This window comes from Ranitomeya imitator, chromosome 3, assembly GCF_032444005.1.
Source record: "Ranitomeya imitator isolate aRanImi1 chromosome 3, aRanImi1.pri, whole genome shotgun sequence".
In the NCBI taxonomy this organism is placed as follows: Eukaryota; Metazoa; Chordata; class Amphibia; order Anura; family Dendrobatidae; genus Ranitomeya; species Ranitomeya imitator.
This window is the reverse complement of record NC_091284.1, coordinates 250,214,711-250,358,889: the sequence shown is the minus strand read 5'-3', so window position 1 is coordinate 250,358,889 and position 144,179 is coordinate 250,214,711. Positions and strand designations below refer to the sequence as shown.

The 144,179-nt window shown below is 43.8% G+C and overlaps 1 protein-coding gene across 8 annotated transcripts; it reads left to right on the top strand.

Annotated features, from left to right (window-relative positions):
• Positions 1 to 41,262: 41,262 nt before the first annotated feature.
• On the top strand, positions 41,263 to 138,702 carry FOXP4 (forkhead box P4). 8 transcript variants are annotated; one of them, XM_069756357.1, is made up of 18 exons: positions 41,398 to 41,988; positions 90,558 to 90,743; positions 91,329 to 91,418; positions 91,503 to 91,625; positions 106,727 to 106,813; positions 110,580 to 110,730; positions 111,087 to 111,279; positions 112,762 to 112,869; positions 113,975 to 114,062; positions 114,179 to 114,262; positions 114,350 to 114,551; positions 115,397 to 115,474; positions 115,881 to 115,957; positions 116,060 to 116,161; positions 118,230 to 118,351; positions 132,777 to 132,843; positions 135,738 to 135,892; positions 136,004 to 138,702. In XM_069756357.1, exons 2-18 carry the CDS (start codon positions 90,573 to 90,575, stop codon positions 136,137 to 136,139), a joined length of 2,034 nt encoding a protein of 677 aa, XP_069612458.1. In that variant the 5' UTR covers positions 41,398 to 41,988; positions 90,558 to 90,572; the 3' UTR covers positions 136,140 to 138,702. The 8 variants fall into 8 exon arrangements, with proteins under 8 accessions (XP_069612459.1, XP_069612460.1, XP_069612458.1 ...); XM_069756355.1 differs by having other exon boundaries at positions 110,565 to 110,730; XM_069756358.1 differs by lacking the exon at positions 115,397 to 115,474 and having other exon boundaries at positions 41,263 to 41,988; positions 110,565 to 110,730.
• The last annotated feature ends 5,477 nt before the right edge of the window (positions 138,703 to 144,179 follow it).

The following is a 144,179-nucleotide window of genomic DNA, read 5'->3' as shown; positions in this document are numbered from 1 at the left end:
GGGTGGTTCAGGACACAGGTGTAGCAATGGACATTAAAGGTCTGTCTTCATGTGTGGATCAGCTCACGGCAAGAGTACAAAGTATTCAAGACTTTGTGGTTCAGAATTCTATGTTAGAACCGAGAATTCCTATTCCTGATTTGTTTTTTGGAGATAGAACTAAATTTCTGAGTTTCAAAAATAATTGTAAACTATTTCTGGCTTTGAAACCTCGCTCCTCTGGTGACCCAGTTCAACAAGTTAGGATCGTTATTTCTTTTTTGCGTGGCGACCCTCAGGACTGGGCATTTTCTCTTGCGTCAGGAGATCCTGCATTAAATAATATCGATGCATTTTTCCTGGCGCTCGGATTGCTGTACGATGAGCCTAATTCTGTGGATCAGGCAGAGAAGAATTTGCTGGCTCTGTGTCAGGGTCAGGATGAAATAGAGGTATATTGTCAGAAATTTAGAAAGTGGTCCGTACTCATTCAGTGGAATGAAGGTGCGCTCGCAGCTATTTTCAGAAAAGGTCTCTCTGAAGCCCTTAAGGATGTCATGGTGGGATTTCCTATACCTGCTGGTCTGAATGAGTCTATGTCTTTGGCCATTCAGATCGGTCGACGCTTGCGCGAGCGTAAATCTGTGCACCATTTGGCGGTATTACCTGAGCTTAAACCTGAGCCTATGCGGTGCGATAGGACTTTGACCAGAGTTGAACGGCAAGAACACAGACGTCTGAATGGGCTGTGTTTCTACTGTGGTGATTCCACTCATGCTATCTCTGATTGTCCTAAGCGCACTAAGCGTTTCGCTAGGTCTGCCACCATTGGTATGGTACAGTCAAAATTCCTTCTGTCTGTTACCTTGATCTGCTCTTTGTCATCGTATTCTGTCATGGCATTTGTGGACTCAGGCGGAGAGGAGGAATTGATGCTACGCCTTTGGCCAAGAATAAGCCTCAGTACTGGACCCAGCTGACCATGTGCATGGCTCCTGCACATCAGGAGGTTATTCGCTTTCTGGTGTTGCATAATCTGCATGATGTGGTCGTGTTGGGGTTGCCATGGCCACAAGTCCATAATCCAGTATTAGATTGGAAATCCATGTCTGTGTCCAGCTGAGGTTGTCAGGGGGTACATGGTGATGTCCCATTTCTGACTATTTCGTCATCCACCCCTTCTGAGGTTCCTGAGTTCTTGTCTGATTACCGGGATTTATTTGATGAGCCCAAGTCCGATACCCTACCTCCGCATAGGGATTGTGATTGTGCTATCAATTTGATTCCTGGTTGTAAATTCCCAAAAGGTCGACTGTTTAATTTATCTGTGCCTGAGCACGCCGCTATGCGGAGTTATGTGAAGGAGTCTTTGGAGAAGGGGCATATTCGCCCGTCATCGTCGCCATTAGGAGCAGGGTTCTTTTTTGTAGCCAAGAAGGATGGTTCACTGAGACCTTGTATAGATTACCGCCTTCTAAATAAGATCACGGTTAAATTTCAGTACCCTTTTCCATTGTTATCTGATTTGTTTGCTCGGATTAAGGGGGCTAGTTGGTTCACCAAGATAGATCTTCGTGGTGCGTATAATCTTGTGCGTATTAAGCGAGGCGATGAGTGGAAAACTGCATTTAATATGCCCGAGGGCCATTTTGAGTATCTAGTAATGCCATTCGGACTTGCCAATGCTCCATCAGTGTTTCAGTCCTTTATGCATGACATCTTCCGAGAGTACCTGGATAAATTCCTGATTGTGTACTTAGATGACATTTTGATCTTCTCGGATGATTGGGAGTCTCATGTGAAGCAGGTCAGAATGGTGTTTCAGGTCCTGCGTGCTAATTCTTTGTTTGTGAAGGGATCAAAGTGTCTCTTTGGTGTTCAGAAGGTTTCATTTTTGGGGTTCATCTTTTCCCCTTCTACTATCGAGATGGACCCTGTTAAGGTCCAAGCCATCCATAATTGGACTCAGCCGACATCTCTGAAAAGTCTGCAAAAGTTCCTGGGCTTTGCTAATTTTTATCGTCGCTTCATCTGCAATTTTTCTAGTATTGCTAAACCATTGACCGATTTGACCAAGAAAGGTGCTGATTTGGTCAATTGGTCTTCTGCTGCGGTGGAAGCTTTTCAAGAGTTGAAGCGTCGTTTTTCTTCTGCCCCTGTGTTGTGTCAAATAGATGTTTCGCTTCCGTTCCAGGTCGAGGTTGATGCTTCTGAGATTGGAGCAGGGGCTGTTTTGTCGCAGAGAAGTTCTGATTGCTCGGTGATGAAACCATGCGCCTTCTTTTCCAGGAAGTTTTCGCCTGCTGAGCGAAATTATTATGTGGGCAATCGAGAGTTGCTGGCCATGAAGTGGGCATTCGAGGAGTGGTGTCATTGGCTTGAAGGAGCTAAGCATCGCGTGGTGGTCTTGACTGATCATAAGAACTTGACTTATCTCGAGTCCGCCAAGCGGTTGAATCCTAGACAAGCTCGTTGGTCGTTGTTTTTTGCCCGTTTTGACTTTGTGATTTCATACCTTCCGGGCTCTAAAAATGTGAAGGCGGATGCTCTGTCTAGGAGTTTTGTGCCCGACTCTCCGGGTGTGTCTGAGCCGGCGGGTATCCTCAAAGAGGGAGTAATTGTGTCTGCCATCTCCCCTGATTTGCGGCGGGTGCTGCAAAAATTTCAGGCTAATAAACCTGATCGTTGCCCTGCGGAGAAACTGTTTGTCCCTGATAGGTGGACGAATAAAGTTATCTCTGAGGTTCATTGTTCGGTGTTGGCTGGTCATCCTGGAATCTTTGGTACCAGAGAGTTAGTGGCTAGATCCTTTTGGTGGCCATCTCTGTCGTGGGATGTGCGTACTTTTGTGCAGTCCTGTGGGATTTGTGCTCGGGCTAAGCCCTGCTGTTCTCGTGCCAGTGGGTTGCTTTTGCCCTTGCCGGTCCCGAAGAGGCCTTGGACACATATCTCTATGGATTTTATTTCAGATCTTCCCGTCTCTCAAAAGATGTCAGTCATTTGGGTGGTCTGTGATCGCTTCTCTAAGATGGTCCATTTGGTACCCTTGTCTAAATTGCCTTCCTCCTCTGATTTGGTGCCATTGTTTTTCCAGCATGTGGTTCGTTTACATGGCATTCCAGAGAATATCGTTTCTGACAGAGGTTCCCAGTTTGTTTCGAGGTTTTGGCGAGCCTTTTGTGGTAGGATGGGCATTGACTTGTCTTTTTCCTCGGCTTTCCATCCTCAGACTAATGGCCAGACCGAACGAACCAATCAGACCTTGGAAACATATCTGAGATGCTTTGTTTCTGCTGATCAGGATGACTGGGTGTCCTTTTTGCCTTTGGCTGAGTTCGCCCTTAATAATCGGGCCAGCTCGGCTACCTTGGTTTCACTGTTTTTCTGCAACTCTGGGTTCCATCCTCGTTTCTCTTCAGGGCAGGTTGAGTCTTCGGACTGTCCTGGTGTGGATACTGTGGTGGACAGGTTGCAGCAGATTTGGACTCATGTAGTGGACAATTTGACTTTGTCCCAGGAGAAGGCTCAACGTTTCGCTAATCGCAGACGCTGTGTGGGTCCCCGACTTCGGGTTGGGGACTTGGTTTGGCTATCTTCTCGTCATATTCCTATGAAGGTTCCCTCTCCTAAGTTTAAACCTCGCTTTATTGGTCCGTATAGGATTTCTGAGGTTCTTAATCCTGTGTCTTTTCGTCTGACCCTTCCAGATTCTTTTTCCATACATAACGTATTCCATAGGTCATTGTTGCGGAGATACGTGGCACCTATGGTTCCATCTGTTGATCCTCCTGCCCCGGTTTTGGTGGAGGGGGAGTTGGAGTATATTGTGGAGAAGATTTTGGATTCTCGTGTTTCAAGGCGGAAACTCCAGTATCTGGTTAAGTGGAAGAGTTATGCTCAGGAAGATAATTCCTGGGTCTTTGCCTCTGATGTCCATGCTCCCGATCTTGTTCGTGCCTTTCATATGGCTCATCCTGGTCGTCCTGCGAGCTCTGGTGAGGGTTCGTGACCCCTCCTCAAGGGGGGGGTACTGTTGTGACTTCTCTGGCAGAGCTCCCTCCTGTGGTCACAAGTGGTACTTCGGCTGGTTCTCTCTGTGAGCTTCCGTTGGTGGAGGAAAGTGGTACTGCGGCTTCTGAGTTTCCTTCCTCAGGTGATGTGGTGAAGTCGTTAGGTGCTGCTCTATTTAACTCCACCTAGTGCTTTGATCCTGGCCTCCAGTCAATGTTCTAGTATTGGACCTGTTTCCTCCTGGATCGTTCCTGTGGCCTGCTGCTCTGCATAGCTAAGTTCCTCTTTGCTATTTGTTTGCTGTTTTTTTCGGTCCAGCTTGTCAATTTGTTTTTTACTGCTTGCTGGAAGCTCTGGGACGCAGAGGGTGTACCTCCGTGCCGTTAGTTCGGTACGGAGGGTCTTTTTGCCCCCTTTGCGTGGTTTTTGTAGGGTTTTGTGTTGATCGCAAAGTTACCTTTCCTATCCTCGCTCTGTTCAGAAAGTTGGGCCTCACTTTGCTAAATCTATTTCATCTCTACGTTTGTCTTTTCATCTTAACTCACAGTCATTATATGTGGGGGCTGCCTTTTCCTTTGGGGTATTTCTCTGAGGCAAGGTAGGCTTATTTTCTATCTTCAGGCTAGCTAGTTTCTCAGGCCGTGCCGAGTTGCATAGGGAGCGTTAGGCGCAATCCACGGCTGCCTTTAGTGTGGTTGGAGAGGATTAGGGATTGCGGTCAACAGAGTTCCCACGTCTCAGAGCTCGTTCTTGTTTTTTGGGTTATTGCCAGGTCACTGTATGTGCGCTGACCTCTATGTCCATTGTGGTACTGAATTACCTTTCAGAACACCCTCCTACCAATTGTCCTCCGGTGACCACACCAATGCTGCCTGTGTACCCCTGCAACATAATTCTAACTGCATTGAGCCTAATTTTTTTATTTTAGGCCTACTAAGTCTGTCTGCGGTCCCTCCTACCAATTGTCCTCCGGTGACCACACCAATGCTGCCTGTGTACCCCTACAACATAATTATAACGGCATTGAGCGTAATTTTTTTATTTTAGGCCTAATAAGTCTGTCTGTGGTCCCTCCTTCCAATTGAACTCCGGTGACCACACCAATGCTGCCTGTGTACGCCCACCACATAATCAAAGCTGCATTGAGCCTATTTTGTTGTTTTAGGCCTACTAATTCTGTCTGTGGTCCCTCCTTCCAATTGTCTTCCGGTGAGCACACCAATGCTGCCTGTGTACCCCTACCACATAATCGAAGCTGCATTGAGCCTATTGTGTTGTTTTAGGGCTACTATGTCTGTCTGCGGTCCCTCCTTCCAATTGTCCTCCGGTGACCGCACCAATGCTGCCTATGTACCCCTACCACATAATCGAAGCTGCATTGAGCCTATTTTGTTGTTTTAGGCCTACTAAGTCTGTCTGCGGTCCCTCCTTCCAATTGTCCTCCGCTGACCACACCAATGCTGCCTGTGTACCCTTGCAACATAATTCTAACTGCATTGAGCCTAATTTTTTTATTTTAGGCCTACTAAGTCTGTCTGCGGTCCCTCCTTCCAATTGTCCCCCGCTGACCACACCAAAGCTGCCCGTGTACCCATGTAGCCTTTTTTAAACCTGCAGCAAGCCAACTTTGTGGTGTAAGGCCTATTAGCCGTGTCTGTCTGCGCCACTCAATGCAGCTGTCCTCCTCTAAAAAGAAAAAAGAGCTGCAATTCTCTGGTTTTCAGCCTGTCGGAATTGTAAAACTGCATTGGGGCCACAAGTTTCGTTGGGGTCTACAAACTGTGTCTTCCTCTCCAAGGTGTTCTCCATGTTGCCTATCCCTAGCTTCTATCTTGAAGCTCTAATTAAGTACTTGTTGATACAACACTGCATTAGGCATACAAGTTAGGTCTGGGTTCTACAAACGGTGTCTTCCGCTCCAAGGTGTTCTCCAGGTTGCCTTTCCCTAGCTTCTATCTTGAAGCTCTCGTTAAGTAGTTGTTGATACAACACTGCATTAGGCCTACAAGTTGGGTCTGGGTTATAGAGACGATGTCTGCCGCTCCAAGGTGTTCTCCAGGTTGCCTCTCCCTAGCTTCTATCTTTAAGCTCTCGTTAAGTAGTTGTTCATACAACACTGCATTAGGCCTACAAGTTGGGTCTGGGTTGTAGAGACGGTGTCTGCCGCTCTAAGGTGTTCTCCAGGTTGCCTCTCCCTAGCTTCTATCTTCAAGCTCTCATTAAGTAGTTGTTGGTACAACACTGCATTAGGCCTACAAGTTGGGTCTTGGCTGTAGAGACGGTGTCTGCCGTTCTAAGGTGTTCTCCAGGTTGCCTCTCCCTAGCTTCTATCTTCAAGCTCTCGTTATGTAGTTGTTAAAACAACACTGCATTAGGCCTAAAAGTTGTGTCTGGTTTCTAGAGACGGTGTCTGCCGCTCCAAGGTGTTCTCCAGGTTGCCTCTCCCTAGCTTTTATCTTCAAGCTCTCGTTATGTAGTTGTTGATAGAACACTGCATTAGGCCTACAAGTTGGGTCTGGGTTCTAGAGACGGTGTCTGCCGCTCCAAGGTGTTCTCCAGGTTGCCTCTCCCTAGCTTCTATCTTGAAGCTTTCGTTAAGTAGTTGTTGATACAACACTGCATTAGGCCTACAAGTTGGGTCTGGGTTCTAGAGACGGTGTCTGCCGCTCCAAGGTGTTCTCCAGGTTGCCTCTCCCTAGCTTCTATCTTCCAGCTATCGTTAAGTAGTTGTTGATACAATACTGCATTAGGCCTACAAGTTGGGTCTGGGTTGTAGAGACGGTGTCTGCCGCTCCAAGGTGTTTTCCAGGTTGGCTCTCCCTAGCTTCTATCTTGAAGCTCTCGTTAAGTAGTTGTTGATACAACACTGCATTAGGCCTACAAGTTGGGTCTGGGTTCTAGAGACGGTGTCTACCGCTCCAAGGTGTTCTCCAGGTTGCCTCTCCCTAGCTTCTATCTTGAAGCTCTCATTAAGTAGTTGTTGATACAACACTGCATTAGGCCTACAAGTTGGGTCTGGGTTCTAGAAACGGTGTCTGCTGCTCCAAGGTGTTCTCCAGGTTGCCTTTCCCTAGCTTCTATCTTAAAGCTCTCGTTAAGCAGTTGTTGATACAACACTGCATTAGGCCTACAAGTTGGGTCTGGGTTGTAGAGACGTCGTCTGCTGCTCCACGGTGTTCTCCAGGTTGCCTCTCTCTAGCTTCTATCTTGAAGCTCTCGTTAAGTAGTTGTTGATACAACACTGCATTAGGCCTACAAGTTGGGTCTGGGTTCTAGAGATGGTGTCTGCCGCTCCAAGGTGTTCTCCAGGTTGCATCTCCCTAGTTTCTGTCTTGAAGCTCTCGTTAAGTAGTTGTTGATACAACACTGCATTAGGCCTACAAGTTGGGTCTGGGTTCTAGAGACGGTGTCTGCCGCTCCAAGGTGTTCTCCAGGTTGCCTCTCCCTAGCTTCTATCTTCAAGCTCTCATTAAGTAGTTGTTGGTACAACACTGCATTAGGCCTACAAGTTGGGTCTTGGCTGTAGAGACGGTGTCTGCCGTTCTAAGGTGTTCTCCAGGTTGCCTCTCCCTAGCTTCTATCTTCAAGCTCTCGTTAAGTAGTTGTTCATACAACACTGCATTAGGCCTACAAGTTGGGTCTGGGTTGTAGAGACGGTGTCTGCCGCTCTAAGGTGTTCTCCAGGTTGCCTCTCCCTAGCTTCTATCTTCAAGCTCTCATTAAGTAGTTGTTGGTACAACACAGCATTAGGCCTACAAGTTGGGTCTTGGCTGTAGAGACGGTGTCTGCCGTTCTAAGGTGTTCTCCAGGTTGCCTCTCCCTAGCTTCTATCTTCAAGCTCTCGTTATGTAGTTGTTGATACAACACTGCATTAGGCCTAAAAGTTGTGTCTGGTTTCTAGAGACGGTGTCTGCCGCTCCAAGGTGTTCTCCAGGTTGCCTCTCCCTAGCTTTTATCTTCAAGCTCTCGTTATGTAGTTGTTGATAGAACACTGCATTAGGCCTACAAGTTGGGTCTGGGTTCTAGAGACGGTGTCTGCCGCTCCAAGGTGTTCTCCAGGTTGCCTCTCCCTAGCTTCTATCTTGAAGCTCTCGTTAAGTAGTTGTTGATACAACACTGCATTAGGCCTACAAGTTGGGTCTGGGTTCTAGAGACGGTGTCTGCCGCTCCAAGGTGTTCTCCAGGTTGCCTCTCCCTAGCTTCTATCTTCAAGCTATCGTTAAGTAGTTGTTGATACAATACTGCATTAGGCCTACAAGTTGGGTCTGGGTTGTAGAGACGGTGTCTGCCGCTCCAAGGTGTTCTCCAGGTTGGCTCTCCCTAGCTTCTATCTTGAAGCTCTCGTTAAGTAGTTGTTGATACAACACTGCATTAGGCCTACAAGTTGGGTCTGGGTTCTAGAGATGGTGTCTACCGCTCCAAGGTGTTCTCCAGGTTGCCTCTCCCTAGCTTCTATCTTGAAGCTCTCATTAAGTAGTTGTTGATACAACACTGCATTAGGCCTACAAATTGGGTCTGGGTTCTAGAAACGGTGTCTGCTGCTCCAAGGTGTTCTCCAGGTTGCCTTTCCCTAGCTTCTATCTTAAAGCTCTCGTTAAGCAGTTGTTGATACAACACTGCATTAGGCCTACAAGTTGGGTCTGGGTTGTAGAGACGTCGTCTGCTGCTCCACGGTGTTCTCCAGGTTGCCTCTCTCTAGCTTCTATCTTGAAGCTCTCGTTAAGTAGTTGTTGATACAACACTTCATTAGGCCTACAAGTTGGGTCTGGGTTCTAGAGATGGTGTCTGCCGCTCCAAGGTGTTCTCCAGGTTGCATCTCCCTAGTTTCTGTCTTGAAGCTCTCGTTAAGTAGTTGTTGATACAACACTGCATTAGGCCTACAAGTTGGGTCTGGGTTCTAGAGACGGTGTCTGCCGCTCCAAGGTGTTCTCCAGGTTGCCTCTCCCTAGCTTCTATCTTCAAGCTCTCGTTAAGTAGTTGTTGATACAATACTGCATTAGGCCTACAAGTTGGGTCTGGGTTGTAGAGACGGTGTCTGCCGCTCCAAGGTGTTCTCCAGGTTGGCTCTCCCTAGCTTCTATCTTGAAGCTCTCGTTAAGTAGTTGTTGATACAACACTGCATTAGGCCTACAAGTTGGGTCTGGTTTCTACAAACAGTGTCTTCCACTCCAAGGTGTTCTCCAGGTTGCCTTTCCCTAGCTTCTATCTTGAAGCTCTCATTGAGTAGTTGTTGATACAACACTGCATTAGGCCTACAACTTGGCTCTGGGGTGTAGAGACGTTGTCTGCCGCTCCACGGTGTTCTCCAGGTTGCCTCTCTCTAGCTTCTATCTTGAAGCTCTCGTTAAGTAGTTGTTGACACAACACTGCATTAGGCCTACAAGTTGGGTCTGGGTTCTAGAGATGGTTTCTGCCGCTCCAAGGTGTTCTCCAGGTTGCATCTCCCTAGTTTCTATCTTGAAGCTCTCGTTAAGTAGTTGTTGATACAACACTGCATTAGGCCTACAAGTTGGGTCTGGGTTCTAGAGACGATGTCTGCCGCTCCAAGGTGTTCTCCAGGTTGCCTCTCCCTAGCTTCTATCTTCAAGCTCTCGTTAAGTAGTTGTTGATACAACACTGCATTAGGCCTACAAGTTGGGTCTGGGTTCTACAAACGGTGTCTTCCGCTCCAAGGTGTTCTCCAGGTTGCCTTTCCTTAGCTTCTATCTTCAGGCTCTCGTTAAATTGTTTTTAATATAACACTGCATTTGGCCTTCTTGTTTTGTTGGCCCTACTAACGGTGTCTGCCGCTCCTTGCTGTTCTCCTCCACTGAACAAACCAGTGCCGCCTGTCTACTTCTGTTCCCAACTTTGAACTGCATTTAGCCTACTTACTGATTTGGGCCTACTCACTGTGTCAGCCTCTCATTACAATTGTCCTCCACTGAACAAAGCAATGCCCCCTGGTTAGTCCTGTTACAAATTTTGAACTGCATTTAGCCCACTTTATTATTTGGGACTATATCTGTGTTTCCTCCTCATCCTGCCCATTGCCAAGCCAGTGATAGATGAGTCTGCTGGTACATTGACCCACATTCCCCGTGCACGCTACACAGCCAGAATGTGACCCTGCTGAAAGTCAGGTTCCCCTTCCCGCATACCATACCACCTTACACGGGGACAAAGAGGAAGGTGCAGATGAAAGTGCAGGTAAATACCCACCTGTTTTGCTTCCATTTGGAATGGATCTGTTTTTTGCTTTCTAGATCATTTTAAAAAGAATGATTACTTGATAGTTCACCTGTCCAATAGTCATCTGTTTGAAACTGATCCAGTAAGCAAAAAACAGATCTGTTTCAAATGGAAGAAAAACGGATGGAAATTTAACACCTCCGATTTTCATAAACTTCAATTTTAAAAAATGGATTCAGTTGCAATTATTAACATTTATCTGGACAAATAAAGTTGTGCCTGTACAACTTGTTTGTCCTGCATACATAACTGATTGCTGCTCGATCCGTTTCAAAAGGATGACTACTGGACATGTGAACTAAGCCTAAGTCCACAATATTTATAAGAAGAAGATTGAAAATTCACACAACATAAAAGGCATGCTGTGGATTGAAAATTTTGTGGCATGCTCAGTAGTGTAGCTACCGGGGAGGCAGAGGGGGCAGTGGCCTAGCGTCCCGCGCTCTGAGGGGGCCCACCAGGAGCTACGCTACTGTAACTGTATTGGCATGCGCATCGCACCGATACAGTTACATTCTGTGGCAGAGCAGGGAGACACGATCTCCCTGCTCTGCCATCTGCCTCTATGGCGCCCCTGAGCAGGTGGTGGGGGGCCTGGTGCCAGCAGTGGGCCCCCCGCCCATCATCGAAGGTTCAGCTGTATCGGCTGCGTGCCGATACAGATGACCGCATGGATGAGAAAAGGAGTGTTACACTCTCTCTCCCATCATCCCCCTGTCAGCATCTGACGTCACCGACGCCAACACTGACTGCGGGTGTGAAGATGTCACCACTCAGCGCCCGCTGTCCAGAGATAAGCGGGAGCCCGGAGAAGTGCAGGAACCAGGAGGAACAGAGGTGAGTATTTATTATTTTTTAATGGGGCTGCATTATACTATAGAGGCTGCCTATGGGGGTACTGTTATGAAAGGTAATTCAGTATCACAATGGACATAGAGGTCAGCGCACATACAGTGACCTGGCAATAACCCAAAAAACAAGAACGAGCTCTGAGACGTGGGAACTCTGTTGACCGCAATCCCTAATCCTCTCAAACCACACTAAAGGCAGCCGTGGATTGCGCCTAACGCTCCCTATGCAACTCGGCACGGCCTGAGAAACTAACTAGCCTGAAGATAGAAAATAAACCTACCTTGCCTCAGAGAAATACCCCAAAGGAAAAGGCAGCCTCCACATATAATGACTGTGAGTTAAGATGAAAAGACAAACGTAGAGATGAAATAGATTTAGCAAAGTGAGGCCCAACTTTCTGAACAGAGCGAGGATAGGAAAGGTAACTTTGCGGTCAACACAAAACCCTACAAAAACCACGCAAAGGGGGCAAAAAGACCCTCCGTACCGAACTAACGGCACGGAGGTACACCCTCTGCGTCCCAGAGCTTCCAGCAAGCCGCAGTACCACTTTCCTCCACCAACGGAAGCTCACAGAGAGAACCAGCCGAAGTACCACTTGTGACCACAGGAGGGAGCTCTGCCACAGAATTCACAACAGTACCCCCCCCTTGAGGAGGGGTCACCGAACCCTCACCAGAGCTCCCAGGACGACCAGGATGAGCCATATGAAAGGCACGAACAAGATCGGGAGCATGGACATCAGAGGCAAAAACCCAGGAATTATCTTCCTGAGCATAACCCTTCCACTTAACCAGATACTGGAGTTTCCGCCTTGAAACACGAGAATGCAAAATCTTCTCCACAATATACTCCAACTCCCCCTCCACCAAAACCAGGGCAGGAGGATCAACAGATGGAACCATAGGTGCCACGTATCTCCGCAACAATGACCTATGGAATACGTTATGTATGGAAAAAGAATCTGGAAGGGTCAGACGAAAAGACACAGGATTAAGAACCTCAGAAATCCTATACGGACCAATAAAACGAGGTTTAAACTTAGGAGAGGAAACCTTCATAGGAATATGACGAGAAGATAACCAAACCAAGTCCCCAACCCGAAGTCGGGGACCCACACAGCGTCTGCGATTAGCGAAACGTTGAGCCTTCTCCTGGGACAAAGTCAAATTGTCCACTACATGAGTCCAAATCTGCTGCAACCTGTCCACCACAGTATCCACACCAGGACAGTCCGAAGACTCAACCTGCCCTGAAGAGAAACGAGGATGGAACCCAGAGTTGCAGAAAAACGGTGAAACCAAGGTAGCCGAGCTGGCCCGATTATTAAGGGCGAACTCAGCCAAAGGCAAAAAGGACACCCAGTCATCCTGATCAGCAGAAACAAAGCATCTCAGATATGTTTCCAAGGTCTGATTGGTTCGTTCGGTCTGGCCATTAGTCTGAGGATGGAAAGCCGAGGAAAAAGACAAGTCAATGCCCATCCTACCACAAAAGGCTCGCCAAAACCTCGAAACAAACTGGGAACCTCTGTCAGAAACGATATTCTCTGGAATGCCATGTAAACGAACCACATGCTGGAAAAACAATGGCACCAAATCAGAGGAGGAAGGCAATTTAGACAAGGGTACCAAATGGACCATCTTAGAGAAGCGATCACAGACCACCCAAATGACTGACATCTTTTGAGAGACGGGAAGATCTGAAATAAAATCCATAGAGATATGTGTCCAAGGCCTCTTCGGGACCGGCAAGGGCAAAAGCAACCCACTGGCACGAGAACAGCAGGGCTTAGCACAAATCCCACAGGACTGCACAAAAGTACGCACATCCCGCGACAGAGATGGCCACCAAAAGGATCTAGCCACTAACTCTCTGGTACCAAAGATTCCAGGATGACCAGCCAACACCGAACAATGAACCTCAGAGATAACTTTATTCGTCCACCTATCAGGGACAAACAGTTTCTCCGCAGGGCAACGATCAGGTTTATTAGCCTGAAATTTTTGCAGCACCCGCCGCAAATCAGGGGAGATGGCAGACACAATTACTCCCTCTTTGAGGATACCCGCCGGCTCAGATACACCCGGAGAGTCAGGCACAAAACTCCTAGACAGAGCATCCGCCTTCACATTTTTAGAGCCCGGGAGGTATGAAATCACAAAGTCAAAACGGGCAAAAAACAACGACCAACGAGCTTGTCTAGGATTCAACCGCTTGGCGGACTCGAGATAAGTCAAGTTCTTATGATCAGTCAAGACCACCACGTGATGCTTAGCTCCTTCAAGCCAATGACGCCACTCCTCGAATGCCCACTTCATGGCCAGCAACTCTCGATTGCCCACATCATAATTACGCTCAGCAGGCGAAAACTTCCTGGAAAAGAAGGCGCATGGTTTCATCACCAAGCAATCAGAACTTCTCTGCGACAAAACAGCCCCTGCTCCAATCTCAGAAGCATCAACCTCGACCTGGAACGGAAGCGAAACATCTGGTTGACACAACACAGGGGCAGAAGAAAAACGACGCTTCAACTCTTGAAAAGCTTCCACCGCAGCAGAAGACCAATTGACCAAATCAGCACCTTTCTTGGTCAAATCGGTCAATGGTTTAGCAATACTAGAAAAATTGCAGATGAAGCGACGATAAAAATTAGCAAAGCCCAGGAACTTTTGCAGACTTTTCAGAGATGTCGGCTGAATCCAACTATGGATGGCTTGGACCTTAACAGGATCCATCTCGATAGTAGAAGGGGAAAAGATGAACCCCAAAAATGAAACCTTCTGAACACCAAAGAGACACTTTGATCCCTTCACAAACAAAGAATTAGCACGCAGGACCTGAAACACAGTTCTGACCTGCTTCACATGAGACTCCCAATCATCCGAGAAGATCAAAATGTCATCTAAGTACACAATCAGGAATTTATCCAGGTACTCTCGGAAGATGTCATGCATAAAGGACTGAAACACTGATGGAGCATTGGCAAGTCCGAATGGCATTACTAGCTACTCAAAATGGCCCTCGGGCGTATTAAATGCAGTTTTCCACTCATCGCCTCGCTTAATACGCACAAGATTATACGCACCACGAAGATCTATCTTGGTGAACCAACTAGCCCCCTTAATCCGAGCAAACAAATCAGATAACAATGGCAAGGGGTACTGAAATTTAACCGTGATCTTATTTAGAAGGCGGTAATCTATACAAGGTCTCAGTGAACCATCCTTCTTGGCTACAAAAAAGAACCCTGCTCCCAATGGCGACGATGACGGGCGAATATGCCCCTTCTCCAAAGACTCCTTCACATAACTCCGCATAACGGCGTGCTCAGGCACAGATAAATTAAACAGTCGACCTTTTGGGAATTTACTACCAGGAATCAAATCGATAGCACAATCACAATGCCTATGCGGAGGTAGGGTATCGGACTTGGGCTCATCAAATACATCCCGGTAATCAGACAAGAACTCAGGAACCTCAGAAGGGGTGGATGACGAAATAGTCAGAAATGGGACATCACCATGTACCCCCTGACAACCCCAGCTGGACACAGACATGGATTTCCAATCTAAAACTGGATTATGGACTTGTAGCCATGGCAACCCCAACACGACCACATCATGCAGATTATGCAACCCCAGAAAGCGAATAACCTCCTGATGTGCAGGAGCCATGCACATGGTCAGCTGGGTCCAGTACTGAGGCTTATTCTTGGCCAAAGGTGTAGCATCAATTCCTCTCAATGGAATAGGACACTGCAAGGGCTCCAAGAAAAACCCACAACGCCTAGCATACTCCAAGTCCATCAAATTCAGAGCAGCGCCTGAGTCCACAAATGCCATGACAGAATACGATGACAAAGAGCAGATCAAGGTAACAGACAGAAGGAATTTTGACTGTACCATACCAATGGTGGCAGACCTAGCGAACCGCTTAGTGCGCTTAGGACAATCAGAAATAGCATGAGTGGAATCACCACATTAGAAACACAGCCCATTCAGACGTCTGTGTTCTTGCCGTTCAACTCTGGTCAAAGTCCTATCGCACTGCATAGGCTCAGGTAATACCGCCAAATGGTGCACAGATTTACGCTCGCGCAAGCGTCGACCGATCTGAATGGCCAAAGACATAGACTCATTCAGACCAGCAGGCATAGGAAATCCCACCATGACATCCTTAAGGGCTTCAGAGACACCTTTTCTGAAAATAGCTGCGAGCGCACCTTCATTCCACTGAGTGAGTACGGACCACTTTCTAAATTTCTGACAATATACCTCTATTTCATCCTGACCCTGACACAGAGCCAGCAAATTCTTCTCTGCCTGATCCAAAGAATTAGGCTCATCGTACAGCAATCCGAGCGCCAGGAAAAATGCATCGATATTACTTAATGCAGGATCCCCTGGCGCAAGGGAAAATGCCCAGTCCTGAGGGTCGCCACGCAAAAAAGAAATAACGATCCTAACTTGTTGAACTGGGTCACCAGAGGAGCGAGGTTTCAAAGCCAGAAATAGTATACAATTATTTTTGAAACTCAGAAATTTAGTTCTATCTCCAAAAAACAAATCAGGAATAGGGATTCTCGGTTCTAACATAGAATTCTGAACCACAAAGTCTTGAATACTTTGTACTCTTGCCGTGAGCTGATCCACACATGAAGACAGACCTTTAATGTCCATTGCTACACCTGTGTCCTGAACCACCCAAATGTCTAGGGGAAAAAAAAGGCAAAACACAGTGCAAAGAAAAAAAAAAGGGTCTCAGAACTTCTTTTTTCCCTCTATTGAGAATCATTAGTACTTGCGGCCTCCAGTACTGTTATGAAAGGTAATTCAGTACCACAATGGACATAGAGGTCAGCGCACATACAGTGACCTGGCAATAACCCAAAAAACAAGAACGAGCTCTGAGACGTGGGAACTCTGTTGACCGCAATCCCTAATCCTCTCAAACCACACTAAAGGCAGCCGTGGATTGCGCCTAACGCTCCCTATGCAACTCGGCACGGCCTGAGAAACTAGCTAGCCTGAAGATAGAAAATAAGCCTACCTTGCCTCAGAGAAATACCCCAAAGGAAAAGGCAGCCCCCACATATAATGACTGTGAGTTAAGATGAAAAGACAAACGTAGAGATGAAATAGATTTAGCAAAGTGAGGCCCAACTTTCTGAACAGAGCGAGGATAGGAAAGGTAACTTTGCGGTCAACACAAAACCCTACAAAAACCACGCAAAGGGGGCAAAAAGACCCTCCGTACCGAACTAACGGCACGGAGGTACACCCTCTGCGTCCCAGAGCTTCCAGCAAGCAGTAAAAAACAAATTGACAAGCTGGACAGAAAAAAACAGCAAACAAATAGCAAAGAGGAACTTAGCTATGCAGAGCAGCAGGCCACAGGAATGATCCAGGAGGAAACAGGTCCAATACTAGAACATTGACTGGAGGCCAGGATCAAAGCACTAGGTGGAGTTAAATAGAGCAGCACCTAACGACTTCACCACATCACCTGAGGAAGGAAACTCAGAAGCCGCAGTACCACTTTCCTCCACCAACGGAAGCTCACAGAGAGAACCAGCCGAAGTACCACTTGTGACCACAGGAGGGAGCTCTGCCACAGAATTCACAACAGGTACATTATAATACAGAAGCTGCCTATGGGGGTACATTATAATACAGAGGCTGCCTATGGGGGTACATTATAATTCAGAGGCTGTCTAAGGGAGTACATTATAATACAGAGGCTGCCTATGGGGGTACATTATAATACAGAGACTGCCTATGGGGGTACATTATAATACAGAGGCTGCCTATGGGGGTTCATTATAATACAGAGGCTACTTATGGGGGTACATTATAATTCAGAGGCTGCCTATGGGGTATATTAGAAAACAGAGGCTGCCTATGGGGGTTCATTGTAATACAGAGGCTGCCTATGGGGGAACAGTATAATTCAGAGGCTGCCTATGGGGGTACATTATAATATAGAGGTTGCCTATGGGGGTGCATTATAATACAGAGGCTGCCTATGGGGGTACATTATAATACAGAGGCTGCCTATGGGGGTATATTATAATACAGAGGCTGCCTATTGGGGTTCATTATAATACAGAGGCTACTTATGGGGGTACATTATAATTCAGAGGTTGCCTATGGGGGTTCGTTATAATACAAAGGCTGCCTAAGGAGGTACAGTATAATTCAGAGGCTGCTTATGGGGGTACATTATAATACAGAGGCTGCCTATGGGGGTGCATTATAATACAGAGGCTGCCTATGGGGGTACATTATAATACAGAGGCTGCCTATGGGTGTATATTATAATACAGAGGCTGCCTATGGGAAGTGCAGTATACTATATGGAGACCTATAGGGAGTGTATTATACTATATGTAGACCTATGAGGAGTGCATTATACTATATAGAGGCCTATGGGAGTGCATTATACTATATGGAGACCTATGGGGAATGCATTATACAATATAGAGTCTGCCTATGGGGAGTGCATTATACTATATTGAGGACTATGGGTAGTGCATGATACTATATTGAGGACTATCTGGTGTATTATGCTATATGGAGGCTATGTAGGGGCCATCATACAGTGTGGAGATTACAGGGACGGGACCATCATACAGTGTTGGAGCCATTAAATAGTTTGGGGGATATTAAGGGGTCAGTATACTGTGTATAAGAGAGCATCATACTGTGTATGAGGGAGCTGTACAGGGGGGAGACTCGGGACATTGTTAAATGTAAAGTGGGCACATATTGTTATAGAGGAACTCAGGTTACTGTGACTGTCAAAGAGGCACACAGAGGGCATTATTGTTTTTTAGGGGACAAAATGGCACTGTTTTCTAGAGGGTTGCTCTGCAGCCGAGTCCTGGGTGAAAGTTGTCATGTCAGTCTGGGCCAGATGGAAAAGACGTGAAAAGTGAACGACTCCATGAGAAAGAACGTCAGCAGTAAGTCATTACCTGTAACTGTGTTGTAATCTCTTATATGTTCTGTAGGACTGGTATCTACCACTGACCATATGGCAGTAATATCAATAGTGGTCCTTATACAGAGATTATTTTCAGCAACAACGCAGTCATCTGCTGAGGCTCTTCTCCACTATTAGGGTGCGTAATCCAGTTATAATCAAGGTTACCTGGTTAGGGGCCCACTCAGAAGTTTCGCCCCCTCTGAACCAAAACCCTAGCTATGCCGCTGTGCATGCTTCAAATCCAGGATGAAATTTTTCTAACCTATAATTGAGATTTTGGCAAAAATACAGTTACTGATTAAAGTTTTTTAGAATTAATTTGCATTTCACATATATTTTCACCACTGTAATGTAGAAGATCAGTTTAGTTAATTACATTATATAAGGCAAACTTTGTGGTCAGAGCTGAATCAGGGGTGGCGGGATAGTTAGTGTAGGTGTGAGTTTGTATAAATAAATAATGGAAAAAGGAAAAAAAAAAAATGAATAATAAATTAAAAAAAAAATGAATAATAAATTTAAAAAAAAATGTTAATTTTGTACACTGTATTGTATTTAGGTTTGTTGTAGGGTGAATGTGGTGGTGTAAGGGGGTGGCTGTAAGGTAAGGCAGTGGGACCAGTAGGGTTTTGTTGTGTTTGTGGTATTGTATAAATCGGTCTAGTGTAATATGTTTATAGTGTATATATTGTATATAGGACTGTGTGAATGTAGTTGGGGTTGTATATAGTAGTATGAATGAAGCTGGGCCGGGGGTCTTACATGATTTTATACTATTATTTATAATTTTATGGGGGTATTCATGTAAGTTATGAGTATTTTGTTTGTTGTCTTTTAGTTTTGTTTTATTTTATTGGATTTTTTCTTTCTTGTCCCTGATTTGTAGGTCATGAACTTTCTCCATTTTGGTTCCTTTTCTGGTTTATATCTTTGTGATTTTTGTCGTTTGTTGTCGTCTGATTGGAGCTTTGTTCTTATGTTTTGTTCTGTTGTGTTTTATTTGTAATGTATCATAGTTAGTATCACGTGAAGTATTTTTTATTTAATAAAAGACCTACATTATATAAGGCAAAAGTGTGTCAAATTAGATTATTAGGGTGTAAGGAAAGACAAGAAAGATGACACACATAATTAATCCCTAACAGAGTGTCTGAAAGCGAACACCACCATCTGCTGGTCAATGGAGAAAGTGAAAGTGAAAGCAGGAAGAAATGCATTAGCAGGAACTCAAGGGTGACTTGCATGTTCCCTCAGGGAAAAAATTGAAGGACACACCAGGTCATGTAATAGCTGTGGCGCAGTTAGTAATTATAAAACACCAAGGAGGGCATTGTACCTGTAGCAGGACAGACGTGCAGCACAGCGAGTTGGCTTATAGCTGCCATTACGATAGACCAGACCCGAGTATAGGAATTGAGAGACCAGACCTGAGTGAAGACCCGAGAGAGACCAGACCTGATTGAAGAACCAAGAGAGACCAGAGCCGACAGATGACTACACTCCAGCAGAGGGACCGTTTGTGAGCCGATGCTTACAACACAGACAGTATAAAATGAGGACCGGGGCCGTGTTTCAGGAAATGAAGGCGGCCAGTGTGATAATGATAGTGTGTAGTATCATCAACCCTCATTTGAGCCTGTGTGACATTTTGTGTTGCCTACAGAGTGATGATGGTGACAGGCCCACAAGTGACAGTTACGCCCTATGGATTGTGGTTTTAGGACTAAGACGTGACTGACGATAAAAGTTATTTAATGGTAACAAATCTGGTATACGAAGTTTGACCTGCAGTATTAAGAGAAGCGACAGTACCACTCCAGGCTGGTCCAGAGAATAGGTCAGAGGCTGAACCAGCAAGAGGAGTACCAGAAGGCCCGATCATTCCTGAAGAAAAAAACCAAGAGAGGCCTCAAAAACTGAGCATGCCACTGCCAACATTGGTGTTCCACCCACAAGGTGCGCGGAAGATGACTTTATTTGACCATACATAATGCCAAGAAAGACAAGAATGTGCTTGGATACTAGCAACGCTGAGGCCACTCCTAAGAAGCATCTAGAGTTAAAGTGATCTTTCTTACCCAAGGACTGGCAACTTTAACGAGTGGAGGAATGTAAGGAGATAGACAAATGAGAAGATGCATAACAAAGTGTCTGCAAATGATCACAACCAACAGCTGGTCAAAGATGATAAAGAAAGTGAAAGCAAAAAGAATTGCATTAGCAAGAACTCAAGGGTTAGGTGCATGTTCCCTCAGTGAAGAGATTGGAGTAGACACCAGGTCATGTGATAGCTGTGGCGCTGTTATATAATACACTCAGGACTGCAGTGAAGGAGAGGAGTTGGCACCTAAACCTATAGAAGGACGGACGTGTGTTACAGCAAGCTGGCTTATAGCTATCATTATGAGAGATCAGAACCGAGAAAAGGAATCGAGATACCAGACGTGAGTGATGACCCAAGAGAGACCAGACCCAAACCAAGACCCAAGAGAGACCAGACCAGAGTGAAGATCTGACAGAGACCAGACCTGAGTGAAGACCCTAGAAAGACCAGACCTGAGTGAAGACCAGAGAGAGATCAGAGTCGGGAGAGCAGAGTCAGAGTCGAGAGAAAGATGACTAGGGAACAGCGGAGGGATGTTTGTGAGAGCCGTCGCTTTCAGTGTATACGTACAGTACAAAGTGGAGACCGGCACTGTACTTCAGGGAACAAAGGTGGCCAGTGTGACACGTGGGCTGAGTAAATCACCAACCTGGGACCCGCGGCCTAGCATATATTATCGTTGACCCCCCATTAGGGCTTGTGTGACATTTTCTGTTGCCTAGAGAGTTAGTTATTTAATGGTAATAATAGAACGATAGTGTGTAAATAGCATTGTGTCAATATCCTGTTCATCTGAATAACTGCAATTTTTCTTGTATCATAGCTTGCTTTATTTTCACCATTTGCGTTGTTCCCTGATATTGTGCTAAAGGCACTCCTTTGATTGTGCTAATCGAATAAATAGTTGTTGGTTTAAGTACCACAGTCTCCTCATTGTCTGCACAATTGCATCCGCGTACCTGTTAACAGAGGATCATGCATGGGATTGTGTTATTGCTCCATACAACCTATGTGTTTGATGTGTTTGTATGAGCTGAACAAAGCTGCAACCTTGGGCTCACAAGTCACAAAACTGGAAGCTTGGGCACCATATCTCAGGCATATGTTCCCTTAGTAGAAAGATATACCTTGCGTATGGTCACATATGACAGTGGCATACTGTGCTATGGCTTCCATACTGCTATTGTGCACAGCAATCTGCCATGTAGCATACTCCATCAAATACTGTGCTGAAAATTATTGAGGTATTCTCCCTTCAATTCATTATCACAATATCATACCATATGGAGTACCATACAATGGCTTTTAGCTCCCTAGTAAAAATATAGAAATTGAAAATACAATGACTTGAGGAGATACTGAAATGGTACATTAAAAACCTGGATAACGGACAAATCACAGGCTAACTGTAAACTGTATCAATGTAAAATGGACCAATATTAGAACTAGTAAACTAGCATCCACTGACTGCTCTTCTCTTCCTTTTTCCCAACAAAGATTTACAAACGCCCGTGTCCTTCATTCATACCCTGAGCTGCCATTAGGAATTTTTAGGCTGCACAGTGTCAAGGAATCCTGGTACCAAGTTGTGTATGGGCACAGAACATCTTTTAGACACAGTGGGTACGGAATGTATTCAGACCCCTTTACATTTTTCATTATTTCTTTCATTGCAGCCATTTGATAAATTCAAAAAAGTTCATTTTTTTCTCATACTTTTTTCTGAATACTTATGACCATGTGATATTTCAGTTTTTCTTTTTTAATAAATTTGCAAAAATTACTACATTTCTGTTTTTTTTATGTCAAGGTGAGGTGCAGAGTGTACATTAATGAGAAAACAATGAACTTTTTTGAATTTACCAAATGGCTGCAATGAAACAAAGAGTGAAAAATTTAAAGAGGTCTGAATACTTTCAATGTATGTGCAAACCCAACATTCTGGTGTATTTTGTCCTTAAACATCTTTTTTTCTATAGTTCTGGCATACTATAGAGATTGGATTCTAGATTTATTTTGAGATGTATATTGACAGCTGTTAAGAATAATCTTCTTTTAAGCAGTTTCATAAAACAGATTTTCCTCTATTCCCTCTAACATATAATGTCTTCAATATATATTAGTAATTATATATATTTTGTCCATTGGCACTCATAATAATATAGAGCTACAAAACTTGTATCACCTACAGCTGAATAGTATTCCCATTCCACAAGAATTGCAAATAATATACAGTTAAAAGACTATTTGCACAAAACCAAGGATTAACCAACCTGTTCACAGCCACAGATGTACCCTAGCTGTTGTGAGGTCACACAGGAACCTACAACTTCATTTTTGAAAGGACAATATTCGTGGAAAGTGCTACTGGCCGGAGCACCATCCGCAAACATTCTGTGGACTTCTAAGGCTGATTTCAAACGTTGCCTACTATCACCAACCATACCATAGTTCCTTTGGACACTTATTGGCTGTAAACAGCTTGGCTAATCCTTGGTTTAAGTGTTTATTAACTGTGTGTGCATACCATTATTTTAGCCTGTATTATCATTTTGCACATGTAGTCGTAGTCTTTTAACTATATATTATAAATTAGTGTCCTCATTTTACGCATTCTATTGACTGATCTGTCTTCTTCTTGTAAGATAAAAGTCTTTATATCGTTGTTTGTCTTTTTCATCAGCAGGACTGAATCTAGAAAGTGAGCAGAGTCCTGGGAACATCAGGCTGCCTGACTGACATGGTGGGATCTGATTCCAGTAAGGATTTCCGCTGAATACGGCTCAGGGCAATTTAAATTACTTGCTAATTAAAGTAAGTGTGAGGCATGTTATTGAAGCCCCCGGTGCTCAACAAAGGATACACAATGACTGGTTTCTCCAGGACTCCTCTTTGGCATCACATATTTTAGGGTGGAAATTTCTTGCAAGACCTCTAATTCACCTCTCCATGTCTTATTTGAGGGAGCATGTGTTAGTAGCATGTTCATTGGCCGTACAGCTTTACTAAAGCAACTTCTTCAGTGTCACATAACCACAGCACTCCCCATTGGCTGCTCTTGACTCTGTGTGGTACCATCTCTCCTCACCACTTAAAAGACTCCTGAACCCCCTCGACTTCTGCTCCATCATTACACTTCTCATCTATGGTGAGTTCTTTGTTGTGTTGTTAGAAATGCAAATGATGCATTGTTTAGGCTAAATCATATCCATTAAATTTATTATGTGAGTTCTCATTAGTCTTTCACCTTCATCTAGTGTGGTTTTACCTGTATGTAAAACATCATAAATCATAAACTAGGCTACAAATCATCAAAGGACTCCTAGCTAAGCATTTATATTAAGCCACAATATATAATAAATAATCAAATAACATAATAATAAACATCAGTGCTTAATCCAACAAGCAATACTGTTAGGTGATGATATAAATGACTTTTACGGGAGAACTTGTGCTTTCTTACAGTAGACAATTACACTTATAATCATAATCCAGGTTTCTACTTCTCACACTGCTTCCAAAGAAATAAAGACGCTCTAACAATGCCTGCGGCTGCTCCCCATTACTTTGGGGTTCTGGCTGCTATAAGACTTTACTTATACAAAACCTGAGTGAAAACAAAACAACAAGCAGAAACTTTCTCCCACTCTCCCCCTTCTCTTCTCTTTTAAATGTGGAGCAGTAGGAGGCCAAGACACAAGAAAGGAGCACAAGAAGAAAAGCGGGAGAAGAGCCTTCCACAGGATCTAGCTGTGAATTTGCTGAAGTTGGTTTCTTATTCGGCCACATTTTTTATTCACAAAACTTTTAACTTACTGTGGTTTAGGAAATGATGACACTGGGATTCGATAAAACAAGCAAGAAATTATAACCAACCTGGCTTAAAGTGGTATTAGTAAAAAAATGGACAACAGATTAGGTTTTAGCATGATTGTAAAGGCATACGTGGTGAACACACCATATAAACATGTATAGGGAATGCAAATATACATTTCTGTTTATTACAGGCGGTCTCAAAGTAATTCTGCTCTATCAAATTAGTAGCAAAAGAGTTAGATGGGGCATTTTCAGTGATGTATTCAAAGGGTTAAACAATTTTGGACTACTAACCTCAAAAATCATACATACAGAACATTTGAGGATTTTGCATAGAATTTAGTAGGCTCTAGTATAAACCTTATTGATTCTTGTCTATTAATTTGGTATTAAGGTAGCATCTGCCATTGTACCTGGTCTTTTCAAAGGTTTGCATGGTGTTTTGGTGCTGAATTCTATCTCTGTGAAAGGTAGACTTGTCATGGTCATTGCTCTTAGATCATCAGATGTTCACCATGCATCATTGTCATGATACACCTGAGATTAATGTTCTCTCTACCTCTAACACTACTTTTCTGCATTAGGGTATCATACTAATGCAACAGAGTTTAGAATAATTTAATCATGCACCACATAGTCCCTGGTGGAAAGTGGGGACATATGCTGTATGTCTGATTTTATAAACACCCATAATTTGCCTATCAAATATACACCAATAGTACACTGGAGTACTATCTTATAATATACAAGGATAAGCTTATATACTACTTAGAGTCTTCTCATTAATTAATACTATTAAAGGGAACCTGTCAGCAAGATTGTGCACAGTAACCTACACACAGTCAGGTCGGTGCCGTTATCCTGATTAAAAGGATACCTTGGTTGGCCCTCTGTGACCTGCCCCCTAGTTTACATAATGAATATTATATATATATATATATATATATATATATATATATATATTATTTTTTTAAATACCCTCCTGCAGGCAGGCGCCTACGCTGCACCATGATCATATATATAATGTGCATATACAGTGGGGAAAAAAAGTATTTAGTCAGCCACCAATTGTGCAAGTTCTCCCACTTAAAAACATGAGAGAGGTCTGTAATTGACATTATAGGTAGACCACAACTATGAGAGTCAAAATTGAGAAAACAAATCCAGAAAATCATCTTGTCTGATTTGGCAAGGATTATTTTGCATATTATGGTGGAAAATAAGTATTTGGTCACCTAAAAACATGCAAGATTTCTGGCTCTTACAGATCTGTAAGTTCTTCTTTAAGAGGCTTCTCTGTCCTCCACTCATTACCTGTAGTAATGGCACCTATTTGAACTTGTTATCAGTATAAAAGACACCTGTCCACAATCTCAAACAGTCACTCTCCAAACTCCACTATGGTGAAGACCAAAGAGCTGTTGAAGGACACCAGAAACAAAATTGTAGCCCTGCACTAGGCTAGGAAGACTGAATCTGCAATAGGCAAGCAGCTTGGTGTGATGAAATCAACTGTGAAAGCAATAATAAGAAAATGGAAGACATACAAGACAACTGATAATCTCCCTCGATCTGGGGCTCCACACAAGATCACACCCTGTGCGGTCAAAATGATCACAAGAATGGTGAGCAAAAATCTCAGAACCACACGGGGGATCTAGGGAATGACCTGCATAGAGCTGGGACCACCATAACAAAGGTTACCATCAATAACACGCCACCAGGGACTCAGATCCTGCAGTGCCAGATGTGTCCCCCCGCTTAAGCCAGTACATGTCTGGACCCATCTGATGTTTGCTAGAGAGCATATGGATTATCCAGAAGAGTATTGGGAGAATCTCATATGGTCTTATGAAACCAAAGTAGAACTGTTTGGTAGAAACAAAACTCGTCATGTTTGGAGGAGACAAAATGCTAAGCTGCATCCAAAGAACACCATACCTACTGTGAAGCATGGTGTTGGCAACATCATGCTTTGGGGTTGTTTCTCTGTAAAGGGACCAGGACGACTGATCTGTGTGCATGAAAGAATGAATGAGGCCATGTATCGAAAAACTATAAAGGTTGCACCATTATTTACCAAGAATGATTACTCTAGAACATTGAAAATGCATCACTGCCATAGAAAATAGGAAAAAAAGTGCTATATAATGTACACATGAAATATTTATCTGCAAAAATTGCTATGAAAAAAGGAAGGTACATCGCGCATAAATTTGCCAATGTATGTGAGCCTAATTGCCACTTCAAGGCGTCCTTCATAATTGGGTCCCTGTCCTGTTTTGTCACCTCTCCTGGGCAAAAAAGCCTACAATTTATGGGTCAGGAGTGGACCAGCTAATTAAAATCACCTGTGGCTATTGGGAGTGCACATGTCCAAAAAGGCTTAATACAAATAGAGAACAAGAACAGCACATCCAAGCTAGTGTGAATGCATTGGCCAATTTATGCGCGACGTACCTTCCTTTTTTCATCGCAATTTATGCAGATAAATATTTCATGTGTACATTATATAGCACTTGTTTCCTATTTTCTATGGCAGTAATGCATTTTCAATGTTCTAGAGTAATCATTCTTGGTAAATAATGGTGCAACCTTTATCGTTTTTCAACTCATATGTTTTTTTTGGTTGGCGCCTGTTCACACTAGCTTGGATGTTTTCAATTTGTCTGATTTTTCTCTTTATAGGTATATTTTTTAGTATAATGTAAATTGTTCTTTTATTCTATAAACTACTGACAACATGTCTTTGAATTTCCAAGCACTAAATTTTGCATGTATTTTCATAAAATGAGGAATGGTCAAAATAACAAAAAAATGCAGTGCTTGCAGACCTCAAATAATGCTAAGAAAACAAGTTCATTATCATTTAGAAACAAAAATACTAATGTTTTAACTCAGGAAGAGTTCATAAATCAATGTGTTGCAGAATAACCATGATTTTTAATAACATCTTTCATGCGTCTTGGCATGCTTTCCACCAATCTCTCACACTGCTTTTGGGTTATCTTATGCCACTCCTGGTACAAAAATTTAAGCAGTTCTTCTTTGTTTGATGGCGTGTGACTATCCATCTTCCTCTTGATTACATTCCAGAGGTATTCAATGGGGTTCAGGTCTGGAGATTGGGCTGGCCATGACAGGGATTTGATGTGGTGGTCCTTCATTCATACCTTGATTTACCTAGCTGTGTGGCATGGCGCATTGTCCTGCTGGAAAAACCAGTCCTCAGAGTTGGGGAGCATTGCCTGAGCAGAAGGAATCAACAGTTTTTCCAGGATAACCTTGTATACGGCTTGATTCATATGCCCTTAGCAAAGATTAACCTGCCCAATTCCAGCCTTGCTGAAGCATCCCCAGATCATCACCGATCCTCCACCAAATTTCACAGTGGGTGCAAGACACTGTGCATTGTATGCCTCTCGAGGTCCCCGTATGAGCTGTTCTTGCCGTGCACTTCATCCCAGCAGCCATGAGCCATTCCTTTTGTAGGTCAGTTGATGTCATCCTGCGGTTGCTGAGTGATATTCGTATAAGATGACGGTCATCCTGGTCAGTGAAGAGTCATTTTCACCCTCTGCTGGCCTGTAGCTTTGTTGTCACCAATGTCTGCTGCTTGACCTTGTTGTAATGGACTGCCATCTTAGAAATTTTAAGGATGGAAGCAACATGATGCTCACTGTATCTCTCTGCTAGTAAAGCTAGAATTGAGCCCTTATTTTCCTCACTCAAGACTTTTCTTTTCAACTCATTTGGCATGGTTAAAAGTTATTTTTTCATTCCTATTACTTTTGGGATATTACTAGCACATGTTTTGCCATCCAGCTTGTCCTATTGCAAGAGGATTGTGAACACCACAGCAGGGTTTTTTTTTATACTTTTCTTCGTTAAATAAGATCTGGTTCAGGTGATCACCTAATCAGAAGCACACGAAGTAGAATGAGGTGTACTCTGGTTGGAATTCAACTGACACTGGAATGGAATGGCTGTCAGACATGTAGAGAAGCTGATTTTTATAAAACTGTGCAGTGGCCTCTTAATTTTTGTCAGAGCTGTACATTCCTGGGTGTAACCACCAATATCCTTGTATTTGTGGCTGTTGTTTTATTACTTTTTAACATATTTTTTATATGTATATCTTCTAATAAAAATTAAATATTTTAATTAATATATGGCTATCTGTAAAGCTTTTTTTCTGGGTGCTATGTTAAAACCTAGGTTAACAGCAAGGGGAAAAAATGCAATACATGTGCAGGCGATGACCATTTCGCACTAGTGCTTCTATTGGCCTGAATCTATATACATATACGATATAGTATCCAGTGTGAAAATATATAGCTGGCCTAGTATCCAGTAAAGATATATAGATTACCTAGTATCCAGTGTAAGGATATATCGATGACCTAGCATCCAGAGTGAGGATATATCGATGACCTAGTTTCCAGTGGAAAGGTCTGGTTTCCAGTTAAATGATATATGTAATGCACTACTTTTGAATGCACTACAATTCGATTAATCCCCAATACCCACAGTTTTAAGCGTGCCCTAAAACCGCATTTCTTCAGACTGGTCTACTACCTCAACATATTTATCTAACTATCCCTGTATTGCCCATATAAATTTTTCTTCAAAACCTGGACCCTGGTATCATCTGTTCTCATGTTTTCACACTGCTCATGCAATTAATAGCCCTGTTTCTGTACTTTTACACATGCTGGTAGGTTACCGGTACATGCAGCATTACGTGAACACTTGATTTATTACATTAATGGCAAGGAAAGACAATACAAGCAATTGTTACCATCCACCTTTCGTGTCTCCCCTATTTCCTCATAGATTGTAAGCTTGCGAGCAGGGCCTTTTATTGTCTGTACAAGTCTAATCTAAAATGCAAAGAGCTACAGGATATGTTGGCGCTATAGAAATAAAACTATTATATGTATCATCTAGAATATATGTATCATCTAGCAAAAATATATATAATCTATAGTCCAGTTGAAGGTATAGAGATGACCTAGTATCCAGTGGAAGGATACATAGATGATCTGGTATCCAGTGCAAAGATAGTTAACTTAATCTACAGTGGAAGGGTATATAGATGACCTAGTATCCAGTGGAAGGTTGTATAGATGGCCTAGTATTCAGTGGAAGGGTATATAGATGATCTAAAATCCAGTGGAAGGGTATATAGATGACCTAGTATTCAGTGGAAGGGTATATAGATGACCTAGCATCCAGTGGAAGGGCATATACTGTAGATGGCCTAGTATCCAGTGGAAGGGTATATAGATGACCTAGTATCCAGTGGAAGGGTAAATAGGTGACCTAGTATCCAGTGGAAGAGAATATAGATGACCTAGCATCCAGTGAAAGGATATATAGATGACCTAGTAATCAGTGGAAGGATATATACATGCTTTTTGCAGACGATGTAAGTTTTGACAAAACATAGCCAGGCTTGGATATTTTTCTTTGTAAGAAAAGGTTTTTGCCTTACCACCCCATGTCATAGGCCAGACATATGAAGAATATGGGTAACTGCTGTCACATGCAGTACACAAGCAGTACTTTGACAAAAATTTCTGCAGCTCCTTCAGTGTTGCTGTCAACCTCTTGAAAGCTTCCTGGTCAATTGCTTTTCTTGTGGTTTTTTTTCAATTTTTGACTTGTGCAACCACATTATTTTAGTTTTCCCATTTTTATTCTCCCCCCTCAAAATTGATTTGTTTGTTTCTCAATGAATTTGTACAGATTATGGGTAAAATATAAGGTGGAAAAAAGTTCGGAAATTATTTTTCTTGGTTTCATTTTTTTATGACAAAAACTTGGCATTTTGACAGGGTTGTGTTGACTTTCTATATCTACTCTAATTATACAGGGGTTCACTGTCAGCAGCATGGTATCAGTAGTTTATGCAAAAACTGTTGTAATTCAAACAACGACCTCTTTGACAACTTATGCGACGGTTTAGGCTGAATTCACACACTGGTCAAGTTCCAGCTGAAAAACACTGACGCTTTCTGCCACAGGACCATTATTACTGTTCCCTAAACAATCACTAAATTTTGCAGAGAAAAGCTGTTTCACCTGTAAGGCTAAGTGCATACGTTCAGGATTTCTTGCAGAACTTTTCTGTGCAAAACCGGACATTTTCTGCAAGAAATCCGCATGCGTTTTTACAGCGATTTTACCGCGTTTTTGTGCACTTTTTTTGCGGATTTTTCCGGAGGTTCCCAATGCAATAATATAGTGGGAAATCTGCAAAATTAATGAACATGTTGTGTTTTTTACCGCGATGCGTTTTTTTTTCACAGAAAAAACGCATCATGTGCACAAAAATTGCGGAATGCATTCTAAATGATGGGATGCATAATGTATGCGTTTTTTTCGCGTTTTTATAGCGAAAAAAACGCAAAAACTCTGCAACGTGTGCACACAGCCTAAGACTGCACGGCTGGAAACTGCTGTGAAGTTTGTGGAGTTACAGTGAAAAGCACCCACTGCCACAAGGCTGATGCGGTTTTTGACCTCACTGTGACTTCAGCATGTTATTGCAGCCTAAAAGACCACAATCACTTTGGTCCCATTTCATGTGTACTCAACTACATTCTGGGTGTCAAATCATGACTCATTTCACTGGATCTACTGTGGGCAAGCTGGAGTCCGAGCACCCTCCTATGTGCTCTTGCCATGTGAGGTCAGTGGACTAAAGCCATCCATTCCAGGAGCCAGTTTGGTGCCAATTTGATGCCAGGAGTTAGTGATGACATTTGCTTGTTTCTTGAAATGTGCTGTCATTTGTCCAGTGTATTTGAGAGAGAGCAGCAGAGACTTTAGTTGTGCACTGACTAATGAGGACCAGATTGTGAGACTTGTGGTGTACTTATGAAGGGCAGAAAGTGAGACTTGTGGTGTACTTGTGAGGGGCAGAAAATGTGACTTGTTTTGTACTTGTGAGGGGCAGAAAATGTGACTTGTGGTGTACTGGTGAGGGGCAGAGAGACTTGGGGTGTACTTGTGAAGGACAGAAAGTGTGACTTGTGGTGTACTTGTGAAGAGCAGAAAGTGAGACTTGTGGTGTACTTGTAAGGGGCAGAGAGTGAGACTTGTGTACTTGTGAGGGGCAGAGAGTGAGACTTATGGTGTACTCGTAATGGGCAGAAAGTGAGACTTGTGGTGTACTTGTAATGGGCAGAAAGTGAGACTTGTGGTGTACTTGTGAGGGCCAAAAGAGTGAGACTTGTGGTGTACTTGTGAGGGGCAAGAGAGTGAGACTTGTGGTGTACTTGTGAGGGGCAGAAAGTGAGACTTGTGGTGTACTTGTGAGGGGCAGAGAGTGAGACTTGGGGTGTACTTGTGAGGTGCAGAGAGTGAGACTTGGGGTGTACTTGTGAGGGGCAGAGAGTGAGACTTGGGGTGTACTTGTGAAGAGCAGAAAGTGAGACTTGTGGTGTACTTGTAAGGGGCAGAGAGTGAGACTTGTGTACTTGTGAGGGGCAGAGAGCGAGACTTGTGGTGTACTTGTGAAGGGCAGAAAGTGAGACTTGTGGTGTGCTTGTGAGGGGCAGAAAATGAGACTTCTGGTGTACTTGGGAAGGGCAAGAGAGTGAGACTTGTGGTGTACTTGTGAGGGGCAAGAGAGTGAGACTTGTGTCTTCCTTTGAGGGGCAGAAAGTGTGACTTGGGGTGTTCTTGTGAGGGGCAAGAGAGTGAGACTTGTGGTGTACTTTTGAAGGGCAGAAAGTGTGACTTGTGGTGTACTTGTGAGGGACAAAGTTTGAGACTTGTGATGTAGTTGTGAGGGGCAGAATGTGAGACTTGTGGTGTACTTGTGAGGGACAAAGTGTGAGACTTGTGATGTAGTTGCGAGAAGAAGAGCGTGAGACTTGTGGTGTACTTGTGAGGGGCAGAAAGTGTGACTTGTGGTGTACTTGTGAGGGACAGTGTGAGACTTGTGATGCAGTTGTGAGGGGCAGAATGTGAGACTTGTGGTGTACTTGTGAGGGGCAGAGTGTGAGACCTGTGGTGTACTTGTTAGGGGCAGAGAGTGAGACTTGTGGTGTACTTTTCATGGGCAGAAAGTGAGACTTGTGGTGTACTTTTCATGGGCAGAAAGTGAGACTTGTGGTGTACTTTTCATGGGCAGAAAGTGAGACTTGTGGTGTAGTTGTGAGAAGCAGAGAGTGAGACATATGCTGTAGTTGTGAGGGGCAGAGTGTGAGACTTGTGGTGTGCTTGTGAGGGGCAGAGAGTGAGACTTGTGATGTAGCTGTTAGGAGTAGAGTGTGAGACTTGATCTAGTTGTGAGGGGCAGAGTGTGAGACTTGTGGTGTACTTGTAAGGGGCAGAGTGTGAGACTTGTGATGTAGTTGTGAGGGGCAGAACATGAGACTTGTGGCATACTAGTGAGGAGCAGAGCGTGAGACTTGTGAGGAGCAGAGCGTGAGACTTGTGGTGTACTTGTGAGAGGCAGAGAGTGAGACTTGTGGTGTACTTGTGAGGGACAGAGAGTGAGACTTGTTGTATACTTGTAAGGGGTCAGCGTGAGACTTGTGTACTACTAAGGGGCAGAGAGTGAGACTTGACGTGTGCTTATGAGAGGTAGTGAGACTTGTCGTGTACTTATGAGGGGTAGTGAGTGAGCTTGTTAGAGGAAGTATGAGGGGCAGAGTGTGAGACTTGACGTGTGCTTATGAGGGGTAGTGAGAGAGACTTGCCGTGTACTTATGAGGGGTAGTGAGTGAGAACTGTTAGAGGAAGTATGAGGTTTGTGAGAGGGAAGATTGCGGGAAGTGAGGGGCAGCGTGTGAGAGACTTGCCAGGGTTAGCGTGTGAGACTTGTGAAAGGCAGTGTAAGATTCACATGTTCAGTAATTTACCTCAGTATTTGTAAGCCAAAACCAGGAGTAGGTGAAAAAAATATAGTTCTTACCGATAACGGTATTTCTCTGAGCCCATGACGGCACCACGGAGAGAGGGGATCCGCCCACCAAGGACAGGAAACCTACGGATAAAAAGGCGGTACCACTCTCCTGCATCAGTTGTTTACATAGAAAACGATGGGAGACTACTTAAGACATTTGTAAAATTTTAACTGATTAGCTTAACAAGATACCGCGTGACTTTAAACTATAAATGGACTATGGCACTATTTCAATGTGTGCACCCATAAGTGAAGGGAGGGAATGTACGGGTGCCGTCATGGGCTCAGAGAAATACCGTTATCGGTAAGAACTATATTTTTCTCTGATCGCCCATGACGGCACCACGGAGAGAATTGCATAGATAGTACATTCAGGGGGGGACCACCGCCTCCAGAACCCTTTTACCAAAAGTAAGGTCTGAAGAGGAGATTAGGTCCAATCTATAGTGCCTATAGAATGTGGATGGTGAGGACCAGGTAGCAGCTCTACATATCTGGTCTATGGAAGCTCCGGCCTTCTCCGCCCAGGAAGTTGCTACTGCTCTCGTTGAGTGAGCCTTAACCTCCCCAGGAACGGACATCCCACTTGCTGAATATGATAGACTGATGGCGTCTGTGATCCATCTTGCTATGGTGGCTTTAGATGCTTTTTTCCCCTTCCAGGGACCCTGGAAACACACAGAGAGGAATCCTCCCTACTCTCTCTAGTGACTTCTAGGTAGTGTAAGAGACATCTTCTTACATCTAGTGTATGTAGTGTTTGTTCCTCCTTGTTCTTAGGGTTGGGGCAGAAGGAGGGAAGAGATATCTCTTGAGACCTGTGAAATTTTGAAGCCACTTTCGGGAGATATGCTGGGTCTGTTTTTAGAACAACCCTGTCCTCTAGAAATTGTGTGTGAGGAGGGTTGGCTGAAAGAGCCTGTAAGTCGCTGACCCTACGGGCAGAAGTGAGGGCGACTAATAGAGCTGTTTTGAGAGATAGCGTTTTTATTGTAGATTCATATAATGGTTCGAATGGAGGACTAGTCAGGGCTTTAAGGACCAAGTTTAAGTCCCATTGAGGAACCACTTTTACTGGCAGAGGCCTCGATCTTTCTGCTGCCTTAATGAATCTAGAGACCCACCTATTTGACGCTAAGTCAAAATTAAATAGGGCTCCTAATGCTGCCACGTGAACTTTTTAGGGTACTGGTGGCTAAACCCATATCCAACCCGTTTTGTAGGAACTCTAATATGGAATTAAGGGGGATTTCTTTCCCTATTTTTGCACCTGAAAAGGACAGAAACTTTTTCCATATTTTGCCGTACTGTTTTGTTGTAACCGGCTTCCTACTTTTTAACAGAGTTGAGATTAACCCCGAAGAGAACCCTCTGCTTTCTAATATTTTCCTCTCAAGAGCCAGGCTGTCAAGTGCAAGTTCTTGACTCGTGGATGACAGATTGGGCCCTGTGACAACAGATCCTGGAGGTCTGGTAATACCCAAGGGTCGGATATTGACATCTTCCTCATCCATGAGAACCAAGGTCTCTTCGGCCAGAACGGGGCAATTAAAATGACTAGCGCCCCGTCCTCCCGAATCTTCCTCAGCACTGCTGGAATCAGAATGAGGGGAGGAAAGGCATAGACCAGATGGAGACCCCAAGGAATCAGGAATGCGTCCACAGCTACTGGGTTCCCCAGGGGAGATAGGGAGCAGAAGGAGGCTACTTTTTTGTTTAAATGGCTCGCGAAGAGATCTATTTTGAGAACACCCCATTTTTTCGTGATCTGGGTAAATATCTCTGGATTTAGTTCCCATTCCCCCTGTTTTAGGCTGGATCGACTGAGGAAGTCTGCCTTGTAATTGTCTACCCCCTTTATGTGTAGGCTTGTCAGGGATAGAAGGTTGTTCTCGGCTAATTGAAGGATCGAGTTGGCCACTTCCATTAGGCTTTTGGAACGGGTACCCCCCTGATGGTTTATGTAAGACACTACCACCCGATTGTCCGACATCACCCTTACATGGTGAGATTGAAGGACTCCCGAGAATTCTTGAAGGGCAAATTTTACTGCCAGGAGTTCCTTCATATTGGAGGAATTGTTTGCAAGGGAAGGAGACCAACTGCCCTGAGCTACCAGGTCGTCCAGATGAGCCCCCCACCCTGAGGGGCTTGCGTCCGTGGTTAGGACCTTTGATATCGGGATTACCCACGGGACTCCCTGGGAAAGATTTTCCTGCAACGTCCACCAAGTCAGAGAGTGATTGGTGCGAGGAGATAATGTTAACCGCCCGTCTAAATGCTCTCCTAGGAGGATTTGCTCTGATAGTAGCTGCCATTGGAGATCTCTTGAATGTAGTTGAGCCCACTGGACCGCAGGGATGCAAGAGGTCATAGAGCCTAACAGGGACATGCCCTGACGGAGAGTTATAGAGGGGAGAGATTGTACTGTTGACGCTAAGCTCATTATCTTTTGTATTTTCCTCTCTGGGAGCCGGCATTCCATTTTCCTGGAGTCTAAAGTGAGACCTAGGTACTCCTGAACCTGAGAAGGCACCAATCTGGATTTCTCTAGGTTTATTAGCCAGCCCAGGTCTTTTAGAGAATGAATCACTAAATCTAGTTGATTCTTGCAATGTTGCGGAGAGGAGCCTATCACCAGAAAATCATCCAGATATGGTACAATCAGGGTGTTTTCTTCCCTGAGGTGAGCCATTATCTCCGCGACCAGCTTTGTAAAAACCCTCAGGGCTATTGCTAGGCCAAATGGTAGGGCTGTGAACTGGAAGTGGCTTAGGACTCCCTTGATGTGGATTGCCATTCTGAGGAATCTTTGGTGATCCTTGTGTATTGGGACGTGATAATATGCGTCCTTCAGGTCCAGGACCACCATGAAGCATTGAGGAAACAGCATTTTGATTGATGACTTTATCGTTTCCATCTTGAATGCTTGAACCTCTAGGTAATTGTTTAGGTTCCTCAAATTGATAATAGTCCTGAAGGAACCATCTGGTTTCTTTCTCAGGAATAGAGGGGAATAGTACCCTTGCCCTCTTTCTTGAGGGGGAACTTCCAGGAGCACTCCTTTTTTTACTAACCCCACAATCTCGTTCTCCAGTGTTAACTGCTCTTCTGCCGAGGATCTTGTAGATGTTATCTTGAAAGAGGGACGAGGGTACCTCTTGAATGTTAACCTCAGTCCTGATTTTATGATGTTTAAGATCCATTGACTGGAGGTAATCTTTTCCCAGGCTGGGAGAAAGAGAGATAATCTCCCCCCCACCTTGGGCGGACCTTCATTGTGGAGGTTTCTTGCTGTCATTGAGGTTTTTGTTGAAGATGAATCCTTTATTCTTGTTCTTCTTATCTTCCCACTTCCCCTGGCCTCTCCCTGGGTTCTTACGGAAAAACCTCTTGTTCCGAAAGGGCTTACTATAAGAGGGGAGACCCAGAGAGGGGAAGGACTTTTTCTTGTCCCCTGCTTTTTCCAGGATGTCATCTAGAGTCGACCCGAACAGAAACTCTCCTTCACAAGGGATGGTACACAGTTTCGTTTTCGTCTGCAGGTCGCCTGGCCAATTCTTAAGCCAGAGGGCGCGCCTGGCCGCATTAGCAAGCACTGCTGCTCTGGCGGATAGCCTGATGGAGTCGGCCGAGGCGTCAGCTAGGAAAGCCGCGGCCCCTCTCATTACGGGTAATGTGTTCAGAATTGAGTCCCGGGAAGTTTTCCCCTTTAATTGACCCTCTAGTTGGTTCAGCCAGATCATCAGCGAGCGTGAAGTACATGCTGCTGCAACTGCCGACTTCAGGCCTCCTCCTGCTGCCTCCCAGGAACCCTTGAGAAAGGCATCTGCCTTCTTGTCCATGGGGTCTTTTAGAACCCCCATGTCCTCAAACGGGAGGGCGAATTTCTTTGAGGCTTTGGCAATTGCTACATCTAGTTTGGGGGCCTTTTCCCAAAAGGAGCACGATTCTTCCTCAAAGGGGTATTTCCTTTTTGGCGTTAAGAGAGTCTTCCTCATGGGCTTCTTCCATTCCTTCTTAATTAAGGCTGCGATTGCTTCGTTAAGCGGAAAAGCTCTTCTCTTTTTCTGTTCTAGGTCCCCAAACATGATGTCTTGTACTGTTTTTTTTAGGATGGGAGTCTACCAACCCCATGGTACTTCTCACCGCCTTTATGAGGCCATCAGTATCCTCTAGAGGGAAACAATTATGTCCCCCTGAGGAAGAAGTAGATGATGCAGATGAGTCGGAGGAGACGGAGGACGTTGAACTCTCACTATCACTTTCAGATTTTGAGACTGGAGATGGGGACCTGTGTTTAGTCTTTCTCCTTTTTTTCCCACTTTTTAGTGACCTAAAGGTGTCCTCCACTTGCTCTGTAATTAGGCTTTTAAGATCTGTTGCAAACCCTGGAAGGTTTTCAGATACAGTCTGCTGAATGCAAGTATTGCATAGTCTCTTATCCCATGTAGGTGGAAGATCCTCTCTACAGATGGCGCAACTTTTGTGCTTAGTTTTAGCTACGCTTTTCCTCCCCTAAAAGAGACAAATAACACTCTTACTGTCTCTGACATTCACGAAGATCCACTTACCACCTCCAGGACCCATAAATACCGGTTGGGGGTTCTCTGCCTCTGGCTTTCTCCCCGACGCCGTACTGGACTCCTTACTGTGTTGAGACCTTTGGCGTTCTTTGCTGGTGTCCTGGTGCCCTTTCTGCTGTCGCCTTTTTTGCTGCTGCTGCTGTGGCGATGCTACAAGTGGAGGTGATTCGGGCAAAGGTGATGCCGGGTCGCTCATACTGCTGCTGGTCTGCGGATGCTGCCTTGAGACTTGGCTGAGCTGGCGCTCCTATTCTCTTAAGGCTCCTGCTTATTACTGCAGAGCCACTGGGAGGATATGGATTCTACTATTTGAATCCTCCCGCCGCTCCCCGCACCTGCGCAGTAGCGACCGCTCCCATAGAGGAGCGCCGAACGCCGGCGCCTGCGCAGTAACTCTGTGTCATACACTGCCAAAAGCGCTCTAGCGGCCATTCCGCCGGCGCCTGCGCAGACTGCGCCAAGCACCCGGCCGGAGCCCCGCCGGCGCCTGCGCACCAAGCGCCCGGCCGGAAGCCCCGTCGGCGCCTGCGCACCAAGCGCCCGGCCGGCGCCTGCGCATAGCGCACCAAGCGCCCGGCCTGAAGCCCCGCCGGCGCCTGCGCATACCGGCGCACGAGCGCATCGGCGCCTCTCGCGAGACCAGCTTAGATCCCGGGCATGCGCCGAACTTTCAAGATGGCGCCCGGGAAGCAGATATGGCGCTGCTGACCGGCGCCCCCGGTCCTATGCAGTCCCTATAGCGCGTTACTCTGCACGCCCGATGGCGGTGCAGCGTGCAGACTTATGCTTGTTTTAGGGAGGGTCGCGCTATACCTCCCGCAACCACAGAGGGACCCCCCTGGATGTTGCCGCTGCTGCATCCTACCTGGGGAGGTGACCGCGAACTCCTTGTCACCTCCCCCGCACACCCTGTCGGCCCACTGGCTTCCCAGCGGTGGCGCTTCGGGTCACCACCCTAGCCGAGGCAGAGGGACCCCAGCTGCCTGAATCGGACTGGTTGGCCCCGGAATTCCAACGACGACTGGTAAGTCCGTAGGTCTCCCATCAAGGACAGGAAACCAACTGATGCAGGAGAGTGGTACCGCCTTTTTATCCGTAGGTTTCCTGTCCTTGGTGGGCGGATCCCCTCTCTCCGTGGTGCCGTCATGGGCGATCAGAGAAATACAGACGTAGTGACATGTTTGTATTAGACTTTTTCCGATTACTCCACTCCTGGTTTTGGTTTATAAATACTGACTAAATACTGAACATGTGAACGTGACCTAAGAGTTGTGATAGGCAGTGTGAAATTTTTAAGGAGCAGTGTCAGAAACTTGTGAGTGGCATTACGAGAAACTTGTCAGATGTGTGTTTCTTGTGTGGGGGCAGATTGTGTGAGACTGGTGAGTGGCAGTGTGAGATTTGTGATGTGCAGTTGGAGACTTGTCAAGGAAAAATTGTGAGACTCATGTGGGGCAGAGCATGAGACCTGTGAGGGGTAGAGTGTTAGACCTGTGAGGGGTAGAGTGTTAGACCTGTGAGGGGTAGAGTGTTAGACCTGTGAGGGGTAGAGTGTGAGGCCTGTGAGGGGTAGAGTGTGAGACCTGTGAGGGGCAGAGTGTGAGGCCTGTGAGGACTCGAGCAAAGTGTGAGGCCTGTGAGGAGCAAAGTGTGAGGCATATGAGGGGCAGAGTGTGAGGCCTAGAGTGTGAGATCTGTGAGGGGTAGAGTGTGAGGCCAGTGAGGGGCAGAGACTGAAGCCTGTGAGGGGCAGAGCGTGTGGACTGTGAGGGGCAGAGTGTGGGACCTGTGAGGGGCAGAGTGTGGGACCTGTGAGGGGCAGTGTGTGGGACCTGTGAGGGGCAGTGTGAGACCTGTGAGGGGCAGTGTGAGACCTGTGAGGGGCAGTGTGAGACCTGTGAGGGGCAGTGTGAGACCTGTGAAGGGCAGTGTGAGATCTGTGAAGGGCAGTCAGAGTGTGAGACCTGTGAGGGGCAGTGTGAGACCTGTGAGGGGCAGAGTGTCGGACCTGTGAGGTGCAGAGTGTAATGCCTGTAAGGGGTACAGTGTGAGACCTGTGAGGGACAGAGTGTGAGACCTGTGAGAGGCAGAGTGTGACGCCTGTGAGGGGCAGTGTGACGCCTGTGAGGGGCAGAGTGTGGGACCTGTGAGGGGCAGAGTGTGGGACCTGTGAGGGGCAGAGTGTGGGACCTGTGAGGGGCAGAGTGTGGGACCTGTGAGGGGCAGTGTGGGACCTGTGAGGGGCAGAGTGTGTGAGTTGTGAGGGGCAGAGTGTGGGACCTGTGAGGGGCAGAGTGTGTGAGCTGTGAGGGGCAGAGAGTGTGAGCTGTGAGGAGCAGTGTGGGACCTGTGAGGGGCAGAGTGTGTGAGCTGTGAGAGGCAGAGTGTTTGAGCTGTGAGGGGCAGTGTGGGACCCGTGAGTGGCAGAATGTGGGAGCTGTGAGGGGTACAGGGTGAGACCAGTGAGGGGCAGTGTGAGACCTGTGGGGGGCAGTGTGAGACCTGTGAGGGGCAGAGTGTGGGACCTGTGAGGGGCAGAGTGTGGGAGCTGTGAGGGGCAGAGTGTGGGAGCTGTGAGGGGCAGAGTGTGGGACCTGTGAGGGGCAGAGTGTGGGACCTGTGAGGGGCAGAGTGTGGGACCTGTGAGGGGCAGTGTGGGACCTGTGAGGGGCAGTGTGTGAGCTGTGAGGGGCAGTGTGTGACCTGTGAGTGGCAGAGTGTGTGAGCTGTGAGGGGCAGAGTGTGTGAGACCTGTGAGGGGCAGAGTGTGTGAGCTGTGAGGGGCAGAGTGTGTGAGCTGTGAGGGGCAGTGTGGGACCTGTGAGGGGCAGAGTGTGGGACCTGTGAGGGGCAGAGTGTGGGACCTCTGAGGGGCAGTGTGGGACCTGTGAGGGGCAGTGTGTGAGCTGTGAGGGGCAGTGTGTGACCTGTGAGTGGCAGAGTGTGTGAGCTGTGAGGGGCAGAGTGTGTGAGACCTGTGAGGGGCAGAGTGTGGGACCTGTGAGGGGCAGAGTGTGGGACCTGTGAGGGGCAGAGTGTGGGACCTGTGAGGGGCAGTGTGGGACCTGTGAGGGGCAGAGTGTGTGAGTTGTGAGGAGCAGAGTGTGGGACCCGTGAGGGGCAGAGTGTGTGAGCTGTGAGGGGCAGAGAGTGTGAGCTGTGAGGAGCAGTGTGGGACCTGTGAGGGGCAGAGTGTGTGAGCTGTGAGAGGCAGAGTGTTTGAGCTGTGAGGGGCAGTGTGGGACCCGTGAGTGGCAGAATGTGGGAGCTGTGAGGGGTACAGGGTGAGACCAGTGAGGGGCAGTGTGAGACCTGTGGGGGGCAGTGTGAGACCTGTGAGGGGCAGAGTGTGGGACCTGTGAGGGGCAGAGTGTGGGAGCTGTGAGGGGCAGAGTGTGGGAGCTGTGAGGGGCAGTGTGAGACCTGTGGGGGGCAGTGTGAGACCTGTGAGGGGCAGAGTGTGAGACCTGTGAGGGGCAGAGTGTGGGACCTGTGAGGGGCAGAGTGTGGGAGCTGTGAGGGGCAGAGTGTGGGAGCTGTGAGGGGTACAGGGTGAGACCAGTGAGGGGCAGTGTGAGACCTGTGGGGGGGCAGTGTGAGACCTGTGAGGGGCAGAGTGTGGGACTTGTGAGGGGCAGAGTGTGGGAGCTGTGAGGGGCAGAGTGTGGGAGCTGTGAGGGGCAGAGTGTGAGACCTGTGAGGGGCAGAGTGTGGGACCTGTGAGGGGCAGTGTGGGACCTGTGAGGGGCAGTGTGTGAGCTGTGAGGGGCAGAGTGTGTGAGACCTGTGAGGGGCAGAGTGTGTGAGCTGTGAGTGGCAGAGTGTGTGAGCTGTGAGTGGCAGAGTGTGTGAGCTGTGAGGGGCAGAGTGTGTGAGCTGTGAGGGGCAGTGTGGGACCCGTGAGTGGCAGAATGTGGGACCTGCGAGGGGCAGAGTGAGCCTTGTGCTGTGCAGCCGCGACCTGTGAGGAGGCGGCCAGATCTCGGGCCTGCACACCAGCGCCGGGCTTTCTCGTGCTTTCTTTGCTCTCAGCCTCTGAGCTGGTGTCTTGCAGAGCAGGCGGGAGGGGAGCAGGGGGAGGAGGGGCCGGCCCTGGATTGTCTGAGTGGGATTTGGGAGGGGAACAGATCCACAGAGGTGCAGCTCCGCTCTTGTCTTTGTAGTGTCACAGTGGGGGGGCGAGGAAGGAGTTTTTTTTTTCCTGTTCCTCAGTCCAGTCAGTGTGCGCCTGGGAAGAGGCAGGGACAGGCTCTCGTTCTTCTCAAGTTTTCCTCCTCTCGGTGATATTGTTTTCTTCTTCTTCCCTCGTTTCCTCCCACAGTGTCTCTTCCACCTGCTCCTGCTCGTGGGACAGATATCCGGAGCTGCCCTGGCGGCGGATCAGCCAGGACTGTGACTAGCACCAAAACTTCTCCATAAACTTCTGCTGATCCTTCCTTTATCTGCATGGATCGTGGCGGATCACGCGTGGAAAGGCACTCTGGACGCATCTAGAGGTGAGTTCACCCACTTCTCGCCCTGGTAACACACACGGTATACAGCAGCCAGCCCGATCTCCTGGGCAGCATTGCTGCCAGTGACCCCGATGGTGGAATCTGACATCTTGGCTCCATGTATGGGCAGCTTTCTAGTAATCTCACTTATCTGGAGGGAGTTTACTAACCCCTTTAGGTGGTAAACTTGCCTGTGATGTGTGGCTGAAGCTGCCATATGCTGGGAGCCCAGCCTGGCACAGATGGCACGTGTGGTCGTTCCTTTCTGTAATTTCCCCAGTCTGGGAAGTTCTCAGGTTTAGTTCCCCTACATGTATAGAATATATTAGGGTTGTGGATGGCCGGTCGCCAATCTGGTAATGATTCTACTGACATAATTGTATCTGGCGGATGTACGATGGGTCGTCTTGACTATGGCGACACGGGTGCGAATCTTAGGAGACTTGCCTGTCACATTCCCAACATGCTAACGAGGTGACAGTAATCAAAAAATGATTGCTTCCATTATCTGTGTGGGTGTTTCGGAGTGTGTGCTTGCTATGTAAATATATGGAGATATATTGGGAATATAGATGCCAAAATCTCCTTGGAAATGAGTCCAAGTGCCAACATCATGTGCGATAACGCGCACTTTTTTTGTGAAGTGGAATTCCGCTTTTCCTCCAATTTACGTTTCGAGTGCGTCTTTCAGGGCCCTCGTCTGAGTGCGGCTTTGAAGGATCTTCTTTCCCACATGGCTCTTTTGTGTTGTGCTCCTCAGACATAACTTCTGTGATAGTGAGCGCTGTCTTGGGAGTGGCATCTTCTGAACTTTTATATACAGACGTGGGATTTAAAGGGTATTTGTACCCAACATTATTCCCCAAAAATTGCAAGGAATGGATTTCTAGAGGGAAAAGAGGCACCCGAGTGGGACAGTTTTTTTTCTTGGCCACCTCTGCGTGACCTCTAAGGACTCAACCTAGGTTTATGATCCTGGTACTAAAGTGACTGTTCTTTCCTAGAAAGCCTCTTGTGTGGGTTTTTTGTTTGTGTACTGTCGTCAGGATGGCTAGTATGCGCACCTCTGTTTGTATATAGGTTAATGATTACATGTATAAGTAAGATAGAAAATGACACCATGAAAGTGGAAAGCAGCAGGAGAGAGACACTTTCATGTCTAATAAAGACTTATTTATTTTTCCTATATGTGGAAATAGATATAATTTGGGTAACCCTTAAACATAGGTTAAAATGTACAGTAAACATATTAGTTTTTAGATGCCAGAGTTTATTAATATTACTATTTACAAAAAACACAAAATACATGATTGCGGCTTGTTAAGATTAGAAATATTTAGACTATATATAGATACAAAGCTGAACACATATAATGTATATGTGAAGCTTATAGAGACAGCAAAACTGGGGTGATCAAAGGTATAAATTCATACAAAAAAAGTGGAAGAGCAAGAGTTCATAGTGTCCGGGATGGGCAGCGTGCAGGTGGAGGTCTTCTTCCTTTTTAGCCCTGAACATATGACTGTATTTCGTAGATTTGCCTCCATGCACTTGTCTCCATATATAACAATACTGAGCTTTGTGCACCCAAGTTGGAGGACTTAACCCTCTATCATATCGGGAAAACTCTAGAACTTGTTGAGCCTTTTTTTTTTTTTTTTCAGCGGTTTCATTTCGAACAGAAATTATTTGTTATTTAAGTTATCAATATTATTATTGTATTTAATATCATTTGTGTTCTGCTAGTTTCGATTACTCGTAACTTTGATTTCTTAGCTCACGTGCTTGCTTTACAAACTTGTGTCGTTGGGATATCATGTGGAGAGGAATCTAAAATTCCAGCTTGGGTCCGAATCCTGAGTTTCACCAAATTACTCTCTAGACCAATATTTTATATGTCTCCTTTTCAGGACAGTAATGTTCTCTGGAAGTCGCGTATAATGATCCTGGAAAGTTATCTGTCTGGTATTCCCTTTATCTCACGATCTTCCTCAGGGCTGAGAGCATCCACGGCGTATAGTATCAGAACACGTGTATGGATGGAGTATTCTTTTTGCCTTCTGTACTGTGATTACTCATGTTATGCCATTAGATCTTTCTGCTTATTTGTAGTGTAAAGTATACGAAAAATAAGATATTTATAATATATACACAAATATATGAAATCAGGAAAATATGTAATTTACAAGTAGTGTTTGTTACTTTTTATAGATGTAAAGTGGAATTGAATATGTAACCTGGGATTTTCTTTTTTTCCTTGTTATGAAGAGCACAGGTGTCTTTGTTGCTTTTTTACACAAATGTGAAAATCACAGTATGTTCAAAACATTTGTGCTAGTTTTGTTAGATGTATATGTAAGTAACGTGTGGATTTATGTGTAGATAAATAATATATATTTATATATATATGTATCATACGCCATGAAAATTCCCTGTATCATACAAGATTTATATTTTTCACCATGTCATTCATTTGTTCTTCTCTCATATCAGGCTTTAACAGTTGAACTAATTCCCCTGGCTGTGATATAGTTGATCTCCCTTGCTCACTATTTCGGTTTTCTTAAATTTTTCCTTATGTGTTTGTAATCAATCACTTTCTATATTTTTGCATCTAGCTGTTCCATTAGAATTACGGATTTTGGTCCCCTCTTTGTGCCTGCAGAAAATCAATTTTTTTCTAAATATAAGGGGTAGAATTTTGCTGATTTTTGTGTATTTCCTAATTTTTTCCAAACCTATAGGCGAGAGAGCGCATCTAATTTTCTGGAAGCAAGCATATGAAATATAAAATTGTCTTGGCGATGTTGACATTTAAAGAGTTTACTCCTTTTTATTGAGGGGGGGCATCAAGAAGCCGTTTGGAATTTATGGTTAACACTTGTTTTTTGTCAGTACGTTGTATGGCAGAAGTGCACGCCGCACGTATATATGAGCCACCTGTTTAGTTGCACGGATAAATATTTTTATGTGGGGAAAATAAATAACACCTGTTGAGTAATGCTCCGCTTTATGTAGCGTAGCAGGGGCTTTGTCTGAAAGTTTGCCCAAAAGTCCATTACAGCTGTAAAGTGAGTACCGAGATGATTCGTGGTCCTTACTACCGCGTATGAGGAATCATTTTGCTATAAAGTGAATTGATATTTGTTACAGATCAGTGGCTCTTGTTTTTTCTCTTTAGTCTCAAGTGATTACCTTCATTTTCAGTGTTTTTTTTTAGCATCAATAGTTATCTATGCATCTTACAAATATACATATTAATAACATAGATCTCTGTACTCGACACCGGTAAAGTTTCATAGAGGCCAAAGTGATCGGCTCCATATCCCTTTCGGACCTGGAGGAATTTTAGGGGGTGAGGATGAGATGTTTACACAGCTGAGATCAGTAGGACGACAGGGAGGGGGCCATGATACTGCACAGTCACCCTACAGACCCCATAACTTTGGTGTGTAATGAAGCAGGAAATGTGCCATTAAAATCCAAGCGTGTGCAGGGAGGCCACCACAGTCGTGTCTTCTGCTGGTCTGGGTGAAATTGTGCGGGTGATCTTGTCTGTCCCACATATAATGTTTCCTGCAAGACTGCGACAGTGCTCGTTTTGTACTACTGTGTGGCACATTGTGTGCGGAGTTAACACTGCGAGTGCCCCTAAGGAAGAGCATGACATCATATTTCCTTTCCTAACCAGGGTCCTGCTAGAGGGTCTCCTGCATGTACAGTAGCGTCCTCCTGCCCACACTGTCTGCCTAACAATGTTCTCTCCGTTTATTATATACTTGTGCGCCATCTCAAGATAAAAGGGAACTCCTTTGATATTTCGTCACTTGTCGACCTAAACAAGTAGGCTTTTTAGTTTATCTGCTGTAGTGATCGGAAATTGTCACTTTTATAGTAATACAACCTTAAACAAAGTCATGTATGATAAGAGTACGATTCCACCCAAGTTATCACCTGTCTCGGGGGGGTTTGGCGGACAAAGGTACAAAATGGTACTTTTAGGATCAAGGTGCGGGATGAAGAGAATTGGATTTTATTTCGTATTTTGACTGTGTTTGCAGCAGTTACGTAGACACCATTCGGATGACTGTATGGTAGTGGGAAAATACTTTATAGGTTGTAAATCTATGTCCGTATCTTTTTCATGTTAAGTGCCTGTATGCAGAGAGTGAGTGTTTTGCATGATCATCTAAGGTTACATTCACACGGTCAGTATTTGGTCAGTATTTTACCTCAGTATCTGTAAGCCAAAACCAGGAGTGGGTGATAAATGCAGTAGTGGTGACGAGTTTCTATTATACTTTTCCCCTGTTTGTTCCTCTCCTGGTTTTGGCTTACGAATACTGAGGTAAAATACTGACCAAATACTGAATGTGTGAACATGGCCTTAGTGTGATTGTGTCAGTGAGCACTGAACAGTGACAGATATCCTTGTACATCTGATTCTGTGTTAAATGTATGTGGATATTTGTAGTACCTCCGCTTCTTTGTCCTGCCCATGGTAATAACTTGGCTTGCATCCGGCATAGTTATGCGGGTCTGATGTAACATATCACTCATCCCATTAGCAGAACATATAGCTGGAAGATAATTATTTTTCTCCAGAGTGCAACATTAAACAAGAGTACAGCCAAAACAAGAGGATACAATCCTTAGTAAAATCCTGAACTTCCTTAGTGTTATTAAAACTGCGGAGCATGATCACCATTTTAAATGATTACCGGGTATTTGCATAGCGCGCTGTTCATTTTAGACAGGCCTTATTCTATTTGTCACTGTACTGACTTATTTGCATATTCTTTCCACTTTATTAAAGCTGAAGTCAGTCATTTGGTACTCTAGAGGTGAGAATACTAACACTGGATCACCAATGATGCTGACGTTAAATGATTTCATAGAGTAAATGACTTTGTACTGTGTCATAACACAACTGTTGCAGTAAAACTGCCGACCCCTTTCCCCCACACCAGTTGGGACTGTATTTTTGGGTCACAGTATTTTATTTTTAGGGCTGTCTAGTTGTGTGGCAATGTGCTTGAAAGATGTGAAAAGAGCGCTCTATCAGTCACAGCGCTTGCCATGTGTTTGCAGTGTCAGTGTGTCTCTGGAGTGCAGGGAGGAAGGAACCTTGGCAGTCCTAGGTAAGTGCTGCTCAGTGGAGTGATCAGCTGTCTGCAGTACTGACATGTAGTCACCCATGTCAGTGCACTTCTCTGCCCCATGGCACATGTCATCTTAATAAACAGGTCATCTATGGGCATGTCTTATCTACGGTGGACGCCCAGAGTATTAGAAAAAAAAAGATAAAAATCCTTACATAAAAATATTACAATGTTTAAAAAATAATTTTCTTTAATGTTTATCAGAATCCACAGACAGCTGAACTCTCGCACCTGAACCGGCTGATAACAGATATCAACAACTATCAGGCATCCGTCTAAAGAACAAACACACACTCGAACAATGTAGCACTTTAAGGCCCTCTTTTAAGATTATCTCCCAGATTTTTCAAATATTTTAGTAATGTGAAAAACTTTGATTCAGAGTTTATTTTACTTGGCTGAAGTGGCCATTTAGTCCGCCTGGAGTGGAGTCAGTGCTTTATTGCACATGTGTAGGAAGCCTGCCCTGCAACAGTATCTAAAGTGTTAATGACCCCTGTGTCCCGTGTGTCATTTCTTTCCATATAGTATCTATACATCTCGCTCTTATCGTTGTATTTTGTCTGTGTATACCGGCTGCACATCTGTTTCTCGTCTGCGCTTCTGGACTGTCCTTGTACATCATCCCTCTGTGTATTATGCATGTGCCTATTATATCTGTATGTTGTGTCTGTACATCCCTGTCTTGTCTACTTTTATAACTTGTCTTTGCCTCATAAATACATAAGGCTGCTCTGGCGCAGATACCTAACATACCTCGTATAATCTGTATCACTCCTCACTTCATATACTGTCTGTTTTTTGTGCATTCGATGAACGGCAAGGTCTGAGCTGGGGATCAGGTTATATGATTAATACACGTACCTTTAAAGTGATGGGATCAATGGAGCCTTTATGATATGCAGGAGGAATTAATCTAGAAAATATGTACTCCGTTACTTTCTAACAAATGGAACAATGCTGAAAATGAAGTGTATGTCTGTTTGATATTACCTTAGTCACTTAGACTTGGTTGGTACATACAGAAATGCAGCAAGAAATGGCAAAAGGCTACCTTATTGCAGTCCACTATGTTTCAGGCCTCATTAACACATGAAAAAAGGGTATCGATGTCATGGATCAGTGTATCTTCCATGTACATGTGTCCGTTTACCATCAGTGTGTCATCAGTGTACGGTCCGTGTGTCCGGTTTTACCATCAGTGTGTCATCAGTGTACGGTCCGTGTGTCCAGTTTTACCATCAGTGTACTGTCCTTATATCTGTTTTTACCATCAGTTTGTCATCAGTGTACGGTACATGTGTTTGGTTTCACCATCAGTGTGTCATCAGTGTACAGTCCTTGTATCTGTTTTTACCATCAGATTGTCATCAGTGTACAGTCGGTGTGTTTGGTTTCACCATCAGTGTGTCATCAGTGTACGGTCCTTGTATCTGTTTTTACCATCAGATTGTCATCAGTGTACAGTCGGTGTGTTTGGTTTCACCATCAGTGTGTCATCAGTGTACGGTCCTTGTATCTGTTTTTACCATCAGATTGTCATCAGTGTACGGTCCGTGTGTTTGGTTTTACCATCAGTGTGTCATCAGTGTACGGTCTGTGTGTTTGGTTTTACCATCAGTGTGTCATCAGTGTACGGTCTGTGTGTTTGGTTTTACCATCAGTTTGTCATCAGTGTACGGTCCTTGTATCTGTTTTTACCATCAGTTTGTCATCAGTGTACGGTCTATGTGTTTAGTTTTACCATCAGTGTGTCATCAGTGTACGGTCTGTGTGTTTGGTTTTACCATCAGTGTGTTATCAGTGTACGGTCTATGTGTTTGGTTTTACCATCAGTGTGCCATCAGTGTATGGTCCTTGTATCTGTTTTTACCATCAGTGTGTCATCAGTGTACGGTCCGTGTGTTTGGTTTTACCATCAGTGTGTCATCAGTGTACGGTCTCTGTGTCCGGTTTTACCATCAGTGTGCCATCAGTGTACGGTCCATGTATCTGATTTTACCATCAGTGTGTCATCAGTGTACGGTCTGTGTGTTTGGTTTTACCATCAGTGTGCCATCAGTGTATGGTCCTTATATCTGTTTTTACCATCAGTGTGTCATCAGTGTACAGTCCGTGTGTTTGGTTTTACCATCAGTGTCTTATCAGTGTACGGTCCATGTATCTGATTTTACCATCAGTGTGTCATCAGTGTACGGTCTCTGTGTCCAGTTTTACCATCAGTGTCTTATCAGTGTACGGTCCATGTATCTGTTTTTACCATCAGTGTCTTATCAGTGTATGGTCCATGTGTCCATTTTTACCATCAGCGTATGGTCACTGTGTCCATTTTTACCATCAGCGTATGGTCACTGTGTCCATTTTTACCATCAGTGCACGGTCCGTGTGTCCATTTTTACCATCACTTTCTCATCAGTGTACGGTCCATGTGTCTGGTTTTACCTGTGTTATAAGGTTATGGTCCGTGTATCCGTTTTTACCATCAGTGTCTCATCAGTGTACAGTCCGTGTGTGCATTGTATTGACTCTTTTTACCTGAGATACTGGGAAAAAAATGGACATGTCTCCATAAGTTTTGCATGGACACACTGTCCATGAAAAAAACACAGATATTTGAAAAGCACCTTAGATTATGATCGGTATGTGTTCCATCTGTGAAAAACACTGATAGAACGTGTATGCAACACGGACGTCTGAATGAGGCCTTACCCTGAAATGCAGCATTTTGGAAAAGTTGGCAAAAAAGGACATGGCATGCAAAACCGTGTCCACTGAGGGGTTTCCCTCTGGCCCCTTCCCACCCGGGTCTTTCCCTGCATACAGGGTGAGATACGTACGTGGAAATCCCAAAGTAGTGGTTTGTCTGTTACAGGAAAAAAAAGATTACAGGAAAAAAAAGGTTTTGGTACCTTGTTACCCACTTGAAAAACAATTGATTGTTCTTCAATGGGAGAAACAAAATAATAATCTTGTAGTTATTATATCTTTTATTGGCTAACAAAAATAAAATAAATGTTAAAAAAGCTAAAATGGAGGTGTATTTGGTGTAAGCCACAGTTTAGCGTCCATATTGCACCTACATCACCTGGACCTCTTATCAGTTCTACTGATTTAAGCCCTAGTCCTACATTCATACAGTAATATAACCAGATTCTTTGACATAAATTCGCTTCACCCTATAGTAACACAGCGTGGCACCGTCACCGCACACCGTCGCCATGTAGAGTGTTGAGTACTTATTGTAACCATTCACCTGCCTACCTACTACCGCAACGCAATATCATTCTCTATCATTTCTAGCACCTCTTGGATAATGCATTTTTGCAAAAGTGATTCTCTAATGCGTCTCATCTTCCTGTTCAGCCTCCTCAGCCACTAGTTTTACAGTATAACAATGGTTATAATAATTTGAGAAAAGGCAAGGGATCATTGGATGTTGGAACCCAGTTCCGAATCGTAGAAATCAGAGGTTGCAGGTTTGTTGCCTTTAGGTCACGTTCCCAAGTAGCGTGAACACTTTAGCTGTATTTTTTGGGGCAGAAAATCTCCTACGTTTAACTGTCCAAGCAAATTGGTTGCTCATGTCCACGTGTGTTTAAAGACCTTGTTAAATTGTGCATTTTTGTGTGCACTTGTTCCCTTGAAAAAAAGTATAGAATTCAAACTTTTTGTACGAAAAAGATGTAAGAAAAATGCTGCTTCAAAAAGTATCAAATAAAGGCAAAAAAATTAAAAAATAAAGCAGCAAAATTGCAACAATCAGAGAAGAATGTTATTTTTTTTTATGCTGATCCCTGCTGAAAAAGTGGATTAAAAGCTGCAGAAAAAAAATGGTGCAGTTCAGCTACATGTGAACATGGCTTTATAGTTCTACTATCAGCCTTGATTTACAAGCCTAGTGTTTCATTTCCCCCATTATCTGTGTAATAGAGAAAAAAGATCCTTCTACTATTCTAATACTTGAAAGAAATGTATCACCGCCTGCAGTATTTGGAAAACGAAGCTAGAGTCGTGAAGTGGGACTACATGAAGAGGCTACGCTCTGTTGGCAATCATTGCCAATGTGCATTTTCCTGAAAAATAGGATTTGGTGGAGGTGGAAGAGTTGCTTGTTTTTCTCTGAACTTTATAGACGCTAAGCAGGTCAAATTAGATAATTTTGCTGGCTAAATTCCATCTTTCTACAAAGCCGTCATTTGCGAGCAAACTCATTTTTCAAGCCTCACGTAGGGAAGATTGGTAAGTGGGGAGGGGTAAAAGAGTAGATGGAGAATGTTCTCTCTGCTCTGTTTGTTTCCCTCTTAGGACACCCATTCCAGGAATTTCTGCATTTAACCAGCTTATCTCTACTGAAAGGGAATGTATCACCTATATTTTACTAATTAAAACCAGATACTAAAAATATTATTTTCTATGTTTTTTCAAAATCACATGTATACCGTATTTATTCGCAAAAAATTGGTACCCCCAGGCAAACGGTTAGTTTTAAAGGGAGTAGCCAAAGCAATCCAGGCATTTCCCCTGCAGAGCACATGAGAGCGCTCCCTAGAGGGCAGCATGTTCATGGACAGGAGGCCTGTGTGATATGCTACATGAGTGTAATAACGCCACAGAAAAATACAGTGACAGCAGCCACTCTTTTCATTACTACAATAAACTTCTAGCCATGATAAAATCTGTTTTACATCAGAACCATTGCATGTTTGAAAATCCATGTGTGAACAAGTTGTAACTTAAAGGGACTCTGTCACCTGAATTTGGCGGGACTGGTTTTGGGTCATATGGGCGGAGTTTTCGGGTGTTTGATTCACCCTTTCCTTACCCGCTGGCTGCATGCTGGCTGCAATATTGGATTGAAGTTCATTCTCTGTCCTCCATAGTACACGCCTGCGCAAAGCAATCTTGCCTTGTGCAGGCGTGTACTATGGAGGACAGAGAATGAACTTCAATCCAATATTGCAGCCAGCATGCAGCCAGCGGGTAAGGAAAGGGTGAATCAAACACCCGTAAACTCCGCCCATATGACCCAAAACCAGTCCCGCCAAATTCAGGTGACAGGTTCCCTTTAACTGGCTATTGCCATGTATAGGGTAAATTCACATGTATACAATGTCATTGACTGTAAGACTGCACTCACATGTTGCTGCCACAGTGGGTTTATTTTGGCTGCATTAGCGGTAAAACCACATCTGTTTGCCACAATGTTACAAATTTGTGGAAAAACGTTGTGGCAAAAATACACGTTGCTTGTGAACGCAATCGAAATCCATGTTGAAACCATTGCTTAATTATTTAATACTGTTCTTGGAGCAGTATTAGTATATCAATACTGATATGTGTCAATGATTTCAATTTCTTTTGTTTTATTATGATTCTAGACTACAAATATATATCTTTACTCAAGATCCAATTATGGCAACGTATACGATCATTATGTGTTAGGTGTTGTTCAGTTTTGGTGCAATACTTAAAGAGTTTTCCACCAGTATGATATTTATGACCTATCCTTACCAGATCGATGGGGGTCTCACAATGGGCATCCCCACCAATCAGCTGCTACCGGATCCAGCAGTAACCGGATGTAAACTGTGTATGCTCCTTGACATGGGTTAGGGACCACTGGCAGGTACTACAGATTAGCTCTTACACAACTAAAGGTACCGTCACACTAGACGATATCGCTAGCGATCCATGACGTTGCAGCGTCCTTGCTAGCGATATCGTCCAGTGTGACAGGCAGCAGCGATCAGGCCCCTGCTGTGCTGTCGCTGGTCGGGGAAGAAAGTCCAGAACTTTATTTCGTCGCTGGACTCCCCGCAGACATCGCTGAATCGGCGTGTGTGACACCGATTCAGCGATGTCTTCACTGGTAACCAGGGTAAACATTGGGTAACTAAGCGCAGGGCCGCGCTTAGTAACCCGATGTTTACCCTGGTTACTATCCTAAAAGTTAAAAAAAACAAACACTACATACTTACCTACAGCCGTCTGTCCTCCAGCGCTGTGCTCTGCACTCCTCCTGTACTGGCTGTGAGCGTCGGTCAGCCGGAAAGCAGAGCGGTGACGTCACCGCTCTGCTTTCCGGCCGCTGTGCTCACAGCCAGAGCAGGAGGAGTGCAGAGCACAGCGCTGGAGGACAGACGGCTGTAGGTAAGTATGTAGTGTTTGTTTTTTTTTACTTTTAGGATGGTAACCAGGGTAAACATCGGGTTACTAAGCGCGGCCCTGCGCTTAGTTACCCGATGTTTACCCTGGTCACCGGCATCGTTGGTCGCTGGAGAGCGGTCTGTGTGACAGCTCTCCAGCGACCAAACAGCGACGCTGCAGCGATCCGGATCATTGTCGGTATCGCTGCAGCGCCGCTAAGTGTGACGGTACCTTAAGAGGGGATCTGGAGTGCCGGCCGCAGCCACCAAACAGTGAGAAGGAGCTGCAGGAATCCACTCATCACACTGTCAACGTCTAGATGCTGCGGGAGCTGGTAACAGCAGATTGGAGGGGATGCTCTATATCGGACCCTCACCGTTCTGTTATTGGTAACCTATCCTATGGATCAGTCATCAATATCTTGTTAATGGAAAACGACTTTCAAATATTTTCTTTTTTGTTAGCTAACGCTATAAGTAATCTTAATCAAAGGAAACCTATCAACTTAAAACGTATGACATTTATACAGATGGATAAAAGTCGTCGGAAATGGCCGTCTTCTTATCGTTCAAAATAGCAATCAACAAAAATCCAACATGGTCAATGTAGTCTGAGATGGTTTTTTGAGGGGCCCCTAGGGTAAGATAAAAGATAATATAACATATCTTGTACTGAAAGCAAAGCAAAAAAAACCCCGCTGATTATGTTATTACCAATACTGATTGTGGTACAATTTTACATGAGAGCTGAATGAAAGTTATCGATCACAATGGCAGGGGCATATAGTGATGCTGTTCGTTGCACTGGTAGGGAAATTGGATTGTAAAGCACACCATACACATCAGATCAAACTGGAGTCACACTTACCGTATAAAAAAATCGGTTTGATTTTGACAGCCGAGAATTGCAGAAATGTTCCCAAACAGTGATCCGTATGTAATCCGTTTGCAATGCGAGGATGCTGTTTCCTCGCATCTACTAACAGTGTGACATCCGTATGCATTGCGATTTTAATATAAGCTTTTGCATAAAGCAGTTCTCTCCATGTAAAAGCTCATGTTAATAATATCGTATTGTAAAACACAACTGTAAACATAGTATATCTAGTATAGCTATATATAGATAGCTAGATAGATAGATATAGCTAGATAGATTAAAAGCCAGCAAATGATCTGCCACGTACAGTATAGAATAAAATAGGTTAGAATAGAATAGATATATACACATAGTATAGGTGTGTGTATATATATGTCGGTGACACACATATATACAGTATATGTCTTTATATTTCATAGACAGATAGATAGCAGAATACTGAAGTGATCATTCATTTGTCGGCTTCTGTAAAATCATTGCAGAAGCCAACAGAATAGGAGACATGGTTTACATACAGTAAACCATTGCAGAACAGTCAGATTTATATGTTACTGACTAATACTGTTAGTAGTATGGGTGTGTAAAATTTGGGACCTGTATGTATTTGCTAAAATAATGTATTCACTGAAAAAACTGGCGTGGCAATTTCTGCGCCAGAGAGGGAAAGCCAGTGACTGAGGAGAGATACTAATAGTCTAGAGAGGGACCATGGTTATGGCCCCCCCCCCCTTCCCACCTAAAAACATCTGCCCCCGGCCACCCCAGAAAAGGCGCACCTGTAAGATGATCCAATTCTGGCACTTAGCCTCTCTCTCTTCCCACTTCCCTGTAGCGGTAACATAATGGGTAATAAGGGGTTAATGTCACCTTTAATAGACTAGAGAGGGACCATGGTTAATCCCCCCCCCCCGGCTAACACCATCTGCCCCCAGCCGCCCCAGAAAAGGCGCACCTGTAAGATGCGCCAATTCTGGCACTTAGCCTCTCTCTTCCCACTGCCCTGTGGCATATGGGATAATAAAGGGGTAAATGTCACCTTTGTATTGTAAGGTGACATTATGCCTGACATAGTAATGGAGAGGTGTCAATAAGACACCTATCCATTACTAATCCTAAAGTTTGTAAAGAGTTAAATACACCCACATGCAGAATAAAGTATTTTAATGAAATGAAAGAACACACACTTTTGCCATCTTTATTCTACTGCCAATCCAAATGATGCCCTCGATCTCCTGTAACAAATGAAAAAAAAAAATATATATATCCATACCTGTCTGGCATACAGTCAGTCCCACGCCGTAATCCATATCTGGGGGATATATAGTTTACAACCGGGAGCGGTGCTAATTCTACCTGCCCCGCTGTAAACTACTGGGGAATGAATGAAATGCTGGGAGCAGAGCTTCAGTGACTAGTGGTGACGTCACTGAAGCTGCGCTCCCTCACAGCCTGAACTCAGATGAACTCTTGAGCGTGGGAAAATGCCAGTCTTTATTTAAAGGGAACCTGTCACCCCCAAAATCGACGATGAGCTAAGCCCACCAGCATCAGGGCCTTATTTACAGCATTTTGGAATGCTGTAGATAAGCCCCGATGTATCCTGAAAGATGAGAAAAAGAGGTTCGATTATATTCACCCAGGGTGAGGTCCGATGGGCGTCGCGGTCAGGTCCAGGGGCTCCCATCTTGTTACGATGACGTCCTCTTCTTGTCTTCACGCTGCTGCTCCGGCGCAGGCGTACTTTGTCTGCCCTGTTGAGGCAGGCGCCGGGAAAGGTCAGAGAGACCCGACGCCTGCGCACTGCAGTACTTTGCTCAGACCTCAACAGGGCAGACAAAGTATGCCTGCTTCGGAGCAGCAGCGTGAAGACAAGAAGAGGACATCATCGTAAGAAGATGGGAGGCGCTGGACCGCACCGCGACGCCCACAGCAGCGGGACTGACCATGGGTGAATATAATCTAACCTCTTTTTCTTATCTTTCAGGATACATCGGGGGGCTTATCTACAGCATTACAGAATGCTGTAGATAAGCGCCTGATGCTGGTGGGCTTAGCTCATCGTCGATTTTAGGGGTGACAGGTTCCCTTTAACCCTTTACAAACTTTAGGATTAGTAATGGATACACCTCTCCATTACTAAGCCATGCTTAATGTCACCTTACAATACAAAGGTGACATTTACCCCTTTATTACCCCATAGACCACAGGGCAGTGGGAAGAGAGAGGCTAAGTGCCTGAATTGGCGCATCTTACAGGTGCGCCTTTTCTGGGGTGGCCGGGGGCAGATGTTTTTAGCTGGGGGGGGCATAACCATGGTGCCTCTCTAGGCTATTAATATCTGTCCTCAGTCACTGACTTTTCCTCTCTGGCATAGAAAATTGCGCAGGAGCCCTGTTTTTTCAGTGAATACATTCTTTTGTTAAATACATACAGGTCCCAAATTTTACACACACATACAGTATTAGACAGTGACATATATAAATCTAACTGTTCTGCAATGGTTTACTGTATGTAAACCAAGTCTCCTATCCTTTCGGCTTCTGCAATGATTGTACAGAAGCCGACAAGTGAATTATCAGCTATTTTGCTATCTATCTCTCTATGAAATATAAAAAATATATATATATATATATGTCACTGTTATATATATATACATATATAAACACACCTGTATTATGTGTATATTTCTATTCTATCTATTCTATTATAACCTGTCAGTGTGATTTTACTGTACACCGCACTGAATTGCCAGCTTTTCAAAGGAACCCGTATTTCTCGCAAGTCACACTGATGGTCCGTGTGGTGTGCTAGTTCTTCTCACACCCATAGACTTTCATTGGCGAGTCTCGGACGATATACGGTGCAAATCACAGCATGCTGTGATTTCACTCATACGTATAATATGGCCAAGAGAAAAACGGATGATGTGAGCTGCCCCACAGATTAACATTGGTCCGAGTGCTATGCAATTTTTTCTCGCATAGCACTCGTCCGTATTCCTCTCTAGTGTGTCTCCGGCATAATAGGAAGTAATGAGACAGCCTGATCACACCCCTAAAATCTCCTTTTGCAACAAATAATCAATGGGAATGTTTACATGTTCGGTTTGTGCAGCCAAGCGGGACCCAGGGTGGATAAAGTGCCTTTATGATGTTTGCCACTGGTCTAAACTGACATAATCTCACACTGCATAGATAAGTCCACCTTTGTATTTAGGTTGGCTCTACGCATTAAGGATGATCCATTACAATGGATCAAACAGAAACAACTTTTTAGTCCGTTATTCACTAACTAATCTCTGCCGGGTCCATTTTTTTAACATTGAAGTCAATGGGCAACAGAACCGTTAGTGTGGCGACCCTGTGTATTCAATACATTTTAGGTAAGGCTGGAATACATTGTACTTCAGTGTTCCAGTGTCAGTCCTTTGTTTTCCTTCATATGATTACCCATATTTGTTTTTGCTGGGACTTGTAGTTATTCCCCCCCGTGTTCCCTATTTAGTTATGTATTACTAAGTTATGCCTTGATTTCAATAACTTTACTGTTTCAGTGTGTAAATATCCATCTTGGGTTATACTGGGCCTTGTAGTGCTTTAGTATGTCTTTCTCTTTCTGTATCCTTAGCATGTGGTGTTAAAGCAAAGTGGTGAGAAACGAAACCATACAAGCAGAATAAGGGCTTTCCATGAAAAGATAGTGTTAAAGAGAACCTGTTGGCAAAATTTTGCAAGTTAAAGTAAAGCCATGGCCGTAATGGGGCTGATATACAGATTAAATTGATACGTTTGGTGAAGAAATCCATTTTATGCTTCTTTCTTAATCATCATTTGAAGTTTTCAGCTAATTAGATGTCAGTGCATGTGGGCCGGACAGTGCACGGGGTCTTCTCCTCCCTGTCTGTGATTCCCTGGCCCCTCCACCATCTCTGGTCTCTGAATGACCTGCCTCCTCTGTTTGAAACCTCAGCAGTGACCTGTCATTAACGCAATGGTTTACACAAGGCAGAACAGGAAGACCTTAAAAGGAACCCAACGCTGCCCAATCCTTGGGCATCATGTATCAGGTACTGGTTGCTTAATCTCAGCCAGGCATATTTGACTCTGAAATGCTGTGGTATTTGTGAAAAAAATAAACTTTAAAAGCCGCTGGGGACTGAGCTGCACGGGAGACTTGTCGGAGTGGCGGGTCTCCGGCAACTTCTCCCCACCTGCTCCCCTGCAGTGACAGGTCTCCTTATACGCACACTCAGGGCCGCAGTGTTTTAGAGTCAAACGTACCTGGCTGGAATCATACAACCAGTGTCTGATACATGCTTCCCTTTCATGGGCAGTGTGTACCTGCTGTCAGGTTCACAGTAAAGCTCCTAGGTCTGTAACAGTGCCCTCACCTACTATCTGACATTTAGGCTGTGTGCACACAATGCGGATTTAGTGTGGATCCGCAGCGTTTTTTTCCGCGCAGCAACGCTGCAGATCCGTACTGTGATTTACAATGTAAATCAATGTAAAAAAATGCTGTGCTAATGATGCGGAAAAATCAGTGCGGAATTGCTGCAGATTTAAAAGAAGTGCATGTCACTTCTTTTGTGCGGATCTGCAGCATTTCTGAACCCTTCCATAATAGAAATCCGCAGTGGAAAAAACTGCAGAAAATCTGCATCAATTCCGCATAAAAACCACACTAAATCCACATAAAAACTGCAGGAAATCCGCAGCTGCGGATTCTGCCAGGAGATGCGGTTTTTGTGCAGAAAATGCTGCACCCCTTTCCCTACGTGTTCACACAGCCTTAAAATGCTGCTGGCCCTTTGAGCATTCTATATACCGTACATTAGATTGGCCATCCTGTGGCTGACTGCTTTCTCTCCAGACTCTCCCACACACAGTAATGCTCAGCAAGTCCATATGCTTCTTTGTCCTGTATGAATGAGACAGTGCCAGATGAGTGCTAGATGCTAGAATATCAGCAGGCCACATCTATCTCTCCCCGACATCAACTGTCATGGGAGAGTTGGGAGGGCCCCCATACACATTAGAATGTCAGCTGATCCAGACGATATCGGCAGGCTCGGACAACCTTAGTCTAGTATATGAGGGCTTCTATGCTTTAGGGACTTGGTGAGACTCCAATATAGTATCCACCTAGAGCTATACCCCTGCAGGGCAGTTTGGTGCAGTTTTCTATTTTTTAAGACAAAGGACATTAAATGAAAACATTTGAATTCTCATTTTTACAAAAGAATGCATTGTCGGAACCAAGCCATAAAGAGACATCAGTTAATAGTGTACTTATCACCAGTCTGGGGCTACCTTTTTTATATAGTAAAAGAGAGGACAGGACCAGATTGGGGATTTTTCTAAATGTCACTTATTCACAAAAGGGGCCAGAAATATCCCAAATGACCCCTTTAAAGAACCTGACTTTGTGGCAAAAATGGGGATCAAACGTCCAAGTTGTGGCATCCCTGCATTCTGAGCGGAATCAGAGAACCTCTGCAGCCCCCTGTCAGAATGAGCGAGGCTTCTCCCTTTACAATAACTTATCACTGCCACATACTTTACTAAACTGTTACCAGATGGAAGCACCGTTTGGTAACCAGGGCTGCGAAGTCGTGGAGTTGGTGTCCATTTTGTGGAAGTCGATTTAAAATGAATCAACTCCAATTCCTAAAATAAATATTAAATTGGGTGCAGTAGTAGCTGTAAATATTTTCGTAAGAATTTGGGAAAGTTATGAAATGTTCTATCTGTTCTGCACTTTATGTACATCGTGGAGCCTTGTGGGGCTGGGATCTCTTAACCCAAAAGCAAAAGTCAGGCCCTTTCTAGCAAAAGTTGTGTTATTTTGGTGGGCAAGATCTACTTCTGGCCACTTTTGTTGATAGGTGATATTTAGAAAAATCACCAGTCATAGGCTGCCCACTATTTTATTTAATAAAAAGAGCCGCCCGAGACTGGTTATGGTGTCGTAGGTACCTAAAGAAGTTGTCCACTACTCCTCCCTTGCTTATGCCGTCTCAGTGGTGTCGGCACTTGCGCTCCCATTACTCTCTCATACGGTTGTTATGACACGTGAGCCTGGTGCCCATTCAGCGCTGGCGTCACTGTCCCCACTGTTTGACAAATCGAATATCAAGAGGAAGCCAGGACTGCAGCTGCTCTCTCACTTCATCTTGATTTTCGATTTCTTCGAAGGGTGAGACAGTAGTGTCAGCGCTAATTGGACACCAGGCTTACGTGTTCACGGGAACTTGAGTGCCGATACTGCTGGAACGGCGTCGGCATGGGAGAGGATTATAAGCTTTTTTTTATTTTATCGGCACCAAAACATTTAGACCAAGGAGGGGTTGTCCTAATTGTGGACCACCCCTTTAAGGCTTTAGAAGAGGCACATTCATTTTGTTCCAAGCCTATCTGAAATGTGACATTCTATGTGACAATAGAGGCAATTTATTGAGTGTGGCATTTCACACATGTTTTCAGCCAAGTGCTCAGTTGTGTAACGTCAGCACATGTCTCCTAATACATTTGGCTCATCTTTGTGCTTTCTGAGCACCAGAAAATGAAATCTACGCAAGTTCTGAGATTTCACCTCTAATTTATTAATATAATAGAAAAGTTAAGGAGATGTACTAAAAAGGGAGAAAGTTGCACTTTTTGTACAGATACCCGTTACCCCAAATTTTGAATTTTTTTATGCCATAAATCTGTCCTAGATTGATGAACAATTTCCCCAATGTTCTCTTAAATCCACTACCATTGCACTCCTCTTCTGATTAACGCCCCCTTCACACATCTGTGTTTCCAGTATGTGTGAAGTCTGTTTTCACACAAACCGGAAACACGTGCACATGCACATCCATTTTAGGCCGGTTTCACACGTCAGTGGCTCTGGTACGTGAGGTGACAGTTTCCTCACGTTCTGGAGACACATCAATGTGTCTCTGCACATATCAGCATGTTTTCACGGACCGTGTGTCTGTTTGAAAAACACGGAGACATGTCTGTTTGTGGGAACGCACGGAGCGCGCGCCCGCTGGCAGTAAAATACTTACCCAGCTTCCTCGGGCTTCCATCCTCTCAGCGTCGCAGCTCTTCCTGTATGAGCGGTCACGTGGTGCCGCACATTACAGTTATGAATATGAGGCTCCACCTCCCATAGGGGTGGAGCCGCATATTCATCACTGTAATAAGCGGCACCACGTGACCGCTCATACAGGAAGAGCTGCGACGCTGAGAGGATGGAAGCACCGAGGGAGCTGGGTAAGTATTTTAATGCCAGCGGGCGGGCACACGGGGTGGGAGGGGGGTGTATTACCGGGAACTTTATTTTAGCAACAAAAATTTAAAAAAAAATGATTTTTCATTCCTTCTCTCCAGCGAACGCTGCTGGGAAGAAGGAATGAATTCTGGATTCAGCACCCAAAGCAGGGGACAGCGCTTAACTCTAGCGCTGTCTCCTGCACGGTGCGTGTGGTACCCAGTCGGCACGTGTGCCACACTGATGTGCCACGTGAGCACACGGACACGGATAACTCCGGTACCGATTTTTCCGGTACCGGAATTTTCTGGACGTGTGGGACAGGCCTTAATCTAAGGGTCTGCGCACATGTCACCCACGCGTAAACATGTCCATTTTTTTCCGGCAGCAGAGATGATAATACATGCGGCACATGTTCACACAAATGATATATGTGTGTCATCCGTGTGAGCCCAGATTAGAATGCAGAATAGAGATTTTTACTTGTTAAATTTGTACAAAGATATAGATAGATATATAAATAGATAGATATGGAGTAAATAGATATCCGTAAGATATATAATTAATGCCCATGTAATAACCTAATGACTAAGTTGCAAAAAAATGAAATGGGGTCCCCCTATTTTTGGTAGCAAGCAAATGTAAAACAGACAGCTGTGAGATGATATTATCAGGCTGGGAAGGTCCATTATAGTCGACCCTTAACAGCCTAAAAATACCAGCCCGCAGCCATCCCAGAAGTGGTGTATCACATGATATGCTCCAATTCTGGCACTTCACCTGCTCTCTCCCCGATTGCCCTGGTGCGGTGTCAATTGGGTTAATGGTGCTTGCGGTTGATGTCGGCTGTAAATTGTCCAAAAACACAGCTTACATCAAGGCCTGGTGTTAGTAATGGAGAGGTGTCACTCAGACAACCCCATTACTAATCTAGTAGTAAAAAAACACATACACAAAAAAATACTTTATCTAAATTAACACCCCCCCCCCCCCCCCCCAACACTTTCCCTGGTTTACCACTTTGTTAAAAAACAAATCCCACGCAGGTCGCTGTAGTCTACCAAATCCAGTGTAGTCCACCGAATGGAAATCTGAAAAGAACATACAAAACACATACAAATAAAATACAGAAACTTTCTCTCGGTTACCACATTATTACAAAGAAAATAAGTTCCAACACAAGTCCGATGTAGTCCACCGAATCTGACGTAGTCCAAGGGAATCTAGTAAAGTCCATTGAATCTTCAATGCAAATACTCTGAATCCTCGTTCTGAGGTAGTGTTTGCAAAAACAGCCACTGCTGGGTCGCGCTTCGCTGCGGGAAACCCAGCGGTCTGAACTACGGTGATGTCACTAACTTTACTTCTCATCAGAGGGCTGGGTCACACTGCCCTCTACTTCCAGCTCACTCACAGAGTGTGCCGGATAGTCTGAAGAGCGGTGACGTCACTTGAAACAGGTTTATAAAGTCATATTCTCACATGTAAAGCGCTATGGAATAAATGGCGCTATAATAATAATAATATACGGCACTCTTGAAATTGAGAGTGAGGTGCCCAAGTAGGGTATCCAGCCCATAAATCACAATGTCAAAAAACTTGGCACTCAAACAGAACTGATATGTGAAATGAAGTTCCTTTTATTTTGCGTTCAGTGTTAAACGTTTTTGGTCAGAACTGAATGCTGTGGAGGAGGAGGAACCCGGTGGGCTAGCGCTTTGAGCCGTGAGCGCATTCCATAGTGACCGCAGCTCCCCGCGTTAGCCCACCGGCTTCTTCCTCAACAGCATTCAGTTCTGACGAAGGTGCCTATCAGGACCAAAAACATTTAACATTGAATGCAAAATAAAAAGGAACTTCATTTCTCATATCAGTTCTATTTGAGTGCCAAGTTTTTTGACATTGTCACTTGAAAGAAGAGCGGAATGCTGCTGGATAATTGGAAAAAAAATTAATTGGGTAGTATATCAACACACTTACACTACAGTACACATATACACAGTTTTATGGGCAAAAACGTTCATATTATGTTTTTTTAAATTAAAAAAATCATTTTGAACATTTTTAAAAAATTTGATTTTGAGTTTTTTTCATGGCACTATGTTTAAAAGAAAGTCTTGATACCATGTAGTTTTGACTCAAGGCTATAATTATGAGTAGCCTGATACTGATCTCTACAGAATAGGAAGTATCATTACAGATAGAATTATACTATATATTAGCTGAAGAGCCCGGCGTTGCCTGTGCATAGTAAATATCTGTGGTTAGTTATAGCACCTTACTTCTCTTATTTTCCCATCACATCTTTCATTTTCCCTCTCACATCTCTCATTTTCTCCCTCACACCTCTCATTTTCCCCTCACTCCTCTTATTTTCCCCCTCATTCCTCTCATTCCCCCCTAACACTTGTCATTTCGACCTCACATCTGTCATTTTCCGATCACTCCACTATTTTCCCTCACTCCTCTCATTTTGCACTCACACCTTTTCATTTTCACCTCACACCTCTCATTTTCACCTCAGTATATACATGTTTGTCATCTCCCTTATATATAGTATATACCTGTATGTCATCTCCCCTGTATATAGTATATACCTGCTGTGTGTCATCTCCCCTGTGTATATATATATATATATATATGTATGTCATCTCCTATATATAGTATATACCTGTATGTCATCTCCTCCTGTATATAGTATATACCTGTGTCATCTCCCCTGTATGTAGTATATATCTGTGTGTCATCTCCTCCTGTATATAGTATATACCTGTATGTCATCTCCTCCTATATATAGCATATACCTGTATGTCATCTCCTCCTGTATATAGTATATACCTGTAGGTCATCTGCTCCTGTATATAGTATATACCTGTGTCATCTCCTGTATATAGTATATACTTGTATGTCATCTCCTCCTGTATATAGTATGTACCTGTATGTCATCTCCTCCTCTATATAGTATATACCTGTGTGTCATCTCTCCTGTATATAGTATATACCTGTGTGTTATCTCCCCTGTACATAGTATATATCTGTATGTCATCTCCTCCTGTATTAGACCTCGTTCACACGTTATTTGCTCATTATTTTTACCTCAGTGTTTGTAAGCTAAATTGGCAGCCTGATAAATCCCCAGCCAACAGGAAGCCCTCCCCCCTGGCAGAATATATTAGCTCACACATACACATAATAGACAGGACATGTGACTGACAGCTGCCGTATTTCCTATATGGTACATTTGTTGCTCTTGCAGGTTGTCTGCTTATTAATCAGATTTTTATTTTTGAAGGATAATACCAGACTTGTGTGTGTTTTAGGGCGAGTTTCGTGTGTCAAGTTGTGTGTGTTGAGTTGCGTGTGGCGACATGCATATAGCGACTTTTGTGAGATGAGTTTTGTGTGGCGACATGTGTGTAGCAACTTTTTGTGTGTCGAGTTGCATGTGACAGGTTAGTGTAGCAAGTTGTGTGCAGCAAGTTTTGTGCATGGCGAGTTTTGCGCGTGGCGAGTTTTATGTGTGGTGCCTTTTGAGTATGTGCAAGTTTTGTGTGAGGCAACTTTTGCATGTGTTGCAACTTTTGTGCATGTGGCAATTTTTCCGTGGGTGCAAGTTTTGCGTGTGGCGAGTTTTCCCATGAGGTGAGTTTTGCACGTGTGGCGAGTTATGCGTGAGCCTAGTTTTGCATGTGGCGAGTATTACGCGTGGCGAGTTTTGAGCGGCGACTTTTGTGTTTCGACCTTTATGTGGTGAGGTTCGTGTGTGTGTGTGTGTGGTGAAATGTGTGCTGAGGGTGGTATATGTGTTCAAGCACATGGCAGTGTTTGGCGCATTTTGTGTGCATGTTTATATCCCCGTGTGTGGTGAGTATCCCATGTCAGGGCCCCACCTTAGCAACTGTACGGTATATACTCTTTGGCGCCATCGCTCTCACTCTTTAAGTCCCCCTTGTTCACATCTGGCAGCTGTCAATTTGCCTCCAACACTTTTCCTTTCACTTTTTCCCCATTATGTAGATAGGGGCAAAATTGTTTGGCGAATTGGAAAGCGCGGGGTTAAAATTTCACCTCACAACATAGCCTATGACGCTCTCTGGGTCCAGACGTGTCACTGTGCAAAATTTTGTGGCTGTAGCTGCGACGGTGCAGATGCCAATCCACACTACTCACAAGAGGTGATGGTCACAGCTCACCTTCTCCTCCTTTTTGTACAGGGCACAGAGTAATCTTAGAAACCTTCTTTAGTTACTGAGTCATCCTGCTATGAAAACCCTGGCAAGAAAAGGGGTGCCTCCAAAATTTGTAATCATACACTAGAGCACTGAGAAACTATAAGTCCCAGGCTGTTTTTAATTGTGTAATCATACACTAGAGCACTGAGGAACTATAAGTCCCAGGCTGTTTTTAATTATTATACAATACTATAGGTGATTCATTCTCTTTAAAAGGCTGTCACCTAAATCCACTTTATTTTTGATATTCTACTGTATTTTATTGAATGTCTTTTTTTTCTGCTAGCTGCTCGCATGTGCTCTCATATTTTACTTTGACAAATCTTACTGAGAGAAGTTTCGCCATCCAGTGTTTAATAATTAAAAGGGCGTGATTTTTTTTTTCTTTAATTTCTTCATACAGACTTGTTTCTCACCCCCTCCCCAATTAAACGGTTGGAATGTACACGTTAAGCGAGGCGCCAGTGTCCTTTCGTGCCCCTGATGATTCAAAAAGGATATTCATTTATGCCTTTTAAACACCATGCCGATTAAAATCAGAAAGATTTTCTTCATCAAAATCTAACATCCTTGAAAAATTAATTTGATGCTTCTGTTATCAGTTAATTGAATCAGCTCAGGGACGAGGTTTGTGTGGAGGGTGATTAAAAGCGGCCTCTCTCCGGGCTTTCTTTTCCCTTTCTTATTTCAAACACTGCAACATTATGAAATCTTCCTTTTATTTTCCCATTTTAACACATTTTCACTAGAATACAAGATGAAGAAGGATTGTTCCTCTTGTCTTCCAAGCTTTAGGCAAAGAAAAGTCCTGTAGTTTCTGAGGTGTCCATAAGACCAGTGAATATTACGGAGAAGATCTAAGTCCAGTAATATTTGTACCCAGCCCGTCCTACCTGACTGCAAAAGACTATTTTATAGATCTCTCTTTTTGGTTTATAATTAACGGGACCATTTTTTTTAGAAGGGTACACTATAACATCTACAGTATATGATGCTCCTTAAGAAAAGGTGATACCAGCTTTTAATGCTGTCCTTGGAATCGGATGGGAAGGCACTGGAATTTTAGTGTAAATTCACATGCGGCAGAAACTTCGGCAACTTTTCTATTCATCTGAATGAGATTTGCAGGAATCCGTTGATTTGCTACCAAAATAACATAACCGCATTTCGATGTATGGAAAGAATTTTCAGCCACAGAAATGTTTTTATTATTATTATTATTATTGCATTAACTATTGGTGATGAGGTGTTCTCCGAGCATGCTTGTGTGCTAACTAGAGTGTTTTCGACGTGCTTGCAAATTATGTTCGACTACATAAGGCTGCATATCTCATGGCTGCTAGGCAGCCGCAACACATGCGGGCGCTTCCTGTTTGTTAGGCAATCCCTGCATGTGTTGCGGCTGTCGAACAGCAGCGAGTCATGCAGCTGCTTGGACTTGAACATATTTTTCGAGCGTGTCGAATACACTAAGTTAACACCTTATCCGAGCACTTTTGCTCATCACTATTAACTATTAGTTCTTTTCACAATGTGACTTATGTCTGCAATAACACTGGCCGATTTTATGATACAATTTACAAAGGTGATATATACCACTCCAGTATAAATGAAAGGTGGCCACTCTCACTTGCTATTATCTTTGAGAAGCACAAATTACTGTGGTCCGACACTAAGGAGATGGATGACTGCCAAATCCTTTTAGATTTCAATGCGGTGGCAAGAACACCAGACAATCAGGACCTATATCATGCTGTGGGTCGAAGAAAAAGAAAAAAACGTCACTGTCTGAATGTATTTTCTAAATGGAGCTAACAACAAAAATTCAACAAGTTCAATCCATCAGAATTTGAGTATAACGCCAACTTCATAAAGGTCTCCTGTACTAACAATTACGTTTTTATCATTTGCACCTCACTAAGGGCTTGTGCACACAACCATATTTTTGGACCAATGAAATTCAATGGGGCAGTGCAGACAACTGTTTTTTTCACTGACTGAATCTTCGTGTGAAAAAAAAAATCGCAAAGTCTACGGGTTTGATAAAAAAAAAATCAGATACCATATAGAGCCACAGTATATCATCCGATTTGTATGGATATATTGCAATTCTGTAACATAGGAAACTGTAAATGGCCTTGTAAATGATTACCCTAATAGCCACTGCTTAAAAAATGGATTGCATACAGATGACAAGTGAGAAAAAAAAGTCCCACTTTTTTGGATGAAAATCGTGAGATGTTTTTTATACTGTCTTGTGACCCTAGCCTTAGGTTGGCTTCGTACATCTGTGCAACATGGACCGTGCTTGATGCGGATCTTCTGACCTGACCTGATCGCTCTATAAGCCTAAGGGCTCATCTCCACTTGTGAGGAAAACGGACGAGTGCAATCCGATAAAAAATCGGATTGCACTCGGACCAATGTTTTTCAATAGGTGACATTCCATTTGCGATTTTTTTCCCAGCCGAAATCGGACTGAGAAAAATCTGTGTCAGCTGAGAAAAAAATCGCAGCATGCTGCGTATTGCTGAGATTCTCGGACGAGACTCGCCAATGCAAGTCAATGGGTGCGAGAAAAAAAACGCATGGAATACGGACCATCCGTATTCCATCCGTTTTTTACGGATACCTTACCATTCTGTGGCACAGAACACTGTAAATAGTCCTGTAAATGACTGTATAAAAATAGTTGCAGAGAAAAAAAACGGATTGCATACGGATGTAAAAACGGATGATGCGATTAAAAAAATCGCATTACACTCGCATGACACTCACATGACAATCGCACACGTTACATCAGTTTTTTCGGTCCGTAAATCGGACCGTTTTTTTCTCACACAAGTGGAGATGAGCCCTAAATGCAGCAGTTAGCTGGGTTCGGTCAGGCTGGGTCTTCCAACCCAAGTATGGTCGTGCGATCCTTACCTGAATGTGTGAATCCGACTTTGATGCCTGGATTGGCTGCAGGTCTTCTAAGGGTACTTTCACACTAGCGTTTTTTTTAAATCCGTCACAATGCGTCGTTTTGCAGAAAAAAGGCATCCTGCAAAAGTGCTTGCAGGATGCGTTTTTTTCCCCATAGACTTCTATTGACGACGCATTTGCGACGGATTGGCACACTTCGCATCCGTCTTGCGACGGATGCGTCGTGCTTTGGCGGACCGTCGGGAGAAAAAAACCCTACACGTAACGTTTTTTTCTCCCGACGGACCGCTTTTTCCGACCGCGCATGCGCGGCTGGAACTCCGCCCCCACCTCCCCGCACCTTACAATGGGGCAGCGGATGCGCCGGAAAAATGCATCCGCTGCCTCCATTGTGCAATGCAGCAAACGCTAGCGTCGGAATCTCTCCCCGACGCATTGCGACAGGGAGATTCCGACGCTAGTGTGAAAGAAGCCTTATCCAACTTGACTGCTTCAAATATTCATGTTCAGGTCAGACGACCCATGGCCTGTTCTTACATCACGCTAAATCTTCAGACCCAGAAACATGAATGTCTAAATGCAGGAAAAGAGAGGGTTCAGAAATAAAGAGGGTTTTTTTCTGCTGCAGATATACTTTTTGATAGTTTTCACTGTGGATTGTGGACATGTCACTCTTGGCAAAATAAAGTGCGTGCTGTGAATGTGGAAAAATTACAGCATGCTCCAATGGATCTAGGGCCCATAGTCTAACCTAATAGCATGGTTTCAGCAACCAGAACATAAAATATGGTCTCATCTTGCCCAAAGTGGTGTGGGTCTAGGGCCACGTTTACACGTTGAGTATTTGGTGAGTTTTTTTACCTCAGTATTTGTAAACCAAAACTAGTAGTGGAACAATCGGAGGAAAAGTATAATAGAAACACGTCACCACTCCTGTATTTATCACCCACTCCAGGATTTGGCTTACAAATACTGAGGTAAAAATCTCACCAAATGCTCAACTCGTGCACATGGCCTTACAGTTTTTCTCTGATTGTTCCACTCCTGTTTTTTTCCTCTGATTGTTCCACTCATGGTTTTGGCTTACAAATACTGAGGTAAAAATCTCACCAAATATACAATGTGTGCATATGGCCTAAGAGTATGTTAACATGTTGCCTTTTTGCCACATTTTTCCTGCTAAAAAATGCCGCATGTTACTCTACCAGCAAAGTAAATGCGATTCCTGAAATGTCATGCAGATGTTGGTTATTTTTTCCTTGCAGATTTGAAGCAGTTTCATATCTGCAGCATGTCAGTTCTTTCAGTGTTTTTGACCCATTCAAATAAATGGAAACAAAATGCAGAAAGAAAACATATCAAAATATTACACACACATTTTACACATTTTTCCTGCAGCAGATTTTTTTTATTTTTCGCAATATTGAATGTGTGCACATACCCCAAACAGTTATGTGCATGAGACCTAAGCGGTGACCTTTCATAGAGAAATTCATACAATACAGAAACTTGTATCATACCTTTAAGGCCGGTTTCACACGTCAGTGGCTCCAGTATGTGTGGTGACAGTTTCCTCACGTACCGGAGTCACTGACACACGTAGACACATTAAAATAAATGTGTCTCGGCAGATTTCAGCGTGTTTTCACAGATCGTGTGTCCGTGTGCAAAACACAGAGACATGTCAGTGTTTGTGGGAGCACACGGATCACACGGACCCATTAAAGTCAGTGGGTGTGTTTAAACACGTACCGCACACGGATGTGGTCCATGTGCTTTTTTAAAGTCATAGGGTTAAAATTGAAACAAATAGTTTCAATACACGGACAGCACACGGACGATAAACACGGACACACGGATAGCACACAGATGGCCTACGTGCACACACGAACACGGATAGCTCCGGGACCGTTTCTTCCGGTATCGGAAATATCTGGACGTGTGAGACTTGCCTAAGGTTGGTTAAAAAAAACCTGCTCAAACTTTTTGTGGAATTTAACTGATGAAGAGTTGAAAAAGCGCACAACAGACTAAAGGTATGCACAAACTTCAAGTATTTGCAGCAGAAAAACCCCGAGTATTATGCAACATTCACACATTCAGTATTTGGTCAGTATTTTCCATCAGTATTTGTAAGCCAAAATCAGGATTGGAACAATCAGAGGAAAAATATAATTAGAAACATGTCACCACTTCTGCGTTTTCACCCACTCCTGGATTTGGCTTACAAATACTGAGATTAAATACTGACCAAATACTGATTGTGTGAAGGTGACCTTCACAGGAAAAACTTGTGTAAAATCTACACATATATGACACAGTTTTACAAATGTTTTTGATGCGTTTTTTCCTGCTCTTTTCCCCATTCATTTGAATGAGTGAAAAATTCTTAAAAGATGCAGAAAGAATTGACATGCTGCAGATTTAACCCCATAACGACCACCAATTCACCTTTTAATAGCGGCAATTAAGGGGCCTTATTCTTTTTAAATGCGCTGAGAAATAAGGGTATAGCGCCCCCCAGCAATGGAAATAATGCATAACACAGGGCGGGGATTCCAAAGATGGCTGGCTGCAATGCCCACGCAGACGCAGTCTGCAAGCCTGGCTGGGACGTCAGACGACCAGAGCTTACTGCGTCTGCCCAGCACAGCAGTGGACTGCGCAGGCGCCGGTTTTGAAGCGTACACAGCGCTGAGGGGGCGGCGCCGAAAGCGCAGGAAGATTGGAGTGACGGCAGAGGAGCGGTTAGAGCTGGGGAGTGAGGACCCGCCTCCCTGGCTAGAGACAGGAATTGTGGCTAAGTATAAAAACTCTTTATTTGGGGTATACTTGAACCTAAAACTAAAAGAGCCACCTTGTTAGAATGCAGCATTACCGTACTGCTGCACAAGGTGGCTATTTTAGTTTATAACGGCTGAAGGGGGGTGACAGTGGCCCTTTAATCACTGTGATCGATCTCTTCATAGTGATCAAAATAAAAAAAAAGTAGTAAATCAAATTCACCTTTGTCACGTCCTTAGTTACATAAAAATTATTAAATTATTATTTTTCCATTCTTTGCGGTTTGGGATGGAGTTAGTGTAGGGGTTGGAGTTGGGGTTAGGGATGTGGTTAGTGTTCTGTTAGGGTTAGGGTTTTGTTAGGGTTGGAGTTAGAATTGTTTTTTTTTCAGTAGTAAACAAAATAAAATGATTACGATATGACAGCTAGTGTTGAGCGCAAGTGCATGCTACTCAAGTTTGCATCGGATGCTCATGTATGCATGGAGTATTGCGGATCCCCACTTTTTTTTGGTGTCTAACAGCTGAAAAACATGCGGGGCGGGGAATTGAGCATGTCACTCGAGCACCCGCGAAATTCGGTGCATACCCGAATACCCAATGAAAACTAGAGTAGCGAGCACTTGCGCTCAACACAAATAACGACATATTCAATATTAGTTACATAGGTTGAAGAAAAACCTAGGTCCATCAAGTTCAACCTTTCTCCACCAAATCTTTTTTTTGTCACTAAACTATAACCCGCAATGTTATGTATATTGAGGAAATCATCCAGCCCTTTTTTAAAAGGGTATTTTCAAAAAGATATTTGGTGCATACTCGAGCACACGATGCAAACTGGAGTAGGGAGCTTTTGCGCTCAACAGTAATGGCGACATATTCAATTTGACGACCTAATATTATCAAATTCTGTGTAGTACCTGTGGGTTCAAAATGCTCACTATGCCACTGGATAAAATCATTGAGGGGTGTGGTTTGCAAAATGAGGTTTTTTTGTAGGGGGTTTGCAAAGGTTTAGGCACATCAGGGTCTCACCAAATGCGACATGATGCCCGCTCTCAATTCCAGCCAATTTTGACTTTAAAAAGTTAAATGGCGCTCCTTCCCTTCTGAGCCCTGCCGTGCGCCCAAACAGTGGATTTCCCCCACATACGGGGTATCAGCATATTCAGGAGAAATTGAACAACAAATTTTGTCATCTATTTTCTCTTGTTACCCTTGGAAAATTCAAAAGTTTGGGTCTTAATTTTTTCCTTCCATATTGCTTCAGTTCTCAGGAAGCAATTGAAGGGTTAATAAACTGCTTGAATGTGGTTTTGAGTACCTTGAGGGGTTCAGTTTTTTGAATGGTGTCACTTTTGGGTACTTTCTGTCATGATGACTTTCTGTCATATAGGCCACTCAAAGTCACTTCAAATGCAATGTGGTCCCTAAAAAAATGGTTTTGTAAATTTTGTTGTAAAAATGAGAAATCGCTAGTCAACTTTTAACCCTTATAACTTCTTAACAAAAAAAATGTTTAAAAAATTGTGCTGATGTAAAGTAGACATATGGGAGCTGTTATTAATAAAGTATTTTGTGTGACACGACTCTCTGATTTAGGCTGCGGTCACACTAGCAGTATTTGGTCAGTATTTTACATCAGTAAGGGTACCGTCACACTATAACATTTCGATCGCTACGATGGTACGATTCGTGATGTTCCAGCGATATCGTTACGATATCGCTGTGTCTGACACGCAGCAGCGATCAGGGATCCTGCTGAGAATCGTACGTCGTAGCAGATCGTTTAGAACTTTCTTTCATCGCTGGATCTCCCGCTGTCATCGCTAGATCGGTGTGTGTGACACCGATCTAGTGATGCGATCCAGCGATGCGTTCGCTTGTAACCAGGGTAAACATCGGGTAACTAAGCGCAGGACCGCGCTTAGTTACCCAATGTTTACCCTGGTTACAAGCGTTAAACTAAAAAAAAACAAACAGCACATACTTACATTCTGGTGTCCGTCAGGTCCCTTGCCGTCTGCTTCCCGCACTGTGACTGCCGGCCGTAAAGTGAAAGCAGAGCACAGCGGCTGTGCTTTCACTTTACGGCCGGCAGTCACTGAGTGCGGGAAGCAGACTGCAAGGGACCTGACGGACACCAGAATGTAAGTATGTGCTGTTTGTTTTTTTTTAGTTTAACGCTTGTAACCAGGGTAAACATCGGGTAACATAGCGCGGTCCTGCGCTTAGTTACCCGATGTTTACCCTGGTTACCCAGGGACCTCGGCATCGTTGGTCGCTGGAGAGCTGTCTGTGTGACAGCTCCCCAGCGACCACACTACGATTTACCTACGATCACGGCCAGGTCATATCGCTGGTCGTGATCGTAGGTAAATCGTATAGTGTGACGGTACCCTATTTGTAAGCCAAAACCAGGAGTGGGTGATAAATGCAGAAGTGGTGCATATGTTTCTATTATACTTTTCCTCTACTTGTTCCACTCCTGGTTTTGGCTACAAATACTGATGTAAAATACTGACCAAATACTGCTAGTGTGACGGCACAAAAACTAAAAGTTTGAAATTTTCAAAATGTTCAAAATTTGTGCCAAAATTCAATTTTTTCGTAAATAAATGCAAGTCATATCAAATAAATTTTACCACTCTCATGAAGTGCAATATGTCCCGAAAAAAGTCTCAGAATCAGTGGGATCCGTTGAAGTGTTCCAGAGTTATTACCACATAAAGTGACAATGGTCAGAATTGCAAAATTCGGCTTGGTCGTGAGGGTGAAAATTGGCTATGTCAATAAGGGGTTACAAAATTGCTTTCACATTTGAAATATGTATAAAAAAGTGCAGAAAAAAACGTGGCAAAAATGTGGCATGTGGATAAGTCCCAATATTTGTAAATCTGCAGTATTCATGAGGGGAGAGCTGGTTGTTTTGGCTGCACTACTTAGCGCAATATATGAAGTTCTGCTTTGCCCGCCCTCATGGCACTGTTATGTTAGTGCGCAATAGTCGTTCCGTGACAAAACCAAGAACTTTTGCGTGACTTGCTGACGCACGACTATTTTAGAGCTATGATTTTGCTGTGAGTAAAATAGCCAAGTTACATGAAACTTGCATCAAAGTCTATGGCATCAACAGCCATCAACACATGCAGCTTGACACCAGAGGAAACTTTGCATGCAATTTCAGTATAGCCTGACAACTGTAATTGCAACAGTTGTCAGCGACACTTTTCTTCTCAAAATAAAGAAAAACCCTGGTTCCGATACATAGCAGGGTGTCGGGGAATACTAGTTGGGAAATGTTGTTCTTAAGTTTAAAATTCAGATTTTGCATTTTGATAGTTTAGAATCTAAACTAATAAAATGCAAAATCTGAGTTTCTTTGCAAACTATTAAAGCCACATTTGATTATGTAATTCATTGAGTACTTTTATGCCAGGTATGAATTAATCAACACTTCATTGTACTGAGGATGGAGGTGAGCTCATCTACCAAACGTCATTAATGGTTGGTGACCTGGTGTAAAACCCTACTCCCTACTTGTAGACCCAGGCGTTTGATTTAGACCCAGGAGCTGGCACTCTGCAAACACGTGCCATTATAGTACTCAAGACCTCACCATGCAGTCACACGTCACAATTTAATTAGGCGACCCTAATTAACAAAACTTGGCACTCTCTCCTGCCCTTGTCTTCTCTGGCTCAGAATCAATGGCTTTGATATGCTAATTAGGGAGTAATTTAATTTCAAAGGCCACAATTAACAAGGGTGTTGTGGACATGCTGTAGTTAAGCGCCGTAATCTAATTTGCATTAGTAACAAGCAGGGACTAATTAGAAGCTTAATTAGACACTTAGCTGGCTCTTATGTTTACCTTTTTAATGAGATGGAGAAGAGAAGCCTCCTCATCTAGTACAGCATTGCTTAACTTTCAAGATCTAGTGGTATCTGGCTATGCAGGCCATTGATTAGACACAAAGCAGGAACTATAGGACTATGGAGGTATTTGACCTGCAGAATATCACACGGGCTCCTTCACCTCTCAGGATGGACTCCAGGCAAAATACTTTCCTAACTAGTCAGATAATTGATAGATTATTTTTGTATTTTCTCAATTACTTTTGTAATAGCTGTCTAGAATTAGTGCCGTATATGTGTGACAGGCAGGTCAAAAGGGATCAAGATCAGAATAGAATGGACACAACACTGATAATTAACAATTTTTTTCCAAGAATAACGCCTCATGTGCTCACATTATATTCAATTCTTCCCCACACCAATTTAGTATTTAAATAGGATTGTGTTCACATGTTTTGGGTTTTTTTGTGCTCCAAATTGTCTATAATCCTGACAACACCACTGCAGTTTTGTGACAATAACAGAAAATTGCCCTAAAAAGTGACCCGGGTGCAATCCGGCAGGGCACGAGCCAAGTGTGATAAATAATCCTCTCTTCCTGCAGGTATCCATGATACAGAACCATGGCGTGGAAACAGGTCTCTTAAGGGGAATTCACATATCGATTGAATGAGGCTTGAAGAAACAAATATGCTTACTGCTATTTATGGCAGGATTTTTTGGTGCAGAAATTTCTGTAACAAATCTGCTATATGTGAATACACCCCTACATTTTTTACCATGGTTTTGCTGTAACATCTTAGAGCACCATGATGTAGTGGCAGAGACCCTGATTCCAGCGATGTATCACTTATTGGACTTCTTGCTGCAGTTTTAATAACATTACTTGTATTTGCTGCAGACCTACCAGTTCTCTGACTGTGAGCTCAGCATAACCCCACACACACCACTGATTGGCAGCTTTCTGTGTACATTGTGCATAGGCACAAAGCAGCCAATCAGTGGTGGGGGTGAAGTTATACAGAGATCATGAATATAGAGGGTGTACTAGTCCTCTTGTGATAATCACCTGCTGATATGAAAGTGACAGATTTCTGGAATCAGAGTCTTTGTATCTACATTATGCTACTCCAATTAGGTGATAAAACCTGGTGACAGATTTCCTCCCTTTAAATCCACTTGTCAAAAGATGCTGGCCATTGATTTTAGGTAAGGCTACTTTCACACTGGCGTTTTTTTTTAATACGTCGCAATGCGTCGTTTAGGGGAAAAAACGCATCCTGCAAAGTTGTTTGCAGGATGCGTTTTTGCCCCATAGAGTTACATTACCGACGCATTGCAACGTATTGACACAACGGTTGCGCCGTGTTGTGGCGGACCGCCGGGAGCAAAAAATGTTAAATGTAACGTTTTTTGCAGCCGACGGACTGCTTTTTCCGACCGCGCGTGCGCGGCCGGAACTCCGCCCCCACCTCCCTGCACCTTACAATGGGGCAGCGGATGCGCCGGAGAAATGCATCCGCTGCACCCGTTGTGCGGCACAACAAACGCTAGCGTCGGAATTTCGGCCCGACGCAATGCGACGGGCCGAATCCGACGCTAGTGTGAAAGTAGCCTAAAGGACACCGAAAGTGGCAAACTCTGGCATTCTATATGCACCAATTGAATGTGCTTTAAAAATGAAAGCTGGACTATTATTCACGCCTATGGGAAGAATGGGGCTGTCATACAGATTTATTGCGTACCTTTAGTGTAAAACTCTGTAGCCTTGTTTTTGTTAAATCATCATGATACATTTCAGTTTCCTCGGTGCTTGACTTGTGGCTCAATGACGAGCCGAGGTCTCATTCTGCACGTGCGCCATTTTCCTGAAGACCACCAGAAGTCGATCTGCGCATGCACCGGCGTCATTTTCATGAAGACCGCAACCAACGAGAGCACTGCCCACAGCTATGACGGCCCAAAATTTAAATTAATGCGTGGAGATGAATGCAAAAGAGGTAGTGGAGGGACCGTCTGAGCCGAAGTATGAAGAAACCAAAATTTATCATGAAGATTTAACGAAAACCAGGCTGCAGATTTTTACACTAATGGTATGTGTTAAATCAGTATGACAGCGCCATTCTGCCCATACCTTTAGTTTAGCATGGATGATTCCGACGACAGGTTCTCTTTAAATTCTGTCACTTGCTCCCAAATACAAAATCTTTTCATCGTTCTTTACTACTTAAAGCATACCAATTGTGGATAGCTGCTAAAAGGAGCAACTGACACATTTTTTTAATGGTATGTGGCAAATCTCACCAAGACTGAACATACACCTTTAAGGGTATGTGCACACGTTGCGGATTTTGCTGCGAATTCGCAGCTGTTTCATGTAAACCTATGGAAAACAAAATCCGCAGTGCACATGCTGCAGAAAAAAACGCGCGGAAACGCTGCGTTGTTTATTCCACAGCATGTTCATTCTTTGTGCGGATTCCGCAGCGGTTTACACCTGCTCCATTATAGGAATCTGCAGATGTAAGGCTATGTGCACACGGTGTGGATTTTGCTGCGGATCCGCAGCGTTTCTGCAGCTGCGGATCCGCAGCAGTTTCCCATGAGTTTACAGTTCAATGTAAACCTATGGGAAACCGAAAACGCTGTGCACATGCTGCGGAAAAAAACGTGTCGGAACGCAGAGGTTTACAATCCGCAGCATGTCACTTCTTTGTGCAGAATCGCGGCGATTCTGCACACATAGGAATGCATTGATCCGCTTACTTCCCTCATGGGGCTGTGCCCACCATGCGGGAAGTAGGCGGATCATGTGCGGATGGTACCCGGGGTGGAGGAGAGGAGACTCTCCTCCAGGCCCTGGGAACCATATTTGTGTTAAAAAAAAAAGAATTAAAATAAAAAATAATGATATACTCACCTCTCAGTGCGGCATGCTGCCGTCTGGTCGCAGGGTTGCTATGCATCACGAAGGTCCTTCTCGCATAGCATCTTTGAAACCGGACCGCCGCATGCAGCCACGAGGAGATCGGGACATCTGGGGATGAGTATAACCATTTTTTAAAATTATTTTTAACATTACTATCAATAGTGAAACAAGTGCAGGAGTAAAACCCGCAGCGGAAACCGCAAGACAAACCGTGATAAATCTGCAGGGATAACTGCAGCGGGTTTGCCCTGCAGATTTATCAAATCCGCTGCGGGAAAACCCGCCGAAGACCCTTCCTGCGTGTGCACATAGCCTAAAACCGCAGGAGGAATCCGCAGTAAATCTGCAGGTAAAACGCAGTGCTTTTAACCTGCAGATTTTTCAAAACAGTTGCGGAAAAATCCGCAGAGGATCCATCTACGTGTGCACATACCCTTAATGTACAGCTCTGGCAAAAATTAGGAGACCACTGCAAAATGTTCAGTTTCTCTGATTTCTCTTTATAGGTATATTTTTGAGTAAAATGTATTTTTTTCATTTATTCTATAAACTTCTGACAACATGTCTCCGAATTTCCAAACAATAAATTTTGTATTTTTTTTCTGAAAAGGAGAAATGGTCAAAATTAAAAAAAAAAATGCATTGCTTTCAGACCTCAAATAATGCAAAGAAAACAAGTTCATGATCATTTAGAAACACCAATAATGTTTTAACTCAGGAAGAGTTAATAACAAAATCAATATTTTGTGGAATAACCATGATTTTTAATCACAGCTTTCATGCGTCTTGGCATGCTTTCCACCAGTCTTTCACATTGCTTCTGGCACAAAAATTTCAGCAGTTCTTCTTTGTTTGATGGCATGTGACTATCCATCATCCTTGGGCTGCCCATGACAGGGTTTTGATGTGGTGGTCTCTTAATTTTTTGCCAGAGCTGTATATCTCCTGCATGCAGACCCGTTGAAGCGCTAGCATTGCGCGAAACGGCCGTCGTCTCCTCCTGCTCGCTTGAGCTCCACTACCCTTCCCCCAGCCATGAAGTTTTTCTTATGAAGACCCAATAAAGCTGCTATTTTTGAAGATTGGTGAGTGCATTCCGCTTTCGTCTGTTTTCATTACATGGATCATAATTATCGTTATGGAGTTGCACCCGTGATCTTTTTGGATATGGCTGTCTTACATTAAGATTTACTAAACACACCGGCTTTTTAACTGAAAAGGTGTTTTAGACAGTGCCGTTCATCTTTTTCTTTTTATGTTTCTACTATCAAGATTTACTTATTTTATGCACGTGTTCATTTTGTACATCTGCATGTCCGGATTGTACATCAGTATGACATCATTTGCATTGGTGAATTCTTACACCGAAGAACAGCTCTATTGCAATGTTGGTGAGTGATCAGAGAACTACTTGCTACTTTGTGTCAGTATATCACATAAAATCCCAACAAAAAAACATTTAAATTTGTGGGTGTAACGTGAACAAATGAGGAAAAGTTCATGGGACATGAACCAGTGTCCAATGGGATTTCGATTCAGACACATTGCTGGCTACGTCAGAACTCTCCAGAGCTTAGTTTCCTTCCATTTCTGAGTGATCTTTCAAGCATGTTTGGGGGGTCATTGTCCTCCTGTCAAGGCAAGGCTCCCAGTGCCAGGGGCAGCAAAACAACTCCAAAACATCTTTGAACCTCCGCTATATTTGACTGTACTGTGTTGTTTTCTGTATAGGCCTTATTCCGTTTTCGGTAAACTGTAATAGAATGATGTTGTTTACCAAAAAGCTCTATCTTGGTCTCATCTGTCCACAATACTCTTTCCCAAAAGGATTTTGGCTTACTCAATTATATTTTGGCAAACTGCAGTCTAGCTTTTTTTATGTCTTTATACGAATAAATAAAAAAACAACTCTGTTTGGGAGAGAAGAACAGACAAAACGTGGCGCCCTAAGTGCATAAACACAATATATAATAATCTTTGATGGGTGCACAACTTCATGCACTCACCTAGTGGAAGACTGATATGGTTTTAGATCTTGAATCCTCAAAAAATTCCTCTGGGATACTTTTCAATGGACAGGGCTTGCAGCTTGCATCAAGTGGATCCAAGTGAAAGAGCCAACCACAGGCTCACACAGGACAAGTAAATCAAAACGAACACATCCAGCCCATGAACGGCAGCGCTTCCCAGGACTCACATCCATAGATGATATTATGAATATTTTCTTTTTTATTAATTGATAGAAGAAGATACACCGCGTTTCGGATATAGTATATATCCTTCTTCAGGTATCATAAAAGCACACAATACAATTCCTATTGTAAAGAAAATATTCAAAATATCATCTTTGGATGTGAGTCCTGGGAAACGCTGCCGTTCATGGGCTGGATGTGTTTGGGTTTTTTTTATGTCTTTGTCAGCAGTGGGGTTGTTCTGGGTCTCCTGCCATAGCATTTAATTTTATACAAATGTCGACGGATAGTTCACTGACACTGACTCACTCTGAGCCTGCAGGACAGCATGAATTTTTTTGGCACTTAATTGGCGCTGCTTATCCACTATCCGGACATACTGCGTCGCAGCCTTTCATCAATTTCTTTTCTTTCGTCCATGCGCAGGGAGATTAGCTACAGTGCCATAGGTTGTAAACTTCTAGATTATGTTGTGCATCGTGGACAAAGGAACATCAAGATCTCTGGAGATGGACTTGTAACCTTGAGATTGTTGATATTTTTTTTCAATTTTCGTTCTTAAGTCCTCAGTCAGTTCTCTTCTCTTTCTGTTTTGCAAGCTTAATGTGACAAACAATGCTAAAAATTGAGTCAACGTCTCCCCTTTTTATCTGATTTTAGGTGTGATTTTCTTATTGCCCACACCTGTTACTTGTAACAGGTGAGTTTGAACAAGCATCACATGCTTGAAACAAAAGTTGTTTACCCACATTTTTGGAAAGGTGCCAACAATTTTGTCCTGCCCATTTTTGAGGTTTTGTGTGAAATTATGTCCAGTTTGCCTTTTTTTCTCTGCTTTTTTGTGTAGTTCCAATACATACAAAGGAAATAAATATGTGTAATTGCAGTAATGTTCTAGGAGAAATATTTAGTTTTCTGAAACAATTTAACGGGTGCCAACACTTTTGACCATTACTGTTTGTAATTGTGTAGTGTAAAGGAAATTATACATGGTTTAAAATTATTTTAAAAATCTAAATCTGAAAATTGTCACATGCATTCTTATTCAACCTCCTTTGGTCTGATACCTTTAAATAAAATCCTGAGTTACCAATTGTCTCCAGAAGTCACATAATTAGTAACTTCAATCCACCTGTGTGTGATTTATTCTCAGTTTAACTACAGCAGTTATGTGAAGGCCTCAGAGATTTGTTTGAGAGCATTAGGTATCAAACAGCGTAATGAAAACCAAGCACCACGCAAGACAGGTCAGGGATAAAGTTGTGGAGAAGAGTAAAGCAGGCTTAGGTTCCAAAAAAATCTGATGGAGCTCTGTTCAGCATTAAAAAATGGAGGGAGTATGGCACAACTGCAAACCTTCCAAGATATGTCCATCCACCTAAACTGACATCCCAAGCTGGGGATGTACTAAATAGAGAAGAGGCCCATGGTCACTCTAGAGGAGCTGCAGAGATCCACAGCTCAGGGGGAAGAAATCGTCCACTGGACATTTATTAGTTGTATATTCCACAAATTTGACGTTTATGGAAGAGTGGCAAGAAGAAAGCCATTTTTGAAAGCAAGCAATGAGAAGTCATGTTTGCAAAAAAACATGCAGGTTACACAGCTAGCATGTGGGCGAAATGCAAAACCCTATGTGTGGCGGAAAACGAATACTTCACATGTAAAGCGCCATGGAATAAATGGCGCTATAATAATAAATAAATAATAAATAATACTTCACATTACCCTGAAAACACCATTCTCATTGTCAAACGTGGTGGCAGCATCATGCTGTGGGGATGCTTCAGCGGGGACAGGGAAGCTGGTCAGGGTTGATGGATAGAGCTAAATACATGGCAATCCTGGAGGAAAACTTGTTAGGCTTTTTTCCCACAATGAGCTTTTATCATGTTTTTAACACCACGTGTTTTCTCTAAGTCAAAATCGCAGTTCCAGCGAAGTGGATGGGATTTCTTGGAATCTCATGCACACTGTTCTTATTTATGCTAGGTAAACTCAACTGCAGTGCTTTTTTCCAAATCCGCAGCATGTCAATTTCTCTTCTGGGTATTCTGAGTTTTCTGTGCATATTTTCTCCATAGACTTACATTAGATGCAAAAAATCTGCAGGTAAAAAACACATGCATTTTTAGTGCATTTTTGCTGCAGAAACGTATCAAAACGCATGTAATCCACACCCACGTATGTCAAGAAACTTCAGTGAAATTAAAATACCAGAAAGTCTAAAAAACAAAGCAGTTTTATTTAAAGAAAGACACACCAAACGTACACAAAAAGCGCGATAATAACGCATGTTTAAAAAATGTACACAAAAAACGCAAGTAACCTAATTTAAATAATAGGTAAAAAACGCACTAAAAGTGCATTGTGGGAACGTAGCGTTAGATGCTGCAAAAGACTGAGGTGTAGGTTCACCTTCCAGCAGGACAACGACTCTTAACATACTGCAAGAGCTACAATGGAATGGTTTAGATAAAAGCATATTCATGTGTGAATGAACCAGTCCAGACCTAAATCCTATTGAGAAACTGTGACAAGAATTGAAAATTACTGTTCACAGCCGCCTCCATCCAATCTCACTGAGCTAGTTACTGTTAGTTTGTAAAGAAGAATGGACAAAAATTACAACCTCTAGATGTGCAAAGCAGGTAGAGACAGACCACAAAAGACTTGCAGCAGTATGGCAACAAAAGGTGGTCCTACAAAGTATTGACTCCGGGGGAGGGGGTGAATACAAATTTCCTATATACCGGTATTTTTTTTTATTTTTTTTATAGAAAATCATTTATCATTACCCTTAGGCTACATGCACACGTTGCGGAAAGTCCTGGTGATTTTTCTGGACTGATTTTGGTAAATCCGCAGGTAAACCGGACTGCGGATTACCTGCGGAATTACCGCGGATTTACCGCTTTTTTTTGCGGTTTTAGTGCGGATTTCACATGCGGTTTTACACCTGCGGATTCCTATTATGGAGCAGGTGTAAACCGCTGCGGAATCCGCACAAAGAATTGACATGCTGTGGAATAAACAACGCTACGATTCTGTGTTTTTTTCCGCAGCATGTGCACGGCGGATTTTGTTTTCCATAGGTTTACATGGTACTGTTAAGGTACCGTCACACTTAGCGACGCTGCAGCGATACCGACAACGATCCGGATCGCTGCAGCGTCGCTGTTTGGTCGCTGGAGAGCTGTCACACAGACCGCTCTCCAGCGACCAACGATGCCGGTAACCAGGGTAAACATCGGGTAACTAAGTGCAGGGCCGCGCTTAGTAACCCGATGTTTACCCTGGTTACCATCCTAAAAGTAAAAAAAAACAAACACTACATACTTACCTACAGCCGTCTGTCCTCCAGCGCTGTGCTCTGCACTCCTTCTGTACTGTCTGTGTGAGCACAGCGGCCGGAAAGCAGAGCGGTGACGTCACCGCTCTGCTTTCCGGCTGACCGACGCTCACAGCCAGTACAGGAGGAGTGCAGAGCACAGCGCTGGAGGACAGACGGCTGTAGGTAAGTATGTAGTGTTTGTTTTTTTTTTTACTTTAACGATGGTAACTAGGGTAAACATCGGGTTACTAAGCGCGGCCCTGCGCTTAGTAACCCGATGTTTACCCTGGTTACCAGTGAAGACATCGCTGAATCGGTGTCACACACGCCGATTCAGCGATGTCTACGGGGAGTCCAGCGACCAAATAAAGTTCTGGACTTTCTTCCCCGACCAGCGACAGCACAGCAGGGGCCTGATCGCTGCTGCCTGTCACACTGGACGATATCGCTAGCGAGGACGCTGCAACGTCACGGATCGCTAGCGATATCGTCTAGTGTGACGGTACCTTTAACTCAGGGAAAACAGCTGCGAATCCGCAGCGTCAAAACCACTGCAAATCCACAACATGTGCACATACCCTAACACATCACAAATACGTTCTACTATATGTGTTTTTATATCGCATAAAATTCCCCAAAAATGCTTTTAAGTTTGCGTGTGTAACGTGAAAAGACATGGAAAAGTTCACAGGGTATGAATGTTTTTCAAGGCACTGAAGGTAATGCATCATTTATATTGATTCCTGTTTTGTGATCATGTAAATATATTGGGTTGGTCTCTCTTTACTGTATACAGTCTACATATATCATAGACTAATAATCTTCTCCCCTCTGTACTTAGCATAGACAAATAAGCAGCAGCGTGTCAAGTGATACGGACTTCCTACCGGAGAAACGTTGCTCGAAAAGTGTCTGCAAATATACTGCATGTTCTATTAGCCCTGCATTGGCCTCACACATTAAACTTACGCATATTATATATCTCCAAAAAATGGGAGCAGCGCTCTGAAGTCAGTAATTAGCCTGAGCAATGTTTTGGCTGAAAATAACCGAACCTTTAAGCCTTACATATATATATACATGCATAGCGTGTGTATATATATATATATATATATATATATATATATATATATATATATATATATATATATATATATATAATTGTCTACGGGTCACTTCCGTCTTTCTGTCTGTCTGTCCGTCCTTCTTTCTGTCACAGATATTCATTGGTCACGGCCTCTGTCTGTCATGGAATCCAAGTCGCTGATTGGTCTCGCCAGCTGCCAGTCATGGCTGCCGCGACCAATCAGCGACGGGCACAGTCCGATTAGTCCCTCCCCTGCAGTCACAGTGCCCGCCGCCCGCTCCATACTCCTCGTAGTCAGTGTGCCCGACGCCCGCTCCATACTCCCTGCTCCATACTCCCCGCAGTCAGTGTCCCCAGCGCACGCTCCATACTCCCCGCAGTCAGTGTACCCGGCGCCCGCTCCATACTCCCTGCAGTCAGTGTCCCCGGCGCCCGCTCCATACTTCCCGCTCCATACTCCCCACGACGCAGTCAGTGTCCCCAGCACCCGCTCCATACTCCCCGCGGCGCAGTCAGTGTCCCCGGCGCCCGCTCCATACTCCCCTCCGGTCACCGCTCACACTGGGTTAATGCCAGCAGTAATGGACCGCGTTATGCCGCGGGTAACGCACTCCGTAACCGCTGCTATTAACCCTGTGTGACCAAGGTGGTTGGAACCAAAGATCTCAAATTTGGAACCAAATATCTCAATTCCAAATTTGGACTCATCAGACCAAAGCACAGATTTCCACTGGTCTAATGTCCATTCCTTGTGTTCTTTAGCCCAAACAAGTCTCTTCTGCTTGTTGCCTGTCCTTAGCAGTGGTTTCCTAGCAGCTATTTTACCATGAAGGCTTGCTGCACAAAGTCTCTTAACAGTTGTTATAGAGATGTGTCTGCTGCTAGAACTCTGTGTGGCACTGACCTGGTCTCTAATCTGAGCTGCTGTTAACCTGCGATTTCTGAGGCTGGTGACTCAGATAAACTTATCCTCAGAAGCAGAGGTGACTCTTGGTCTTCCTTTCCTGGGGCGGTCCTCATGTGAGCCAGTTTCTTTGTAACGCTTGATGGTTTTTGCAACTGCACTTGGGGACACTTTCAAAGTTTTCCCAATTTTTCGGACTGACTGACCTTCATTTCTTAAAGTAATGATGGCCACTCACTTTTTTTTTACTTAGCTGCTTTTTTCTTGCCATAATACAAATTCTAGCAGTCTATTCAGTAGGACTATCGGCTGTGTATCCACCAGACTTCTGCACATCACAACTGATGGTCCCAACCCCATTTATGAGGCAAGAAATCCCACTTGATAAACCAGACAGGGCACACCTGTGAAGTGACTACCATTCCCGGTGTCTATTTCTTGAAGCTCATCAAGAGAATGCCAAGAGTGTGCAAAGCAGTCATCAAAGCAAAAGGTGACTACTTTGAAGAACCTAGAATATAAGACATATTTTCAGTTGTTTCACACTTTTTTAAGTATATAATTCCACATGTGTTAATTCATAGTTTTGATGCCTTCATAATTTCAATTGTTTCACACTATTTTCTATATATAGGTACATGTTTTTTCTTCTCTACTCTTTTCTTGTAAGGTGTTGGGGGGTTGCTAACACAAGCTATGGGTTGAGCAGGTTTTTCCTATCTGAGCGGGGTGTGGGAGGACAGAGTCCAAGACCCTTCACCTGGCTACTTGTGTGAGGTATACAGGTAAAACAATAAGTGCGCCTCCTCCTTGTCCTTTTCTTATCGCAAACACCCCCTCCCTGCAGAGTACGACCTGTGCAGCAGAATGTGGATTGGCCACTTTTGAGTGTCGGCTGTAAACTAACGCCCTGTAATGTTTACTTGCTCCGAGGGGCACTGATACCGTGAGCTGTCCCCACCAGTTCCACCGGTGCCTACCTGAGCAATGAGCTGACATGAATTCCTCATTTCGGACCTGCTGTTTGCTTACGATTCCAGGGTTTGCTCTCCACCTGTGAGTAACGTAGTATTAAACTATATCTTTGTCATAGTGCAAGTTTTGCCAATTCTCATGAATTCTAATTTCATTCAGGAAGAAGTTTAACCCTTTGTATTGACCTGTCCAACAAGGCTATTTGCATAACAGCCTTTCTTCTTTAGGCCTAATTCACATTTGAGGTTGCAGAAGTAATAATACATCCGCAATGCTGTTGTTTTTCTAGAAAATGTTCCTCCATGTGTAAACCTAGTAAGGGCAAGTAGATAAGTCAGGCAGTGGTTGGAAAAACTTTAAAATCAGCATAAGGTGTGAACGGGATCTTGTAAAATCTTGCTGACTATTGCAGCACGTCTGGCTGCCTCAGTAATGGGCTACATGTGGCCTGCAGAGGTTTTATGGCAGCTTTACACTCGGCCCACTCAATACATTTACCAATATATTCCTACGCACGGACTGCTCAGATTATTAGTGCAGGGTAGTAGAATCTCGGATACTATGTAGATGAATATAAACCCATAATTGTGTGGAATATATTACCGCTTATAATAGACTGATGTGCGTCAATGCTAGTTGTGGAATAATAGATGAGAGCGTAACATCTGTCCCGTATAACAATTATACCACAGAGCTGTACTCCGCAGCCGAGGCGCTATATCAACTATAAATTACACATGACTATTCAGAGAGCTAGGATCTGCTTCACACCCAGGCTTGGACTGGCCCGCAGGAGGACAGGGGAATCCTCGAGTGGGCCACCACCTTCTTATATGAGCAGTACTTGGCACAATATACTTTAATCACTATGTACAGACAAAGGCGGCGACAAAGTATTCATTTACCAATCTAGCAGTTCATCGTTAATTACCTTTGTTATTGAGTATATTGTCACATTAGCTGAAAAGTTGGGCCCTGGAGTTGGTTACTGGTGGGCCCTTGGCACGCCACTCTGACACTGTAATCACACCATGTTTTTGTGATGTTCTTGATGTACCATTTCTATTATAAAAAAAGTATCTAAATGTATACATTTCTATTTACATAGAATATACGGTAATAGGAAAAAGAACGTATGTCAGATTGGTATCCTAGTGTGCACATAACCGTTTCAGTCCTTTTTTTTTTTAATGGGATGCAAATAATTCAGTGTACCATACTTTATCATCTACTATATAATTGTCTAAGGGGTACTTCCGTCTTTCTGTCACGGTTATTCGTTCGCTGATTGGTCTCGGCAGCTGCCTGTCATGGCTGCCGTGACCAATCAGCGACGCGCACAGTCCGGAAGAAAATGGCCGCTTCTTACTCCCTGCACTCACTGCCCGACACCCGCATACACCCCTCCAGTCTGCCCTCACACAGAGTTAATGGCAGCAGTAACGGACCGCGTTATGCCGCGGTGTAATGCAGTCCGTTACCGCTGCTATTAACCCTGTGTGACCAAGTTTTTTACTATTGACGCAGCCTATGCAGCGCCAATAGTAAAAACATTGAATGTTAAAAATAATTTAAAAAATAAAAAATTATTATATACTCACCTACGTCGCCTTTCCCGCTCATCATCACAAGTCCTGCGCGGAAAGGACCTGCCGTGACGTCACGGTCATGTGACCGCTACACGGTCATGTGACCGCGACGTCATGACAGGTCCTGCACGACAAGGACCTGCCGTGACGTCACGATCATGTGACCGCGACGTCAGCACACCCTGGGACTGGAAGATGCCGCCTGCACCCCACACAGGCGACAGTGTTACAACGCGCCTGCGGAAGGTGAGTATATGTTTATTTTTTATGTTTTTAACCTGTGTCATACGTGGCTGGGCAATATACTACATGGGCTGGGCAATATACTACATGGGCTGTGCAATATGCTACGTGGCTCTGTGCTGTATACTATGTCACTGGGCAATATACTACGTGGCTGGGCAATATACCACGTGGCTGGGCAATATACTACGTGGCTGGGCAATGTACTACGTGACTGGGCAATATACTACGTCACTGGGCAATATACTACGTCACTGGGCAATATACTACATGGCTCTGTGCTGTATACTACGTCACTGGGCAATATACTACGTCACTGGGCAATATACTACGTCACTGGACAATATACTATGTGGCTCTGCTGTATACTATGTCACTGGGCAATTTACAACTACGTGGCTGGGCAATATACTACGTGGCTGGGCAATATACTACATGACTGGGCAATATACTACGTGGACATACATATTCTAGAATACCTGATGCGTTAGAATCGGGCAACCATCTAGTCCTTTATAAATACTGATCCATTTTTATAACATTGCAGTCTGTGGAAGATAGATGTAAATATATTGTCATACATTTGCATTCACTTGTTCTTCCTTTATTTCATGTGTTCCTTTTTTTTCCCAGAAAAAAAGTCACGTGATCTCCTGAGATTCTACTGCATGTCAATTAAAAAAATGCATCAGTTTTTAAGGAAAACAGATACGATTGTAGATGTTAAAAAAAAGATGATTTTTCTACATCAGTATTTGTAAGCTACAACCAGGGGTAGAACAATCAGAGAAAAGTATAATGGCAATATGTCACCACTTTGGTATTTTTAGAAGAAGTAACATGTAAAGACGCAATGAAAACGACCACTGGCCTATTAAAGCGCTGTGTTCCCATACCTTGCTCACGGTGTCTTTTGTGAAGGATTTGGAGCAGAAACTAAGAAGAAATTAAAAAACTTGGGGATTTCTGCTCCATAAACTCTGCAAAAAGATTCTGTGTGCACACTGCTATTTTTTTTCCACAATGCAGCATGCTTGAAGTGTGAAGTGCTCCCATCTGCTTAGCTATAGGACTTGGAAAACACTAGAACAATGCATGTAAAAAACAGTGCAAAATAAAAAAGAGACTGAAAATACTTGTTAAACAATCTTGTAATATCGCTTGTGTTGCATGTCGTCTTTTTCATGTGTTTTATGGCCCTAAAAAAAGGTTTGTTTTGAAAAGTCTTGGGTGAGCAAATGCGTGAAATGTAAAAAGTGTGGTTTGTTGGAGCTACTAGTGATGAGCAAACGTGCTCGGGTATGGTGTTATCCGAGCATGCTCAGGTGCTAACCGAGTGTCTTCGGCGTTCTCAAAAAATGTGTTCCCCGCACCTGCATGTCTCGCGTCTGCTCGACAGCCGCAACATATGCAGGGATTGCCGAACAAACAGGCAATCCCTGCATGTGTGGCGCCTATCATACAGCCACGAGACTTGCAGGCGTGGGGACTCAATCACATTTTTGAGCACGCAGAAGCCACATTGTAAATCCAGTAGATTGCACAATGTCACAATTCAGCAACAGAATGTCTGCAGACTCCAAACCAGAAACTACACCTCCCCCCCCCCTTTTTTTAAAGTTGGATCTTAATTAAAAAATTTTCAAATTTAAGGACATTTACAGAGTAAAAGGGGAAAAAAAAAACAAAAAAAGCCCTTACCTTCCAATCTCTTCCCCCAAGGCAGTATAACAAGTCATATCAAAGTGCAAAAGCTGAACCACAGTTCGATAGAAGGTGAAAATATTGTTGGTTACTGTTAGGAAAGGTAACATACAGATAAGTACGGGTAGGTTGGAAAAAGCGGCTTGGAAAATCACAAATCACATTTTTCCATTCATTTGCATTTCTCATTCCTAGCAGATTAAAATTGGATCATTTTGGTATTAATAAAGACTGGATATTAATAATTGAGAACAAATCTTAATTTAAAGTGGTGTTTTATGTCCTCCCTTGTTATGTAAATATTTGCAGGAAACAGTAATATTTGTGTACTGTACACATGACTGATATCTCGCTGTCTTAACACAGGCTGTGGAAAACGTCATGATGGTGGAATCTGCATCTGAATCGATTCGATCAACTCCAACCAGTCAAAACGGAGTTGGCAGTATTCCTAACCAGTCAGATGGAGGTGGAGCAAGGGAAGGCAGCGCCAGTGGGGAGACTAATGGAGAGTTAAGCACAGCAGAGCTCCTGCATTTCCAGCAGCAACAGGTAAAAGGAAACAAGACAATTTTTTAAAAAAAAAATTGCATCATTTTGTGTTCACTTTTTTTTTTGCATGGGGAAAACTGGGGTGGAGATCGATGGAAAACAAGCAGGTGGGAATGTGTATATAAATGATGATGCACTTGGTGTGAGCAGTCATCCAGTGCTGACAGGGTCCCTTTAAATATTCCAATCCTCCCTATTCCAGCACTCCTCGGAGCCAATCCTGTAGTGATTAAGTCACTTCATTAATTCACGTGACCGCTGCAGCCAATCACAGGTCTCTGTAGTCACATGTCATAAATGCCAACTAGACTTCTGAGGACAATGACTAGATGCAGTAGTCGCATAAATGATGGATGTGACTTAATTGCTGGAGGATCCATGAATGAAAACGTTCGAATAAGTGAGCAATTCTTCATTTTACACTTTTTATTGGTATTTTGAAAAGGAGGTACTTGGAGAAATTATATAAACCGATCAAATGCTCTTGGCCTCCAAATGGCAATGAAACTTTGGGAGGAGCAAAAGCCAGAACAGATGAGAAACTGCATGTATTCAGAATCCCTGTCTTCTATGTTCTTCCTGTAGGCTCTACAGATGGCGCGGCAGCTTTTGCTCCAGCAGGCGACGGGACTGAGCACTCCTAGCAGTGCAGAGAACAAGCAGCCTTCAGTACAGGTGAGACCATAGCACAGGTGAGAAGGGAAGCCATGTCTTTTGATAAGGGTATAACAATCTTACTGATCTGTTTCCTTACCACAGGTCCCAGTTTCAGTCGCTATGATGTCTCCACAGATGATCACGCAGCAACAGATGCAGCAGATATTGTCTCCGGCCCAACTTCAGGCTGTCATGCAACAGCAGCAAGCTCTAATGTTACAGCAGGTAAGGTAGGAAGTAGGAATTACAGCTTGGTCTGGCTCATTTTTACATCAGAGGCACCTGTTGGCAGGCAGAAAGAATTCATACAAAAATGCCAGTGTAATGATCACGGTGAGAACACTACCAATGCTTGATCTTTTCACTTTCGTAAGGCTACGTTCCCACCTTGCAGGTTTTTTTCACCTATTATTTAAATTAAGTTACTTGCGTTTATTAACATGCGTTTATATTACGACTATAGCGTTGTTTTTTTGTCTCTTGTTGGTGTGTCATGCTTTAAATAAAGCTTCTTTGTTTTTTGATACTTCATGGTTTTTGGCTTTGACAAAACTTTACTGATAGGGCTCACTCACACTTAAAAGTCGGATTGCATTCAGACCAATGTTATTCAATGATTCAGTGCATACTCTTCTGCAATTTTTTTTCAGCTCAGATCGAGATCGGACTGAAAAAAATCGCCAATGCAAGTCAATGGGTGCGAGAAAAAAAATCGCACAGCATACGGACCTTTCGATTTTACTCATCCATCTCCTAGAAAACCCAACATTTCATCAGCCAAGTAAAGTAAAAGCATGATGAATCAGAATAGAATAAAGTCATGTCATGGTGCACTTTTGACCAGTTACGATCTATTTATAGTTTACATTTTGACGCCCTTTCTCTGGCCCAGTCATATCAGACCTGTTCATGAGGAGAGATGACAAGAACCAATCAAACAACACAAACTCATTTAAGCTGTTGCTGAGCCCCCAGTCAGATTAACCCCTGATAAACTGAACTCTTACTAATACACTGTGACATCATGCAGCCCCAAGCTTATGCCAGCTGTGTGGTTTTCTATGCCAGTCGAGATGTGGACAGTACAGAGGAAAGTTCATTGTGTTTTGTGGCTCGCTAAATTCGAATCCGTGAACAAAGTGCTATGTGAATATCAGCGCATTTATAACGAAGCGCCACCACATAGGAATAACATTACTTGGTGGAAAAAGCAGGTGAAGGAAACCGGCAGTTTGGTGGAGAAGCCCCGTTCTGGTAGGCCATCAGTCAGTGACGAGTCTGTAGAGGCTATACTATAGCTACCAAAGGAGCCCTAAAAAATCTGTACGTGCGTGTGCTTGACAATTACACCTAAGCAAGACTACAGTTCATAAAGTGTTAAAGAAACGTCTCTGTTTTACGGGGTACAAATTGCGGCTGTTGCTCGCTAGACCCAAACGATGCGCGTTTGCTACAGGTATGCTTCATGAGATCGACAGTGATGCAAGACTGGTGCAGAAGATTGTGTTTAGCGATGAGGCGACCTTTCATATCTGTCGACATGTTCATCGCCATAACGTCCGAATATGGGCTGCTGAACATCCTCATGCCTACGTTGAGTATGAACATAACACCCCTAAAGTGAGCGGGTGGTGTGGCCTGATGCATGATAAGGTGATAGGCCCATTTTTTTTCGCGGAGCGGTCTGTAATGGCAAACACGTATCTTGACATGTTGGAATTGTATGCAGTGCCACAATTTCCAGAAGTTGTCATCTTTCAACAGAACAGCGCTCCTCCACACTACGCCACAATTGTTCGTGAGTTTCTGGATAGAACATTCCGCCGGCGGTGGATAGGCAGGGGTTCTGTCAACGCAAATAGATAAATGGCTGCACTCAATTGTACTAAAGCAAGTAAATGTGTGATACATGAAATGTGAATAGCATAATGGCTCGTGAAATCTATGAAAAAACACATTAGATGCTTAGCACAAAATTTGGCCAAAAAATGTGAGCCCATCCACCAAACGTCAAGGTAATCTCAGATCGGATGGGTCCCTGACCTGACTGCCTAGTGTGAACACTTACCTATGGCTAATAACATGGTAAAGCCTGCATTTATAGGAAGCTCAGAACCAACTGTGTTTGGATGTAATTAAAATAACAGCATGGTGAAGGGCGGAGCGTTCAAGTCAGAAAAGAATAGAGCATAGTAAATATAGGTAAACTGACTGAACAGCAATCTAGTCTGAACTGGTGCATAACCAAAAAACAACTTACATAGCAAATAGATGAATGGCTGCACTCAATTGTACTAAAGCAAGGGAATGTGTGATACATGAAATGGGAACAGCATAATGGCTCGTGAAATCTATGAAAAAACACATGAGATGCTTAGCACAAGATTTGGCAAAAGGGTTCTGTCAATACATGGCCACCAAGATCCCCAGATCTGACGCCCTTAGACTTTTACTTTAGGGGTTATGTGAAGCAACATGTGTACATTGAATGTATCAATGACATTAACCCCTTCATCTCTGGAGCTTGTTTCGTTTTTTGCTCCCCTTCTTTCCAGAGCCATAACTTTTTTATTTTTCCGTCAATATGGCCATGTGAGGGCTTATTTTTTGCGGGACGAGTTGTATTTTTGAAAGATACCATTGGTTTTACCATGTCGCGTAACAGAAAATGGGAAAAAAAATTCCAAGTGAGATGAAATTGCTAAAAAAAAGTGCACTCCCACACTTGTTTTTTGTTTGGCTTTTTTGCCATTATGATTCTCTAGGTCATTACGAGTTCATAGATACCAAACATGTCTAGGTTCTCTTTTAATTAAGTGGTTAAAAAAAAATTGCGCAATTTTCTGTTACTCGTAGCGTCTCCAATTTTCGTGATCTGGGGTTGGGTGAGGACTTATTTTTTGCGTGTCGAGCTGACGTTTTTAATTATACCACTTTAGTGCAGATATGTTCTTTTGATCGCTCGTTATTGCATTTTAATGCAATGTCGCAGCCACCAAAAAGACGTAATTTTGGCGTTTTGATTTTTTTTCTCGCTTTGCCGTTTAGCGATCAGGTTAATCCTTTCTTTTATTGATAGATCGGGCGATTCTGAACGCGACAATACCAAATATGTGTAGGTTTGCTTTTTTTTATTGTTTTATTTTGATTGGGGCGAAAGGGGGATGATTTGAACTTTTATATTTTTTTTATATTTTTAAACACTTTTTTTTTCATTTTGGCATGCTTCAATAGCCTCCATGGGAGGCTAGAAGCATCCACTACTCGATCACCTGTGCTACATAGAGGTGATGCACAGATCACCTCTATGCAGCAGAATAACAGGCTTGCTATGAGCGCCGACCACAGGGTGGCGCTCATAGCAGTCTGGCTTCAACAGCCATAGAGGTCTTGAGGAGACCTCTGGTTGTGATGGCAACGAACCGATGACCCCCGATCACGTCACAGGGGTCAGCGGTGCGCGTACTTCCGGCTGCGCGACTGGCAGCGCTTGTTAAATGCAGCTGTCAGCGTTTGACAGTGGCATTTAACTAGTTAATGGACGCGGGCGGATCGCGATTCCGCTCATGCCCATTGTGGGCACATGTCAGCTGTTGAAAACAGCTGACATGTCGCGGCTTTGAGGTGGGCTCACCGCCGTGTGTGGCAAGAACTTCACTATCGTTTTGATGTTTGTAGGGCAGCAAATGGAGCCTACATCGGACTGCACTGAATAGGTATGAAACTGGGAGTGTTTTTCTTTTATTTGGAGCAGATATCACATTTCTATCGTTTTCTGTTGCTTTCCAGTGACTGGTCCAAAGTGCACCATGACTTTACGGACACACTGTGTATGTGTGTGTGTGTATATATATATATATATATATATATATATATATATATATATATATATATACAGTGCCTACAAGTAGTATTCAACCCCCTGCAGATTTAGCAGGTTTACACATTTGGAATTAACTTGGCATTGTGACATTTGGACTGTAGATCAGCCTGGAAGTGTGAAATGCACTGCAGCAAAAAAGAATGTTATTTCTATGTTTATTTTTTTTTTTTAAATTGTGAAAAGTCTTTTCAGAGGGTCATTTATTATTCAACCCCTCAACCCACCAGAATTCTGTTTGGTTCCCCTAAAGTATTAAGAAGTAGTTCAGGCACAAAGAACAATGAGCTTCACATGTTTGGATTCATTATCTCTTTTTCCAGCCTTTTCTGACTATTTAAGACCCTCCCCAAACTTGTGAACAGCACTCATACATGGTCAACATGGGAAAGACAAAGGAGCATTCCAAGGCCATCAGAGACAAGATCGTGGAGGGTCACAAGGCTGGCAAGGGGTACAAAACCCTTTCCAAGGAGTTGGGCCTACCTGTCTCCACTGTTGGGAGCATCATCCGGAAGTGGAAGGCTTATGGAACTACTGTTAGCCTTCCACGGCCTGGACAGCCTTTGAAAGTTTCCTCCCGTGCCGAGGCCAGGCTTGTCCGAAGAGTCAAGGCTAACCCAAGGACAACAAGGAAGGAGCTCCGGGAAGATCTCATGGCAGTGGGGACATTGGTTTCAGTCAATACCATAAGTAACGTACTCCACCGCAATGGTCTCCGTTCCAGACGAGCCCGTAAGGGACCTTTACTTTCAAAGCGTCATGTCAAGGCTCGTCTACAGATTGCTCATGATCACTTGGAGGACTCTGAAACTGACTGGTTCAAGGTTCTCTGGTCTGATGAGACCAAGATCGAGATCTTTGGTGCCAACCACACACGTGACGTTTGGAGACTGGATGGCACTGCATACGACCCCAAGAATACCATCCCTACAGTCAAGCATGGTGGTGGCAGCATCATGCTGTGGGTCTGTTTCTCAGCCAAGGGGCCTGGCCATCTGGTCCGCATCCATGGGAAGATGGATAGCACGGCCTACCTGGAGATTTTGGCCAAGAACCTCCGCTCCTCCATCAAGGATCTTAAGATGGGTCGTCATTTCATCTTCCAACAAGACAACGACCCAAAGCACACAGCCAAGAAAACCAAGGCCTGGTTCAAGAGGCAAAAAATCAAGGTGTTGCAGTGGCCTAGTCAGTCTCCTGACCTTAACCCAATTGAAAACTTGTGGAAGGAGCTCAAGATTAAAGTCCACATGAGACACCCAAAGAACCTAGATAACTTGGAGAAGATCTGCATGGAGGAGTGGGCCAAGATAACTCCAGAGACCTGTGCCGGCCTGATCAGGTCTTATAAAAGACGATTATTAGCTGTAATTGCAAACAAAGGTTATTCCACAAAATATTAAACCTAGGGGTTGAATAATAATTGACCCACACTTTTATGTTTAAAATTTATAAAAATTTAACTGAGCAACAAAACTTTTTGGTTTGTAAGATTTATGCATCTGTTAATAAATCCTGCTCTTGTTTGAAGTTTGAAGGCTCTAACTTATTTGCATCTTATTAAACCTGCTAAATCTGCAGGGGGTTGAATACTACTTGTAGGCACTATATATATATATATATATATATATATATATATATATATATATATATATATATATATATATATATATATATACATACATACATACATACATACATACATACATACATACATACATACATACATACATACACACATATATATATATATATATATATATATATATATATATACACACACACACACACACTGCTCCCACATCCTAGATATCACTGAATGAAATTTTCCAGTTGTAAATCGTTATTCATTTTATAGTAGAATGTGTTGAGAACAATAAAACCTAAAAATGATCAACGTAAATTACAACTAACATCCCACGGAGGTCTGGAGTTGGAATGAGTCTCAAAATCAAAGTGGAAAATGAGGTTACAGGCTGATCCAACTTCAGTGGAAATGCCTCAAGACAAGGAAATGATGCTCAGTAGTGTGTGTGGCCTCCATGTGCCTGTATGATCTCCCTACAACGCCTGGGCATGCTCTTGATGAGGCGGCGGATGGTCTCCTGAGGGATCTCCTCCCAGACTTGGACAACAGCATCCGCCAACTCCTGGACAGTCTGTGGTGCAACGTGACGGTGGATGGTGCGAGACATGATGTCCCAGATGTGTTCAATCGGATTCAGATCTGGGGAACGGGCGGGCCAGTCCATAGCTTCAATGCCTTCATCTTGCAGGAACTGCTGACACACTCCAGCCACATGAGCTCTGGCATTGCCCTGTATTAGGAGGATCCCAGGGCCAACCGCACCAGCATATGGTCTCACGAGGTCTGAGGATCTCATCTCAGTACCTAATGGCAGTCAGGCTACCTCTTACGAGCACATGGAGGGCGGTGCGGCCCTTCAAAGAAATGCCACCCCACAGCATTAATGACCCACTGCCAAACCGGTCATTCTGAGCAGCAGATCGCTCTCCACGGCGTCTCCAGACTGTCACGTCTGTCACATGTGCTAAGTGTGAACCAGTGACGAATTTGCCAATCCTGGTGTTCTGTGGCAAATGCCAAGCGTCCTGCACAGTGTTGGGCTGTGAGCACAACCCCCATTTGTGGACGTCGGGCACTCAGACCATCCTCGTGTTGGTTTCTACCGTTTGTGCAGACACATGCACATTTGTGGCCTGTTGGAGGTCATTTTGCAGGGCTCTGGCAGTGCTCTTCCTGTTCCTCCTTGCACAAAGGCTGAGGTAGCGGTCCTGCTGCTGCTGGGTGTTTGCTCACTTTGCTTTTATATTAGGTTTTGTCTGTTTAGTGGCCAGTGTGAATATGCGTCTACACGCTGCATGTACACCTTCTTATATTCCAGTTCATCTCTTTAGGTTTTTGTTTGTTTCCTTATATGGTTCTGGCAGCAAACAATAAAAAGGTTCAGAATATGGCAAAAAAAAACATTTTTTTCCTAAAAAATATATCTTTTAGTAGCAAAATAATAGTAGCAAAACTTTAAAAAAAAATCTACATAAATAGGTATCACTGGCCCAAAGTATAAAGTGGTCATAATTTTTATTATATGGAGAATGGTGCCAAAAAACTATTCACAAATTGCTGGTTTTTGTTCACCCTGCGACACTTAAGGCTATGTTCCCATGATGCGTATTTGGTGAGTTTTTGATGTTGCAGATTTTCTGTACCATTTCTCCACCTTTGCGGTTACTTGCATTATATTTATTTTTTCATTTCTCGTTTGAGTGTGTTTTTACATGTGGTTTTATATAGTTTTTGACATTGCAGTTTTTGTCTTTTTGGTCAATTATATTTTAAAAAAGGACAGCATACTTGAGATTTCTATAAATTCCATATACTTTGCTGGAAGTGTAAGGGTATATGTCCACGTTCAGGATTGCATCAGGATTTGGTCAGGATTTTTCATCAGTATTTGTAAGCCAAAACCAGGAGTGGAACAATTAGCAGAAAAGTATAATAGAAACATACGCACCACTTCTGCATTTATCACCCACTCCTGGTTTTGGTTTACAAAAACTGATGAAAAATCCTGACCAAATCCTGATGCAATCCTGAACGTGGACACATACCCTTAGGGTATGTTCATATGTTGTGTTTTTATGTGTTTTATTATTTTTTTTATGCAAATTTTAGCTGCGCTTTACAGTACCAGCAAAGTGTATGAGAATTCAGAAATCTCATGTACATCTTGGTTTTTGTGTCCTCAGTATTTTGTGCAAAACCTTGGGTTTTGCAGAATTGAGCCTGTCACTTCTTTCAGTGTTTTTTCAGTGTTTTTCACCCATTGAAAGAAATAAGTGGTGCAAAGAGTGCTGCAAAAACGCAGGTATTAGTTTTTGCTGCTTTTTTGAGCCGAAACCTGATGAAGTAGAATCTTTTTTTTTTTTTTTGCACTAAACTTTATCATCATGCACAAGAGACAAATGTACCATGAAAAAACGCTGCAAAACTTGCTTTTTTGCAGCAAATGTCTTGCTGCCAAGAGAGCCGGTTTTGTCTTAGGAAAAAAAAAACACACCTCAAAAACGCAACCTGTGAGCATAGCCTAAAATAAGTTCAAATCACCTACCTTTTCCCCCCATTAAAAATAAAGATAATAAAATTATACATATCTGATATCACTGCGTTCAGAAAAGACCAATCTAGCAACATAAATCTTTCTACTCACCTCACCGTCCTGACTCTTTACGGTCACCTGTCCCGGCCTCGCTGCATCTTCTGATCCCCCGCTGTTCACAATAGAATCCCTCTGCTCAAAAGTGATGGTGCAGAACATCATGACACCAAGATCTTTCATGTGCTTGCGCAGAAGCCTTCTGAGCTTAAAGAAAGCCAGAAGATTCCAGCGGCGGGGGATCAGACGAGGACCAGACGGGTGGCATTGAGTAGGTAGTGGCGAGAGAAGTAAGTATAAGGAGTTTTTAATTACAAGATTGAAAATAATATTTTTCAAAACTTTTGCCAAATTTTATATTTTTTTTAATGAATAAATACAAATCCTATTGACCTAAATTTGCCAAACAAAATCTCTAAATCTCTGGGATTGAGAGGAGTATTCTAGAGTGGCATATACAGACTTGTAGACCATACAATGCTCCTCTGCAAAATTAAATAAGCAAAAAGATTCTTCAAAGATGAAGAGGACAGAAAGTCTAGTGCCACATAATAGATATAGCAACCATACACATGGAGCTGGCCATGTGAGTGGAAGCAGGGAAGAGTGCTCCTGCTGCCATAAGGACAAAAATCCTGCTTTAACCCCGATTTTCGGGTAAACTCACCTAAATCCGGCTGGCTGAAGGTCCGGAGAGTGCAGCGGTGCGGAGCAGCAGGTCCGGAGTCGGCAGCGATGACCAGGAGGCGGCAGAAAGACGCTGGCACCAGCGATGCAGGAGCCAGCCAAGATGGCTCCGATGCTAGGGAGGACGCCGAGAAGGAGAACGCCGCATGTCAGCGGCGCATGGAGGTGGCCGCAAAGCTGCAGCAGTATGCCAGAGTGGAGGCTGCTGAGGAGGCAGAACCAGGATCTGGAGCTGGAGCTGACCAGGAGGAGGAGGAAGCAAGCACAGCCGAGCAGCATGAGGTACAGAGGGGGAAGGAGAGAGGCAGCATGGCTGGGGCTAGTGGGGGACCTGGAGGCATATCACAGGGAGAGGAGCCGGCTCTTAAGGTACCGTCACACATAGCGACGCTGCAGCGATACCGACAACGATCCGGATCGCTGCAGCGTCGCTGTTTGGTCGCTGGAGAGCCGTCACACAGACAGCTCTCCAGCGACCAACGATCCCGAGGTCCCCGGTAACCAGGGTAAACATCGGGTAACTAAGCGCAGGGCCGCGCTTAGTAACCCGATGTTTACCCTGGTTACCATCCTAAAAAGTAAAAAAACAAACGCTACATACTTACCTACAGCCGTCTGTCCTCGGCGCTCTGCTTCTCTGGTCTGGCTGTGAGCGCCGGGCAGCCAGAAAGCAGAGCGGTGACGTCACCGCTCTGCTTTCCGGCTGACCGACGCTCACAGCCAGAGCAGGAGGAGAGCAGAGCACAGCGCTGGAGGACAGACGGCTGTAGGTAAGTATGTAGTGTTTGTTTTTTTACTTTTAGGATGGTAACCAGGGTAAACATCGGGTTACTAAGCGCGGCCCTGCGCTTAGTTACCCGATGTTTACCCTGGTTACCAGCAAAGACATCGCTGAATCGGTGTCACACACGCCGATTCAGCGATGTCTACGGGGAGTCCAGCGACCAAATAAAGTTCTGGACTTTCTTCCCCGACCAGCGACAGCACAGCAGGGGCCTGATCGCTGCTGCCTGTCACACTGGACGATATCGCTAGCGAGGACGCTGCAACGTCACGGATCGCTAGCGATATAGTCTAGTGTGACAGTACCTTTAGAGATGTTATCACACTGATCTCTTCATGTCAGCAATCCCTGAACTCCTTGGCCCAGCAGATGCAGGAAGTTAAAGGGGACACGGCACAGATTAATGCGGCTCTGCAGAAAATGGACAAACGTATAGGAGTGGTGGAGGAGAGGGTGAGCACGGCAGAAGATCACATAGTTAAGCTACAAAAAGCTGAAAAGAAGTTCGCCCAAGCAATAGCCGAGCTCGCTGCCAAAAATGAGGATCTGGAAAATAGATCCAGACGAAATAATATACGTATAGTGGGGCTGCCTGAAAAGACTGAGGGGAGAAATCCCACTGAGTTTGTGGAGAACTGGCTGCTGGAGAAGATTGGGAACACAGTGTTGACAAAAGTCTTTGCTGTTGAACGGGCTCATAGGGTCCCGCCGCAGCCCCCTGCCCCAGGAGCGAATCCCCGTACCATGCTTGCTAAAATACTCAATTACAGAGACAGAGACATTATCCTTAGAAAGGCTAGAGAGATGGAGGATCTGACGGCTGGAGGTCAGAAAATCGCCATTTATCCGGATTATTCCGCTGCGGTTCAGAAACAGCGGATGAAGTTTACTGGAGTCAAGCGGCGACTGAGGGAGCTGGGAGTGCAGTATTCAGTGATGTTTCCCGCCAAGCTGAGACTGGTGGCTTTTAATAAGACCCACTTTTTCTTGACACCGGAGGACGCTACCCAGTGGCTTGATACTCATGAGAAAAAACTTAAGGGAATGGGCGACTGACATTTCGGCAAGATCCAGTTGGGATTTGTTTTCTCTGTCGATGGAGGAGAGTTCTGCGCTCGTTAGCAATGGTTAAAGAGTTGAGCAACTGTTGGGGGTTTTGCTGGGCCATATTGAAGGAATGGCCGGAGGGGACAGTACCAACTACTAAGTACGGGGGAGGAGGGTTATGCTGGGTACTGTGAACTGGTTTGGTACTTTTTCTATATGTTAATATAAGTTGAAATGTTAAGATACAATAAAGTGAAAGTTGGGGGGGAAATTGTGATTGCTATGGCAGCGGGACACGAATGGAGAGGGTTAAGTAAGGGAGAGTGTTCGCAGTGGAGCCCCACTCTTGATGAGAGGAAGAATGCGTTATATTGGGGGGGTTAGGGGGGTAAGTTGGGAGGGGGCAGGGGGGGTGGGAGGGTTGGGGCAGCTCATACTTGGGAAATTGGATACTTTAAGAAATGATGAGCCACATGATGGGAGATTGTATTAAAATATTGAGTTGGAATGTGAGAGGTCTGGCGGATAAAACACGGCGGGCGGCAAGTCTGCAGTATGTCCGAGAACAGAAAGTCTCAATGATATGTCTGCTGGAGACACATTTAGTGCGGGAGAGGGTGAACATATTGAATAGGCGCTGGATACAGAGGGCGTATCATTCTACTTTCTCGACGTATTCTAGGGGTGTGTCTGTGTTAATACCTGCGGGGGTGCAGTATGAGGAGGTAATGGTAAAAGAGGAAAAGAGGATGTCGATGGTCAGTATGTGGTGGTGAAATGTAAAATGAATGGAGTATTGGTATGTATAGTGGCAATGTATATTCCGCCCCCATACTCAAGCAAGAAGATAAGAGAGGTGCTGGAGAGGGTAGAGCGCTGGGGACCGTTACCATTGCTAATTATCGGCGACCTTAATAATATATGTGATGACTTTTGGGATAAGAACAAAAACCCCCAGAATAGGACGGCGGGACATATCACTACGTTTGGGACTTATGTCGGGGAAGTGGGCATGGTTGATTTATGGAGAGTTAGGCATATCGGGGAAAGGGCGTATTCATGCTACTCACCAGCTCATGGTACGCTGTCTAGGATTGATCTGGCACTGGGTAACCGATTACTAGATACGATGGTAAGGGACGTGAGATATTTACCTAGGGCTCTCTCAGACCATAGTCCAGTTGAAGTGGAATTTCGATCAGTGGGGACACGGAACGGGAGCAGAAGGGAGTGGAAAATTCACCCTAATTGGCTACACAGTATAGACTTGGAGAAGATTAAGAAGGAATTGGTGGAATTTTTTGAGATAAATGAGGGTAGCGTAGATGTGCTTACTGTGTGGGAAACCATGAAAGCGTACTTGAGAGGGCTGTTGTTTAGGGATATTAGCAGGTGTAAGCGGAAATCGAGAGAGGCAGAGAGGCTGGCGATAGATGGGCTGAGGGTGGCTGAAGATGAGATGGTAATAATGGGTACTTTGGAGGCTGGGAGGAGGTTAAAGGCAGCTCAAAGCCAGCTAGAGGCGGTCTTGCTGAGTAAGGCTGAAAGGAAGAGGGAATTCATGAATTTGGCCTATTACCAGGAGGGTGAATCAGTGGGTCATTTGCTGTCGCTGGTGGCATCTGCCCAGAGAAATACTTCCTTTGTTCACTCTTTGGTGACTGGGAGTGGTGTTGCTGTTTCTGAGACTTCAGAGATTTTGGAGACTTTTGCAGATTTTTACGCAGACTTATACTCCTCTCGGGTAGATGGGTCAATGGAGGACACGGTGGTGTTCCTTGAGGAGTTGGAGCTCCCGAGGCTGAGTGACACAGCTAGGGAGGATTTGGAGGCTCCCATTACGGAGGAGGAACTGGGACGGGCATTGCAGTCGATGGCTAATGGGAAGGCGCCTGGCGTAGACGGATTTCCTGCCGAAATTTATAAAAGCTTTGGGGAAGTGTTGATCCCTAAATTGAAGGCGGTCTTGGAAGAGGCTACGAATGGTGGAAGGCTACCGGCATCTATGCGGGAGGCCACAATAGTGGTGATTCCAAAGGAGGGGAAAGACCCGACACAGCCGGATTCATATCGGCCAATTTCTTTGCTTACTATCGACGTTAAACTCCTGGCTAAGGTGTTGGCGATGAGGTTGACAAGTGTTATTTCTGGCCTGATACACTCAGACCAGTCTGGCTTTATGCCTGATAGGTCAACTGCGATTAATCTACGAAGGCTGTATATGAACTTGCAACTCAAAGCCGATAACTGTGGCCAGAGAGTTATTGCATCTTTAGACGCTCACAAGGCGTTCGATAGTGTGGAGTGGGGGTATCTCTGGCAGGTGTTGCGAAGAATGGGGTTTGGACCGCAGTTCATATCATGGATTCAATTAATGTACTCGATGCCGATGGCCAGGGTTAGGGTAAACGGGGAGTTGTCACGGACCATACAATTGGCTAGAGGGACGAGACAGGGGTGTCCGCTTTCCCCCCTTTTGTTTGCTCTGGTGGTGGAACCACTGGCCGCTACGCTTCGACAGTCTGATGAGATGACGGGGTTTAAATATGGGGTGATTGAAGAAAGGGTGGCGTTGTATGCGGATGATATTTTGTTGTTTCTGGCTGACCCGGTTGCATCCTTGGAGGGAGCCATTGGGATTATTGAACGATTCGGATCAGTGTCGGGACTTAGGATAAATTGGAGTAAGTCTATCTTGTTTAAGGTGGACGATGTGGATGGGGAGCCATTGGAGGACGGGCGACTGGAGGTGACGAGTAAATTTAAGTACCTGGGAATATGGGTATCTATGCCGGTCACGGACTATATACATGAGAATCTGACTCCAATCTTGGGTGCCCTCAAGGCAAAAGCGGATGCATGGCTTAAGCTACATTTGTCTGTGGTAGGCAGGGTGAATCTTATCAAAATGATTCTGATGCCGAAAATATTGTATATTCTTCACAATGCGCCGGTTTGGATACCACGTGGGAAATTTAGACAGATCAACTCTCTGTTTAGGAATCTGATTTGGGGGAGGCAGCATCCGCGTATCAAACTGGAGACACTTCAGCGACCCAAGGATGATGGGGGTCTGGCATTGCCTAACCCTGAGTTGTACTTTCTTGCAGCCCAGAGTCAGCATTTAAGGGGCTGGGCGCATGGAGGGTCATCTGGGGCAGTATAGCGGTTGATGGAGGTGGTGACAAAAAGAAGGCCAGTGGTGCAATGTTTGGAGGATGGATCCTTGGAGAGTTTGGGGAAGCTATATCCGACTTTGCTGTTGATACGCAAGCTGTGGAGTAGATTGAGGCACATACGTGGGATCACGGACTTGACTAGATACTCGCCGCTATGGCATAATAACAATCTGAAAGAATTTGAGGCATTGGGGGTACTGATAGAGTGGTTGGGCAAAGGGATTCAGTATGTGTATCAAATAATTGAACAAGGCGAACTGAAATCATTTTCCCAATTGCAGGCGGAATTTGGTCTTGGGTCTGCAGGGGAGTATCAATATTTGCGGATGAGGCATGCCTTTGGAGCTCAGAGTAGGAACGGAGGTATTAGGATTCAAAGGGATATAGTACTGGAGTATGTGTGTAATGATGGGACGACTGGAGGAGTCATATCCACTCTGTACAGGGATCTGTTGCACACTTTTCTATTGGGGTTTCCAATAATGGCAAGAGCTAAATGGGAAAGGGATTTGGGCCCAATAGATAACGAGACTTGGGAGTCGGTGTTGGAATGGATCCCAAGACTGTCGCTGAGTGAACCGTATAGACTGTCACAGCTCTATGTGATACACAGAGTTTATAGGTCTCCGATGGTGCTATATAAGGCAGGATTGCGTAATGACTCTGAATGTCCGAGGTGTAAGTCTACGGATGCAGACATTTTCCATATGATGTGGACATGTCCGAGGTTGGCTGCCTTCTGGGTGGTAGTTTTGAGTCGTATGGAAGGTGCGTATGGATGCACGGTGCCAAGGGATCCAGTTGTCTGTTTGTTGGGAAGCGTGGATGAGATTGGAGTGGATAAACACCTAAAGATAGCTATAGCCAGATTGTTGTATATGGCTAGGAAGGTGATAGCTAGAAACTGGATTAGGGAAGAGCCGCCGTCAAGAGGAGAGTTCCTCCAGTATGTGAAACAGGGCCTGACACTAGAAAAAGGGATTTATAAGAAGAAAGGGAAAACTGAAACGTTCAATAAAATGTGGTCTCCATGGATTGCTATGGGATAGTAATGTGAAGTGTGGCTTATACGAATGGTTGAGGGATTAGATACTCTATTGTTTTAATGATGGTAGTAATTAACAAGATGAGCTGCTTTGTGGGGTGGGGGTGGGGGGCTTTGGGATCGAAGGGGGCTGTTTGAAGGGGGAGGGAGGGGGAAATACTCTATATTGAAAATGTAAATGTAACATGTTAATTGCCTTGTTATTCTTAATAAAAATTTATTTGAATAAAAAAAAAAATAGATATAGCAACCCTAAAAGTCAATGTCGACCCTTTAACGAGAATTGCAACATGACCAATTAAACCAGACACTCTATTGCAGACATGTGTTTCTGGGTGTTTACGCCTCATCAGTGGAAAGCTGGAGATCTGGATTTGGTGGTGAGGGGTTAAATGGACAATTAGAAGTGACATCAGTGGATTATAGAATGATTACCGTATACATTTTAATACTTAGCATGGGGATAAGAAGTTTCCAGTCACTGCTTCCTAGTAGTTATTCTGCTTTCTTTTTCTTTTGGCAGCTTCAGGAATATTACAAGAAGCAGCAAGAACAGCTACACCTCCAGTTAATTTCCCAGCAACAGGCAGGGAAACAGCAGCCTAAAGAGGTGAGCAGCAGCCAAGTCCTTTGTGTTGCTAATTCTGATCCGTCCATTATTCCGAATGAATTATTTTTCCACAAGTCCAGATGACCATGGGTGTCTGGTGGCATTAGACCCTATGATGAGATCAGGACCTTGTTGACTGTAAGCAAAAACATAGGAGCCAGCCCCCCTGCTGTGTTCTCCATGAAAAAAACCCCCAAACAAACAGATACATCCAGTGCCGTTACAGAGGTATCTATTCGGGCTCTCCCAGAGCTCACGTACCATGTGAGTGCTGTAGCCAATCAACTGCTGCTAATGGATTACAGTCAGCAGCCACATTGCATAGTCCCTGTAGTGCAGTGATCACTGCAACAGTGCCGTAGGTATGTTTTTTTAAAGTTATTTATTTTTTTCAACGGCATTTAAGATGTGATTGTCCAAGTACTGGACATCCCCTTTAATGCATTGCAGGCAGTTAAATATGCAGTTTAATCACACCATTTTGCAAATAGGAATTTACCACTGCCGTTTCCACTGTGGTAGGTGTGCAGGTATCCTTAAAGGGGTTATCCAGTCTAAAATTAAAAGTCTGCAGTCACTCTGTGTGGCTGCAGACTTGTCACTACTCTCAGTGCACTCACTGTGCACTGCGAGGATTCCCCGTTGTTGCCCCCGGCAATGGAGGTCAGGTATGCGATATGCATACTCCCAGGCAGAACTCGTCTAGTGGGCGCAGCCCCTCTCAGTACATTTGTATGGGGTGACGCTGCGCCCACTAGACAGGTTCTGACCATGACTAAGGCACTCTAGCTGAAACGCGTTGTTTTTTTCTGTAGTGCTACATTGTCATGCTGACATGTTGGACTTTTAATATGCTTAAATAAATGTGAAGTTTTATACTTACCTGTTTTTCCATCATCTCTGGAAAAACACTTTTTTCTAAACATTTGTTTCGGGGCTGGTAGTTCACAATTATTTGTGCAAAATATAAACTTATTGGCGCCACAGTGTTCCTATATGCCAATAATACAGCCATAGCTCACCATCCCCGCTATACAATAGACAGTATGATGGTCAGTATTACCTGTGAGTGTTAACTCTTCCTGATGAATGTAGAAAAATGCAAAATGTCTTTACTGACTATTGTTTAAGTATAATTAAAGTCTTGGCCAATTCCTCAAAGAAAGCCACTTAAAAGGAACCTGTCACCCCTAAAATCGAAGATGAGCTAAGCCCACCAGCATCAGGGGCTTATCGACAGCATTCTGTAATGCTGTCGATAAGCCCCCGATGTATCCTGAGAGATGAGAAAAAGAGATTAGAGTATACTCACCCAGGGGCGGTCCGGTCCGATGGGTGTCGCAGTCCGGTCCTCCCATCTCCTTACCCTGATGTCCTCTTCTTGTATTCACGCTGTGGCTCTGGCACAGGCGTACTTTGTCCCTGTTGAGCAAAGTACTGCAGTGCGCAGGGAAAGGTCAGAGAGGCCCGGCGCCTGCGCACTGCAGTACTTTGCTCTGCCCTCAACAGGGCAGACAAAGTACGCCTGCGTCGGAGCCGCAGCGTGAAGACAAGAAGAGGACGTCATCCTATGAAGATGGGAGGCCCCGAACCGCGACTCCCATCGGATCGGACCGCCCCCCCAGGTGAGTATAATCTAACCTCTTTTTCTCATCTTTCAGGATACATCGGGGGCTTACCTACAGCATTCCAGAATGCTGTAGATAAGCCCCTGATGCTGGTGGGCTTAGCTCATTTTCGATTTTGGGGGTGACAGGTTCCCTTTAATAATCTGATCTCCCAGGTTTTCTGCAATGACTCCTTATAACCACAAACTTTCAAAAGTGTCTCAAGTAACAAAGTATCACCCAACCTGATGGTGAGAAGACAAATGGCCCTTCCTCAGGGAGGAGATATATAATATGGATACATTTGGGGGAAAAAAAGACTGCTAGAGGATTTCTGCTTCTTTAACCTATTCCACACCATCCATAGACTTTAATCATCTGGACAGTCCTTTTTTTTACTCTTTAGTGACATTCTGAAATGCGGCTGCTTAGGATCGCCACTATACATGATCGTGTAGCTACAGAAGTTAGGTTTTTGCTGCCAGAGACAGAGTTTAAGGCAGAGTTAGTTTATAACCGTCTCTGCCCTCTCTATAGCTGTATATTCAGTAATGGGAAGCGCTGACGGTGCGTCCTCCTCCATACACAGCTGTCATGTGATCGCTTTGTACAGACAGTTATCAGGAGCTGCAGGGTCATAGGAGACCCAGACAGCTCTGCAAAATAAATCCAATATATAAAAAATACTTGTTACAAAATGTAAGTACATTTTCAAATGTGTTTTAGTGGTCCCGTGTGGTCATGAAAAATAAATGATTCACCCTGTATTAGAAGAAAAAAATATGACGGTGAGCTAATTTATGGGGGTAAATGGCTTGGTCTTAAACTGGTTTAATAGATCTATCTAGTAGAACTCTCCAGGAATGCATTGACTATCAATCTTGGTAGTCACCTGTCATTTATTTGCAATTAACCCTTTATTCTGTTACGTTCTAAGTAGCAAAAGTGTTCACAGTGATAGGTGCTGTATAATAATGCAGATGTATGGAGGCGATGGTGAGCTGCTGACTCTTAAGGTACCGTCACATTAAGCGACGCTGCAGCGATATGGATAACGATGCCGATCGCTGCAGCGTCGCTGTTTCGTCATTGTGTGGTCGCTGGAGAGCTGTCACACAGACAGCTCTCCAGCGACCAACGATGCCGAAGTCCCTGGGTAACCAGGGTAAACATCAGGTTACTAAGCGCAGGGCCGCGCTTAGTAACCCGATGTTTACCCTGGTTACCATTGTAAAAGTAAAAAAAAAAAAACAATACATACTCACATTCCGGTGTTTGTCCCCCGGCCTCAGCTTCCCTGCACTGTGTCAGCGCCGGCTGGCCGTAAAGCAGAGCACAGCGGTGACGTCACCGCTGTGCTCTGCTTTACGGCCGGCTGGCGCTGATGTCACCGCTGTGCTCTGCTTTACAGCCGGCCGGCGCTGACACAGTGCAGGGAAGCTGAGGCCGGGGGACAGACACCAGAATGTAAGTATGTACTGTTTGTTTTTTTTAACTTTTACAATGGTAACCAGGGTAAACATCGGGTTACTAAGCGCGGCCCTGCGCTTAGTAACCCGATGTTTACCCTGGTTACAAGTGAAGACATCGCTGAATCGGCGTCACACACGCCGATTCAGCAATATCAGCAGGTGATCCAGCGGCGAAATAAAGTTCTGGCCTTCTAGCTCCGACCAACGATGTCACAGTAGGATCCTGATCGCTGCTGCGTGTCAAACACAACGATATCGCTAGCCAGGACGCTGCAACGTCACGGATCGCTATCGTTATCGTTCTAAAGTCGCTGAGTGTGAAGGTATCTTTAGTATAAAGCAGAGGTAGTGTCATATTTTTGCAGCATCCATTCAATCCTCTTAGCTACAGTATATCATATGGAAAGCAAAGTGCATTGTATTTCCCAAACACGATGTCCATATGTCAGACTATGTGCACTGACCTGCTTCTATGCAGACTTTGTGTCCTCTGCTTTCTTGTTCTACAGATCATTCTTCTTTGAATGTACTACGTTTAACTCTAGTGTTCCTCACTGTACGGAGGACTACCTGCTCTGTGCACAGCCCTCTGAATCCCTGCCTGCTTCCCATATGTTGGCATAGCATTGTACTGTATAAACCCTTGTTATTGCTCATGTAATTCTTCCCAAGATATCTGATTTCCAGGCACCACTGGGGAATAAACAGCTAGCATTCCAACAACAGCTATTACAGATGCAGCAGCTACAACAGCAGCACTTGTTAAATCTACAGAGACAGAGCCTGGTAGGACTGCAGCCAGGCCAAGGACAAGTGACATTGTCAGGCCTACCACAAGGTTAGTAGTAATAGCTGGATTCATATAATGAAAAAATGGGTATTATATTTCACAGAATGTTTTTATACTCTTGTGAACACAAAAGCCGGCAATGTCCAATGCAATGTGCAAAGCAGGAAAGGACTATTTGTAAGGTCAGTCACATAGCACTTGGTCACTATGTTGGCATTGCTATTTATAAGCCAAAATTTCGAGTGAATCCAAAACACAGAAGAAGTGTGAATCTTTCCTTAAGTTCAATTCCTGGATTTAAACTTCACATACTAGTACAAAATACAGCCATGTGAAAGCGACCTAAAGATAGGAAGCCTTGGCCTTGAGTGTTTCCTAACACATGATTTTGGAATCTCCACTAGCGGTGTCTCCATCAGATCTCCAGCAGCTGTTGAAGGAGATGAGTAACAACCAAGAGGATTCCAACAAACAAGATCCTGCCGAACTGAGCAGCACAATCTCTACCTCATTCTCAAGCAACAAGATGTCTCCTCCCACAATTCACCCTTCTTTACCTAATGGTCAAAGTGCCATGCAGCATCCACGGCGGGACAGGTAATGGCAAGCTGCTAATTAAATAGCAGCTAAAGCAGTATAACATGTCCACTGTTTTTTTATATATCTTTATCCAAGAAGTATCATTTCTCCTTGCGGAGATTGACATGCTAAGCATGCCAAGATGAGGACACTTAAAGCCGCAATGCTCCTCTGGGAAACCAATGATGTTGTTCAAAAGTACAACTTGTCCCGCAAAAAATAAGCCCTCACATGGCCATATTGATGGAAAAATAAAAAAAAGTTATGGCTCTGGGAAGGAGGGGAGCGAAAAACGAAAACGCAATAATAGAAAAGGGCAAGGTCTTGAAGGGGTTAAGTCTCCTCATCTTGGCATGCTTAGCATGTCAATCTCCGTAAGGAGAAACGATACTTGGATATCGGTCGGACGCCTCTCACACAGCCAAACCAGATCTCCACTTTGCACTGACGAGGGGCAGTACTCCTAAACGATCTCTGCAAATTGAGATTCTGGTTTGGCTATTATCCTAAGTCATGTGACAAGGCTCGTTAAAGGGCCACTGTCACCCCCCTCCAGCCGTTATAAACTAAAAGAGCCACCTTGTGCAGCAGTAATGCTGCATTCTAACAAGGTGGCTCTTTTAGTTTTAGGTTCAAGTATACCCCAAATAAAGCGTTTTTATACTTAGCCACAATTCCTGTCTCTAGCCAGGGAGGCGGGTCCTCACTCCCCAGCTCTAACCGCTCCTCTGCCGTCACTCAACTCTTCCTGCGCTTTCGGCGCCGCCCCCTCAGCGCTGTGTACGTTTCAAAACCGGCGCCTGCGCAATGTACTGCTGTGCTGCGCAGACGCAGTAAGCTCTGGCCGTCTGACGTCCCAGCCAGGCTTGCAGACTGCGCCTGCGCGGGCATTACGGCCACCCACCTTGGGAATCCCAGCCCCGCACTGTGCATAATGCATAACACAGTGCGGGGCGGGGATTCCAAAGGTGGCTGGCCGCACAGGCGCAGTCTGCAAGCCTGGCTGGGACGTCAGACGGCCAGAGCTTACTGCGTCTGCGCAGCACAGCAGTACACTGCGCAGGCGCCGGTTTTGAAACGTACACAGCGCTGAGGGGGCGGCGCCGAAAGCGCAGGAAGAGCTGAGTGACGGCAGAGGAGCGGTTAGAGCTGGGGAGTGAGGACCCGCCTCCCTGGCTAGAGACAGGAATTGTGGTGAAGTATAAAAACGCATTATTTTGGGAATACTTGAACCTAAAACTAAAAGAGCCACCTTGTTAGAATGCAGCATTACTGCTGCACAAGGTGGCTCTTTTAGTTTATAACGGCTGGAGTGGGGTGACAGTGCCCTTTAAAGGGTCGACATTGACTTGTAGGATTGCTACTTCCAATAGGTGGCACTAGAGTTCTAATTCTCTTCCTCTCTAAAGAGACAATTTGCATAATTTGATATATCTTTGTAACTTTTCATGCATTATTTTTATGTATAATTATGATTGTATACTTTATTTCTACCCACAGCTCTTCACATTATGAGGTGCCTCCCAGTTCACACCCACTATATGGACATGGTGAATGTCGGTGGCCCGGCTGTGAGGCCTTATGTGAAGATATGGGACAATTTATCAAGTTAGTATGAAAAGTTACTTATTTAAAGAGAATTTTCAAACAATCATGCTTGATTATATTGTTAAAGGGCTAGTCTCAAGTTGTGCCTTGAGCAGCATAGAGCTTTCCAGTCTCCTAACTTCCTTGTTGCTGGAGGAAGGACACTCTTCCTTGAGTGACAGTTCTGGTTTGGTGCAGTAGCTTTGTCCTACTGCTGAGCTTTTGCTACATAAATGGTCTGTCAGTGCTTGTTCTGAATTCTAGACTGTTATCGCTGTATTTTCATAGAGAGGCAACAGGTGAACAAGTGCGGAATTCAAGTGAAAACTGCAGGAGTGTGGATTGTGATTTTGCAGGACTGATAACAGGTCAGGAGATGAACAGCTAACTGCTGTATAAAAATCCATGGAGAGAAATGATTGGGATCTCATGAGTTATCTCCTCAGCCTGGTACGCAGCTACTGCCGATACTCGACCAGGCTCTGGTGGCTGATCTCCTTTACAACATGCATGTACACTATGTAACATAAAAGCTTTCATAGCAGGAGAATGACAGCAGGTAAAAAAAAGCAAACTTGCTTATTTTATTTGCCTACTGTCTAGTTAAAGCAGTTTCATCACATGAAAATACCCCTTTAATATGAATTGCCTTCTTTATTCCATATTGTTGTATGGCTTACAGTGCACCAGATACACATTTGCACGGCTTTTTATGTGTAATCAAAATTCTGTAATTTGCTCCTTAGCAACAGACTACAAACATGTTGTCACCTTAGACTGTTACTAAGCAAGATGCAGCTTGAAGTCTGTTGCTGAGGAGCAAATGATTCTTATTTGGGAAGTCTTGGGAACATGAAGCTACATTGTGAAATCTAAGAACATCGGCCATGTTTTCTCATCCATATTATGACTCCAAGTCCTGTCACAAACACATTACTCATTACTCAAACTATCTGTATCATAGAATTATATGACGCTGTAAGTTCAGACCACGAGACATGTATACGGAGCTGTAGTTTTAATCTTTGCCAATTGTAAACTGCATTATGATGGGTAATGCTTTACATTGGAGTGCACCACTTCTACTTTGCGTCTCTTATGATATCGTCTTTTGTGTTGTATAAAGGCATCTTAACACAGAACATGCGCTGGATGATCGCAGCACAGCCCAGTGCCGGGTACAGATGCAGGTGGTCCAGCAGCTGGAGATACAGGTAAATGGCAGAGAAACCCAATGTCCTCATTTTTTTCCCCCAAGAATCTTTAGCAGTCAATTTCTGTGTAGCCTTACTGTCACATTTTTTACGATCATATATCATTTTTATGTTAGCTGTCAAAAGAGAGTGAACGATTACAAGCAATGATGACACATCTGCACATGAGACCATCAGAACCAAAGCCCTTCAATCAACCAGTAAGTCCGTCTGAACCATTGTCCCATTCCCTCTCCTCTTCTAGCTGGGTGCTCATGTTCTTAAATTTCCAATATTTTTTTTTCCAGCTCAATTTGGTCTCCAGTGCAACACACACCAAAATGTCTCCAGACAACTACCCAGATGGCTTACCTCAACCTCCAACCTCTGCAACCGCCCCCATCACTCCCATGAGAGCAGGTACTTCGGTGATCAGCTCGTCAAGTCTACCTAGCATGGGTCCTGTACGGAGAAGGATAGTGGACAAGTTCTGTACGCCAATATCTTCAGGTGAATGCCGCTTACTTGAAGCCTTCACTGCCTCACAGTTTCTTAGCATTTCCATTACATGTGCTCTAAGTTGTATATTGTCGGCTATTTGCTGAGCATTCAGAAAGCTCGTGTATGTCTTCCTTATACTTAGTATATCGTAAGTATAGACTCATTTCTGTTTGCTTTGATGTGTGAACTCTATGAACCCCCACGAAATCTGCAAATAGAAGATGGGAGGTTTCACAATAATACTTAAAGCACACTTCTAACCACAAAAGCTAAGATTTCAGTTTCAATTGTAGTTGACCCCAATCTCTTACACCCCCATTACCACTTTCGGCAGACATCTATCCTTCCTGATCCCTCCATAGACAGAGTGCTCACTCTGCTCCAGTGTTCTTTATGAGACAGTCGCTACTTGACTCCTCTGGCGGCAGCTTATCTCACCGAGAACAAAAGGATTTGGAGTTCAGAATTGGGCGTGCAAAATCCTTCTCTCTCTGTCGGGGAAGAGTCGGATGCTCCCATGCACATTAGACTGTTGGCCGAGCCTGCTAATATCGCTGGGATGGTCAACGTTAGTTTAGTGAGTGTTGAGACCCCTCAGAAGCTGAAATCTGAGCTGTTGTATGAAGGGTATTTGCATGTAAGGGCTGCTTTGTCTGTATTTGAGCCTCCCTGTTACATGGAGGGAAATAGTAGTCACCAGTGAATTTATTTCCCTGACTATAAGTGACTCTGCAGGGCTGTGTAGTTAGAAATAGACTGCTATCATTAGCTTTTATTCGTAGAGCTCCAACATCAGAGTCAGCATTTTGATAGAAATAAAATTCACTGGGACTAGCTTGTTCCATCCATGTCAGTTCTGCAGGCACAGAAACAGCTGTACAGTGTGAGGACCCCCGCATACATCTCCACATTCCACAGCATTCTGGACCCCGGTAAGTATGACATGGGTGTGGGATATGAACATTGACTACAGTCAAACTGGAGTTTTAAAGGGGTTATAAAGCACCGTCCACATCCACATCGGGAGATGGGAGGCGCTGTTGACGTGGTGACCGAGGATCGCTTGCCAGGTCTCCTGCACACCAAGAAGGTATCATGAACCTCTCCTATGTGCATGATGCTTGCTGGGCGTGTATGAGACCTGGTATGTGGTCCTCGGACACCACGTCAGCAGCGCCACTCATCTGATGTGGACTGAGAGGTGCTCGATAACTTCTTTAAGGTTGACTGAAAGTGTGCTAATAAGAATGAAATGAACCTTTGTTTCTTACTCTTATTATTCACTATGAACGCTTACAGTATCGACAGTTACAAAGGTGTTTTTCTTTTTCTTTCTAGAGCTTGCTCAGAATCATGAGTTTTATAAAAATGCTGAAGTTCGGCCACCCTTCACATACGCCTCTCTCATCCGACAGGTAAGAGCATGGAGAAGAGCAGTGCAGCTAACGGGGGATTAGGACGCTAACGTCTGTACGCATACTTGAAATACTTATCTCTTCTTTCACGCTTCTTCACAGGCTATTCTAGATACACCGGACCGGCAGCTGACTTTGAATGAGATCTACAATTGGTTCACTCGCATGTTTGCCTATTTCAGAAGAAACACAGCCACGTGGAAGGTAAGTGAAAAAGTCAAGTTTATACGTGTATGCATGAAGTTTATCTATGATTTATGTACGTTTTTATATATAACATACTATTATTTGCCCATTTTTAATAACTGCTGCTAAGAAATTGTTTACTTGTAGTTTGTGAGTTGCAGTAAAATCACAGTATTGATGCAACCTCAATATTTTTCTGTAATGCACAAGATGTCTGCCTTGTAATTATACCATGATGTGTAAGTGACCAAGTGTAGCCCTAGACTGAACCTACCTGAACGTAAGAGCCTGTACATGGAGGTGCACCGTGTGTACTACCATATGGTGCTTGGAGATAGTTCTGTAATATGATAATGCATAATCATACACAATCTGAGGCCTGTATACTTTGGAGTCATGGAGATATAGACATGCCCTGTATACATTTATGGTTGCCTGTCATACATGATACTCTTGTGTACAGGAATGTTTAGAGCTCCATGTGCTGCCTTACATACGCTGTTTCTTGGGATAATACATAGGTGCATTTTTGGGAACATACGGAGGTGCAGCACTTCTACATTTGGCCTAATATGGCCATGGGTATGAGCCGTTAAGGCCCCCATACACATTACACTAATGTTGTCCAAACCTGCCATTATCCCTGGACTCGGCCAATATTCCTCCTGACTCTCACCTGACCGATGATGTTGGGCAGATAAGTAGCTGGCATGTCTGATTTTGGACTTGTGATTCTCCTGTTCCCGGTGGTAGTTGTTCTTTCATAGAGAATACAGCAGAGCGAGCACGCCTGTGTATGGGAGAGATGGCCAAGATAGCCGTCAGCCAAATAATAGCAATAGCTACCTATTGAGTATGGGACCACTTGGGAAGATTTCATAACTTATCTGATCTATCACTTGTACCAGTCTGTCTGCAGCTTAATTTCTACATCTCAGAAGTGGTTGAGACTGTGTAAATCTCATAGTTTTATACAATGTCGGTCTGAGGCGCCAAGGGCCCACCAGTATTATAGACTCTGAGGGCCCAATTTTTATCTACATGCATTTATTGAAATATAGCACTGGAGGTAAGGGGAGCCACTTCCACCTCAAAAGCAGCAAGCAACTTCCGTTACACACATTATTGGGCTGCAAAGTATGTTTTTGCACAGGCGCCCTCTTGTGTCTGTGTCCGCCTTTAGCAAATGATAAATTGCCCTCATATACAAAATGACCTATGCTTCTATCTAATAATGAGCTGAGTAGTTTGTGAAATCAATATTGAGATGCTGCCCTCAAGTGTATTTTGCCTTCTACTGTTCATATGGCCACACGTGCACAGCGGGCCACCTGGGAGTTCCCCTATTCTCCGGTGGGCAGTCCGGGCCTGGGTGTATACGTGTTGGTGACTCTTTTCTAGCAATGTTCCATTTTCTAGCACTAGATTTCTTCCATTGTCCTTATCTCTGCCCTGTATTCATGTTCCTCCCTTCTCTTTCCTCCTGGCTCTCATTCTTCCTATAGCCCACTCCCTCCCGTCTGTCTGCGCTCCGGTTGCCTGACCCCTTTCTGACCTCTCAAATTGCTGTTAATGTTTTAGCCTAACGAATTAGTCTCTCATCTCCAGCCAGGGCTTAGAATGAGGGAAGGGGCGCTGCTTTGAAATTGGGGTCATATCATTTGAGTGTGGGAGTGTCAGGAAAGGGTGGTGATATGCACGTGTTGCCATCTTTGCCCTGCTATTAACTCCTTGGTAATCAGTAATGGCAGCTTATGAAACTCTAAAAAATGGGCTGTGTTGATTAGAGGCAAATTAGTTTGAGCAAAAAGAAAGCAGAATCTTTCATATCAGCCACTTGCTCCATTAACCCATGGCTGCTGAGCTGTACAGTTGACTTTCTGAATGGCACACAATACATTTTTGCAGAACTTCAGGAACATGCAAATTGGATTTCTTGGACATTTTTTGTATGTCCTTTTGTGTTTGCAATATATTATTTTGGAACCCCATTAGGGCACATACCAATATACCAATATTATTGTCTCACAGTTGTATATCTTGTATATAGGTGCTACATTTGTCACATTGTTTCACCTTTCTGCAGAATGCCGTTCGACACAACCTTAGCTTGCATAAGTGCTTTGTGCGTGTGGAGAACGTGAAAGGGGCTGTGTGGACGGTAGATGAGCTGGAATACCAAAAGAGGAGACCGCCAAAGATGACAGGGTAAGATAACGATGAGCAATACGACATGGTAAATATGACATAAAAGGTTCTACTACAAGACTAGAGCTTGCCGATGGCCTGGGCTGCATTACCGCCTTCTAAGGAGGGCGACCTGTGGGTGAAGGGAGTTATGTGGTTTTGCGTTGATCTTAAATTTGCATTACATCTTCTTTCTGACACATATTGTAAATTATATTCTGGATGTGATGGTTGTTTTTCCTGTGAAAACCCCTTTAAGTAATTTTTTTGAATGTTCTAGGGGTTCTTATATGCTGCTGATTCAGGTCCTGAGACCTCCACCAATTTGCAATGAAGGGCGCAAATCCTTGCAGGTGCACAGAGCAGTGTATGAGTTCAATAGTAAGTCTATGGGTCCAGACAGAGCTTTGTTGTGAGTGATGTGTATGGACTCATAGGCTACATTCACACGTTCAGTATTTGGTCAGTATTTTACCTTAGTATTTGTAAGCCAAAACCAGGAGTGGGTGATAAATGCAGAAGTGGTGACATGTTGCTATTATACTTTTCCTCTGATTGTTCCACTCCTGGTTTCGGCTTCCAAAAACTGATGTAAAATACTGACCAAATACTGAACGTTTGCACATGTCCATAGAATTACTACTGCGGCCATTCAGCAATCTGTACTTGTAGCTGCGCTTTTCAGGGAAGTGTTTTGAATAATTGTTTGTGATCTCAAGCAGCACATGGCAGTACCTTTAGCATATAAAAAATGTATTAAATAATTATTACCTTTTTTACACTTTTAGTTTGAAAAAAAAGTATTTCATATATTGTAGATGGTAGAGAATATTGTAGATAATACAGTATAGAGTGGATAAGACCCACAGAACTATGGAATTGTTTTACTCAGGCACGAAAACAATTGTGCAAAGTTCGAATGGCTACAAAAATAGAAGTGTTTAATAGTTTATTTATATCAACAAAATGCAAAGTGAATGAACAAAAGAGAAATTTAAATCGAATCTATCGTTTGTGTGCATGTGAAACTTGAAGAATTGATTCTGTTGTGAACACAAAGTCTGGCATTTGGTAGGACTATAGTCAGGTGTATGACTAGTAGTATTTATATGAAATAGGTGATAATGATCATTATTTTCATATATAGGTTGAAACACTGTCATTAACTGAAACATAAACTGCTGTGTAGAAGGCTAAACACTGGGTGAGGAACATACAAACTCTGCTACAAAGGAGAGGTTGTGGAGGACAGGTTCATACACCATGACAAGACTGAGCACATCTGTCATGATCCAGGCCGGGGTTTGTTTCTTGTTATTCTCTCCCTGGTCTGATCATGTGGGGGTTAACCTTCTCTGCCTCGTTTTGGCTTCAGTGTGGCTATTTCAGTCTGCTGTGGCCTGCAGACCAATGTCAGTGATAGTTCATGCTCCCAGGCTAGAGCAGCTGACTCCTTGATACCATGTTTTGTCCTCTGCCCATTTACTCAATTCACGTGACTTCCCTTTCCTGCCAGCTCGCTTGTCTTAGTGTTCGCTCCCTGTGCTTGGACCTTTTGGTATGTGACCCAGCTTGTCTTCTGACCTGTTTAACTGTCTCTCGTCTCGGTTATATCTGCTCCTGTCTGGCTCTGACTTTTGGCTTGTATTTGACCACATGCATTGCTGTGACCTCTGGTACTTTTTGTCCTGTTTTTGCCTCGACCCGTCTGACCACTCTTTCGCCACCAGGTGGTGCTTGTGCTGCTGCTCAGTGGTGTTACGCTTTCTTTGCAACCTCTCTTCCCTCACCAGCATCCCCTGGTGGAGGTTGCGCTATACTGCACTGCAGCAGCATTACAACATCAACAAGACACAAAGTTTTTACACTGCATAAGCAAGGTCTCTCCCAAGCAAATATTTCAAAGCAGACTGGGGTTTCAAGATGTTGTGTTCAAGCACCAATAAATAGACAACATTGAAGACTGTAGAAGCAGTGGTTGGCCAAGGAAACATAAGGGAGTAGATGAAAGATACAACATAGTTACTTCCCCTCTAAATCAGAAGATGTCTAGTGATGCCATCAGCTATGAAATTGCAGCAACTGATGGAGCCCAACTACAAGCATCTGCTGTTTGGAGAAGTCAGGCTAGAGTGGTCTTCATGGAAGGACTGCTGCCAAAAAGCCATACCTTCAACATGGAAACAAGGCCAAGTGACACAACTATGCACATAATCATAGGAACAGAAGAATGTGCAGAAGAATGTCAGCAGGTGTTCTGGACTGAGGAGACAAAATGTGAAATATTTGCCTGTAACAGAAGGCAGTTTGTTCGCTGAAGGGTTGGAGATTGGTACAATAATGAGTGACTGCAGGAAACAGTGAAGCATGGTGTAGGGCACTTGGAAGTTCCAGGCTGCATTTTAGCAAATAGAGCTGATTTCAATGCTGAGAAATACAGAAAGATACTTTTCCATCATGCATTACCATTAGGGAGGCCTCTTGATTGGCTCCACATTTATTCTACATCACTGCAACGACTCCAAACATACAGAAAATGTCATTAAGAACTACCTTCAGTGTAAAGAAAACCAAGGAGTCCTGGAAGTGATGACATGGCCTCTACAGAGCCCTAATTTTAAAATAATCGAGTCTGTCTGTGATTATATGAAGAGACAGAAAGATTTGTGCCAGCCTACATCCACAGAAGATTTGTGGTTAGTTTTCCAAAGTGTTTGGAACTATCTGCACCAAGTTTGAGTTTCTTCTAAATCTGAGTGCCAGTGTGCCTAGAATAATTTATGCTGTTTTGAAAGCAAAGGGTATTCACACCAAATATTAACTTGATTTAGATTTTTCTTTTGTTCATTCACTTTGCATTTTTTTAAATTGAAAATTAAACGATGAACATTTCTATTTTTAAAAGCATTCTTACTTCACAGTACTTGTTCCACACATGCCTAAAACATTTGCTCAGTACTGCAGGTTTCTTTCTAAATAATCTGGACACACTGTACTGGTTATTCCTGAAGTATTACCTGTAATTTACAAGCATTCAATTACCGAATCTTTCACAAATGCTTTTTTTGCAGTTATAAATTACATTATTTGAACATTTAGAGTTCAATTAAATAGTTCATTTTTCATTGAAAAAGTCATCTGGAATTTTAATAACAAGATTGTTGTACCAGTAATAGCAGATTGTGCTGTTCAGCTTGCCACCATGCTTCACGGTGCGCTTGTGTTTAAATTCCAGACAAGTTTTGCGAGGAAGGCCAAAACAGGTTGAAACGTTTTGAACATTTAGTTTGCTATTTAAACATATATCAATCAATTTGATGCACCCTTCTACAACTACAAAAAAAAATTAGATGCTTGATTTATAAGGCAATGGGCCTTTTAATATCCCTGTTCATTTGAAGAAGCCATAATTCCACCTGGAACTTATTTGAGGACCACTATGTCATAGTTAAGGGTAAAGTTTGAATAGCCCTTTTTATGGCGCTTTTGTTTTGTCATTTTAGCACAATCAGCAAAATCCCAGTCCTTTTTCCAAAAAATGTTTCATGTAAATAATTCCAAGTATTATTATTTTTCTAGTGAGTACCATGAGTTCATTATAGTGCTCTTACCATGTGCATAGAATCACTGTGTTCATCAACTGATTTACAATAGTACCTCTGGTGTCTTCCATTAGTCTTAAAATATACAATTAGGTTAATTAGTGTCTCTTAGGACTTGTTCAGACATCAGTTTATTGCACACAAGTTCTGTCTGTTTTTCATGGCTAGTACTCAGTCTGTAAAGCTGTGCACATGTCTGTGTATTCTTGCATACTGAATGGTCTGCACAAAATCACACAGACATTTCTGATTTTGATTGGAGTCTCGGATCAAATTTGCCAATGCAAGACGATGGATCCATGAAAAAAATCAGACAGCTCTTGGCTGCCATCCGTGTACTCTTTTTCACAGTTTTATAGGAGGAGCTTATTAAATTTCCATCTCTTCTTTTTTAATTTTTTTAATATTCGAGAAAAACTGATGAAATTCTGAACTCATGAAATTTAGACCATGTTTTTGAGAAAAATCGCTGACGTCATGTTATGTTATTTTTGTCTGCAGAGCCTCATTTAGACGTCAGATTTTCTCATTCAAATTCTATTTGTGTTTTTCATGCATAGAACTTGTATTCATTGTAGTCTATGGGGTGATTCAGTCCAGACCAATAGGTTTGCAGTCTCTCTGTGTGACTACAGACTTATGAATCCCCCAGCGCATGCACAGTGCACTGCATGGATTTGCCAGTTTCTGAGCCGGGACTGGAGGGTATGTATGAGTTATACATACTCCTGGCCAGGGTCAGTCTAGTGGGCATATCCTTGCTTCATTTACTTGTATTGAGCGAGGCCGCATCTTGTTTAGTGATGCTGCCATCCAGTGGGCATGGCCCGACTAACTAGAGGGCATGGCCTCACTCCATACAAGTGTATGGAAGGGGGGCCACAACCACTGGCCAGGAGTATGTATAAGGATACGTCCACATCTGCGTATATAAAGTAGCTGAGATTCTTAGCCAGATAAGTTGAAGAGCGTAATGCATTTTTTTCACACTTAGCATGCAGTTAGGGTACTTCCACACTTGCGTCGGCCCGACGTACCGACGCACGTTGTGAAAAGAAATGCACAACGGGGGCAGCGGATGCAGTTTTTCAACGCATCCGCTGCCCCATTGTAATGTCTGGGGAGGAGGGGGAGGAGTTTTGGCCGCGACGCACAAAAAAAGTTACATGGAACTTTTTTTGTGCCGACGGTCCGCCAAAACACGACGCATCCGTCGCACGACGGATGCGACGTGTGGCCATACGTCGCAATGCGTCGCTAACGCAAGTCTATGGAGAAAAAACGCATCCTGCGGGCAAATTTGCAGGATGCGATTTTTCTCCAAAACTACGCATTGCGATGTACGTCACACGACGCAAGTGTGAAGTAGCCTAATACTCCAGTAATACCCAGCTGAGGAAAAACAGACAGCTTGGGGCTGGTGTTACTGTTCTGGGAAGAGGCCAATAACTATAACAATAACTATGAAGCTTACCAGGCTATCAATACCAGCTCACAGCTGTCTGCATAGCCTTTGCTGGTTATTAAAAAGGGGGGACCCAAAATAAAAATGATGTGGGGTCCACCCTATTTTTAAGAACCTGCAAAGACAGATGCGAGCTGATATTAATAGACTAGCCAGGGCCATGGATATTGATTCCCAGACTAATAATACCAGCCCTCACCTGCACCAGAAATGGCGCATACATTAGATGCGCCAGTTCGGCGCTTAGTTTCTGCTCTTCCCATTTGCCCTAGCTCATTGGCAAGTGGGGCGATTGTTTTGAGGTTGATGTCAGCTGTGTAGTGTCCGCTAACATCAAGCCCAGGGGTTATTAAAGGGACACTGTCACCTGAATTTGGAGGGTACAATCTTCAGCCATGGAGGCGGGGTTTTGGGGTGTTTGATTCACCCTTTCCTTACCCGTTGGCTGCATGCTGGCTGCAATATTGGATTGAAGTTCATTCTCTGTCCTCCATAGTACACGCCTGCATAAGACAAGATTACCTTGTGCAGGCATGTACTACGGAGGACAGAAAATGAACTTCAATCCAATATTGCAGCCAGCATGCAGCCAGCGGGTAAGGAAAAGGTGAATCAATCACCCCAAAACCCCGCCTCCATGGCTGAAGATTGTTCCCTCCAAATTCAGGTGACAGTGTCCCTTTAATGGAGAAGTGTCTATCAGACACGCCCATTACTAACCCTGTAGCCAATAGCAATAAACACACAGAGAAAAGTCCTTTAATTGTAAACAGCACTCCCCGACCCTCTTATTTTTTTTCTCATTAGTTCCAGAATTTCTTTGCATTGCAGCATGATGTCTAGCTTTTGCGGGTCTTTTGGTCTACTACACTTTGTCAGACAGGTCCTATTTAAGTGATTTCTTTATTGCGAACAGTGTGGCAATAATCAGGCCTGTGTGTGGCTAGGGAATTTGAAGGAATTTGAACTCAGCTTCCCAAAGATGTGATAAACCACAGTTCATTTATGTTTTAAGGGGTTGGGCTGGCAATCACTTTTTCACACAGGGCCCTGTAGATTTGCATTTCTTTTTCCCTTCATTTAAAAGCTGCATTTTGTGTTTACTTGTGTTATCTTTGTCTAATATTTTAATTTGTTTGGTGATCTGAAACACTTAAGTGTGACAAACATGCAAAAGAATAGGAAATCTGAAAGGGGGCAAACACTGTGTACATATACAGGTGCTACTCAAAATTAGAATATCATCAAAAAGTTAATTTATTTCAGTTCTTAAATACAGAAAGTGAAACTCATATATTATATAGAGTCATTACAAACTGAGTGATCTATTTCTAGTGTTTATTTCTGTTTATGTTGATGATTATGGCTTACAGCCAATGAAAACCCAAAAGTCATTATCTCAGTAAATTAGAATACTTTATAACACCATATTGAAAAATGATTTTAAATTCTGAAATGTTGGCCTACTGAAATGTATGTTCAGTAAATGCACTCAGTACTTGGTCAGGGCTCCTTTTTCCTCAATTACTGGATCAATGTGGCATGACATGGAGGCGATCAGCCTGTGGCACTTCTGAGGTGTTATGGAAGCCCAGGTTGCTTTGATAGCTGCCTTCAGCTCCTCTGCATTGTTGGGTCTGGTGTCTCTCATCTTCCTCTTGACAATACCCCATAGATTCTCTATGGGATTAAGGTCAGGCGAGTTTGCTGGCCAATCAAGCACAGTGATACTGTTGTTTTTAAACCAGGTATAGGTACTTTTGGCAGTGTGGACAGATGCCAAGTCATGCTGTAGAATGAAATTTCTCCAAAAAGCTTGTCGGCAGAGCGAAGTATGAAGTGCTCTGAAATTTCCTGGTAGATAGCTGCACTGACTTTGGTCTTGATAAAACACAGTGGATCTACACCAGCAGATGACATAGCTCCCCAAACCATCACTGATTGTGGAAACTTCACACTAGAGCTCAAGCACTTTGGATTGTCTGTCTCTCCACTCTTCCTCCAGTCTCTGTGACCTTGATTTCCAAATGAAATGCAAAATTTACTTACATTTGAAAACACCTTGGACCACTGAGTAACAGTCCAGTTCTTTTTCTCTTTGGCCCAGGTAAGACGCTTCTGGTGTTGTCTATTGGTCATGAGTGGCTTGACACAAGGATTGCGACACTTGTAGCCCATGGCCTGGATACATCTGTGTATGGTGACTCTTGAAGCAATGACTCCAGCAGCAGTCCACTCCTTGTGAATCTCCCCCAATTTTTTGAATGGCCTTTTCTTAACAATCCTTTCAAGAATGCGATTATCCCAGTTGCTTGTGCACTTTTTTTCTACCACACTTTTTCCTTCCATTCAACTTTCCATTAATATGCTTGGATACAGCACTCTGTGAACAGCCAGCTTCTTTAGCAATGACCTTTTGTGGCATCCCCTCCTTGTAGAGTGTGTCAATGACTGCTTTCTGGACATCTGTCAAGTCAGCAGTCTTCCCCATGATTGTGGAGCTTACTGAAACAGACTAAGGCCCTTTTTAAATGCTTAGGAAGCCTTTGACGGTGTTTTTGGCTAATTATGCTAACTTACTGAGATAATGACTTTTGGGTTTTTATTGGCCGTAAGCCATAGTCATCAACAGTAACAGAAATATACACTTGAAATAGACTTGTAATGACTCTATATAATATGAGTTTCACTTTTTTGCATTGAAGAACTGAAATAAATTAACTTTTTGATAATATTCTAATTTTGTGAAAAGCACCTGTGTACATATACAGCTCTGGCAAAAATTATGAGACCACCACATCAAAACCCTGTCATGGGCAGCCCAATCTCCAGACCTGAACCCCAGTGAAAATCTCTGGAATGTAATCAAGAGGAAGATGGATAGTCACAAGCCATCAAACAAAGAAGAACTGCTTACATTTGTGTGCCAGAAGCTGTGTGAAAGACTAGTGGAAAGCATGTCAAGACGCATGAAAGCTGTAAAAATCATGGTTATTCCACAATATACTGAATTAAAACATTAGTATTCTTGTTTCTAATTGATTATGAACTTTGTTTTCTTTGCATTATTTGAGATGTGAAAGCACTGTTTGTTTGTTTGTTTGTTTTTTAATTTTGACCATTTCTCCTTTTCAGAAAAAAAAATACAAAATTTATTGCTTGGAAATTTGGAGACATTGTCAGAAGTTTAGAGACTAAAAGAGCAATTTACATTTTACTCAAAAATATACCTATAAAGAGAAACATCAGACAAACTGAACATTTTGCAGTGGTCTCTTAATTTTTGCCAGAGCTGTATATATATGTGTGTGTATTTTTAAAATATAATCTGAGAAAAACTCTGACCAAACTCAAATAGTAAAAACTAGCACGCTGATCAAACTCTTGATAAAACACACTGATAAAACTCGGACTGAGGACTATGTGGCCACAGTCAGACGGCCCTATAAATCGGACTGAAATCGGAATGCAATTCATGGACTGGCTAGGGCTCTACTGACGGCTTAATAGAAATAGATGAAGCTGTCACACTCAGGTCAGGAAAAACACCGGCAACTGCGATCTCATTCCGATAATACGCCATTTTGTATCAATCTTCGTACATGTTTTGTATACTGCTAGAATAGTATATAAAAGGAAATGAATGATATGTTGATTTCCCATCTCCCACCTTGAAGGAATTAATCATAAAGGTTTTTGACATGTATAGAAAATATTTCACTTTTTTGTTTTCTTTTAACATCTTTCCAACATGAAGACTTTCCAATTTTGCACTTTTTTGTTTAATGTTCTTCTTCCAAAAGCTGTAACTTTTTTACTTTTCCATCCGTCAGCCATATGAAGTCAAGTTGTAGTTTAGAATTTTACCCTCATATTATCCTCCATAGTAGTGGACAGTGGTCAAATTCAAAGTACAGTGGAATTGCCCCAAAAAAATGCAATTCCGCATTTGGTGTTTGGTTTTTGCTTTTACAGTTTTCATTGTGTGGTAAATTTGACCTGGCAACATGATTTTCCAGGTCAGTACAATATGGCGATATATAAAATTCATATAATATATAAATATAAAATTCGGAAGTTCGTAAAAACAAAAATAATTATTTTCCAAAACCCGTGATATTTTCATTTGACATTGTTGGAGTTATGTGAGAGCTTGTTTTTTGACCTTTTTGTTAATATTTTGAGGTAGATTATAGCTATTTGATTGTACTCTCTGTGAATCTCGTTATGTCAGAGTGACAGTGGCAGTTCAGTGGTTAAATGCCATCTATGTATTAGAGCCTTATGCCTTAGCCCACTCCATACATAGTGACCCAACATAAGACATTCTATTAGGTTTTCTATAGGCAAGGAGTTACGGTAATCCACTATTGGCTTTGACCTCTGAAGCTTGATAAAAACAGCGTGAAATTGGCAGGTATGAGCGCATTTTCAGAGTATAAACTAAATTTTGCTTGCAAAAACCGCCCAACACCTTGCGCAGGTCAGTTTAGATATACGCATAGTTCCAAGAAGACAGAACTCAGACATCAAGTCGTCTCCTGAACTTTCCTGCATTTTTAATGGAGTAGGCTAGGTGCACACAGAGTTTTTTTGCTGGATTTTCGAAGCAGAAGGTGAGAAAAAAACCCTAAAATTTTTGAGATTTGGTTTCTGGTCGAAAACCTCAAAAAAATAAAATATGTGTGCGCATACCCTAAGGTTGTGTTCCCATGATGATTTTTTTGTAAGTTTTTGACGCTGTGTCAAAAAGCTGCATCTTACAATTGCAGCAAAAGTGGATGGGATTTCTAGAAATCTCACGGCCACTGTTCTTCTTTCTTTACGCTGGGTACTATGACCTGCTGTGCGTGTTTCAAATCTGCAAAATGTCAGTTTCTCTTATGGGAACACTGCGTTTTATGTGCAGATTTCCCCCATATAATTTCCTTTGATGTGGAAAATACGCAGCTAATAAACGCATATGTGTATGCCGTGCATTTGGAAATTCACTAAAAATGTATATAATTCGTATCTGACTGTATCAATAAAGTTTGTCAAAGCCAAATATTAGCCTATCAAAAAAACCTAACTACAACCAACCAGTAAATATAAAAAATGATAAACTTTAATAAAGAGATTAGGCGATATTGGTATTACTAACTATAAGAAGTATCAAAAACCAAGCAGCTTTTTTTTAAATTTATTTAAAGAATGGCATACCAAAAAGAGACAAAAAACAAATAACAAACGCCATAAAATTGCAAGTAAAAAAACAATGCAATGAAAAAAAAATACAAGTGATCTAATTTACATAATATGTGCAGAAATGCTCCAAAAAATCTGCGACATCAAAAACTCACTAAATACTCATCGTGGGAATGTAGCCTAAAGGTGTTTTCTCAACGGTTTTTTGATAATGGAATTTTCAGTGGATCTTCCACAAAATCCACATCAAAATAAATTCCCTTTGATGAATATATTTTATATTGATTTCAGTGGGAAATCTGCTGTACATAGCTGTTCTTAAAAACAAGTTTTTAGTCGTGACAATGTCTTGAAAACCTCGCCACTAAATCGCACACCAGAAGACTTCATACACTTCAAATTTATGTTAAAAACCTATAACTCTGCCCTTCACATCGCCAAACAGACCTACTTCACCACTCTGATCTCCTCACTATCCAACAACCCCAAGAAACTTTTTGACACCTTTCACTCCCTCCTCAGGCCAAAAGCTCAAGCCCCTATCACAGACATTTGTGCTGATGACCTGGCCTCCCACTTTATAGAGAAAATAGACAATATCCGTCAGGAAATCCGCTCCCAATCACCAAGTTCAGTGACTCCCATCCTTCCCTGCATCTGCCCTGGCTCACTCTCCGCATTTGATCCCATCACAGAAGAAGAAGTCTCCAGGCTCCTCTCTTCTTCTCGTCCGACTACATGCACTACCGACCCCATTCCTTCTCATCTCCTCCAGTCTCTCTCTCCAGTCGTCAGTACTCACCTAACTACAATCTTTAATCTCTCACTCTCCTCAGGCATTTTCCCGTCCTCCTTCAAACACTCTATCATTACTCCGTTACTAAAGAAACCCACCCTTGACCCATCCTGCACAAACAACTGCAGACCGGTCTCCAATCTCCCCTTCATCTCTAAACTCTTGGAACGCCTAGTCTACTCCCGTCTTACCCGTTACCTCTCCATTCACTCCCTCCTAGACCCTTCACAGTCCGGCTTCCGCCCCCTACACTTGACAGAAACTGCACTCATCAAAGTGACCAACGACCTTCTGACAGCAAAATGTAACGGTGACCACTCTCTGCTCATTCTTCTCGATCTTTCTGCAGCTTTCAACACTGTTGACCACCCTCTTACTCTCTAGGCTCCAGTCACTTGGCATTAAGGACACTGCTCTCTCCTGGTTCTCCTATCTTTCTGACTGCTCCTTCAGTGTTCTGTTCTCTGGCTCCACTTCATCTCCTCTTCCTCTCACTGTCGGGGTACCCCAGGGCTCAGTCCTTGGCCCCCTTCTCTTCTCCCTCTACACGGCCCCAATTGGACAGACCTTCAGCAGATTTGGCTTTCAGTACCATCTTTATGCCGACAACACACAACTATACACGTCATCCCCTGGCCTTACTCCTGCTGTACTACAGAACACCACTGACTGTCTGTCCGCAGTCTCTGACATCATGTCCGCTCTCTATCTGAAACTCAACCTCTCCAAAACTGAACTTCTTCTGCTCCCACCATCTACTAACCTCCCTAAACCTAACGTTTCCCTCTCCGTGGGTGGCACTATAATAACACCCCAGCAGCAGGCGCGCTGTCTGGGTGTTATGTTTGACTCCGATCTTTCCTTCACATCCCATACACAATCTCTTGCCCGCTCATGCCGCTTACACCTAAAGAACATCTCTAGAATCCACCCTTTTCTCACTATAGAAACAACAAAACCCCTCACTGTCGCCCTGATCCACTCCTGCTTGGACTACTGCAACGCTCTATTAATTGCCCCCCCCCCCCCCCTCGACTTTCCCCTCTCCAGTCTATCCTTAAGGTACCGTCACACTAAGCGACGCTGCAGCGATACCGACAACGATCCGGATCGCTGCAGCGTCGCTGTTTGGTCGCTGGAGAGCTGTCACACAGACCGCTCTCCAGCGACCAACGATGCCGGTAACCAGGGTAAACATCGGGTTACTAAGCGCAGGGCCGCGCTTAGTAACCCGATGTTTACCCTGGTTACCAGCGTAAACGTAAAAAAAAAAAAAACGCTACATACTTACCTACAGCTGTCTGTCCCCGGCGCTGTGCTTCTCTGCACTCACTGTGAGCACAGCGACTGGAAAGCAGAGCGGTGACGTCACCGCTCTGCTTTCCGGCTGCCCGGCGCTCACAGCCAGAGCAGAGAAGCACAGCGCCGGGGACAGACAGCGGTAGGTAAGTATGTAGTGGTTGTTTCTTTTACTTTAACGATGGTAACCAGGGTAAACATCGGGTTACTAAGCGCGGCCCTGCGCTTAGTAACCCGATGTTTACCCTGGTTACCAGCGAAGACATCGCTGAATCGGCGTCACACACACCGATTCAGCGATGTCAGCGGGAGAGCCAGCGACTAAATAAAGTCCTGGCCTTTCTGCCCCGACCAGCGATATCACAGCAGGGGCCTGATCGCTGCTGCCTGTCACACTGGACGATATCGCTAGCCAGGACGCTGCAACGTCACGGATCGCTAGCGATATCGTCCAGTGTGACGGGGCCTTTAATGCAGCAGCCAGGGTCGTCTATCTAGCTAATCATTACTCAAACGCGTCCGCTCTTCACCAGTCATTACACTGGCTGCCCATTCATTACAGGATACAATTCAAAGTACTTGCTCTCACCCACAAAGCTCTCCACAGTGCGTCACCCCCTTACATCTCCTCCCTCATTTCTGTCTATTGGCCTAACCGACCACTGCGCTCTGCAAATGACTTTCAACTAACCTCTGCACTAATCCGTACCTCCCACTCTCGACTACAAGACTTCTCCCGTGCTGCGCCAATCCTCTGGAATGCTCTACCTCAAGATATTAGGACCATCCACAATTTGCATAGTTTTAGGCGCTCCCTCAAAACACATTTGTTCAGAGCGGCCTATCATGTTCCCTAATCAGTTATTTTGTTTGTGTGTAGCCCATTCACTACTTCCATCTATCCCCCACTCCCTGAAGATGGCTGGACCATCATTGTAAATACACACCTATACTTTGTATCTCCCCACCGCATTGTAGATTGTAAGCTCTCACGAGCAGGGTCGTCTTGTGTTGCTTTAATTATTGTTTTGTTAACATTGTTACTTATGACTGTTGTGATTGAATCTGTTAAACTGTAAAGCGCTACGGAATATGTTGGCGCTATATAAATAAAGATTATTATTAATAAGAATGGCATATCACTCATCTGAGGAACTTGCTGCAAGCTTGAAATTCTCAAGTCAAAAAGCTGCAAAAAAAAATAGGCAAAAAAAATTCTTCCAAGATCGGGTCAATACGGAAAACCATTTGGCGCCTGCAGTGTCACGGAAAAACTTTGCAGATGTGTGGGGCGCTACAGTTTTTAATAGGCTGCATTCACAAGACGTTGATCTGACACAGATTTTCGAGAGAATCCCTAGCAGAATTCTGAAGCTGATATGCAGCTTTGATTTCCAGATTTGTAGTTTACATTTCTGCGGTTCTATGTGTGGCTAAGTCCCACTCAGTAATTTGCATGGGACTACCTGCCTCAGAAGAAAGTGCTTCAACAAGTGTTTTTTTTATCTGATTTCCATGTTGTTTCAGAGGTTTACTCAAAAAAATCTATAGTCATTAACAAAAAAGAATCAGTCAACAATCGGTTTTAGGGCTCATACTCACTTGCGTGAAATACGGCCGAGTCTCGCAGGTTAAAACCCGGCTCTGCCGCCGGCACTCCAGAGCGGAGCGTGCGGCCGCATAGCAATACATGCTCCGCTCCCAAGTTCCGGCGGCAGAGCCGGTTGTTACCATGCGAGACTCGGCCGTATTTCACGCAAGTGAATATGAGCCCTTAATGATGTGTCGGACTACTATGCCAGCTGTGTGTGGTCCTAATTTGGGGAATACTGCCATTTATTTTACTGAAACAGATGCTTCAGAGGAAATCAGTGTTAAGGTGTAGCACCAGCCGTTGTCAGCAGATGGCAGTAGAGATGCATTACTTTTTGAAACTTGCACAAAGAAAAGTACTGAGCCTTGAATTGATATTATTAACATTGAGAAATCGCTACTCTGCACTGGATACTGATCAATCGTTTTTACTGATTTTGTTAGTTTTTGCAAGCATTGTTTCTCAAATACTCATTTTGTTTTTCACACTTTGAATTATTGCAGGAGCCCGACCCTTGTAAAGAATATGATTTCAGGCCTTGGCTATGGAGCCCTCAATGCAAGCTACCAGGTGAGATGAAACCTTTGTGATGAAGGTCCAGCATTCTGATCCTATTGATTTTGCAGGTGATTGGATCAGTGATTTTACCCCTTCCCTGCCATGGCCAATTTTCATTTTTGTGCTTTCATTTTTTTACTTATTGTAGCTTCTTCTTTATTTTTCTATTGACATAGCCGGGTTCGGGTACTACCACGGTACCTAATCCCGGACACCATTCAGATGAGTGGGGGGCCCGCACATCCGTTGTTTGCCTTGCTGTTATCTGCATTACAGCGCGGCAAACACAGGCTTTAATCTGCGATAATATCATTACCGCCTGTCAGAGAGCAGTTCCCATGCTGTCAGATGACAGTGTGAGCCAGCCGCTGAGACCGGCAGCAAAAAGGTTACCTCCTGTCAGAGAGGTGTCGGGTGATGAGAGAGTACTACTTCCATCAACTTACACCTGTTGCTGCTGATAACAACAAGAGCAGACGCCGCTGATGGGAGTACTTATCATTCGGTGCCTGCGCTATAAATATGTAAAAAAAAATGACTTGGGGTCTTTTCTATTTGTGGTTAAACAGTGCAGGCAAAACTGACAGCTTCGGGCTGCAACCCTCAGTTGTCTGCTTTATCATGACTGGTCATCAAGAATCCCGTGCCATTTTTTAAAATTATTTAAATAAATAATTTTAAAAAAACAGCGTGGAGTCCCCCCATTTTGACAGCCAGCCAAGCTAAAGCAAACAGCTGGGGGCTTTTATTCTCAGACTGGTAAAGGGCCATGGATATACCCTACCCCTCCCAGCCTAAAAATAGCAGCCTGCTGTCAGGCCCAGAAAAGGCATATCTATTATGCCCAATCAACCGAACATCGGGGAAACACCCGATGCTCGGGCTCCCAAACAGTAACAGAGACTTCATGGAGAAGCCCGTGTTTGATTCAACCCCAAACTTTATTGTTTGCCCATCTCTATTTAAAACCTATGTTTTCAAGAACTATTACATCTCAAATAAAAAAGACCAGTCAATCTGACAGTTCTGTGTGAGAACACTGTAGTATACACTATCGTTCAAAAGTTTAGGGTCACCCAGACAATTTTGTGTTTTACATGAAACCTCATACTTTTATTAATCAAATGAGTTGCCAAATGAATTTAAAATCTAGTCCAGACATTGACAAGGTTCGAAAAAAAGATTTTTATTTGAAATAATATTTTTCTCCTTCAAACTTTGCGTTTGTTAGAGAATGCTCCTTTTGCAGCAATTCCGGCATTGCAGACCTTTGGCATTCTAGCAGTTAATTTGCTGAGGTAATCTGGAGAAATTTCACGCCATGCTTCCAGAAGCCCCTCCCACAAGTTGGTTTGGCTTTATGGGCACTTTTTGCGTACCATACGGTCAAGCTGCTCCCACAACAGCTCAATGGGGTTGAGATCTGGTGAATGCACTGGCCACTCCATTACAGATAGAATACCAGCTGCCTGCTTCTTCCCTAAATAGTTCTTGCATAATTTGGAGGTGTGCTTTGGGTCATTGTCCTGTTGTAGTATGAAACTGGCTCCAATCAAGCGCTGTCCACAGGGTATGGCATGGCGTTGCAAAATGGAGTGATGGCTGTCCTTATTCAATATCCCTTTTACCTTGTACAAATCTCCAACTTTACCAGCACCAAAGCAACCCCAGACCCTCACAATACCTCCACCATGCTTGACAGATGGCATCAGACACTCTTCCAGCATCTTTTCAGTTGTTCTGCGTCTCACAAATGTTCCTCTGTGTGATCCAAACACCTCATACTTGGATTTGTCTGTCCATAACACTTTTTTCCAATCTTCCTCTGTCTAATGTCTGTGTTCTTTTGTCCATATTAATCTTTTCCTTTTATTAGCCAGTCTCAGATATGACTTTTTCTTTGCCACTCTGCCCTGAAGGCCAGCATCCCGGAGTCGCCTCTTCACTGTAGACATTGATACTGGTGTTTTGCGTGTACTATTTAATGAAGCTGCCAGTTGAGGACCTGTGAGGCATTGATTTCTCAAACTACAGACTCTAATGTACTTGTCTTGTTGCTCAGTTGTGCAGCGGGGCCTCCCACTTCTCTTTCTACTCTGGTTAGAACATGTTTGTGCTCTCCTCTGGAGGGAATAGTACACACCGTTGTAGGAAATCTTCAGTTTCTTGGCAATTTCTCGCATGCAATAGCCTTCGTTTCTAAGAACAAGAATAGATTGTTGAGTTGCACAAGTTCTTTTTTTCTGGCCATTTTGAGAGTTTAATGGAGCCAACAAATGTAATGCTCCAGATTCTCAACTAGCTTAAAGGAAGGTCAGGTTTATAGGTTCTCTAATCAGCCAAACTGTTTTCAGCTGTGCTAACATACTTGCACAAGGGTTTTCAAGGGTATTCTAACCATCCATTAGCCTTCTTACACAGCAAACACAAAGTACCATAAGAACACTGGAGAGATGGTTGTTGGAAATGGGCCTCTATACACCTATGAAGATATTGCATTACAAACCAGACGTTTGCAGCTAGAATAGTCATTTACCACATTAACAATGTGTAGAGTGTATTTCTGAATCATTTCATGTTAGCTTGATTGGAAAAAACTGCTTTTCTTTAAAAAATAAGGACATTTCTAAGTGACCCCAAACCTTTGAACGGTAGTGTACATCTGTAAAAATCTGCCAAATGGTGAATAACAGAGGTAACATATGGGCTCATACCAGTCTGAGTCCCATAAAACCCTGGTCAGCAATATGGCATAGCCCTTACAGCTTGGCTATACAAACACATGACTTTCAGTACTTACTACTTCAATACTGAAAATGGATATGAAAAAAATAGTGTAAAAGTCAGTTGTTGTAAGCGCTGTTACAATTCTACCCTTACACATATATGTCTTTGTTCCAACCCAGGCTGCCCTGGCAGAAAGTAGTTTCCCTCTGCTGAACAGCCCCCCACTGCACAACAGTTCAGGCAGTGGAATCCATGGTGGACATGACGACGTCACCAGCACCGGGGAACCTGGGAACAGTAATGGGAGCAGCCCGCGCCTTTCTCCTCAGTACAGGTAATTCCACTCAGGCTATGGTATTCCCCATCATCTTGGAATTGTAGGAAATTGTAATAGTGGTGCATCACAATTTATGTGTTACTAAATGTTTACCTTTTGCCATTGTAGTCAGTCTGTTCACGTCAAAGAAGAGCCAACTGAAGAAGACGTCAGACCGGCCTCTCTCTCTGCTACTAACCAGAACACAGTGCTACCAGAAGACCATGACTTGGACCCAGAGACAGCTATGGAAGACTTGTCCTAATAGCTTTAGTGCCCATGTGTTACCTCCCTTGCCCCAAAGTCCAGCACTTCCATCAGAGACCAAGTTGACCCTTTTTCCCCCAAACTTTATTCAGTTAAAACTGAATGAGACTTGAACATGACTATTTCCAACCCCCAGGGTCTTCCTCAGTCTGGCAGCACTTCAGTGACTTATGGACAGAAGAGGGATATCCCACAATCCTTTTCTCACCAAGCAGACATGGAATGGGCACTGACACTATATGGCCAGATATTATAACCAAGGGACACTCCTGTTTTCTTATCCCTTCTGCACAATAAGGGAAGTTTGGACGCCTTGTAAAAATGGCTCTGAAGAGCATGCCTGGACTTCTCTCTTCGTCCCACTGAGCATTTAGGACTGGGTGTCCCTAATCAAATTTCCCTTTCTAGCGCTTTTGTCTGGTCACTTCTAAAGGTACCAAAAACCCAGACTTTGTTATTTATTTTCTGTGCTTCTTTTGGATCAATGTTACTCCTGGCATTCTTCACACAAACATGTGAGCATATGGTACGTACACTAAGAAATGAGTCCAGACGCATGCAGAATACCAACAGTATGTGTATCAAATTCACTTTTCACTTGTAGACAAATGCACATGTAGAGGACTGTCAGAAGCAGTGCTGCCTGTGCCTTTAAGGAACATGTGCACCATAAAGTAAGATCAATGTTTCTTCTGTCTACAAAAAAAATGAATTCCTGGACTTGCCATCTTTTCAAAAACTTTTTGAATATTTTTTTATACTAGTTAAATATATTGCTCCAGGAAAGGTGCAACAAGTCATAAAGGTGATAATCCCCTTTTACAGTACAACCCATGGTCTCCATTCATAGGCGGCACCCGCAGCACTTAAAGGTCTACATCGCTGTCTGTGATAAGTGGAGTATGGTGCTAGTTACTTTTGTATAAAGATTGTTTCTTTGTTAGCTGACTAGAAAAATGGCATCGGTGAGATCTGTGGCACAAAGGTATCTAGCCTCATACAGTTTGGATTGGCCTACATAGTACATTCCTAAAGGAAATCTGTCACCAGGTTTTTTGCCCCAAATTTGAGAGCAGCATAGTGTAGGAAAGAGACTCTGATCCCAAAGATGTATCACTTACTGAGCTGCTTGCTGCTGTTTCGATAAAATCACTGTTTTCAGATGCAGATCTACCTGTTCACTGAATGCTGAGCTCTGTATAACCCCGCCCACACCACTGATTGGCCTGCTTTCTGTGTCTATGGGCAGAATGCTGCCAATCAGTGGTGGGGGTGCGGTCATACAGTGTTTAGGAATATGCAGGACTACATGGCAGCAGGTTTACTAGTCCTCTAGTGATAATCTCCTGCTGATAAACCAGTGATTTTATCCAAACCACAGCAAGTAGCCCCATAAGTGACACATCGTTGGAATCGGGGTCCCTGCCTCTACATTATGCTGCTCTCGGATAAGGTGCCAAAAATCTGGTAGCAGATTCCCTTTTAAAGGAATATAATTTTCATGTTACATTCAGGAACATCAGATGATCTGACTTCATATGAAGAAGTTTACTTTATTTGGGACCAATTATGTTGCATATGGTGAACACAACCCAACTCTACCATTCATTATTTTTTCTGTTGACTTACACGTGCAGTCCATGTACATATGAAATCCCTGTTATTTTTCATCCCTGTCGAATTCTGAAAAAAAAACTTCTTCCTTTTATGTGCATGTGGCAAAATTTCCCACAGCGCCGATATAAGCGAAGGGCTAGTTGGACCCTTCCTCGTGTGTGCTGCATCCTCCTTTGCCTCCCTGACCAAAGATACCTCTTCATGCCAAATAAACCAAAACCACCTCTTACTTTGGCTTTTATGGTCCTGGTACAAGTATGGAGGTTACCCTAAGCCAAAGGTACTTGTGTATCAATAACAGATAACGAGACTGACTCTTCATCGTGCCCCCACACTCCCAATGTTGGAGCCCAAGCTCACCTTGCGCTTTATGTCATTGACCCGCATTCACACATTGTGAGGCCTGGGGTCGCATCAGTTGCGGCCATCCTGCACTTTGTGCAAACATTTGTTGATTGTGTATGTTTGTAGGCAGACTAGAAGTACTAATTTTAATCATATAGAAGTCATAGCGTAGCTGAAATGTGTGTTACACACTGACAATGTTGTGCCCAGATACACTATGTGTGCAAGTTGTTGGATGCATTTTTTTTTTTACATTGAAAAACTATTTCTGTTCAGTGTTTAAAGATGTAATTGGCATTGTGTGTCCCCCGCCATGGGTGAGAGGATGTCTACACACTACAGTCCATTCCCTGTGTCCTTCCCCATGGAAGTGCCCATATATTGTGTCACTATGCTGCTGGCGGTGGGAGGAGGAAGAGGAGAGAAAAGGCAGGAATTGTTACCTCAACAGTGCAGAGGTCTCTGTATAAAGGATCCAACACTGTGCCGGCATCACGTGTGCGCCTGGTACAGAATCCTCGTGTACAATAGGTTCTAGGTGCATGAGACAAATATGTATGGACATTGGCATATAAAATGCAATAAATATAATTCTGTCACCTATCTGTCACTTGAGTAAGCAACTAAGCATGACACGTTTCATATCCTCTTGTATTTAATTGAAGTTTCTCAATGTAGCAAACCCTTTCCGCAGTCCACAGCCCATGAATATTTACACAACGGTACATGCAAATCCACAGTCACTCAACTCGCAATATCCAAACTTAGATGACCGCCTGGGAAATGACAATTACTCAGCCTTGCTCTTATAGTCGTGTATATTATGGAAATATTGTTCTTACACCAGTTAGCCATCACATAAAACCACTTGCCTTGTGACCCATTGCGGCATAGACTCCCCGAGATCGTTGGAGGTGTCTAAATGTTACAAGGTTGGATCAGACTTTTTTCATCACATCTCACAAATTCTCGATTGGAATATGATCTGGGGAATTTAAAGTTCAAGTCAACACTTTTAACCAGTTTGTCCAGTTCCTCCAGATACCGCTAAACAGTTTTTGCAGCTTGGATGAGTGCAATAGTCTCTTGGAGGAATGTCATTGCCATACAGGTGTGTTCTTTGTTTGCCACAATGTGGAGGTGGTACGCGTCACTGTAACATCTACAAGGATGCTAGCAGCCAGTGTTTCTTAGCAGAACATTATCCAGAGCATCACGCTGCCTCTGTAGGCTTGCCCTTTTCCCATAGTCTATCCTGGTGCTTTCTTTGTTCCCCAATTAATGCACTCCCAGTTGAATACTGTAAAGCCAAGTTTACATAATCCAAATTGTTGCTCCATTTACCACATTTTTGCTAGGTTTAATTCCTAGAAAATAAATGTTATCCCTTTTCCATAGGATCGGGGTAGCTTAGTGATCAATGCGCCTGACTGCTAAGACTGCCAGTGATGCAGAGAATGGGGCTCTCAATGTAGTTGTGCATGCTCAGCCCAATCTCTATGGGACTGCCATAACAAGCCAAGTGCAGTGTTTATTTCCAGCAGTCCCATAGACAATGAACAAAGCAGAAGTTGAGTAGGCCCCCTCCCAATCTATTCAAAAAAGGATTTTGTAAAGCCTCTTCTGGTTGTTGGAAACCCAGCCAAGAGATCACTCTGTAAGGCTACGTTCACACTAGCGTTTCCCGTTTTGCGTCGTGTTTGCATCGGGCTACGCATGCGTCATGCGCCCCTATATTTAACATGGGGGACGCATGCGGGTTTTTTTGTTGCGTTGTGCGACGCATGCGTCTTTTTTGCCGCTAGCGTCGGACCAAGAAAACGCAACAAAAGTTGCATTTTTCTTGCGTCCAAATTTCGGCAAAAACCGACGCATGCATCACAAAACGCAGCGTTTTTGCATGCGTTTTGCCACGTTTTTGCGTGCGTTGTGCGTTGCGTCGCCGACGCAGCGGCGCACAACGCTAGTGTGAACGTAGCCTAAGATATATGCAAACATTGACTATATGAAATTGGAACTGCATTACTGCTATGTTGAATATATACAGTATATAAAAGTGAAGGTACTTCATGAACAAATTGTCCAATTCGTGTGAGCCCATCAACCATGGCAAGGTGTCCTTTTTCCTTGATGGAAACCTAAATCTAATATTGATCAATCATGTTTCTCCTAGGCTATAAGCCTACAAATTTAAAGGGCAGGTAGGACCCAGCATTAATTAAAAACAGCCTTAGGCTGATGGGAAGAGTGCACGGTCAGAAAAGGAGTCAGTCACAACCTCCAATAGTAAACTACCAAAAAAAAACTAACCACCTCCGAACAGAATAAAGCAAGTGAACAGGAGCAAGCAACCATGACTACAAACAGGAGAATACAGCTCTGTTATTTCTAAGATGTATGCAAAGATTGAATATATTAAATTTTAACTTCATTACTGCTATATACAGTATACTTAGTGTCTATTGTTTATATATATATATTACGCAGTCATGGCAGCTTGCACTTGTTCACACTTCTGTTTGGAGGTGCAGATAATTTTTTCATTTTGTGCACTCTTCCCATCAGCTTAATACTCTCATGGCAGAAAGTCCAAATAACTCTTTAAAATTACCATTACCACCTACTTGTTTTCCATTTATCTCCTCCCTTTTCTAGCTTTATCGAAATCCCTAGTAAAAAAAAACTAGCTGTTTTGAGGGCAATGCAGATATGGATATCTGTGTGTATCTACTGTGTCCACTGAAAGTAGGAGGCAAGGCTAACTTCAATGGTGATAACAGTTTTTCATTGGGTAAAAATAAGAAACCTGAATGTAAAAACCTGCTTCTACAGTCGTATAGTTAGGTCCATATATATTTGTACAATGACACACAAGTTGTGGCATTTTAGCTGTTTACCAACACATATTCAAGATACAGTTATATACTGTAGTTCATATGGGCTTGATGTACAGACTCTTAGTTTTAATTGTAGAGTATTCACATCCCAATTGGAGTAAGGGTTTAGGAATTGAGGCTCTTTAATACGTAGCTGCCTTTTAAAAAAGGTACCAAAAGTAATTGGATTATTATCTCAAAAGGTCTTTAATGGACTGCATGGGCTGTTCCCTTGTTAATCCATCATCAATTAAGCAGGTAAAATATCGAGCTAATTCCAAGTGTGGCATTTGCATTTGGATGCTGTTGCTGTGAACCCACAACATGTGGTCAATGGAGCTCTCATTGGGAGAGAAACAGACCATCCTTGGGCTGAACAGAAAAGAAATTCAGCTGTGTAAGATCAAAGGATCCGTTCCATGATGAAGAAAAACTCAAGACAAGAACACAGGGCAGGCACGGTGGAAAGAAAGGTACTGAGACTGGGGAGCCTAGGACATAGGTATTCTGACGAGAAGTACAGAGAAACCTACAAAGCAAAGGCGTCTTACCTGGGAAGATGCCGGGAAGAAATACCCGATGGGCGCTGCCATGTTGGGGCGGAGCCATCGGGTCGCGACCTCCCAGGAGGCAGTGCGCGAGTACGCATGCACGGAAGAACAGAACGCTGTGACCCAGAGAAGGGAGAAGCAGATCGGCGTGGGACAGAGTCGGGAGCGCGCCGAGGAATAGAAGAAGACAGGTAAGTATGTGCGGTCGTAACAGATGGTATGTGCAAAAATTTTGCGTAGTTTAAAACAGTTTTAAAATTGTTTCATGAATTGGGCCCTGTAGGGTATAAATGAGGTTTTAAAGTAATTTTGTTTAATTTTAGCTTTAGAAGCAGGATCTTATTATTTATCCTTAGGATCCACATGTATAAATTGTATTAATGTTTTGCGTGCGCTGTTTTATTTTTTGTTTTATAAGTGGTGTATCTTTATTTTGTTTTTAAGACAGTTGCAGTATTGAATACTTTTACAGATACATATTGTAAAGGCAATATGTTATTACAAAATTAACTATAATTTAAGATAAGATTTTGTGTTAAATGTATTTTGTATATTAACACTAGCCATAAGGAAAGACTCTGACCTTATCTTTTATATTGAAACATCTAATGAGCGAGTGCAAAGGTCATTATGAAGGCAGGGCAAGCAGGGACAGATATCAGCTGTGTAAAGAGCTGTTACCTGTCATTGTAATCCTGCCTCTGCTGATAAGGAGTCTGCTGAAAACTCTACCTGGAAGTACAGGAACTATGGTCCTGATTAATAAAAGCAATTTTGATAGAAAAATTTTGCCTTAAATCACTTTAACCTTCGTCAGGCTGCATAATATTACAATGTTAACAGGCTGCAGAGGTACAATTGTACCTTCATATAAATTTTATTGAAATTTGGCCAATATATTCTGGACCAAAACTGCAGAGATGTCACGAAATTTCAGCCCTCTACGGCTTTTCGAAAAAAAAAAGTTATTGCAATTTTAAAACGGAATAGTTACAATTGTACCTACTCAGCCGGACGAAGGTTAAATAGTGCAAAAAGTGTGTTTCTTTAGATGTTTTCAAGGTAGTTTCTCCTAGCTCCGCCAAAATGGGTGTGACACCATACCTTCTGCCAGAAATCTGACTCCAGTCTCTGACTAGAATAAGAATTGTGATGAGGCACACAAAGGCGAGCACCACTTTTTAGATGCGTCTGATTCATTAAGAGGTTTGTGCCTCTTAAGGTACTGTCACACTAGACGATATCGCTAGCGATCCGTGACGTTGCAGCGTCCTCGCTAGCGATATCGTCCAGTGTGACAGGCAGCAGCGATCAGGCCACTGCTGGGAGATCGCTGGTCGGGGAAGAAAGTCCAGAACTTTATTTCGTCGCTGGACTCCCCATAGACATCGCTGGATCGGCGTGTGTGACACCGATTCAGCGATGTCTTCACTGGTAACCAGGGTAAACATCGGGTAACTAAGCGCAGGGCCGCGCTTAGTAACCCGATGTTTACCCTGGTTACCAGCGTAAAAAAACAAACAGTACATACTTACATTCAGCTGTCTGTCCCTTGCCGTCTGGTTCCTGCACTGACTGCTGGCCGTAAAGTGAAAGCAGAGCACAGCCACAGCGGTGAGTCACCGCTGTGTGACTCACCGCTGTGCTGTGCTTTCACTTTCACTTTACGGCCAGCAGTCAGTGCAGGAACCAGACGGCAAGGGACAGACAGCTGAATGTAAGTATGTACTGTTTGTTTTTTTACGCTGGTAACCAGGGTAAACATCGGGTTACTAAGCGTGGCCCTGCGCTTAGTTACCCGATGTTTACCCTGGTTACCGGGGACCTCGGGATCGTTGGTCGCTGGAGAGCTGTCTGTGTGACAGCTCTCCAGCGACCAAACAGCGACGCTGCAGCGATCCGGATCGTTGTCGGTATCGCTGCAGCGTCGCTAAGTGTGACGGTACCTTTAATGAAGCAGGTGCAACTAACTCCAGCACAATGTATAATCAAGACTGGCATAAAGAACACTTGTCTTGATTAATTGAGACCTTTGAGTCTAATTACTAATTTGCCAGCAGGTTTTTGCAATGTATAAACAGAAATATAGTGAGGAAACACTTAACTAACAAATGAATTCAAGTCTCCAGGTCCAGATGAATTACACCCCAGAGTACAGCACAGGCTGGAGCAAGCCGTCCCCACCCTCCCCCCCCCCCCACGGGCGGCTATGTGGAAGCCGTCATGACAGGGGGTTTGGAGTCAGGTTAGGTGAGGTGGGGGTTAATACTATATGGGGGAGGGTTTTTCTATTTGGAGAAGAGCGCTATAGTGCGGGTGGAGCTTGTCACTTTCCCGCTCAGGAGACAGCGAGCAGGAAGCCACTCACCATGAGCTCCGTGGATCAGGTCTTGTCCCGGCTCCGGGCAGCAGCTGTGAACCAGCCTCCCGGCTGGTTAGAGGCCCAGGTGACATCTATCCTGGGCAATGGCAGCGGGGGTTCCACGCCGAGCGGTTCCGGTGAGCGGCCCTCCCGACGTGTGCGCCCTCCGGAACTCCCTCAGACCTCCCAGCGACGGCGCAGGAGCCCCTCACGGGACCCTCTGGAGCGGGTACCTGCTCGTAAGCGCGCGAGCAGGCCATGGTCCGGGAGGAACCCGCCAGCCGCGC

Excerpts from the sequence above, each read along its gene's own strand:
- FOXP4 (XM_069756353.1), top strand. The coding sequence starts at position 90,573 with ATGATGGTGGAATCTGCATCTGAATCGATTCGATCAACTCCAACCAGT. Across the intron at positions 114,552-115,880 it reads CTGTACGCCAATATCTTCAG|AGCTTGCTCAGAATCATGAG; the intron begins GTGAATGCCGCT and ends TTTTCTTTCTAG. Across the intron at positions 118,352-132,776 it reads AGACCGCCAAAGATGACAGG|GAGCCCGACCCTTGTAAAGA; the intron begins GTAAGATAACGA and ends GAATTATTGCAG.